The following is a 101,080-nucleotide window of genomic DNA, read 5'->3' as shown; positions in this document are numbered from 1 at the left end:
GCTAGTGACAAGCAGTAATAAATTACTGCTCAGGAGGGTGGCTGGGGCCAAATGAAAATATACTGTTAAGTGGTACCTGAGCACTATCATTATGAAAATACACACCTTGGAGAGAATAAAAGTTGTGCAAAGAGTACAGCTGAGGTGGGCTTTGGTGATGATTAATGTATGAGCAAATGAACAATTTGACAGAGCGCTGCATTTTTATCCAACGCTGGAGAGCAACTGTGCATTCCAGAGAGCGACTGTGTATTCCAGCACGGTGCCTGGTGGCCCTGTCAGCCTGTGCACAAGGACAGGGACGCTGCTGCCTTCGGACAAACAGTGGGAGGGATGTTATCAGTGTCAACAATGGCATTGGCTCTCTTGCCTGTCCAGCAGTTCGTTGTCCCTTGGTGCCTGAGGTTAGGATTCTGTTTGCACAGGAGTGGCAGGGGGTGGTTTGGGCTTAACTCCAGTCCCAGCACGGGATGGACATGGAGCTCTTGGAGCCAGTCCAGAGCAGGCCATCAACATGATTAGAAGGATGGGGCACCTCTGCTATGAGGAAAGGGTGAGAGAATTGGGAGTGTTCAACCTGGAGAAGACTTTGGGGTGATGTAATTGTAGCCTTCCAGTGCCTAAAAGAGCCAACAAAAAAGATGGAGAGAGACTATTTACAAGGGCCCTGGAGTGACAGGACTAGGGGGAATGGCTTCCCACTGACAGAGAGTAGGGTTAGATCAGATGTTAGCAAGAAATCCTTCCCTGTGAGGGTGGTGAGGCCCTGGCACAGGGTACTCAGAGAAGCTGTGGCTGCCCCTGGATCCCTGGAAGTGTCCAAGGTTAGGTTGGGTGGGACTTGGATCAGCCTGGGATAGTGGAAAGTGTTTCTGCCCATGGCAGGGTTGGAACTGGATGATCTTTAGGGTCCTTTCCAACCCAAACCATTCTGGGATTCTATATCTGAAAAGGGACATTCTGGCTGTGTGCCAGAGGGGTGTCTGGATTTGGATGTGATTGATATGTCCTGGTTTAGGGATGACTTTGCAGGGAAATCAGACAGTCTGCCTCCCCAGAGATTTAGTTTTGCTTTGTAGAGCTTGATTGGTTTTGGTGATGTTTAAAGGATATTCAAATATCCTGTGCTCTGCTCATGTCCCATCATTTATTCAATAGGATGGAGGTCTCACTGGAGCTTTTTCCTGGTGTTTTAAAGCATTACAGAAGCTCGTCCTGAGCCAAGAATGCAGTAACATCATATTGGAAATCATGGGAAGAGGTAAATGCTAGAATTACAAATACCACATTAAGGCTATTTCTAAATCATACTAGGGCCTACATCCAAGAAAGAAAAATCAGGCTTAATTAGCACTGTGCTCTGCTGTGTTAATAAGGAGAAGTGAAAAGAGGATGAAGCTGAATAGAGGCACACAAAAGGGATGGTGTTGCTGGGTTTGCTGTTGTTAGGACAATACCCTAGATTCCCTTCTCTTGAGACTGTAGGGAGCAAGCAATGATTTTTAGCTTGGCTTTGAGTCTCTGTCTTGAGTCTGTTTTCTATTGTTGGGCTTTTTTTTCATGTAGCAGACCAAGAAGAGTGTAGAAAAACAGGTCAATTTGGCTTTTGATTAATTTGTTATGGTAGGAAGCAAATAAGGTAGGACTTTCCAGCTAATCCTGCAGCTGCCTGTGGGCTAGCAGAGGGTGGGCTGGGCCTGCAGGTGGACAAGGAAGACACAGCCAAAATGTAGGACTCCATCCAGAGTGGGAGTCTATGGCTGGTCTGGTTTGGGGCTTCAGAGATGAAGTGTCATGGGCGGTGAGCATTAAGCCAGTGGTCTGATCTGGATCTGTCCTACTCAGAAAAGGTGTCTCATCACCATGAGGCTGCTTTGGAAAACATGTTCTTGTGGGAATCTCTGCCTGTATGAACACAACCCTCAGCTTTGAAATTCCTCATCAGACCAAGTTATCTTCCTTTCATTTATATACCTTCCCACACCTTTCCTCAACAATCCCTTGCTGCTGCTATGCTCTGTGTTGCCCTCAAGCAAAGGTTGTGGTATTTAGCATGATGTAAGACAAGTACATCTCTGTCCTACTCAGACTCCTGTTTTTTTCCCTGGCAGTTGTTTAGATGGGAAGTAAAGAAGTACAGATAAGGAAGATATTACATTGACAAGGGGCACTGCTTCCTCCATTGTTCTGGTATCTGAGATCTTCCATGAGGATGCTGTTTGCCAGGCACTGGGCCTCAGTTTCTCCAATCTCCCAGAGACCACAGTCCTGCAAGCACTTATCTATTCTCCTCACTCAGTATTATGGGATAGCTTACTGCAGAGTTCACATGCAGGCTTCAAGTGCCCTGTCTCAAATGCTGCACAGCAGTAGAGGTGGCAGTGGAATCAGATGCAAGCTATTGCTCAAGGGTTACTGCTATATCCAGGCTTTTGGTTTGTCTGCCTTTTGCTATCAGGGCTCATGAGAACTGCAGGGTAAAATCTTTTTAGTGTATTCCAGGAGAAAAGGAGCTGCTAAGTATTGCTCTGTTGATCCTTGCTCAAGAACTGCATCACACTGCCCATGCTACTCTGAGTTAACTCTGGGGTAGCTTCAGCACGGAGCTGATGAACAGGCTGGCAGGGAGTATTCCACAATAACAGAGAGGCTCAAGAGCCCTGATGCATTCTGAATTTCTTTTTCAGCCCTTATCAGCTTGGAGCAGCTTTTGTTTTACTGTGTTCCTCGGAGGTCCCAGTTAAATCACATCTGTGACGTGCCGGCTGTCGGCTGTCCTTGTAAATCCCTGCTCAGGGTCCCACGGAGCTGCTGAGGTGACAGTGAGCCTTTAGCTAAAATTCAGACACACAAAGAGCTCTGCACATTCAGTTTGACCTGGGGTGTGAAGGTTAAGTCCCCTCTTCACTCATCAGCACCAGTGGTCAGTTTTCCCAAACCTTTGATATCAATGTCTGATCCTTTTCCTGCAAAAGAACCAGTTTCCTTGTAATAGAATAAATATTGCAGATTTCAGCCTGAGTTATTCTCCTAATGTTCTGGGTTATGAATGAGACCCAAAGGTGCATAAACCGAACAACGATTTATTTTCTGAATGTTCACATTCCTTTTCTCCCAGAGGCTGGTTCCTATCCAAGCATAGAAGGAAAAATAATACTAAAAAAGTAAGAAATAGTTTATCCTGGTGGAGACTCAGTAACTGCTCTATGGTCTGAACCCCACATGTAGGCTGTGGCTGAGCAGGTCTGTTTGCCAGACCTGTGCCAATATGGGTGCCAATATGGGGTTTGTAGTGAAAAAAAAAATCCCATGCATTTTGAGGTTCCTTGCCTTCTTAAACTATTTGTGAGAAAGGAAGGATTCCCAGAGAAAAGAAGAGGAAATACTTTGTTTGGGTGATTTTGCTGTAGGTGTGAAGAAATCACTTTATCCACAAATAACAGGCTGTTTTACCTTTTCATAGCACCATGGAATCACAGAATGGTTTGGGTTGGAAGGGACCTCAAAGCTCATTTCATTGCACCTCCTGCCATGGGCAGGGACACCTTCCACTCTCCCAGGTTGCTCCAAGCCCAATCCGACCTGGCTTTGGACACTTCGAGGGATGAGGCAGCCGCAGCTTCTCTGGGAAATCAAGATCGCTGATTCTTTCCCAGAGGAGCTGGTTTTCTCGGTGTCTCCCTTTGCCCCCAGCTCTTTTTAGCACCAGCATTTGTGTCCCTGGGTGACAGGGAGAGCTGTGCTGCTGCGATGCCGCCGGGAGAGCAGTCCTGCGGGGATCCTGCCTGGATCCTGCCCGGATCCTGCCGGGATGCTGCCAGGATGCTGCCAGGATGCTGCCAGGATGCTGCCGGATGTGCAGGGAGCTGGCTCCCACTAGAGCGCGCTAGGACAGTTGAAATGGGGCTTGTTTTCTGCTGGAATCAGGGTGGAACCTTCAAAGATGCTTATGCTAGGAATGGCACTTTTGTTTTTAAGCAGGAGTTCTGGCTAAGTTCCCCATCTTTTGGGTACAGTTTCCCTGGAGGAGTGTGCAGCCAAGCCAGCTGTAGCTGCCTGAGAGCACTGAGGTTTGGGCTGAGTCAAGTGCTGGCAAAAACCTGTTGGAAGACCCCAGTCTGCACACAGAGGGCAGGGAGAAGTTTTATCCTCAAGCCCCGTCTCATCTCACAGTCCCTTTGTTTGCTGCTCTGTAAGGCAAAGGAAGTGGAAATCTTGGACAGGAATCCACCACGAAGTTTCATTGTTGGTTTCCTGTTGTCATTTGTGCATTTTGAAACTACCCCTAACAAACCTGCCCATCTTCACAGGAGAATTTCCTGCCTCAACCCAGGCTCTTAAACCCCTGTCTGCTACCCTCGTTTGCTTCGTGTTTACTTAATTAGCCAGCTGGAGCACAATTCCTTTCATGATCTACGGTCTAATACATAAAGATGACAGTGACATGAATCTTGGCTTAGGTTTCAATTTCCATGTTAATTCATTGTGGTTCCCCAGATAGCTGGAATTTGCTCTGGCAGGATCTGGGAGATGATGAAATGGATGGGGTGTTCTCCTGTGTCCCAATGAGAGCCTGAAGCAATAGGTGACATTGTTTTACTGTCCACCAGGCATCATCTCTTATAGACCTACAACAAAAATCAAATCCTAATTGAGGAGGTTTTCTCAGTTCACAATGCAAACAGAATCGTGGCTCTGGTAGTTGAGAAGCATCTGGAAATTGGTGAAGCTTGATGAGAGATCCTGCAACAGATTAAGACAGAGCACTGATTTTACACAGCAATCCAGCCCCAGTCATGTCTGGTTCACAAAGCCCTCAACACACTCATCTAGAGAAGAGAGAAACTCCAGGCAGGGAGGGAACAGTGATTTCCCTGAGTGGAAGACAAGCCCATGTTGGCTCTGAAGGGTTTAGGCACAAACCCCATCACTCCATGAGATTCATCTTTCTAACAGCCAGGAGCTGGCTTGCAAGGGAGGAGCTGCTGCGATCCTGTGTTCAGTTCCAGCTCTCTGGGGGACCCAGGGAACAGTCAGGCTCACAGGAGACTGACAGCAAGTGCAGGCAGAGCTGCCATTTTCCAGCATGCCTGAAAAAACAGCAGCTTGCCAAAAGTGGCACGAGGAGGCTCTCCTGGAAAGACAGCTGTAGGTGGTTATTTATGTGTTACATTTGAGCTAACAGAGAGCCAGACCCCGGAGAGCTGGGATACAGGATAAAAACAGGGCTTGCCGCAAGACCCTGTGAGCGGAATAGAAATCATGGCTAAATAGGAGGATGGGAAAAGAGACTGAGTTGTGTGAAGAGACATGGCTAGCATCACACAGCAGGCAGGGCCACAGCCAGCCAGGCTTGGAGCAGTCTCTAGCTGGCAGATGGGTTTAGTTGCAGCAAATCATCCATTTTCAGATTTTGCTGATTTTACACAGTCTAATTTTAATAACAGAAGAAAAGAGTGAGACTTTTTTTCATAAATCACTTATTCCTTTCTCTTTTTCCCCTCCCAATTAACGGCACTAGGTCACTGTATTTTGGCCTTAGAAACATGGATAACATTTCAATGAAGAATTGTGGAGGCAAAGAATTGAAAATAAATGTTGTCTCTCCTCTGTGTTCAAAACCCAGTGGCTTTGGATTCTCCAGGAGTTTCTTGTGCTTTCTGAAAATGCTGTTATCCTGTATGCCCTGCATTCATAATCAGTTGTGGTTCCTGCTTTCTGTTCTGACCTTCCTTGCTCAGTCTCGAGTGGCAACAGGACAAATCCGGGCTTTTCAGAATCATCTTCCTTTATGGCTTTATGGCTAGAAAAAGAAGGCTTTTTTTTTCCCCAGAAAACATTTTTAAATCAAGCCTTTTCATTTGTCACTTCAGTCAAAGCCAAATTCTTCAGCTTTTCATTAAAACACAAGTATTTGAAATTGTTCAGGAAGCCCTAAAATGAACATTTCCAGGTTCTAGAATAAACACTGTCATTTTCCTGATAATGCTTTTAAGGAAAGTAGGATTTGATAATGTACCTTCTATTCCATTAACCAAGTTCCCCAGGTAAATATTTTGAGCTAACTTACTACAGCTCTGGATTTGGGAAATGCAAGGTTATGATGATTCCTGATGTTCTGATGATTCCTGACCCTTTTGGGGTGACAGCAGGATCTGTGTTGGCTCTCCTCTGTGCACTTTTCCTTCACCTTTTCCTCCACCTGTCTCCATGCATTTCAGGTATGGAAACTGTGTCTCTGTGCCTATGTGTGCTCAGTGGCTCTTGCTCTGGAGCCACTGAAGCTTTAGTTGTGTGGAAGTGTTTTCCTGGGCTAAATTATAACATGTATGGGTGGGGGTGACAATTTCAGCCCCATATAAGTTTGGGGGTGAAAACTGAGCCTGGGACTCAAGGCAGCAGGGCCAGAGGGAATTTAATGGGGCTTCCTGCAAAACAGAGCTACAGACTTTCATTTTACTTTCTTCAATTTACCTAACTAATGTCTTCTCCAGCCCTGCTTTTTAATTCATGATAGTATCATCAATCACATAATTATGACCTCATCTGATTCTCTATTAAGACTTGGGTGACACACAAGGACAGGGTCACCCTTCAGTTTATTTTGCTGTGTTTTATTGACTAGAGGAGAAGAAGCAAACATTCTGGGGACAGAATTCCCAAAACATAAAATTCTGCTGACAATATGCAACATTTAGGTCTTTCTGGAGAGCTGGAAAGTTGGACTTTATGTTTGATTGGTTTTATTTACACTGTTTTTCACATAAATACACACCTTGTCAGAACTGAGAACAGACTCCTTTTAACTCATCTCACGAGCACACATCAGCATTATAACAAACACATGGGGTGAAGAATGATTTCTCCAGGCAGGAGGCAGCTTAATCCAGTGGGTCAGATAAAAATCCCTCAAACAGAACATGTGAAGTTCTTCTTTTATAGATTAACCACTGCAAGGGATGGAAATCCCAGTGTTAGGCAGCATCGAATTCCACTGATGCCATAAGCCATGGCAAGGAGCACATTGAGAGTAGGAATTAAAAACATGATTGAATAATGTGAAAAGGTTTTTACTCCTCAATTAATATTAGAGACTTGGGTCTAATGTTATGGTTTGGGGAAAGGATGGTTAATTCTTCACATCCTGTATTTATGTTCAGGTCTGATGTTTCCCTGCCAAAATTGTCCTTTGCTGACCCACTGTTCATAATTTTACTGGGTTATCAGCATCATCCCTGTGGCTGGCACAGGTCTTTCCCATGAGAATTCCTTTTGTGTTTTATAAATAAAGATAAAGTTTGGATGTTATTAAAAACATCCAAAGATCTGGATGGTGCAGGCCTGGCCAATCAGGCCTAGGGGGAGGTTTCTGACTGACCAGTCTGGGTGACCTTTGAAAACTCTATATATATGATGAAATAAAAAAAAAAAAGGCTTTTCCTTCTTGCCAGTGAGAACTGGGTTCTTTACTCTGCTAGTGGCTCAACAGCTAGCTCAACAGCTAGACATATCCCATCTGGAAAGGGGGTGGCTTTTTTCTTCACACACATTTTAGGCTAAAGAGATCCTATTCTAAGCATCTGAGGAGGCCCTGAACGCTGAATTTCATGGGGTTCCTTGTATTCCCAAGAAGGGATAAATGACAAGGGGGTGGGAAGTCCAGTGTTTGAAGTCTCACCTCTGGCTCTGTTGCAGACCTCCAGTGTGACACTTGGACTAGATGCTACCCTGGCACCACAGAAATAAACCATGAAGGTTGAAATCTAGGAGAGAAACCTTTGGAATATATGGAGTGTTTTTATAAACCCATTAATTTTCAAGCCACTTTTACAGTTTCCTAAGCCTAACTTGAAAGCTGTGAGTGCTTGGGGTAGGCAATACCACACAAACAATATCCACTTCCAGCACAGGTATATTCACAGGGTCTCACTGCTAGTCCTGTGAAGGCATCGCTGTTTTTCCTACAAATAATGCCATGTAATACTATTCATACTGGTTTGATGCCCCAGTTTGAGCTGTGTCATGCCATGCATCAGTTTTGCTACTCATTTCCTGTATTCACACTTGGTAGCTGAAATACTGCAGCCCTCTGAACTTGCTTTCCTGTTTCCCCCTGATTTTCACTCATGCTCAGATTAGCATTTAGTCATCTTTACAATCCTTGCCTTTCCCTGTGTTCTTTTCTACAGCACTACCAAAATTTGTTTGCACAGGATTTTTATGAGCTTCTGCCCTCACTAAAAAAGGGCCAACTTATCTCAGGAAGTTTCCCCTATCAGTTCTGACATCTCCTGCAGCCTGCCATTCCTTAGCATTAATTTCTATCACTTCCCCCAATTTCCCTGGAAGAAATTCTGATTAGGCAATAAGTGCTGGGCAATCCATCATTCCTTGCCAGTCACAAGTTCCACGGTGCTTCTCAGCCTGGAAGGCACAGATCCTTCTTAATCAACCTGAGTGTGGCACTAGTAACGGAGCTAAAGACCTGATTTCCATGGCCATCCCCTTGGGATCCTGTCTAACATGGTGCAAGTAAGGCAGAGCCATTGTGAGTGCTGTGTAACAGTGCAGCACAGCTGATTAAACCCTGCAAAGCTCAGAGGGCTTCACCAAAGTCCTGTCAGTCAGCTTGCATTTGATTTCGGGTCTGATTTTCGTTTATTTACAGTATCGCCCATTATGTGTAGAGTGTTTGCTAAACTCTGAAGAATAATGGTGCTGTCCCACGTAGCTGACAGCAGAGGGGCTGACAAAGGGAAGGAAGGCAGTAAAAGGGTAATTTATGTATGAGTCACGCTTCCCAGCCAGCTGTGCCAATAAAAAATGGCCATTTTTATGGGAAGGCTGGAAAAGAACAACAAAATTACCTTTCTGGAAAAAAAAAAAAGCCAAAAAAACCCCAGACAAAAAACCAAATGAAATATTTGGACCAGCAGTTTGATTAAAGATGACTTACTGTCAACAGCACAGGGAAGGGAGTCCTGGGGAGGCATTTGGGTTTCTCAGGTGCAGGGAAAGATGTTTCTGGCACAGACACCTGCACCTAAGACAATACAGAGACAGCAGCAGGAGGCCCAGCCTACAGCACAGAAAAACCTGATAAGGAAGCAGGAAAACACAAAACACGAAGTGTGAGAGATGAGAACTGATAAACAGGGGTGGAGTTATGAGCTGGGAGCAGTCAGTGAGGCAAGGGAGGAAGTCATTGGAGGAACCTTTTTGGCAAATTGCTGAGCAGTCCCATATCCACTTAATGCACGGAATTCTGCAGGAAGATTTATGTTGTCATCCAACCACGTGACTTGGGGCCTGACTTTGCTCCACTTAGAGGCAATGACAGACTCCTATTGATTCATGGGAACCATAGAAATCAAAGAAAACTTGCTGTGGCAACTGGCTAATTCAATAAAAGCATTGATTTTTCCAGCTGGACAATTAAAGAGCATGAATGCAGTGTAGCTGATTTCTGTCTCTGAATTAATGTAACAAATGATCATTGATTCAAGTGAGAGGAAACTGTACCCCGAAGGAAAGGACCTTCCATATTAAAAATTCCCCAGCCTATGAGGGCTGGTCTTTAATGTGCCACAGATAGAGCTGGTTCTGATTCCATGCCTCTGTTGGTTTGCACTCTTAGGAGTTGGTTGGCTGTCACCTCACAGAGCAGCCAAGGTAAAGGCAGACACACAGGGCCAGGGAGAGCCCTGGAAAGGTGATGCAGGAGACCATGGAGTTCAAAGCAGGTAGTGGGAGCACTTCATAGCATCACTTCAGATGAATGGCTGTGGTTTTACCCTGGGTTTGAGACAGAATCATGGAATGGTTTGAGCTGGAAGGGCCCCTAATGATCATCCAGTTCCATCCCCTGCCATGGGCAGGGACACCTTCCACTATCCCAGGTTGCTCCAAGCCCTGTCCAACCTGGCCTTGGACACTTCCAGGGATCCAGGGGCAGCCACAGCTTCTCTGGGCACCCTGTGCCAGGGCCTCCCCACCCTCACAGGGAAGAATTTCTTGCTAACACCTGATCTAACCCTACTCACTGTCAGTGGGAAGCCATTCCCTCTTGTCCTGTCACTTCAGGCCCTTGTAAATAGTCTCTCTCCATCTTCCTTGTCAGCTCCTCCAGGTACTGGAAGGCTGCAATTAGGTTACCCCAAAGCCTTCTCTTCTCCAGGCTGAGCAATCCCAATTCTCCCAGCCTTTCCCCACAGCAGAAATGCTCCATCCTTCTGATCATCTTGGTGCTGGTTGGTACCAGCTTTAATGGTGTTGAGGCATCTTGAGCTCACTGCTCCAGACTGGACTGAGGAGTCCCAGCTGCCGACAAAGCATCCAGCCAGGGTGGCTCTCCTGGCTGCAGGGAGCACATCCTGGTGTTCCCAGCTCCTGATTTGCAGGCTGGCTGCTGTATGTGTGGTGGGTGCCAGGGGTGTGCTGCAGCGCTGGCACAGAGGCTGCTGCTGTCCCCTGCTGGGGCGGTCACCTGGCTGCAGGGGCAGGACAGGCAGTGACATTTTAACAGCTGTGGCTGTTTGCGTCAGTGTGTGAGTCAGGGCCCTGACCTGGGCAGTGTTTCACGGTGATCCCAGGGCTTTGACGTGGATGGGCCATCCCAACACCCCTGGCCTGCCAGAGACACCACCTCCTTTCATCACCCCGCTGCTTCTGTGCTTGGTGCCTTTTTCTTTGCCTTTTCTAATGGGCTGTGCCTGCAATAGAGATGTTCTGAGAGGGCCCAGAAGACGCGATGCACCTCCTGCCCTTCATCACAGAAGCAGGAGTGAAGAGGTGTGATAAGAGTTGTGGAGCATTAATGGAGTGGGATGCTCAGCGCTGGAGGGGAGGAGGGATATTTCTATCAGTCAGCAGGATAAAAGCTAAGCTGCTTTGCAGCACAACCTGCTAGAAAGTGGTGGTTAGAAAAACGTGTCTATTAAAAGGTCAGGTGTGGTCCTGTGTTCTGGGCTGACACTTGCACAAGCTGGTAAATGATACATAATGAACACCTTATTAGGTTAATTTTGTCTATTTGGGGTCACCATGAACAGCCCATCAGAAAATAGTAGGTTTCTCAGAGGCTGCCAAATGCTGGTTGTTATTATTTCTTCAGATAATACTGAATCTGTAACTTGTTTGAGAGCAGCTTATGCAATATTTGGTGATCAAATTTGGAACGTTAACTACATAGCTTAACTACTTCATGTGCTTCTCTTTGCTGACCATGGGAGCATAACTTTTAGATTCAGATTTCTCATGTGCAAAAGGCAGAGGGACAACCACAATTAAAGTTTCACTACCCCAAACCACTCAAAAATTGTGATGGCTTTCCGGATGTCCCTGTCTTTTTAGAGTCTGTTGTTTTCAGCTTTTCTTTTCAGTTGTGAGAGCTGAAAATTAATCTTTTTCTTCAAGCAAAGAAGCGCTCTCACTTATATCCCAGATCCCAGCACCAGGAACATCAGGGAGAAAAATTAAACACCTGAGAGCATAAAACTGCAAATGCATTTTCAGAATACACCACAGAATTTGCTCCCAGTAAACTGTCAGTGCTCCTGCTGGAAGTGGAGAGTGCTTGCTGAAAAACAACGTGAAAAGTGCCAGACTTGTTTAAAAGTTCACAGACACGTTTACATACTTAGAACTTTTCTCCCAGTATAATAAGAGAGCTCCACTCGTGTAACTGCTGGTAGCTGGCATGGAAGCTTTTTGTTTCCTTGCAAAAGGTTCAGAGGCAACAGTGGCACATCCAAGAGAGCTTTGATGCAGAATTCAAAAGCCTGATTTCTATTTTCTCTCTGAATCCCAGCCTCCAGAAACCTTCCTTGACCTCTTCCAGATATGAAATAGTCCAGGATGGGCTTTGGTGCTCTTCCTCATAAGATTCTTCCATGTCCTCCCCACATGCATCTTGCCAAACAGCCAAGGGAAGTGTTACCAGCACTGCTTTCTTCTGTGGTTGGATTTTGATTATTAATAAAATGGTCGGGATGAATGGAACTATTTCACATCTTGTCAAAGCAGCACAGGCAGGATGCTGCTTTTATGAGACTTGCCACTGCCCCTTCCTCCGGCAGATCATCCCTTTCATGTGCCTGAGCAGCACTGAGGTGACAGCCTGCTTCATTAAGAGCTGCTACAGCATGGGAAACAGCTCAGGAAGTGGTTTACAAACAGCAGAGAGACAACTCAGACACAGAATGAAAAAGAGGGGGAAAAAGAGCTGATTGCAATTTTAAGTCGAATTTCCACGACCTTCCAAGCAGGCATTCCAGTATGAGTACATTAAATTCATGTATTTCTCAACAGCCAGAGCTGTTTAGCAATAAAGACCTTTGGCACTGAAAGAGACTCAAAACAAATCTTTGCAGCCAGCAATAAAACACAAGGAGTGTCATGCTGAGCATCACTGGGTAGCGTAGCTTGTTAAGGCAAGAGGCTGGAGGCTTATTTGTGCAATCCCTGCAAGTGATGTCTTGTGACACACTCACTGTCAGAGATAACTGCCTTGGAGATTAAAAAAGAAAAAATTAAATGTAGTCCTACAAATGCAGTGCTGCAGCCACAGTAAATTAAAATGTACACACACACAGAACATGAGGGCTTTTTAAAACTTGAACCAAGCTGCATTTGGAATTGGGTTTAGAGCTGTTGATTTTTGCCTGTGGAAAAAAATAACTCCAAGAGACACTTGCTGTGCATCCTCTGAGCAACCTGGTCTAGGGGAAGAGGTCTCTGCCCTCGGCAGGGGCTTAGAACGAGATGATCTGTAAGATCCCTTCCAACCCAGGCCATTCCATGATTCTGCGAGTCCAGAAAATGAGAAAAAAAAGGGCTCAGATCCAATGCATAATACAGAGTCCTGTCTGGAAGTTCCCTGCATCCAGTCCAGTAAAAGGCAACGTGGGGTTTTCACATTTTCTCCTGTAAAAAAAATATGTTTGACTCCTGTCATGGTTTGATATTGGCCAAACGCCAGGCACTCATGACAGCTGCTCACTCTCACAGCTGGGCAGAGGAGAGAAAAAAAAAACTAACAAAGGGGTCATGAGTTGAGATAATGATTGGGCGAAAACACTCCAAGGGCAAAACAGGCTCAACTTAGAGGTTCAAAGTAAGTTTATTACTTAACAGAGTCAGAGGAAGATAATGAGAAGTAAAATAAACCCTTAAAAACATCTTCTTCCCCCAACCCCCCCTCTTTCCCACTGACAGCGCAGGGAGACAGGGAATGGGGGTTTTGGTCAGTTCATAACTGAGATCTTCTTCCACTGTTCAGGGAGAGAAGTCCTTCCCCTGCTGTGCCATGGTGTCCCTCCCACAGGAGACAGTTCTCTGTGAACTTCTCCAGCATGGTTCCAATCTCACCAGCAGCAGTCCTCCCAAAACTGCTGTGGTGTGGGTCACTGTTCCACAGGGCACAGTCCTCCAAGGGCAAGCTGATCCCTGGGGCCCCCTCTGTCCATGGGCTGTGAGTGGATCTCTGCATCCCCCGTGGATCTCCATGGGCTGCAGGGGGACAATCTGCTTCACCATGGGCATCACCATGGTCTGCAGAGGAATCTTGGCTCTGCAGCACCTCCTCCCCCTGCTTCTCCACTGACCTTGGTGTCTGCATGTTTCCCTCACATGTTCTCACCTCCTTCTCTTCTCTGGCCAGGAAAAGAACTATATCCCTCTTTGTTTTCATTTTCTTCTTAAATCAGTTACACAGAGGCATAACCAACATCTCTAATTGGCCCAGCCTTGGCCAGCAGCATGTCCATCATCTTCAGAGCCATCAGGAATTGGCTCTGCTGGACATGGTGGAAGCTTCCAGCAGCTTCTCACAGAAGCCACCTCTGTGCCCCCACTGCTACCAAACACGAGGCCATGCAAAACCAGCACAACTCCCCAGCTTTCCTGAGATGTGAATAATGAAATAGCTCTGACCAATGTTTTTATTAAGGTTTGACTTTGGCAGTGCTTTGCACTGCACCCACAGCATGCTGAGAGCCTTCCTGCCATCCCAGAGAGGCCTCTGGCTCCCACAGGCTGGTGCTCTAGTCCTGCAGGGATATCACCATAGGCTTTTCTTCCCATTTGTGGGGAGCTGTTCCACTATTCAGTTGTCTGTGGAGTTGAGCATGTGTGTAAATGATTGTAGAAGTGGGTTATTTAAACTTTGGGTTATGTAAGGGCTGTAAATTTTAAGATGGTTTCTTCCAGAGATTTTGGAGGCAGATTTGAGTTTGCCCTGCTCATACTGCAAGGACAACTGAGGAAATGTGGAAATGTGTCCATGGTTAAATGACACACTATTCCAGCCCAGCTCATACTGAACTCCAAGCATTGCAGCCACAGCTCTGCAGACCTTTAAAAATTAAAACAAATATAGGCACTCCTCAAGATTCAAGGCAAGGTGATGCTGAAACAACCTGTTCTCTCACACCACAGCGTGTGGCCATGTGTGTGTATATGCGAGTTATTCCACCTTCTCATGTGCATGAGAGGTTTTTTTCCAGAATCTCTCTCCCTTCCCAAAGCCACTGTTTAACCAATACTTGATAAGGGTGTTTTAAATTACAGTTTTCATCAACTTTCACATGGAATTTAAGATAACTTCACGGTCACAAAATATCCAGTTGTATCCAAATGGCATTAACATATGGGAGTGGGGGAGATTCCATAAATACCTGTGGTGTAGGAACACAGTGTTTTATATTAATGGGGCCCCAAGGCTCCTGTCTGCCTCCAAGTGATGAGCTCCTAGGCAGCCTTTGTGCCCAAAGCAATCTGAAAATAGTCCTGCAGCACAGAATTGCATGCAGTATTTTGTCCCATTGCTAGCCCACCCTTTTTCCAAATCAGTCTGTGCCTAATTTGCTTCATGTAAACACAGGAGATAAAATGTTGATTCTGCAATAGCTGGAGTAGTCAAATCAGATTGTGTGTAGGTATCATGGAGTCCTCAATTTGCTGTTCTTGGGCTGAGAGGAAGAGTGTTTCCAATGGGAGACAATTATCTGTTGTTTGCTGATTTCTGCTGTTACATGTTATGTTATTTGTGCACTCCAGGTCTCTTCATACAAGTCAAACAGCCTGCACTGCTGAAGGTTCATGTATATCTATCACAGTCTGTCTTGGAATAAGCTTTGGAAAGCCAGGCATCAGTTAGCTCCTTCCCAGGACGGATTAGTGTCTACAGAGGGCACCCTCTTCCATGGCATCTTTTCCATCTAGCAGACATCTGATGCTACTTCTGCTTTCTTGGAGGCAATGAGTGTGGCTTCCATCATCAAATGTCTCATTATTAAATAATTAGAAAAGGTTTTTTATAAGCATTTTGACTGTAAAGAGCCCCGATTACTACTGTTACTAGTACCTTCTGGCAATGCAGAGGAAGACACTAGTGAATTCTCCTTTGATCTTTGTTGAAACAAGCTGGAGAAAAATGGACAGGCCTTTGGATTCTAAATAATGATACTATCCATAAATAATAAATCTCTTCAGGGCCCTTTGTAGACAGACTCTAACTTCCTGCCCAAAGGTGTTAATCTTCACGGACAGCCACAGTGTCTGTCCTGTGCTCCTCTCTTATCACTGGTCCTGCTGCTTACATTTCTGGTTGTGGTAGTAAGGGCATCCAAAAGGACACTCATCCAGGCTTTTGGGGCTATTTTATAATGTAAAGTTTTTCCAGACAGAATTTTTTTGGGGGGAAAGGAAAAGAAACCAACACATAACAAACAAGGTGACTTGTTGGAGATTTTCAGACATCCAGACTGGCAGTGAGGAGAATTCTGGCCAGAAGCTGCAAAACCCAGCAAGATATTTGGGATGTCTTGGACTTCAGACCAAAGAGTCCAGAATACAGCCACCAAACAACCTTGCTAATAGTCAGGGAGGTCTGCCAGGCCTGCCAGTCACCCAGAGGTCCTGGATTTATGGCTGTAGACAGCTTGTCTTTCAGCTTTACAGTGCACATGTAGTGGGACCAGCACAAACAGGACCTGTCTGACCTGCTGAGGAGGTCCTGCATGGTGCATCACTCTATGCCCACCAAGTATAGCTTGGTTTGGGTGTGATTGACCATCTGTGGCTATCCAGAAGCTGCTGGACTTGCTGTGCAAATCCATCCAGCAGGACGGGAGTTTAATTTCTCCTCTTTCTCTGCTCCATGCTCAAGATAATTTCCATGTGATAGCAAAGTCCCACTATCAACTCTAGACTTCATCCTGTCATCGTTTCTGTTTGAAAAAATGAACTGCAGCAGGCTGGTGGATAAGTCAATGCTCTGAGGTGTAAATCTGCAGTGGGGTCTGTCTGTTTGGTGATCCAGGGCTGTGCATCTCACAGGATGCTTCCCAAGGTGAGGGCACTGGAAGCACCAGTGAGGGTGTGCAGGTGGCAGGGAGAGGGGAGCTGCAAACTCAGGGTCTGCAGGTGAGGCCCAGGTGGGTGGCAGCACATCTTCCAGCACATCCTCCAGCCCCTCCCAAGGGGCTGCATCTCCCAGCACGTGTCCCACACCTGCTCCCTGGTTCTCCAAGGATCAGCCCCTGTGCCTCGTGCTTAGGCACACATGGGGTTGGAAATGCAGGCCATCAACTCAGGGCATGCCACATAATAAGCCCTTCTCCTGTGCACTGCACTTCCTGAAGGACCAGGCTGATTCCTCCCGGGAAGGGTGCCTGGTGCTGCAGTCATTAGGGAAAGGAGGGGTGAGCACTCTCTCCCAGGCTGATTGCAGAGCCACCCTCCCTTGCCCATCCAGTGAAGATTGCCAATCTCCACTGTGAGTCAGAGAATCAAGCCCTCTTTTGGGACAGCAGCCTTTTATCAACGAAGAGGGAAAAGAGACCTTTACCCTTTCCTTAGTAATGAATGAAGGAGCTTTCAGAAATATTCTCTAGGTAAGCAAGCCCTCCTCTGCTCCTGTCTGTGCTCCTCCATCACTGTGGTGCTCATGAGGGATTATTACAACACATATTTTTCTCTACAGCAAGCAAGTTCCCAGCTCCAGGAGGCTGACAGGCCTTGTGTAACTTGTCATTACTCATCAGCACTCCCTATGCTCGTTTAGATCTCAGGGTGTGGTTTTAATTAGCTGATTTTGTAATAACACCCAGGTGACTTGGTGATGGATAGTCACTCTAGAAACCTATTAAGCAGGAGTGTAGTGGCTCCATGTCCTTAGACTACGCTGTCAGATTGCTGTTTGCTTCTAGAAATTGAGCTTGTGGGGTTGCTTGTCTTCTCCTCCCCAAAGCTTCCAAACCTGTTGGTGGGTAAATCCCACAGAAATGATCAGCCCTGTAGATACTTCACTGACATGTGCAACCAGGTAGAAGAGAAAGAATATAAGTGCCTGGACTGGGAGTCCTGTGCTTGTTTTAGAAAGTCCATGTGGGAAGAAACATGTATGAATGGACCCCAGCTGTGGGGGGAACAAACATTGCTCACAACTCAGTTACTAAATCTGACCAAACCTATAAGTAGGTGTTTTATGATCCCATAAGATAATACAAAGTTGTATTTTTCCTGGTTTTCTGCCTGATTAGGTGCGTTGAGTCAAACCACTACATTATGGAACATAGAAAAACCCCTTTACTAAACGCACATGACTGAGGATTTAACTTCCTTTGATGTGCAAATCCAGTTAATTTTAAATTTGATACAATTTTAATCTTTCAGGAAATATGTGTCCATTGCATACAGAGCAGCCCACCCATGATACAGCTGTTGTCCCAAGCACATCCTGCCTCTGCTGTCTCCTTATCCTTGCACTCTGTTAGGCCTCTCAATTTGGAAGCTGTTTTGTTGGAGTTTTTTTGGGCAGCTTTGCCGACACTTTGGTTTGGAAAGCACAAATTCTGCCCAGCCTTGGAAATACCAATTGTTCTTCACAAAGTCAAATCCATTTTTCACAGTGACCTTGCTTTGACCTTGTTATCAGTCTTGCCATGAATAGTGTGATCCCTAATTAGTCCATCTGTCAGCTGTCCAGGCTCACATGGATGGGACAGCAGCATTGCTGGCAGATTGGAAACCAGCTGAATGCACAAAGAATGATAAATGAGAAATGTCAGGGTTTGGATGCTGGTGGCCATCTCTTGTTGGCATCAGATCTGGGTTTAACATTGTTAATGATCTGAAGGAAGGGTTAAAGGACATCCTAATGAAATTCCCAAACCATCACCCACTTGCTCCAGCCTTGGGATTCAGTGGGTTTGTGTGGACTGGGAGTTGGGCCCTGGCCCCAAGAATAAGGCTTCTGAGAAAGGGTTTTAATGGAGCAGGCAGCACCCATAGCTGTGTGAGCACAAGGGACCCCGAGGCAGTGCTTCAGTGCAGACTCTGAAGAGCTGTACACTGCTGGGCTCATTTGGTGAGCAGCAAGGTGGAATAGAGTGGGGCCTGGCTCTACTGGTGACCTGCTGCTGACCAGGGACAGACTAAACTGGGGTTGTTGGTGCCTGCCAGGATCTATCAGCAGCAGCTGCCTTTCTCTGCCCATTTTTGTGCCCACAAGTCTTCTCTGACTAACTTTTACTCCTGATCCAGTGCTGCATGTTGTTGGGATCACAGGGGTTTGTAACCACTGGAAAAGGGCAGTGTGAAGCCTGCAAGCAGTGCTGTGGCAAGGTCGGAGTGTGAGTGGGAGCCTCACAAATGCAGCCCTCCGTGCTGGGCGTGGTGGGAAATGATTCACACACCTGTAGGTTTGCTAGGACCAGATGTGCCTGAAGGTGACCTCGGGAGCAAAGGAGTAGGGAGGAGGACTGGCTGGGAACAGGGCACTTCTGAACAGATGCACTATGGCTTTAAACCCAAAAGTTGCATTTCCCTGCCCTTCCCTAAATCTGCTCCAGCAGAGCATTGTTGACAGAAGAGGAAAAACCCCAGTGATGAGCTTTTCTGCAAATCCTGTGCCAAATGTTTCAGCTTGTCATGCCTCTAATTCATTTGCAGGAAGCTTGGACTTGGACTAAAATTAAATTTATTTTTGTGCTTAACTGCTCTGATATCGGAGTACCCCAAAACTCTACTTGGTTTGGGGGCTTGTTCCTGGAAACAAGGCTGCTCTGCAGGAATAAGAAGCTAATATCCAAGAACTTTGAGGCAAAAATCTGTAGCACAGCTCTCCTTGAACTCTTTGGGGCAGGCCCTGTGTGATGTAATGCTTGTATTGATGACAGTGACAGACCACTTGAGGGAAAACCGCTTCCAGAAGGGGCTGCTTTGCAAATGCATTTTAATAGACAGAAAAAAATCACCAATAAATAATGGAAATGTGTTTGGTGGCAGAGTGGTACCGTGGTGATGCTGTATCACCTACAGTTTCATAGTGACTAAAAATAGTGCTGCCCATTTTAGTTTTATGAGTGCTCTGATCTAAAAAAAAAAAAAAAAAAGCTGAGTGAGCATCTCTTTAAAAATCATGTCTTGTTCAGGTGTCTGAAATTAGGCACCCAGGAAATGTGTAGGAATTTGCATTTCCAGGCTCCTGCCATGCCCTTGGAAGGAATTAGGAGCAATTCCCAGACAATGCTCACAGCCTCTCCCAGGGAATGCCATGGGCTGCTGAACAAAAGCCTTTTTTCACCATTTCTCAAGTCAGGTTTGAGTTTGTCTTACACCATTGCAGCATCATCTAGCACTGTGCACTGTGTTGCCTAATGCTGTCAAGTCCTTGGGCAACTGCTGCTCTACCTGTGAGGGAGGCAGGGCTTTAAGTTGGCTGTAGACTTTTACTTTCCTTGGTGCTGCAAGGGCATGGGATGTTAAAATCGTGGAATTGGTAAGGTTGCAAAAGACCTCAAGATGATCAAAGATGATCACCAAAAGATGATCAAGTCCAACCATCTACCCAGCACTGCCACGTTCGCCACAGAACCACGTCCCCAAATGCCACATCCACACGTTTTTTGAAGCATGAACAATAAGTGTGCCCATTTCTTCTCATCCCCCCAGTGTGTCAGGGCTGGAGGGAGCCCCCAGCACCCCCTGGGCTGACTGTGCAGCAGCTCCTCCACAGCAGTTTTCTCTGTTGGTGGATGCCTGCCTTGCTGCTGCCTGTGGCACTCACAGCTGCCAGGCCTGACACGTCAAGACCAGTAAGGACATGTCCTCCTGCAAGAATGTTCCCAGCACTGTTGCAGATCTTTCACTCATGGACTTTATTCTGTCTTGGATCACTTCCCTCAGTTTTCATTTCTCATGGAGGTAACTGGACACAATTGGGAAGTGCAAGTGCATTCATTGCTACTGAAGTAAGAACTCCTCTGCTTGAAGGAGCATTCCAAGGAGAGGTCTTTCTGTGAGTTCTGGCTGTGTGGGGAGAGTCTTCCTGCCCCTGCAGAGTGATGTGAGCCATAACCACTGCTGCAGGTGGTGAATCACAGCTCTAATCATTTGCATTGGATAAAATCACAGTTCAGAGCTCCCCTGAGAGTTTGCTCACTTCATGGGCACAGAAACAGATGCTGCTTTTCTTCTCAGTGATCTGAAGCAGCCCTTGGTGGGTTTGCCCTTCAGCCCAGAAGAGCCCTAGTTCTTCAACCAGAGGAATAAACCAGCTGACGATGGATTAGGAAAGGGAAGAATTTGGCCTTTCCCTCCTTTCCCCCTCTGTCTCTTTGCACAGTGAGACATGTTCCTGCTCTGGTCACTTTGTCCATAGCCTCCTGTGCTATCTGCAGGAGTTATTAAGTAAAGGAATTAAAAAGGAGAAGAGTATAATGGTTTAATAAAGTCCTCATTTTGTGTTCTGGAACAGGAATGCTGCAGTGTTTGGGGACTTGAATTCAGGTGCTCTGAGAGGCAACTGACATTGAGTTATTCTGATTTTACAGTGGTGATCTTGAACAAATTATCCTTTGGGTACTTCCCAAGGGGAATGTTTGTTGACTCAATTCACAGAGGAAGTAAGGATGTGCATTTGCTTGGGAAAACTATTACCCAAATCATAGTGCTCTTTTGAAACAGTTGTTTGACTGAATACCAAAAAGAAGCAATCAGACACTTGCCTTAGAAGACCTTGGCAAGACAGTGAATGGAGAAATTATAAATTTCTTCTCTCTTACCCTCTCAGAGCAGAATTATCTATATTTGGATTTCTTTTTTCAGCCCCAGAGAGGAAGTGAATGAAGTTTGCAAATTGTATTTGGACCAAATGCAGTGAATCTGGCTGTGCCTCTCATGTGGAGCTGAGCTAGAACAGTGTCCTGAGGAGCAGTGCTTGTTCTCAGCTCACAGACCCAAATGAGATCCCTCTCCCTCCTAAGGATATTTAGTAGAGAAAAAAAAAAGGAATATAGAGCTAGGATGTAAGACATTAAGGTCTTTTCCCATTGCTATCAAAACTATACCAGGGAAGCCTTTTAGGTTAATTTTAGCTCCAACTTCACTCCCACCGTTGGAATGTCCAGTCTATTTAGACTGAAGGTATGTGGGGCAGGGACTGCTCTGGATCTGTTGCCATTCCCACCTTTGCAATCCCACCTTTCCTCACCAATCCAGAGAAGCTGTTTCTCTTCATCAAGTACCACATCTCTCTCTTCCTCTCTCTCTTTTCCTCTCAGTACTTTCAGCAGCCCTTGGATCAAAACTCCTGTGCTGCCTCCTCCACTTGTGTCCCTGGGTGGAGCTTGGCAAGGACTCCTTCAAGATGGTTTTCATTTTTAAGGTATGAAGTTAGTTTGTGGCTGAAGGAAATGCCATGTACAGAAATATTTTTGAATCTCTTTTGTGGGATATGCTGAGCAGTGATGTCTTCCATGGCTTGCCAAGTGTTTCAAGGATGATCTTGGTGTTACCAGACACCTGAGGGGGACCAGAGCTCTTCCAGCTGCCCAGAGCCCATCAGACAAGTCCACATTTCAGATTTGTGCTGGTCCTTCTGTGCAACAAGCAGTTCCCTGTGCTGTCATTGCTTTCCTCTGTACCTGCCTTTTCTCTTTCTTCTCATCTCTGGCTGTTCTTTTTTGATATCTTATCAGTAGCTTGGAAAATTCAATGATTAGCTGAATAATAATTGTTCAAGCCACCCTAGTGCTCTGAAATATTGTGAAATCTGATCCATTCCCAGGGGATTTGGTGTGTCATGTAGAAATCAATCAGTGAGAACCCCGGGACTAATTTCCTGGAGGAAAGGGAAGATGCAGGGAGCTGAGCAATTAGATCAGTCCCTGTGATTTTGATTAATATACATTTTTCACTTCATTTTATTTACTTGAATGGATATGTCTAATTGAGATATTCAGAAATATTTTTAAAAAACCACCCTAATACAAAATCAGCAATGGCAGGAAGATGCATGCTCTGGCTGTGGATGCTTTCTTCCCAGCCATTCCCTGTGAACTTGGGGAAGTCAGACTGGCCTGGCAAGTGGCCTAACTCTGCTGTTGATGACACCTCTCCAGCAGAAGCGGTGTGTGGGCAGACAGGGAGTTTCATCATGGGGAGGAGGAGGCATGCATCACCTTTTGTTTAAGCAGAAGCATCTTTTTGGAATGCTATCCATTTTATCGGTTAGGGCTTGGACAGGGAGCATCCAGCAGAGGCTGGATATTGTAATTAGCACAAGTGGAGGCAGGCTGCTGCCTCTGCCTGCCCGCCCAGAGAGGAAGAACCTGTTGAATTTGCTAGGAGCTATTGCTGTGAGGACAAGAGCCACAGTTCCTGGGAGTACAGCAGCCACAAGTGGATGGAGTAGCTGCTTCAGAGCTATGCTGTGGGGAAGAAGCAGAGGCCTGGATATCAGACACTGGATGCCCTTTTGGGTTAGAGCCTCCACTTTTGCCTCCTAAGCGCAGGGAGGAGGAACACGCAGCCCCACTTTCTGCTGGGAGAGCCAAGGATGGCTGCACTCTCTCAGCACCTCAGGATCCTGCTCTGGAAGAACTGGCTGAGTGTCAAGAGGCAGCCGGTGAGTTGGGAACAGAGGAGTGCAGGAGGGGGAGCCTGGAAAGACTGGGAGCTGAGGAGCAATGGGGGCACTGCAGAGAGGGAGGTCATGCTGTTGGAATGGCAGGGTGGTGCTAGGGGCAGAAGGAAGGAAGGGAATAGCATGGAAGTGGAGGTGGGTGTTGTGTTGGAGCTCTTGCATGAGGGCTCAGGAGCCCAGACTGAGTACCATGGATGCCACTCCTGTTCCCTCAGGACAGTGTCTGTGCAAACAAAACCATGCACAGACTCGTGGGCACACCTGAGTTAGGGCTGCAGTTCTGTACCTGCTCCTGTCTGAGCAGACCCTGTGGTTGGTGTACAGCTTCTGAGGGGCCTCTGGGATTTGGGGGTGATGGGCGATTTTCTTTTCTCTGCTGCCCGTACACAGAGGAAAGAAAAAAGTAGCTCTGAGAGATGCAGGTAGGACAGATTTCCAGTGCAGTCCAGTGTGCTGCAAATCAAACACCCCAGTGGTCTTCCTGTCCCAAAGATAAACCATTGCCAGCAATGTCCAGAGAGTGATCAGAGCTGCAGCAGCATCAGGGAGGCAAATATTAATTTGGGAGGCATTGCATGGCCAGGCAGAGTAGTTTTGTCCCAGTGCAGTTTTGGTACAGCTCTGTGTGGTGTTTTCAGCAGAAGCATGGGCAGTTCAGGCACCTGTAGCATAACCTGTGCTCTAGTAACCCAAACGTGGTGGGGCTTAAACTTACCTTGGTGGATGGAATGGAAGCCTTGGCAGGCACAGGAAATGCTGACCAAAGAGAAATGTGCATGGAGGGTGTGATGGGAGGGTGAAGTGAAAGGCCTTGTATGGTTCTGTGAGGTCTGTTCCAGCTTACCATGCTGTTCCATCTTACCATGCCCTACCTGTTGGTTTTAGAGCCTGATTCGGAGAGGTGCTGAGTTCCTCTGACTCCTGTGGATATGCTGTGCACCTCAGAGTGTTCCTCACTGCTGCAAAACACACTTTTCCTGAGATGCAGAAGAATCCCAATAAATTATCTCTAATTTCTCAAGAGAAATTGTGACAGCCTCATTAAAAGCAGAAGGCTTGTGTCTCTTTTAGCTCTTGTGCACCCAGAGTAAATACCAACTAAGCCCTGCCTGTGCTTCTGACCACAGTCTGGCTTGCTGTAATGTTGGTTTCCTGTGGAGTTGAAATATCAACTCTGTAGAACTGAAATGTCAATTGAAATAAAAATTTGGCCACTCCTGACTATTTTATGGCAGGCATGCCTTGCAACCTTCTTTAATTTCCCTCTCTTGCTCCAAATTAGGGAGCTTGCTCAGACTGGAGAGGGTGTGAGGAGGTAAACTCAGATCTTTTTGGGAGCAAATTTTGACCTGAGTGCCAAAGGGAACTGGAGATATTGGTGCCTCGTGCATGTTGCACTTCATTATTTAAACAGAGGCAGGAGAGGGAGAGAAAAGGTGAGCTCACCCAGAGATCCTAAGAATGCTCTGAGAGATTAAATCAACTTTTAGCAGTGAAATAATCCAGCAACTAAAGGATTATGCAACCTACATCCCAGTTCCTAATGTCCCACGAGCCGGTTGAGGTTGGTTGTGGTTCCATTCAAGTCAACACGTTCCACCTGCAAGCAGTTTGGGCAGGGTGGTTGTCTTGTTTTTGTTCTCTAGAAATGCCTGGGACAGTGGGAATGCTGTGATGTTGCAACTGATGTGCCCAGCTACTATTAAATCCAATCAAGTCAAAGGACAGAGATAGTGAGGGAAGAGATGTTTGGAAAGTGGGGAGTATTAGCACCATTGTAGTTCAAAATGGGGAGGGACAACGATTTTCCTGAGTAGAAACCATCAGTATTCATTTATTGTCCCAGGAATGTGACAGATGTCTGGCCCTTCCTTTAGGCAGCTTCTGACTAATATCAGTTTCTGTGCTGTTACCCCATAATTTTGCTTTAGCCTGTGTGGTGCTAAACAAGGAGGACACATTAATAACATCGTTTGCATGAGAATTAATCACAGTTAAACTGCGTGTTTGGGGACTGATTACAGGGAAAGCATCTGATATAAAAAATTACTAAAATATGTCAATGTCGGTGATGGATCTTGTTACAAGTTGGCAGAGTATACATAAAAAGCAGGAAGGGTACAGTCTGTCAAAGCTGAAATGTTGCTGAATGCTGAAATTACAGGAGCACCCTCTGAAGGGGTGTGTGGGGAGGTGCCTTGTGGTTTGATGTCTGTCACTTGCCTATTTTGGGCCGTGAATTTGTTCCTACTTTCAAGCCTGTGTCACCTCATTGGGGATGGTAGGGATGGAGCTCCTGTAGAACAGCCATCTTTAAGCTGAATTGCTCTCCAGGATTTGTTTGTCTGTCTGTTTGGCTTTATGTTCCACTAAGTGTTACAGGAAATGAAAACACAGTTATGGGCTTGGAATTACTTTGGAAAAACAGATTTGGGTAATATGTGCTGATCTGAAAAAAACAGCAACACAACGATGAAAAATGGGATTATTTTGAAGAAAGACATCTTTGCAGTTACAAAAATTGGCATGAAGATAGAACAGCAATTTTGTAGCACAGAGTAGTTTGAGTTTAACTACTGATGGATGGAAAACTCTTAATCTAGTAAGCATGGGAGCCAGCTAACCAGCCAGTGCAAAAGCAGAAGATTATTTGAATAATTGCAATTTCCTAGCTTACAAAACTCCAAGGCTTGTGTTTTCAGAATTTGGGCATCCTACCTGGATTGGTTTACTATACTAAATAATTAGCAGGCTGTATTTTCTTAATTCTTGTCCCTTGAAAGGGGCAACCCTCATGTCAGAGACAAGAGTTCTGCAAATGTTCCTGTGTTTTACAACACACTAGGCCAATTCTACATAATTTCTCTTTCATCTTAGATTAGATTTAGGGAAAAATATGTCCCTGCAAGGGTGGTGAGGCCCTGGCACAGGGTGCCCACAGAAACTGTGGCTGCTCCTGGAGCCCTGGAAGTGTCCAAGGCCAGGTTGGACAGGGCTTGGAGCAACCTGGGATAGTGGAAGGTGTCCCTGCCCATGGCAGGGGGTAGAACTGGATCGACTTTAAGGTCCTTTTAACCAAAACCATTCTGGGATTCATCTCAGTTCATCTGTATGGACTGCTACAGTCAGGAGATGGAAAGGTGCCAGGGATTTGGGCTGCTGGGGTCAGAAGCTCTTAAAAAGGATCTTATCTTGATGATGAGTGTTAATGTGTGCCTTCTGTAAGCTGGTTGCATAACTCCATAAACCCCTTCTTTCACCATGCTTGAGCTCCACAATTTGTAAATGACCACTGTGGAAATCCTTCCTTCCAACTCTACCATGAGGATCACTCTATCAGGAGGTTGTGAAGAACAGCTGAACTTTTGGGTGAAAAGTGCTGTAGGCTTGTCAAACACTTATTTTGGAGTATTATTCAATTGAAGTTCTGTTTACCCATAACTTCACTGAAAGTGAAACCAACCTTTCACACTGCAGCTGTTTTATCTTTTGGTTGGTGCTTCTCAGCATGCCTTTACTGTGACATAGCAGTGTCCCAAAGCTGGGTAAACACTGTCCCCCATAATTATCAGCCAAACTGAAACCTTGTGCTGCTTCCAGCCTTGTTATTTACTCTTCAAATCTTCGGTAGTTTTTCTTCCTGAATAGATAATGCTTGGATTTTAATTGTATGCATACCAAGACAGGTGTGATTTACAATGCACCTTATAACTCATTTAGGGCACTGCTTGTACATTCCAGACAGGCTCTGGGACACATCAAGGCGACAAACATAACCGATATATTTTCATTGCTCTTTTATAGGTATGGTCGTTTGTTTTAATTTCCTGGCCTGTGGTTGTTTTCATAATCTTGGCTATTATCCGTCTCAAATTCCCTCCAGAACCACAGCAAAACTGTAAGTAACTGGTTTGTTTTTATGTCTGTGGGGTTTAGTTCTCATTTCAGTGACTGATGTGTTCATTTGATGTGTTTTGTTACTTTTACAAATTTGGCTCCGTGTAGTTTCCAGTGGAGATTTCCTGGGATGCATCAAGCTGTAAATAAAATGTGTGTGTTCCTCTGAGGTTGTTTCTGCCTTTTTTTTTTTTTTCCAAATTAGCTTTATAATTAGAAAACAACTTTAAAGAACTGTCTCATCGACATTTATTCTGATACTGCTGTGTAGACAACAATATAAATTTCCAGGACAAATTGAGGGAGAGGAGGGAAGCTGGGGGAGAGCTTACTCAGTGAAATGAGTGAGGGCAGAGGCTGTAAGTGTGATTGTGGAGGTGAGGTAACAAACATGAGATTGGTCAACGTGAAAGGTTTTACCTTGAGTGTGCCACAGGCAAAATGTGCACATTAAAGTATCTTGCTGCTAAGGCTCAGTTGAGGAGTGGTAACTTGCTTGGCTCCTGTGACCTGATGGTGCATGTGAGCCTCTTCTAATAAAAACAGCAGCTCTTTGGATGGAGGAGTTGTTGGGGGTCAAATGGGTGAAGAGTTTGCACAAGCTGGTTCTCCTTGGGTCGGGAGAAGGTGTCCATCTCAGAGCAGGGATGCACTTGGATCTGCTCTAAAGCACTTCTGCTGATTAGTGAGGCGTTACCACCATCAGAAGCATGTCCCAGGCATGGGCACATTTGTTCAAGAAGTTACAGAGTAAAGCAGGCAAGGAGTTTATCCAGTTGGAAGCCTTTTTCCCTTTCACAGTGTTAGTTTTGAGTTGGATCAAATCATAGAGTCATAGAATGGTTTGGCTTGGAAGGGACCTTAAAGATTTGCACCACCCATTGACAGCAGGGACACCACCATGGATGAGCCACCCTGGGCTGTCCTGGACCTGGCAGGAGCAAAGGCCTGGCATGGGCAGTGTTGGGGTTTTGTATTTGGGGCATGAAGACTGAGGCAGCAGGAGAGGAGACAGTGTTTGGCAGCAGAGGAGACAAGCAGTTGGCTCCCAGTGTTTATAGCTATCCCATGGGTGAGATGAGGTGGGGAGGGATCTGCCTTTGGAGTCTGCCCTGGTTAGTGACAGGTGTGATTTTCTGATTAGAAACTCTTCATTCCTCTGTGATGTGTGAGAAAGGACCACACTGTGACAAATATCAGACATGCAATTAGGATAGCCCTTGTTGCAGAGAGCTTACAGCCTAATCCCAGTGAAGCTTTGTGTGCTTCCTTCTGTAGGCAGGGCTGGAGAGCCAGAGCAAGTACTTCCTGAAAGTATCATAGGAATTCTGTAATGGAAAAGGACATTCTCGATGTGTTAGGATCATTTGTTAACCCCATGCCATCTGCTGTCAGCAAAAGACCTCTTCAGGCATGTTATATATTCCAAGTTCTCCCAAATTCCCTTGAACCAGTTGGAGCAGACAAGACAGGACATGTTGTACTTTGTGAAAATCCCAGATTCTGCCAAGTGTGGAAATGGCAGACCTCCCACGCCGCCCCATCAACTGTACTTCCTGTCCCCAATAAATCAGATAAATCAATCCAATCATCTCTTGGATGTCAAGAGGGCCATTTGAATGGGGAAAATATTTATTCTTTTATTTGACACAGTTATTAGTTTGAATCTATATTTATTTGGAGCGTTTTTGCTGTGGATGATCGCCTCTCTGCCTTAATGGATTAGCAAGAATAATCTTAGGAACTGCAAGGAGCTCCATCAGTTGTGCTTTGCAGGAAGATTGGGCAGTATCTATGGATGAGTTCTCTTCCCTTCTGTAGATTAATTTTATTTTACTACAAGTCTCAGTAAGTGTGTGAGTAGGCGTCTGCCTCTCTCAGAAGTGGATGATAGGAACTCTCTAATGCAAGAGAAGTATTTTGCTGGAAAATAATGGTTTTGGAGTATTCTTGTGATCCAGATGTTCAGAGACCATCTCAGAATCCCGAGGGGATGGAGAAGGATGTTAACCAGAGCATCAAACAGCCAATTTCTGCTGCTGTTCTAGTTAAATAAGAACAGTTGCTTGACAATTACTTTTTTTTCTTTTTTTTGACAACTGGAAAAAATGTATCAACTTCTTGCTTGAAAAGCAAAAGATAAATCACTTGGGAACTTCCCTTTTTGATAGAAAAGCAGGCGGGGGTGGGCACATCTAGCAAAAGACTATTACAGGAGGGGATTTTATTCATTTTATTCATAAAATTCACCTAATGCTGAGTTCCAGTGCCTGCCTTGAGACAGAATCATTAAGTAGTGACAAGAAGCTGTTCCCACTTCTGCTGTCAGGAGATTATTGCAGGTAGACAAAAGTCAGGAAGCAGAGAATCAATGGCACAGGGTAATAAGCTGCTCACATGCTGAGGTGTGGAGCCCTGGAGATAACCCCACAGAAAAATCTCAGTCTGTAAGCTTATCTCATGTATTCAGGGCCACAGAAATATCATGAAATCTATTATTTTTTTTCAATTAAAACAGCTCCAATTCGAGACAGTAATTTCTTCTGAAGGACAGCTAATACACATTCAATAGATGAAGGATTATGTAGAGAAATTACCTGGCAAATATCACTCAGCAGTGCGCAAGTGGCAAGGGTTTCCTGCAGGAGCAAGTTGCTTGTGCTGAATTATATTGTGTAGCACTTAATGCAAAGGGAGCTTGTGCCAGGCTGAGCTTCAGAGGGAAATGACATGCCAAATAAATGTCGCCAGTCAGGGGATGCTCATAGGAGAGCTCAGAACTGAGGAAAACAAGGAGCTGAATTCTGATAAATAATTTTCTTCACAACTAAGGCATCTTGTATCTAAGAGGTAAAAAATCTCATCTCTCTGCTTTATTCAGGGATTCTGTTTGATGATGTGTTTCCAGGTCAGCAGAGATTGTTGTCAGGAGAAATGAAAAAGAGATTTCACTGTCTGCATACCCAGTTTCTGTGATGATCCCAGAGCCTTACAAACAAAATCCCCATCCAACTTACTACTCGCAGCGCAGCTGTGACTTTTGGCCTTTTTATTTCAGCCTTTGTCTTTGCTAGGAGGCACTGGGATGTGTTTTGTGGTTTATGTATGGCATAGGAAACTCTGGATTGGAAGCTTGCAGGTGAAAGCCGGTGAACCGGGTTTGATGGTATCACCCAGACTTTTGTGCCTGTGTCACCTTTTTCTAGAGCAGGGACAGAAATCCCTTTCCATCGTGCAGCTTTGAGCAAGGTATGGGAATTGTGTGTGGGATACAATCTGTCCCTCAGGGCTCAGCCCACTCAGTCTGCAAGGAGCCCAATTACGCTCCTTGCTTTAACGAGCCCTGTCACACCCTGTCACACCCTCCCCGCCCGCTTTCTTCCTTCCCTGCTGCCCTCCTCTCTTCTCCTCTCCTGTCAGTTCGACCTCATCAGTATTCCCGGCAGGAGCTTTCCTGGGTGTGGTTAGTGCTCCACTCACTCAGAAACTGCTCTGCTGGGCTGTGGGGAGGATGTGGGGCAAACCTCACTGTCCTGCCAGACCCACATCTGCTCCCCCAGCGCTCCCAGGGACAGCTGGGCTGAGAAACCTGTGCCTCGTTCACAGACATTTCCTTCTTCGTGGAAAGGAGCTGTGCTCTTGGGTCTGCTCTTAAATCCACCAAATTCTGCCAGGAATTCGTTGCCAGATCTCTTCCCAGTGAAGCACATTTTGCCCATTTACCTTTGCCCAGAATTTCCACCCAGATTTCCCCAGCACTGTGCAGATACCTGTGTGGGTGTATTGCATTCACTCACAGATATTGGTCAGAGACTCAGCAGCAGAGTCCTCCACGAGGCTGCTCTTTGCAGCCAGTATTCTGGGGGAATAGCATCATAATTGGTCAGTAGTCTGCTGGCCAGTAGCAGCACAGCTGTGTAGGTTTAGGGGCAGAAACTCACACTCTGCTCTTACTCTTGGCTCCAGTGCTGCTGGGAGAAGGCAGGCCCAGGATAGGGGCTCTCTCTGAGCTACATCCCTTTCAGACTTACTGTAATGGGTAGCTAGGATTTGAACAGATCCAGAATTGGCTGGAAAAGTCATCGTGAGCCCCTGAGCAGAGATCTCTGATGCCTTAGAAGGCAGCTCACCTTGAGATGAGAAAAACTCTGAAAATATGCTGTACTTTATAGGAATTTGCCTCATAGTTGGAGGGACCTGTACTCATCTCTTTTCCCAGTAATGTGGAAAAATTAATAGGTTTCCATGCTAATTACAGGGAGTTGGGCTGATGGCTCAGCTGCACAGGCCACTCCATTCATTTGGATAAGTCATGGGTATTTATGCAAGTCGTAATCCACCCCCAGGCTTCTGCCTGTTCTGCACACAGACAAGCACACATCAGACTTCAGGCCCTCCTTCACCACTTGCCTGTGGTGGAGCAGCCCTACTCCTTGTTTTCATTTACATTGCTTCATTTTCCTCCCCTTCTTCTCTGTCAGTTTCTCCCCCTTTTCTACAGATCAGATTTTTGTCTGTGCTCATCTGCAGTGATTAGCAAAATGCCTCATCAGGTCTTCTAGCTATGGTATGAACTTTGTTTTGTTGCATTCTGTTGTGCCAGGGAGCAGACTGCCATATAACCCTCTGTTTCATTAAAGTAGAGTTGAAGGAGGTATGGATTATATTAATTAACCCTACATTTGCTGGAATAGACACATACATTGATCTCCTTCTCCTCCTGCAGAAGCAGTGCCCAGCCAGCCATACAGTTCCTTGTCTGCCCCTTAGCTTGGAGACCCATGGCCTACAGAGAGCACTGTGATGGTTTATAATGCCTCCCTTGTCATAAATCTCCACATTTCCTTTTCTTTCCACAGGCTCTTCTTCCTTCTGGGGTGTGACTGAAGGATGCTCAGAGTTAGATGGGAAATCCTGACTTACCACTTTGTTTTTCCCTTCCCCATTGAAGCAGGGCCTTGGGGCAGTCACTTAATTCTAATTGACTTCCTGAAACATCTCAATCCAGGTGCTGAGATCTAAATAGGCAGAAGTATTTTTCCAAAGGTGCTGAGCAGTTTGGCTTAGACTGGAATAAGCAGTTGATGCCTGTGTTTCTGGAAAGGAGGTCACTTTTGTTTAAAGTATCTAAACCTGGGCTCTGGAGTCACTCAGCATTGAAAGATGTTGGTTGGGTAAACACAGTTTTTGTGCAGGTGTTTTTTCAAGAGTCTAGATATGGATTTAAGCTTTTAGGTTCCAGCTTCGTGCTGGGAAGTGTTCTGACTCTCTTCTTAGGTCCTGTTTGTGTAGTCCCCTGCTGCTCATACAGACAAGAGCGAGCTGGCTATGTTACAAGACCAGGTTAGCCTTGTCTGCATTAAATACTGCTTTAAAAAGGCCCTGTAGGAAAAGGGCTTGTGTACACTTCCTGCTTTCTCCTGGTGTGTTTGTGCTTCAGGCAGTGGAGCATCCCTTCACAGCACTGCCAACCTGCTCAGCTCTGCCCCGTGGTGCAGACAGCAGCTCTGTCACTTCCCCACCTTGACTTGACTTTGCAATACCTCTTTGAAGAGTTCCAGGTTCCACCTCCCCTCCTTTGTTCTTCTCTTTGGTTTGGGGGTTCTTTCTCCTCCCTTAACACCTGCTGCTCTTTGTCTCCTTTGTGATCCTTATGCTCTCTGCTCTTTACTCCCTGATCAGTGCATGAACCCGATGCGATCAGATCCAGGTGCTGATTTCTCATTTATTAAATCAGGGGGAGGAAGTGGAAGGTCTGTGGGTGAGCAAAACCAGCTTGCCCAGTCTTAATAAGCATGGAAGTAGATGCTGTCTTCTCTGGGCTGGTCTTATTGCAGAGCCTGAAGTGCTTGGGGGAAAAATTAGGCAATGAAATGAAACGTTTCCTCTGTGGAGGCCACGGAGGGAGGGGGGAGTCTGGCTGTGAGGTGTCTGCTGCTTTGATTGCACTGTCCTGGGCAGGCAGCTGAGGACATCATGAGAAAACAAGGATCCTGTTGCTGTTAAGATAAAAAAAAATGCAAGGTTTTGAATCTCACTCAGCCACACTGGGTGTCTGGGGGGGTTGAGTGGAGTTATCTGGGGTCCTACTGAGCTTTTGTTTTGAAAAAACAGGAGGTGGGAAAGGGGGCTGTAGTGAGGTGGAGATCAGTCTGTTCTGCCTTGTCTCAAGTGAAAAGATGAGAGGAAACAGCCTTAAGTTGTGCCAGGGTAGAGTCAGATTGGATATCAGAAAAAGAATTTCACTGAAATGTCACAGCAATAGAAGTGCCATGGCAATTAAATATTCTCTTTTAATAGGCAAGGCATAGGCCAGCTGGGTATTCACGTGTAACAAGTACCCTGCTTAAAAATCTCATCCCATACATTTGATGATTTGGTTTAGTTTTCGGAAGGAGATTCAAAGTTCTAGCATTAGCATAAAACTTCCTACAAAAAAAAAAGTCGGTATCTTAAATTGTTACTGATACATAAATGAACAAAGCTGGAAATGGGCTGGTGCACGTGTTGAAGGGAAACAGGATCTTTGTCATGTCATGACACAGGCACTTTTGTCTTTTTGACTGTTGGAAAAAGCAAAGGAATAAGTTTAAAGTGCTGCTGTGCTACAATGGGGAAGACTAGAAGGGAATCCAGAAGGCTGTGTGTACACAAACACAGCTAAACATTTGGCTTAGAAAGCTGGGAGGAGATCACCAGAGCAGGAAATATTCTCCCCAGAATTTTTTGTGACTCTTGAGATAAATATGGACCACAGCTGATAAACAGTATGGGGTCTTTTGCTGCTCTGGGTTACACCCCCACTGCTCAGGGATGATTTCAAGAGTGTGTGTAGTGACACAGAACACAGAGTATTCCCTTCACTACAAAAATCATGAAAGCTTTAAGGTTTCTTCAGCCAGAAGCTGAAGGGGTTGAATCCAAGTGATCATATTTAGTGGCTACTGACAAATCTATTTTTGTGAATTTGTCTAATTCTTTTGAAAACAATGTTGACTTTACACCATAGCTGTAAGTTCTACAGCATTTTGGTATTTGTTACAAAAAGGTGTTTTTGGTCCTGTTTGCCAGTTACCTCCTGATCTCACTGTGTTTTGCTGTCCCTGTGCTGTGAGGGATGATCATTTTCTCACCCTTTTAATCATTGATTCCTGACTTTATTTATTTCTTTATCAAACCACTTTTTGGCCATCTTTTCCCTAGCTGAAAAGTCCCAGTTGTGATGTCTCCTTGTAGCATTTGGCAATGATTGAATGCATTTTCAATTAAACACAATACTTGCTAAAGGAGCCATTTGCTCATTAATGCCTCTAATTCACCATTGGGGGAGTTGAGGTTTGTATGGACTTTTTATGAACTATGGGAGGAATTTGGAAGGACTTAAAGTGTATGAAGTGTCAGAGTGTGTGAATTCTGAAGGCAAGAGAATTTTTTCATTGCCCCAGGAGTGGTGGTGGAGACACTAAAGTAGGGGTGGGTAGAAAGCAGAAAAACTCAGCTGGGGGCTGCTGTATTCATGGTGCTGTGCCTCTGATCTGCTGAATTCCTGGCTGGATCAGCAAATGGCTGGACTCAGCTATAATGCAAATGCCAGAAACCTTAGTGCAATAGAGGCAGCAAAATCAATGTGGCAACATGAAACATGGTCCATTTAGGTTTAAACATTTGGGTCCATTTCAATTAATCTTATAGAACGTAGTGAAATAGTCATTTTCATCCCTCTTTTATGACATTTAGAACCACCCTGACATTTTTCATCGTTATAATACCAAGCACCTTTACCTGAAGAAAACAAAACATTTTGCTCATGTTGAAGGGAAGAGTGCTGGAATTTACAACATTCAGAAAAATAGAAGAAATTAATTTTCTTTGTTTTACTCTGAATGAGAGCAGATGGGGAAATGCCGGAATTTCCAGTGGCATGCATGCATTAACTGGTATCTTATGTTTATTATTACTGCTCTGCATGCCTTCTTCCCAGCTCTTGGAGATGTGGCTTAGATGCTACTGAACAGGGAGAACCAGCCTATGCAGCACTGAGCCCTTGGCCTCATCTGCCCCTTGGGATGCCTGTCTTCCCTTCAGTTTTGGAGCCCTTCTTTCCTTGGGGATAGAAAATCAAAGCTCACTGTGAGAAAGCACAGTAAAAGCCTCTTGGGACTCTGCTGTTGCAGACCCAGAAGTAAGTCTTTACAAACAGGATGGAAATCTGGGCTTGGATTTTGGATGCAGATGTGTCAATTTGACCAGAAACGTGAAAGGGTGACCTCTCAGCTCAGACGTGTGGCAGCAGAAGGTGCAGTGATCTCTCCCCCTTGACTCATAGGCAGTGCAGTGGGACCCTCCAAGGGAAATTGTAGTTCTAGCAAATTAAGAGGTTTAAAGCTAAAGGCAATGGGGAGATTGGAAAAAAAATTGTCACCTCTTGTGGATCTGCTCTGCTGTGGGATGTGGGATCATTAATTTGGGTCTTGGATATGGCATTGCCATAGATTTCAGTAGGAGAAGGAGCTGCTTGTGGAAGACTAAGGGATTCCCAGCAGCAGAAATACTGCAGAAGTCCCTGGTGGTGCTGTTATGATTCCGAGTGGGAAACTATCACCATGGAAAGACTGTCCTTTAAAATTTGCAGAGCAGGTACAACTTCCCTTCTGTCACATTTCCTAGCTGGTGCTTACATTGTGCACTGATGTCATTGGCATGCTGGATAAACCTCAGCCAAAGCAGGGACATGTAGTTCTGGAGTCTCCTGAAGCACTGAAGGGAGTCAGGAGCAGCTTCCTCCCTGGCCATCCAGGCAGTGGTTAAGGGCCAGCAGGGAATTTTTCTGTGTGGGCTGGACAGCCTGTGTGGCTCTGTGGGGTCACATCTCCTCACCACGAGCAAGGCAGTGGAGGGTGGGAGAATGGAGCAGGGAGAGCATTAATCTTGTGACTCACCTTGGCATCACAAAATTCCTTCCTTCGCAGGATGCAGGGCTGAGAACCAGCACAGGTCTAACTTACACCACATGGGAATCTGGCCCAGACATTTTGGATTCTTCTGTGCCATGGTCGTTCTTGAGAAACTTCTTTAATGCCCTAACTGGTGTCAGAGCCCAGGGCTCTTCCAGAGGAGTCCTCCCTGGCATTGCCACTGCTCCTGTGCCAGGAGCACCGTGGGGTAACACTGGTTCACTCAGTCACTGCAGTGACTCAGGGGTGGATCAGCACCATGGCTGCATCCAGTGCCAGCAAACTGATCAGCATCTGCTGCAGGTTGGCAGAGCCTCCCTGAGTGCCTCAACCTCATGGGCCAACGACATCTTCACAGGCATTGTGCCACCACCACGAGTGGCAGCACTTCCAAACTTCAGCTCCCGAGTTCCTGGCTCTTTATATTTGAGGCTGCTGTTTCAAAAGAAAAGAAAGAGTCCATGTCATCACTGTGTTCTTGTGCTGGACACCCCGCTTAGAGCTTAGAGCAGCTGAGTGTTTTATTGCCCACTTGGTTCAACATGTGCCACCTTTGAGTCCAGCTCTAAATTCATTGTTGCTACTTGTACCTCAAGGAAGAATCTTCCTCTCATCTGGATCTCTGGATCATCAGGATCTCTGGCTTAATCATCTCTGTAAAGATCTCCATCTTCTGGAGAAGATCAGTGTTCCCCCAGTCCATCCTTGTGTTCCCCATTCAGCCTGTCCCTGAGGAGTTACACATCTTCAGCTGCTCCAGGTCTGCTAAGAGACATGAGCTCAGCTCCTGGCCCTGGTGGCTGTTGGCAGATGTGGAGGGCAGTGAAGGGTGGAGCTGTTTCCCTCCCACCATACACATCATTGTGGCTATGCCTTCCATCCTAGACCTCCTGGCTTCCCAGGTCTTTGAAGCTTCATTTTTTAGGGACACAGATCCAGTGAGGTCTGTGGTGTGCATTTTTGGATTGAAGTGCAAGTCAGTGCCCTGCATGGGAATGAGGGTGTGGGAGATCAGAAGGAAGATGAGAGGAAAATGTCCATGTGTGCAGAACGCTGTGCAGGGTTGTAATTGGTGATCCCGAAGGGCAAACACCACAGACACAGCAGGGATATCCACACATGGATGCTTCCAGATTAAAGTGCCCTGCTCTAAAATTTCCCTTATGGGCACCAGGTAAATTACCCTGCAACACCTTCAGAGTGGTGGATACTTGGCCCTGTGGCTCCAACACCAGAAATTCTGCCTGTTGGCATAAGAGAGCTCTTTTACTGCTCTTGGTGCTCTGTTGTTTTTGGGAGCTGGTTCAGCCAGCTGTGTAACTGCTGAGGGAGAGAGGGAGGGGTGTGACTCCTAAGGTGGCTTGAGGGATGTAGGGAGTGCTGGGGGAGCTTCCCACATCAGGGAGCCTTTTCCTCTGGCAGGGTATCCATGTCCTTGAGTTTTCTCTTGTACACCTAACTCTCTGCTGAGGTGTACAAGAGAATCACACCACCATCAGAGGGGGTGCCTTTACCTCTGCAGGTCTCAGAATCCTCTGTGCCAGTTGCTGTTTTGCCCAAAGCAGTGGGAACTGCCGTGCTAAACCATTAGTTCTTGCATTTTAACCCAAAAATGCAGTGACCAACTGTGCTGAGGAAAGCTCAGGAAAATGCAGTCTCCATCCAGGACATCCACAGCCCTGGGACTCCACCTACCACTGCCAAGCCCTCTGGGAGCGTCTGGGCTCTGACCACTGCTATAATGAATAAATGTTGTACAAATGTAGTACTGTGTCCTTGTTGGAGGGGTGAGAGATAAAGCTGTGCCTGGGTGAGAGTCACAGGTCATCTTTGAAAACCGAAGAGCAAGGTAATCAATTACCACAAGCCTGCCTGCAGGCCTTTGCTAAATCTGGCTCCTTTCCATAGCAGAAATAATAGCAATGTCCTTTGCCAGGTAATTTTCCAAATGATTATTTTAAATAATACGTTGCTGTGATCCAGCAAAAGAGTTTGGAGATTGATGGGAGCGTTTGTCTCTGGGAGGAAGAGCAGCCGTGAACTCTGCGGGCTGGCAGCGAGCAGCACGGGGCAAGTGGCACATAAAATACTCCAGTGCCTCATTGCTCAGGTCCACTCTGTGTCTGGAGAAACAGGAGACAGGGACACAGATGTCATCCCTCAGCACTGGCTGCCAGCACCCCAGGTCACCAGGCAGATGGTGCTGGAGCTGCTCTGAGCTGGGAGGACACACGGGGGGTGGTGGTGATGGATTGCTCCTCTGCCTTCCTAGGGCAGGTCTGCACGAAAGGCAGAGGATGTCTGTTGGTGCTGGATCCATTGCCCCTTCCTGTGGTAAAAGCTGAGACCAAGCCCTGTTCCAACAGCCTGGCTTGGAAATGAAGATTATGATGTTGCATAGAAACCAATCCAACAAGCCATGGAGAACATGTTCTCATGGGTGCTTCAGGTTACAATGTCCTTGTGCCAGCTTTTATTTGATTTTATGTTTTAAAGGCAGAATTAGGCTATCCTAATCTAAGGGGATTTTTGTCATTTTTTGCCTGTTTCTTGGATTTTTGAGTGGAGGGGGGAAATCTGCAGTTGCTTCAGGACTGGCAAGTGTCTTATGAACAAATAGCTTGGCTCTTTTTCCTATTTCCTGGGACCCTGAGCAACTGGGTCTAGTGGGAGGTGTCCCTGCCCACAGCAGGCACGTTGGAACTGCACGACCTTTAAGGTTTCTTCCAAGCCAAACCATTCTATGATTCTGTGATTAAATAGCCTGTGATGGCTTTGTCAGTGTTGAGGAGGTGCTTCTATTGGGATTTGGCAGATGATACTGCCAGGTAAAAGAGCCTCAGTGAAATTGAGAATCTGTCCTGTGATTTAGAAAGGGAAGATAGCACATCCTGAGAGAAACATTGGCCAAAAAGTGCATATCCTCATCATCATTAAAATGGCATTTTCTTTCTTCTTCCTCCAGGTTATCTTGCACCCCGAAACCTTCCCAGCGCAGGCTTCTTCCCATTCCTGCAAACAGTGCTGTGTGATTCTGATGCCAGGTGTAAGGGCACCCCATACACACCTGAAGATCTGCTGCCAAGACTTAGTGACATCTCATCCCTCAGACTGTAAGGGAATCTGAATATTCCTGGGGCTTAGGAGCTGTAAAACAAAGCCTGATTTGGGGGGGAGGGAGCATCCATGCATGTCTGCGTGTTTGCACAAGTTTGTCCACAAAAGATATACCTCAACTGCCTGTTATAACAGATAGCTGACACCTAGAAATGAGAATATCAGCTGCAATGTGGACACTTCAGAAATAATCACATTAGGGACAGCTCTTAGGAATGTGTCCGCTGATTCAGGCTTGAATCTTCTGCTGAAGACAATTTTGCTCCCTGAGAAAAACACTTCAGCTCACTCAGACCAAAGCAAGGGAACTTTTTTTTGCATGACTGTGGGTCAGATCAGTGATAAGACTTGCTGACAGAGCAGCCTAGGATGCTGATCTGCCACTGAGGGGGATCAGTTGAGGATGCTTTGGCTGGAAGTTTGGATGTTAGTCCTGGAGCAACTGCTCTTTGATAGTCCTCCAGGTGCCAGCCAGAATGAGTGTCCTCTCTGCAGGCCATCAAACGTGTTGGGAAACAGGTGAAAATGGAGAAACAGTCTTTGCCCACAAAACCACGTAGATTTGCAGTGTGGAGCTGGCTGGGCACGTTTTGTTGGGACATCAGTTTCCTGAAATGGAAATGTTCAGCAGGAGCATTTCAATTTCTTGATGTTTCAGTTGAAGCCAAGTAGCATTTGCTTTGAGACATGCCAGCCAGGGTGGTTTCTACATCTTGGCTGCCCGGTTCTGACACATCCCTGGGGAACATGTCATGCTGAGGCCTGGCTGGTTCATGGGGAGCTGAAAATCTGGGCGTCTCAGAATGGCCCTGGTTGCTCATCTTTGCTTTCAGGTGAGAGGTTATATAACCACTGCTCCATAGGGGTTATGTCAGAGCCTCAAAATCCCTCTTGGCTAGAGCTTGAGAGTCTGAAGAACTAAAAAGAACTAAAGACCCCACCAGAGAGCACATCAGGCAGGATGGGGCATCCTGGGGTTTGTGGCTGCTTCAGGGTCCTCCTTAGTGCAGAGGGAGTGTTATTTCCCAGGCCAAGTCAGTGGTCAGAATCTCTCCATGGGTGGGAAGGGTGACTAAGGATGTGGGTGACTGAAGTTGCACAAGGAGAATCCTAATCAAATTCAAGGTCATGCAGCAGAATAGAAGAGAGAAGGCACAGCCACATGGAGATTGGATGCCTGGATGCACAGCTCCTTTCCTCAGTGTCATTGTTTTTCTGTGGGCATGTTAAACAATGGTTCATTTGGGGTATTGAAATGAAGAAATGGGAGCTTCTCATGCCAAAGCTGGAGATCTTCCATGGGTTTCAATAGCTACAAAGCCTCCTTGCTTTCTGTTTTTGGTTTCTGAAAAGCTGTTTAGGAAATAAGTGCTTTTTCCTGCCAAATGAAAATCAAAGGATTTGGCCAAATTCTAGATCAAGAACATGAGTCATTAACAAACATCTTGACCACTGGACACTTGAAGTTGTCTGTGTGAAGAATCATTACAGCTCTGTGGCCATACCTACCCTTGCTTGGTCACTGTCAGCCTTAGTGTATCCTACAAGGAAAAATACCAACTATTACAGCAAAACTAGCAGGATACAGCAGTCTAAAACCTCAGGAAAAGATTTATTGTGAAGGGGAAAGCTCCAGATGAATAGGTGCAGCTCTGCCTCAGAGCAGGATCCCCATGGGTGAGTTTGTCACAAAGTGAGCTGTGGCACTTCACTCCCTGGATATGTTATTTTGTAATATTCAGCTAATCCAGACTGTTTTTCCCCTCTCTCACTGTGCAACTCACTAAAGCTCTTATTAAACTGTTTTATAACTTGCCCTAAAACTGTGTTTAACCAGTGGTCAGCAGAGAAAATGGGCAAGGTTCTCACCTTTGATTCTGTTCCTTAGAGGCATTGACCATGGTGTGCAAGGTGTGGTTGCTTGAGATTTCCTTTAATAAAAGGGAACTAAATCCAAAAGCCAAGGTCAACACCGACTTCTTCCACCCTTTCCTCCTCTAATGAAATGTTTGGGAAGGATGAAGTAAGGTCCTGTTGTCTGGAAGGATTTCATGGTAAGGCCATGCACTTTATAGCCATGGAGTTCTGTCCTTTTGCTTCCCCAAGATATGTGCCAGGGCTGCAGAAGGAACCAGGCTTTTGCATAACCCAGATTTCAACACACCTGCCATGAAATCCAGCCACAGACACGTTCTGAGTTAAGGCAGTAAAGTGTAAGTTAATTATAAGAAATTCTGGGAGTTGTTACAGGTTTCTCCTTTTTTTTCCCTGTCTTTCCCCCAGCAAGCACAGGAGCTCATCCAGTGTAACCAAGGACAAGCAGCCATCACCATGGAGTGCAGAGGTTCCTGAAAGCAGGAGTGCTTCACTGGGTAGGTTATTCACTTCTCTGGGCAGTTCTGCTCTTTGAAAGCTGATCTTTTGAAGCTCTCTGGACAGAGCAGCAATTCTTAGAGCCCTGCTGAAATGATTTATGTGTTTCATGGAGGCATGTGACCATGGCCATGACATTAGTGTAAGTTCTTGGGAACAAGTACAAGTAACTGCCTGTAGAAAAGACTTTGGAACTTAGCCAAGAAACCAGGATTAAATGGTTGCACTTCACAGGAGCAATGCAAGATCACAGATTGATTGGACATTAATTAGAGACCTGGCTATTTATGGAATGTTGCCCTTTTACTACCCACAAATTCTCCATAAACAGCTTATGATTTTTTTTCAAATGTTTTTATCCGCAGTTACCCAGCAAGTAAGTTGTCTTCTGTTCCAGAGAGGATATTTATTGTTGGTGATGTTCTCCTCTGATGTGATTCTCTTTCCTGAAGGCACTTTCAGACTGAAAGTTTCCATAAAATCATTACAATTATTATTTATTGATGGTAATGGCTAGTACAATCTGCAAGCCCTCATGATGGATAGTCCTTTCTGCAGGGAGCTCACAATGAAATGAATGATTACAGATTGGCATTTGCCTGCTCTGCTCCAGCCATTCACTGTTCCAATTAGCATTCCTGCCAGCTCCCTCTGTGGTGCACAGACAGGAAAAGGCAGAATGCAAAAGGGACCAAGCTCAGAGGCATGGGAGGGGGGAAAGTAAATCAATGAACACTTATGGGAATTATTGACTCGTGTTGATGGTCAGGGAGGAATTCAGTTCTACATTTTACTAAAAAAAATTTTAAAATTATAGGTCATGGCCCCATGCAACAAGTTACAGTGTCATCCAGAATTTAATTATATCCGAAAAAACCCCAAAAGTACTTACAGGATGCCATTAGCTGTACCTTTGGAAACACATTAATAATGATGGTGCACCCAAAGCTGTAGGCAGCTGTCCTGTGTCAAGGTTTTATGTAACAAAGAGGTTTTAAAAGACATACGTAAAATACAGTGTTTCAAACTGTTTTATTGCAGCATCTGGGGATTTTGTTTCTCATGGAGAAAAAAACTTTCAGAATATTTCATCACCATCCAACTTGACTTCCAGCATCAGTATGTTCAACAAGATCCTCAGTTTTGGGAAGGTAAGTCTGTATTTGCATAATAGCTGAGTGTGAACATTTATGTATTCTCATATTTAAAGAATTAGAAGCTCAAAAGTAACAACACACAGCTTTTATTGCTTTCTGATCTCCCCTATTATGTGAATGAGCTTTTTTTTTTGGAAACACAGTGATTGTGGGTGGATTTTTAAGCTTTGTGGTGAGTTTATTATCCTCTAGGCAGAAACCAGGCAACTCTTGGGACATAATACCATGAAATACAAAGTATAGTCACACGCAATACCCTGGGATATTTTGTTCAGAACTTGTGTGAGTTAAGGTGTTTACAGTATATTTTCTTTCCTATGAAATTAAAGATACAATGTCACAGGCTTTGCCATTCAAGTATTTATTGTCCACAATAGTCCTGCAGTGGCATCAGAGGCAGTGTTGTGTTTGTTATGAAGGTATTGACTATTTATAGGATCAGTTCCTTTGTGACAGAAGTTTGGTACAGTGTAAAGGACACTGGGTTTGTGTTTTGGTGTCAGGGCCTACAAACACTTATACACACATTTCTCTTTGTAATGTGTGAGGAGTTTGAGGGATTTCAGTGCTGGTAGAATTCTGTCTTTGTGTAAGTGCTTGTAACCACAATGCTTTTCACCTGTCACTGCTATCCCTTAAAGAAAGCCTCATCACTGCATTTAAAACCATCCCAAATCCAATGCTGCTTTACAGCTCCCCTGAAGATTTGTTGTTCTTTCAGAACCAGACCCAGTCCTCCACTGCAGGCAATCTCAGGGTCCTGCTGTGCGAGGTCTTGTCGCGGTACCTGGCACATCCCGGTGACACAGGAGGGACAATGGCAGCCAACATCCACCACACCTTCTGCTTCACTGACTCCTCGCTTCTGCAGTCCTTTGTCCAGGAGTTCAGGAGGCAGCTGGCCCAGGTGAGTGCCTGGGAGCTTCCCTGGGGCTGCAGCTGGGAGCTGGAGCCATTCACACACGTTGGGCAGTTTGGGAGCTACAACAAGGCTCCTCCTGGGCAGGAGTTGCTCATCTCTGTACCCAAGTGCATGTAGTGCACAGTGAGGCTGAGTTAATTCTTGTGTGGGGTTAGTCCAAAGACCTCCAGGCTGAGCACACAGCACAGGAAGCCAAGGATCATCCAGCCATCAGCTCATGGCCACTGAGGCTTCTCACCACGCCTGGGCTTTGCTGCAGTGACAGGTCAATAGAACAGCGTGAGGATGTGGTGTAAATAAGAATGTTTAAACCTTGGGAAGGCAATAAATTTAATTGTGTATTACCTCAGCTATATAACTTCATCCAGTGACTCCTGCATCTGATCCAACAATTCATGATTGAAGCAGTACTTGTCTCTGGGAAAGCAATATAATTAAAGCAAATTAATCCTTTAAAGGTAAAGCCTTCTTTTTTTTTTTTTTCTCTCTGCCAAGGTGAGGATTGATATTAATTTTCTTGTATTCCTAGTCTTTGGACTCTTTAGGACATAGTGAATAGTAGGGCTTGTCTGAACAGAGAATTTATTGTACAGCCTGGGGTGTGAAGGTAAAGCACAGTCACTCTCAGTTATCACCTGTCATGAGAGTCCTTTGAATGTATTGTTTGCAGACTTGCATGCAAGTGCAGTGCCACCTGAAAAACATAAAAGGACCCCCCAGCAGCAAGGCTTCCGCTTATTAAATAGTTTCTTCTGGTTCTTAAATAATTTCTTACATTTTTATTTGTTAAGGTGCAGCACAACCCACAGTACCAGGAGACCTTTGTCAATGAAATGGTCTCATTTCTGACGCTCGTCTCCCAAGTGCAGAATGACACCTCCCTGTGGCATCTCCTTTTGCTGGCCCCACATGTGTTTCAGGACAACATGCAGCTGCGAGACATCATTGATTTCCTTCAGGATCCAAGCAGGTAAAATAGAGAAAATGCCAGGAGAAGCACTGAAATTGGTGGCTTTGTGTTTTGGCCTCTAAGGACATCACCTCTCCTCTTGAAGGAAGGGTGTTAGCATAAAAGTGTGATTTGTTTGGGGAATGATGCAGCTCCACACTAATGCATCTCTAAAGGTGTCTGTGAACTGTGAGCAGCATGTTGTTCTCCAGTGACTCTTATGCCATTCTTTTTATGGGAACTTGATATAAACTCTTGAGTTTTCTTCCAGCCTGCTTCGAGGCACTGTCATGTCCTTGTGCAGATAGAAAAGCTGTTGAGTCACAGGCACTGCCTTTGGTGGAAGAAAAGCCCTCCTGGCTGGCTAAAGAAAGCAGCTGGCTGCTTCTTTCCAGAAAATCTCAGAGCCAAGGTCAGGTTGCTTTGGAACACCTCAAGCACTTGTAGGGGAGCCATAATTTTGGTTATTAAAATTGATTACCTACTGCTGGCTTAATCTTTCAAGACTGGTCCCAAGAAAGCAGAGAAGAGAGGGAACCTGTTTTTATAACTCATGGTCTTTAACATCTGACTTGAAGATGAAAGTGCCAGTTGTGTACTTGCTTAATGGTTGTGTGAAAAACAGAGCTGGCTTAACTGCATTATTGAACTGTACTGAAATATTTTATGCAGTTTGCCAACAGAACAATACAAACTTCTAAAATTGATTTAGCTTGTAATCTCTTTCCTGGTCTGTAGTTGGGCTAAACTCTCCCTGATCTCCAGAAGACTTGAGTTACTCAAGATTAAGGGACTCAGTTCCAAGTCATCTTCCACATGTGTGACTGATCCTGCTATAAAATATTCTGGATAGTCCAGTTGTTACAGTGCATGGAGGACACCAAGAAACTGAGTGTCTTCAGACTGCTTTTTGTTTTCACCTTGCACACATGAGCACTTGAGTAAAGATGTCAAAAGAGGTTGTAGAAGCTTTGCCACTTTGATTGCACCCAGGCTTAGAGGGACTCACTTTTCATCACTGGTGTGTTGCCAAGGCACTTAAAAACCTGTGCATTTAATATCAAGGTAATTTTCCATGCTGCTTTGTGAGACCCATGTGTAAGTTGCAACGTCCTTATCCTTAAAGGAGTCAGTAGCAGTGTGGCAAGAACTGTAGTTTTATCATAAATGTTTTGTTCCTGCTGCTGTTTCAGCCACAGGATTATTGCATTTGTTTGCATTTACTGGCTCTCAGAGCCCAGCCTGAGGAGCAGCCCTGTTTGAGTGCCCAGGGAGAATTAATATTTACTGTGCTGCTCTGCCTTGCTCTGCAGCTGCAGAGCTGGGCAAAGTTATCATAGGCACGACAAAGAGGCACATAGAATTTCATCACCAGAACTGTGCAGTGCTTTTATGCCTGGCATCTGGCACTGTAAATGCATGAGTAAAGAGTTATTGCAAAGAGATTGCACAAATAGTACTTTTAATGATGCTTACAAAAGCACATCTTAGCGAGCCTGGCCACGTCTCTTACTCAGGCAGAACTGAACTCCTAAAGAAGTGCTGTACAGGGAATTTTTCTTGTGGTATAAATAGGAAGGTGTAGAAGAAAAGAACATTTGCTCATTGTGGCATCTGTATTAACCAAATGATAAACACCACTACTGTGAAACAGTAACTGTCAAGTAATGAATCCTGTAGAAAGTTTAGGAGCAAATTTTATTACTCACAAAAACCTGTTTTGCAGACTGATTTCACAAACGTTCCTGTTTGTTGCTTTAAGATAGTTTTTCAGCTAAGCACGCAAGCTGAGCTTTTTCTCCACAGCCAAAGTGGAGAAAAAGCTCCTGCAGAAACCCTGCAAGACTGAAATAAAAGGGCAGCAACAACACTTGTTTCCATGTTTGCTGCCTTCTGATCTGTGTGATATGCATCTCTTTTTGGCCAGCCTGTGTCTGCCTCCTCCTTGGCTCTGCCACTGCTCAGCTAAATATGTCATCTGTAAGTGAGCTTCTTCCCTTCTAAGACTCTTGCAAGCACATCTGCAGAATGAAAATGATGAGCACCAAGCCCGCAAAACCTGTATGGAGAGGTTATGTTAAATTAGGAGAGGAGAGACCCTGGTGCTCTGCTCTCAGTAGCAGCCTGTTCCCCCAGATCAGTATGTATTTATTCATGCCACTGAGCCCAGCCAGGTTCTTTGTGTATCACCTGCAGAACTTCAGGCAGGTGAGAGAGAAATGGTGCATTTCAGTGACCCCACGCCTACAGAGAAGAGCTGCTCTTTGTAGAGGAGAAGCAAAAGGGACTAATAATCACAGTGAAGTTTTTGGTAACCTGCACACCTGAGCAGGCAGTCCTTTAAATGACTTCCTCTATGATACAATATGCCTGATTATCAGCTTGTTCCTTCCTAAGACTGAAAAACAGTCCTTGCTTCCCTGTCAGCCCAGCTATTACAGCATAAAAGAGAAAAGAAAGAGAATTGGAAATGGCAACAGTTATTTGTGATTGCTTCTTCCTTCCACAGATGTTTTTCCCCTCGGGGTCACAGCTCTCCCTGGAGCTTTGTCTCCTTGCTTCTTGGGGTTTTTAGGAGGAAATTCCCCTGCAGCAGTGAATTACATGGCTGGTGTGTCACCTGGGTGTTTTTTGAGACCTGCTGGCAGGATTTAAGTGGCCTGTAGATTTTACATAACTCCCTGAATTAAGTGCACCTAATGAGTGCCACATGTGTGTTTGTGCTAATATACCACCATGGCTTTCCCATCAAAGCCCCTGGTGTTTTTATTTTGTGCATGATCAAACAAATAATTAAAAATAGGGGCGATGTCTTGTCTGTCAGACATTTTAAGAATGATAGGCTAAATAAATGTTTCCTATTAGAACATTTGTTTCATTTCTTCTCATAAACCTGTAACCACAACTTAGTTTTCTTTTTTTTTGCCTCCCCTTTAGTGTTGTGCTGGCAGCTCAGAATGTCTCTGCATCTATTGTGAGTGATGATAGATTCAAAACTGCTCAGAATAAGGTTACAGATTCTCTACATTCCCTGAACTGCTTGGAGCAAGGTAAGACTCCCCCATTGAGTCATATCTCTGCTGAAAACCTGTGGTGCTGAGGAGAAGCAAACTGCAGGCTAATAAGCAACCATACAGATTGCACACTGTTCAGGGCTCAGCATAATGGATTCTTCTTTCAGCTTTTTACAAATGCGAATCAAATGCCTCATTTCAAATGGAAAAGTAAAAAAAACTTGGGTTTGTCAGTAGACAATGAATTAACATGAGTTTGCAGCCTCAGTGGAAATGGGGAGCAGTAATGTTTTACCTCGATTTGCTTCTTGGAGGGTGATGTCAAAACCTGCCTCTGGCTGTGGACTCTGTCAAAGTCAGCTCTGTCTATCAAGGCAGGGGCAGAGACTGGGCTGCAGAACAAACTTAAATTAGCCATTCCTTCAAATCCCAGTCCCTTCCAGCAGAGGCAGTCCTGGATTTCCCACTCTAACTGGGGATCTGTGAACAGGCAAGGGAAAGGAACAGCAACTAAATGCTACAAGGGACAGATGGGGAAAGCTGTCCCTTCTCTGCTTATTTCCTGGAGATTGTGGAAGTTGAGGTGGACAAGAAGAAAGATTAGGGTTTCCCAAGTCGAGAAAACATGGAGATGTGGCTGGTGAGAGGACTGGACACATGGGGATATCAAGATGAGTGTAAATGGCTGTGGGAGACATAAATGGTGCTGCAGACAGAGCTTGTGTGTGAGCAGTAAAAAGCAACTCTAAATGAAGGGAAAGAAACCATAATAAACACTTGGCCACCTTACCCTGTATTACTGACAGCAAAGTGCTCCTAAAGCAGGAGGAGATCTCTATTAGCATCCAGATCACAGGGGCATTGAATTGTTCCTGAATGATTTCAGCATGGAAAATAATTTCTAAGATCCCAGGCAGCATCCTCACTTCCTTCAGAAGGCCAGGAAGAGTTGCACCTCAAAAGAACACTCAGATTTGTAACCAGGGTACTGTGGCTTGTGGTAGGAGCCTAACTGCTTACATGCATGTTATCCTGGATAGATTTGCCATTATAGCACTTTTCAGGTTCCAAAATTACGTGATCTTTACTAATTCACTCTTTACATCTTTGTCGTAGATAAAGAAAAAAGTTGGGTGACCAAATCTATCTGTAATTCCTTTGTTCACTGGAAAGACAATCAGACTTTAGTATCTGAATTGGAGGAAGTCCTAAGGTAAGACATTAGCTAAAGGGATATTACTAACAGTGTAATTCAAATCTATGATCTTTGCTCTAAATCACCTTACATTTCCACTTGCATTGATTTCATATTCACTAAAACACTTTTTTGTTCCCCTCCAGAAAAATAAAGTCACCAGAGATTGGTGGAAAGCACTCCAAGAGGTCCATTAATTCAGATGATTTAGAAGCCCTACAAAAGCATCTACATCGTTTAAAAGGCTTTGAGGAAAAAATGAATAGAAGTGAATTAAAAAGCTTAAATCTATTCAGAAATTTGAAGAATGAAACATTACAGAAATTGTATGCATTTTTTGAACTGGGAATGAATCCACATCATGATTATAAATTAAAGGAACCATATAATAAGGAAATAATTGATGAAATCTATAACTTCACATCACTGCAATTACAGAGTGACTTTAATGGGACTTCCATTTTCAATACAATGACCCAGTGGAAAGAAATTCAGAGAGCTTTAAAATTAGCTACAATGCTTTGGAATCCAGCTCTGCTAAATAATTCTAATTTTAGTACATTGCAAACTAAGGATGCTCTCAAAATGCTGCTCTCCACAAACAAGCCATCACTTTTGGAAGAACTCAAAGACCTTTTAAATGGAATGCAAGAAATCCCATCTGGGTTTTCTGATGATGTGCTTGAGCCTGAGTCCTTCAGAAACTTCCCAGAGCAGCTCCTAGCTCTCCAGGAGATGTTTTTCAGAATGACAGGCACAAATGTAGGTTATCAGTACCTCCTGCTGCCTGTGTTTGAGCTGATGAGGGCTGTAGAGAAGTCCATGGGTGAGGCCTGGTGGGATGAGTTGAACGTCTACTGGCGCACTGGGGAGAAGCTGAGATCCATGAAGTGGAATAACACAGCCATCATTGCCTATGGGCAGTTTTTGGAGGTGTTAAACAGCCATTTGCAAAAGCTGAATAATGATTCCAGTGGTGTCTTCAGTGAAGAATTGGATCAGCTGTCAGAATTTATAACGGCTGTGTTTAAAGAGTTTGGGGAGAGCTCTGGAGTAGCCAATATCTCACCAGTCACTCAAGCCATCCAAAAGACGTTGTACATACTAAAAGAATTGCAGCTGAATTATAATGTCAGTAAATTAAAATCTATAGATCTTTTCTTTAATTTTGACAATAAAACCTTCGAGAGCTTGTCTGAACTTCTGAGAACAGGAATGAAAATCCTTCATTATGCAAGTGCCGGTGAAGGTTCCAGTGAAGACATAATTAACCCCATCTATAATTTAACACATCTTCTACTGCAGGAGTTCAGCCAGTCTGCCTCACAGCACAATACTTCACTACAGGCAAAAATTTGGGATTTCTTGCGGTTAGCCTTGAGTCCTTTCATTGAGAACAGCAACAGCAGTTATAGGACACTGCAGAATTGCTCCTTGGAAGATCTGCTCCATGTAGCCCTTGAGGTGCTGTTTGAAAATGCCACTCTAAGGGAGTCCTCAGCCAGGAGCCCCTGCAAGCCCCTCTTGGATTCCATGGGCATGGAGGGTGGGACAGGGAGCAATGACAGCTTTGCCAGGGTGTTCCAGCTGGCCATAAGCAACCTGAAACTGTCCCCAGAGTTTGCTGCTGTCTACAAGAACAGCAGTGAGCGCTTTTTCCAGGAGCTGTCGTGCATCACCCAATCTCTGCATTTTTCCCTGAGTTTCCTTTCCAAGTTAAACCTTGTCTCTGAGCTGGGAAACGCCTGGCTCCAGGAGAAGGAGAGAGCTCTGAGTGCAGCCACAGAGGGCCTGGTGAAGAGTGATGCCTCCTGCCCCATCCCAGCTCAGGATGTGGGCGATGTGCTCCCTTCTCAGCTTTTGAACATGCTCCTTCCTGTCCTGCTGGATGAAGCAGCACTGAGCTCCCTGAATTTCTCAGACAGCTCAGCAGCCTGGGATGGGCTGCCTGTGTTTTCCCATCTGTCACCACCTGCTTCCATGAGGAACAGCAGTCTGTACGAGCTGCTGCAGGTGGGCAGAGCTGCTTCCAGCCAGCCCGAGTGGGGACACTTCTCCCGGCTGTGGCACGCCACTGGCAGCCTGCTGACCTCCAAATGGAGCCTCATGGAGGTGGGGGAATATGTGGAACTCCTGCAAATGATGAAGAAAGCTCTAATCCTTGTGGACTTTGGGGTAGCTCCTGGAAAAGCATTGGTGCATCAGATCTTTCATAATTCTACTGAAGGAATGAAGTCCTCAGATCTGAGTGATTTGTATAGTTCATTAAAAGTCTTTTTCAGTTCAAAAGCTGCCACAGACAGCACACTGGACTTGAAAAGAATATTTCAAGAAATACTTCCTCTGTTTGAAGGGGGTGGTGAAGGATTGCTCTACTCTAATCCCTATGGAAAAGAAAATCAAGATGTTCTGACTATGGCTGCAGTGATTTGGAATGAGATAATTTTAAACAGGACTCATTTTAATACAGAGAATGCATGGGAGGTTATCAAAATGATTGCACTCGACACAATCTCGCTTGAAGACATTGAAAATTATCTCAGCACAAATGAAAAAGTGTCATCATTATTTTCTGACTTCTTGTTGACCCCTGGAACTTCTGAAATTTTTGCAGAACACCTCTTGTCCCTTGAGCAGCTTCTTGGTGCCATGGCAAAGGTGAATACCAGTGATCATTATCTGCTGATCTCTTCTTTGTTTGAGCTAATGCAGCAACTCCAGAGTGTCCTTCCTGGAAGTCAGGAAAATGAACTTGGTGCTTTCTGGCATATTGCTGAAGGTCTCCAGTCCTTGAATTGGAATAGTACAGACAGTCTCACTGCCCAGGCACTTCTGGACATGCTGCAAAATCTGTTAAATGCCATGGAAAATTACTCCAGTCTTCCTTTCAGCAAGGAACTGAAGCAGCTGCTAAACTTGGCATCGTCCATCTTTGAGCTTTATGGTGAAGAAGATGCCAGAGGAACCAACATCTCCACGTACTTGCAGGCTGTGCAAAAGAGTATCTTAATTTTAAAAGATTTGCAGAAAAGGTATAACATCAGTGAGCTTGAAGCTATCAGCCTGTTACTTGATTCTTACAGTAACTACACCCAGAGACTGATGGAAGTGTGGAGAGCAGGAATGAAAGTTCTGCATGACACGAACTTAAACAAAACATTTGAGGAAAAAATGGACGTTGTCTATAATTTTTCACATTTGCTGCAGCAGGAGTTCAGCCAGTCTGCCTCACAGCACAATACTTCACTACAGGCAATAATTTGGGATTTCTTGCGGTTAGCCTTGAGTCCTTTCATTGAGAACAGCAACAGCAGTTATAGGACACTGCAGAATTGCTCCTTGGAAGATCTGCTCCATGTAGCCCTTGAGGTGCTGTTTGAAAATGCCACTGTAAGGGAGTCCTCAGCCAGGAGCCCCTGCAAGCCCCTCTTGGATTCCATGGGCATGGAGGGTGGGACAGGGAGCAATGACAGCTTTGCCAGGGTGTTCCAGCTGGCCATAAGCAACCTGAAACTGTCCCCAGAGTTTGCTGCTGTCTACAAGAACAGCAGTGAGCTCTTTTTCCAGGAGCTGTCGTGCATCACCCAATCTCTGCATTTTTCCCTGAGTTTCCTTTCCAAGTTAAACCTTGTCTCTGAGCTGGGAAACGCCTGGCTCCAGGAGAAGGAGAGAGCTCTGAGTGCAGCCACAGAGGGCCTGGTGAAGAGTGATGCCTCCTGCCCCATCCCAGCTCAGGATGTGGGCGATGTGCTCCCTTCTCAGCTTTTGAACGTGCTCCTTCCTGTCCTGATGAATGAAACAGTGCTGAGCTCCCTGAATTTCTCTGGCAGTGCAACAGGCTGGAATAAGCTGACCACACTCTCCAGTGTGGCACAGGATGAGCTCCACAGCCTGCTGCAGAGGCTCCATGGTGCCTTCAACCTCACCAGAGGGAGTTACTACACAAGTGTCTGGGATGTGTTTGACAGCTTCCTCAGCACCAAAAAGAATCCAACCGAAGGAGCTTCCCTTGCAAGGCTGTTGGAAGCAGTAGCAAATGAGTCTGCCAGTGATCTGTCAGCTCTAGAAATCACAGAAGCCACCCTCTCCATTCTCAAGGGGCTGAGAATCTCTGGCCTGCTAAGTGAATTCAATCTAAGTTCCAGCTCAGCTTTTCTCTCCAACAAAACCAGTTTGGACAGTGTGATTGATATCGTTGCTCATCACTTCATTGTTGTGGCAGAAACCCTTTACAACAAGACCCTGCCTTGGACTCACAGTGACCACACTCTGTCCCCATCCAGCTTGATCACACGGTGAGTTTGGGTTTTGGGTATTGTAATTGTATGGATGGGTTGTGACCACCATTCTCATTCCAGCATGAAAAGTGTGGAATTTTCTTCCAGTGGAACAACCTAAGCCTGCAATCACTGTAATTGAGGACACGAGGGGTAATGTGGGTTAAACTGAAGAAAAGGAAACTTCTTCTTGAGCTGAACAAACTGCTGAAAGTTAGACTTTCAAAAGATTTGTGTGTTGACACAATTCCACAATTCACAGTGGAACAGAGTCCTGAAGGAGTCTTGCCACCAATGGTAGGCTCTTTGGAAACCCTTCCTTTGTTGGATGGCTCTCTAATTTTTGATCCTCAGTCTCCCCTAGGTGTGTCTTTCCATCTATATAATGCATCCACAGTGAACCTTTCAAGTGTGTTTTCTTATTTTGAGAGTGAATGACAGCTTTGGGAGATAACAGCAAAAAGAATTGATGGAATAAAACTGGGAGGGTACCCACTTAGGAGAGATGGCTTTCATCTGGAATTCTTATTTACTCTGCCAAGGAACAGCATCCACAGCTGACAGGTTGCTCACTAATACACCTTGTTTCTGAAAGAGAAGCTGATTTAAATTCCTATCTTATTTTTCAGATTTCTGTTTTTAGAATTTGAAAACATCATCTTGCAGGTGACAGCAAATAACAGCTATAACCCATTCCTGATGTGTTTAATAAATGCCACGGAAGCTGAAGGCGGAGAATTGACAGGTGATCATGATTTCATTAATGCTGAGGGGACTGCATCCTGCCTGTGTTTTGTCTGATGGTGGGAAAGAAAGGTGCTCCACAGTTTTATCTGCTGGTGATTAACTGGAGCTGTGGGACCTGGGAAAGGCAGACTTGGTTTTGTTTGAGTTATGTCACATTGAGATTATAAGCTTCTGTCCCAGTCTCTGCAAAAGGCACATCTCCTCTTCTCTGTGTGATGACAAGGAGCTGACACTCAGACAAAGCAATCTTACAAATAGAAACCTATTTCCCTTCATAGCTTTATGTAGCTGGAAGATGACAGCAGTTATTTCTGAGAGTTAACATGGCATTTCACAGAGATGTTCATCATTTGTGCTTATTGTAACACCTGAGGGGTTTTACCTGTGCACAGAAAATGCTGTGAGGCTCCTGTTGCCAGGATGGGGTGGATTTCACTAGGAACAGAGCACCTACTTGAACTGGATCCATTATAATCCCAATTACAACCTAGGCCTTGCTCTGATTTCAGGGGTTCTCAGCCATGGGAGTTTGGTGTAAAATAACAATGCTCAGTTTGCCTCAGAATAAAAGTGCTGATATTCCCATCTGTGAAGTTTCTGGCGTTTCTGTCTGGAGTAACTATTGTTTTTTTCCCCTGCACAGAAAACATCACACTGCTTTTGAAGCAAACTCATCTGAAAAAGAACTCTTTTATGCAAAATAATACCTCTGAGAAACATTCATCCATACCAGAGCTCCTGAAGCTAAAAGTGAGTCTGCTTAAAATGCTGACTTGAAGGACATCCTGCAGTGATACATGAATGTGCAATGGTGGTTTTGAAAAACAGCATATGGAAAAAGTTTTCTTAAAAGAACAGCTGATAAAAACTAGGAATGAAACTCTGTGTTCTGCCTGCTGCCTATATTTGAAGGTCATCTGTAAACTGGGTTGAGGAACTTCTTCTTGTATTTGTCCCTACCGAGTGTACATCCGTTTTTCAGAGAAGGTGGAGGTGTTCCAGTGCTCCTGTGTGCTGGATAGGATGGCTCTGTTTTCCACCAGCCATCCCAAAAGGATGAGCACTGCAGAGATGGCCAGTGGCAGCATATTCCTCAGTGCCCCAGGAGTTTTAAAGTTTAGTGTATTGACACTTACTGAAGCACCTTGCGGAGCTGAGATCATTCTGGGATGCCTCAGCCTCCCTTGAGGAGGAGGTAGGGAGGAGTTCTTGAAGGCACAGACAGGGATTAGATACCTCTGCCCTGCTGAAAATCCATGGAATTGTGCCCTCCTAATTGGCAGTTAAAAGCATGACTAACCTGGTTGCCACTGTGCCTAAGGAGCTGTACCAACACCAGCGTGGCTGCAGTCAAGTCCCCACATGCTGCTCTAGCCCCAGGTGTCTCACAGCACCAGAATGGCTTCTGAGATTAAGCACCAGTATTGATTCATGGAGTTCCCTCACCAGCTCTGGGTTTGGCCATGCCTCATTTGAATAAAAGGCTGCTTACCCCATGCATTCATGACTGCACTAATAGCACACATGCACTTAGGTCTATTGCTCCATATGAGAAATAGCATTTAAAAGTCCTTTCAAAAAGATACAGCAGTATGCAGCGTTGTTGCTGTGTAATATATCTGTAACAATAATATGATGAGCCTCAGTGTGACAGGTACTTAAAGGCATAAACCTGAAAATAATTCTTCCCATAAGAGCCTGATAATGTAAATAATGATGTCAGACAAGAGGGAAGCCCATAACAGCAAAGTGCTATAATTTTACACGGGCTGGCAGATGAGGAAGCTCTGACTTCTGGCCAAGTCTCTTTCTTGTGCTGTGGTAGATGACCAGGTGGTATCTGAAAGGCCAAACCTGTTGTGCAAAGTAGATTTATTTGGTCTTTGGGAAGATTAATTAGTAAACAGGCAAGTGCAATGGAGTATTGCTGTCTGTGTGTGTTGGGCAGGGGAAATGATATGTTAAGGTTTGCAAGGTCTATTCTATCCAGCCAGGTCTGCCAGAAGCTCACATAATGATTGTTACAAGCTGATCTATCAGAGACCTTTTGAATGAACTAAATATATATATTGTTTTAAATTTTAGTCCTAAGGAGAAATAGAAAGGGACAGCTAGACTCTTTAAAGCTTGCCTTTTATAATTCTGTCATCTCACTGGTGTTTGTGCATTTCTCTTCCTTTTTTCCAAATCTCGTTTGAAGATCTCTGGCCTGCGGGATCTGACAGCCCTTCTCTGTGACTACGAGAGCTTGAAGTCAATGCAGCACCTCTGCCAGCTGCCTGAGGTTCCCTTTGGGGAGCTGTGTGAGCAAGGCCAGTCTCAGGAGCAGCTCCTCCGTGCTGCTGAGCTGAGCAGCCAACTTGTGGCCAACCTACTGAATCACAGGAGGATCTCCCAGGAGCTCCAGAATGTACTGATTGGGGATGCCACAGACATCCAGGCACAGCTGAAGTGGTGAGGCTCTCCCTCTGAGCTAGACTGTTTTAGTATTCTAATTATGAAATAAATGACTTCTTGCTTTCTCTTTTTATTCTCAGCTTTGTTTGTTGTTTTTCCAATTCAGGCTTCAAGAAAATGTACCAGAAATTGCTTTCTTTCAAGAAATTCCTCAGTATATGGCTACTTTGAATTCCATGTGGAACAGCACTGAGAGTTTAACAGACTCGAGCAAGCAAGGTACTCTTCTGTTGGTAAACATCACCACTGGTACCACACTTTCTGCTGGAAATCCTGAAAATTGCCTAGCTGCCAGGAAAAAGGGCTTTTAATGAAATAACCATACACCATGTCCTTGGGATCCTTTATCTGGGGTGCTTCTAGAGCCTGTTCAAGACCATCCTTGATTTTTTTTACAAAGAAAGCACTGAGTCTTTCTATCTGAGCAAATTTTACTGTCCCAAGACATGATGATTTCAGCCCACAAATCAGACTGTAAAACCCAGGGAATAATGACTGTATTTTCCAAGTTTTTGGTGGTTTTTTTTTAATCAGAGGGAGGTACCACAGTTCCATACTTCATATAAAGTCTTCTCTGTGTGCTTGAAATTTGCTGTGTGTCTGGAGAATGCTGTTACATCAATTGTTCCTTGATTGTTTGTTACAGAAAAGTTAAGGGATGTGTTTAAAAATGTGGACCAACTCAAAGAGGACCTCAAAAACACAACAGGAATGTCCACAGCCAGCATTGATGCTCTTCTGGAAGCATCTTTCCCAGAAAACAGCAGTCAGGTAAACTTGCTGTTATCCTGTTGGGAGATCTTGTTGCTTTCTACTGCTCAGACCAATAAAACTAGAATTTGTTAGTGAATGCAGCTAAGCAGATCCCTGGGTGTGTGACAGCACGGATGGCCCCACAGGGATAGACAGCAGAACAGGTTTTGGGTTGGAATAGCCCCCAGGAATGCAGTAGGAGCATCACTGACATCAGCCCAGCTCCATCTCCCATTGGAGCCATGTGGCCCCTTTGTCACCAGGAGCTGGTCAGCAGCCAGGCACTGCCAGGAGAGGGCTGGCTCTGATCCAGAGCAGGGACAGCTCTCAGGGACACACTAATGGGGGCTGAGCAGGGTTTTTAGTCAGGTCCTGGTCAGTGAGGAGTTTTCCTAGTCCATTTGTAACCACAACTCGTGAAGGCACTCAGGGTCCAAAAACACCATCCCAGAATGGGATATGAGCTTCCCTTCCTTGGCCTCCTCCACAAGTAGAGCTCCAGGTGCTTTTCCCCTTCCCACCTTGTCTGGACTGGGCCCCAAAGAGCTTGCTCTTTTCCAAGTTTCACATGCATCAGTCAATGAGAAATTGAAGCCACAAAAGCTTTTACTACTGTGCAAGCTGGGTATAAAACACAGTCCTTACACTTTCTCCCTGGGAGAGGGAGCAGTGGGCAGGCATTCTCTGCTTCTTGGGGGGTTGAAATATGACACTGTGCAAAGAACAACAGCAAGGCAAGATTAATCCATGCGTGGTGGAGTGTGCAGTGCACCCCTAACCAATGTGTTTTCCCTTTGTGCGAACCCAGCTCATCTCTCAGATGCTGCAGCTGGAGTCCTGCAGCTCCCATCCTGCTGACCCCCAGCTGCAAAGGGTGGCTCAGGAGTTCTGCAGCCTCCCCCTGGCAGAGAGGACTCGCAGGACCTACCTCCTTGGGGTCACCCTGTTGAGACACTTGGACATTTACAATTTCTTATACAAGGTTAGTGCTGGATTTTTAGAGTGGTTTCTATGTTCTTTGCTGCATGCAATGGCTGAAAGGTCATAAAATATCATTGCAGTGGCCAGAAGCTACACTGATTTACACAAGCCAAAGATCAGGCTTTGCTCATGCAGCAATTTTTATTGCATGTCCATGCTGTGACAGCATGGATATAAATGAGAATCCCAGCTGGTGTAAAGCAGCAAACCTCATTTAAAGGCACTGGACCTGCTCTAAATGCCTCCCTATCTGCTAGTATCCTTTATGTGCTGTCACAACCTCTTGAACACTCCCAGCTGACCCAAAAATAAGGCACTGAGCTAAATTTTTTAATGCCTTGGAAAGGAAAGCCCTGAAAAAAGTCCTGTAAAATATCTTTTCCCTATCTGTTTGGAACTATGAAGTTACTAAATGATTCAAATTTCCCCTATCAAGTATAGAAACAGCATCTAAGAGAAACTTCATGGAGAAGTGAATACTGAGCAGGTATTTGAAAATACAGGAATGATCCTGGGCAAAAAAAAGGTGCTAAATAGAATACCAATGAATTTGGGCTCAGGTCAAAAGTCACTCATAGTGTTTGACACCTGTGCTGTGTGAAATGAGAGACTTGATCATATCCCAGCCAATATCTGACACACATTTCCCAACTGTAGGTGTTTGGAAACATGTACTGTTCAGATTATGTAATGTTCAGGGGAGTGGTTTGCAAAAGCGCTTGGGGATTTAGGAATACAAATCCCATTCATTTCCCATGGGACACCCACTCTGTAAAGCCTCCTAACAGTTTTGAAAATCCCACAGTGCTCATGTTTGAGTTAACACAATATGGGCATGTTCATGCCTGTGCATGCAGATTCCTGCTCATCATGATTGATTTTCTTCCTGCCTCTTGCAGATGTTTTTCCCCAAGGAACTTCAGAAACCCATGGACAAGATGTTAGGCCTTCTGACAAAAATGAAATATTTCAGACACCAGGTTGAACCTGGGGTTGATTCATTGCTACAAGCTATTCATTCCCTGAAAAGGCTCCGCCAGTCCAGGAAAATGCCAATGACTAAGGTATGTGTAGTCTGCATGTGCTCTTGATGCAAAATACCATTGGAATGGTTTTCACCGTAATTTCTTACCCTAGAAGCCAAAGGTGCGTTAAACCATAGATTCTGTTTTAAAGCAACAGTGTTCTGAGAAGAATCTCTATCAAGCTTATCCCTGGAGGTGTTGAAGGCCAGGTTGGATGGGACTTCTGGAAGGTGTCCCTGTTCATGGCAGGAGGTTGGAATGAGATGAGCTTTAAGGTCCCTTCCAAGCCAAACCATTCTGTGATTCTGTGTTGCCTTCCTGGGAGAGCTTTGATTTGGAGCCGTGGGACTTTCGTGTGCTCATGAGGGGGAACACATGCTGTGGCAGAGACACTTGGAGCAAGAATGTCTTGAAGGAGGGAAGACTTCCAGCAAAATACTGGAAGGATCAGCTGGTGAAAACAGCTGGAGAAGTGCCCACTAAAGGCAACACCACCAAAGTCAGCAGCAAAAAATTGCCTTAGCTTTAGTGTGCATTAGATCACACCCAAAGCCTCAAGACTGCCTGAAACATTCAGTACAAAGCCATTACTGCTCTGACAGCTGCAGTAACTCCAGGGTGCACTGCCTTCATCCAGCACGGTGTCCAATCCCTCTCTGATCCATAGTCCAGGAGAGCACAGGTGACAGGAATGGTTCCTGCTTATCATTCTACCTGCACATTGCAGAGCCATGTGCAGCCATGGACTAGATGGGGACAGGGGATGTGCACATCTATGTGACAAATCCTGTGTTGTAACCCAGGTGTGTGTGTATGTGTGTCACCAGGCACACATTATAGGGAATTCCTCTGCACACATTGGAGGCACTTCCCACGTTGGCTCTCATATCTGGAAATAAATGTGCCACCTCTGTCATAGCAGAGGTTAGCCAAAAAATGCAGAATTTCCATGGGAAGTTCCTATTTTTGTAGAGGCAAACTTCTCATAAGAAAGCAGTATAAAAATCTCCAGGCCTTGCCTTCTCATTCTGTTATTTCTCTGAGAGTGGGATGCTTTCACCATGCAGGATTTATTTGTGTTTTGTCTTTTCTGCAGGCGTTGCTTAAACCAGACAACTTCAGGATAACACATGGTACATTTAAATCCATGTCAAAAGTCCTCTGCAACCAGGAGATCACACCCCTGTTTTTTGAGTCTTTGCTTCCAGACTTTGGAGACCCTGTAAGCAACAGTTCTTCTGCAGAGGATGTCTATGTCCAAAAACTGATGAGGAAATACGGGATTCCTCAGGATTCCAGTAAGTCTGGCTTTTCCCTAGGGCACCACCATTTCAGAGCTGAACTCTGCTATTTCCAGACAGATCTAGTGCTGAGCTATTCCCCATATGTCTCTGAGGGCTGTAAGTGCTCATTATTTATGGTAGCTGAAGATCTTCACTGCCCTAATTATTGGTGCTTTATTTCCATAAATGTTCAAAGGGAAACTGCCCGTGCAGCAGAGCAGTGCTTGACACTGCACTGTCTCCCATTTGTTGATGATCTGGTCCTAGGGCTCGACAGGTCACTGCTATTTCTTGATGTGTGGTTTTTCTGACTGTACTGACATTATTAGCTCCTCTGAGTTCACAAAACTCCATTTAACCTTCAAGCAGACAATGTTGCCTCCAGCAGCGAGACTCTTGTTGTCTTGAGTTCAGCAACAGGAGATCTTGGGGGTGGATTGCTTTTGTCAAGATGCATTAGATCAATCAGTGAAGAGGGCCCTGAAGTGTTCACTGGACACAGCAACAAACTGGGCAGATGGGAGGAAAGCCACACTGGTAGCTTTCCTGTGTCTGGTCTATTTGTTCTCTGTGCAATTTGTTTGCTTTTCTCCCCTTGCAGCACTGTTTTGCTTATCCTTTTACCTGGACCTGGTCAAGACCCCGACCGGAGCTTTGATTTGGTCTTTTTTGAAACCAATGGTGCTTGGGAAGATCCTTTTCACACCAGACACCCCAGAAACTCGAGCAATCATGGGAAAGGTACGGCTCTGTTCCTGGATGTCAGGATACACCCACTCTGAAGGGTTGTAATTTATCTAGCACAGGCTTGTTTCTCTGGGAAGCACAGGGCTGCTTTCTCACTGTTTGGAGTATTAATCAAATTATCAATTCCCACATGCCTTGCTAGCCATATGAGTCATCTTTTGTCTTGGAATGAATCTTCCCTCCAGAAGCTGCTGTTGGTCTCATATTTATAGGACAATTGTTTAAGGCCTTCAGTTTATGAAGTTTCACCCCCGTATTTTCAGCCAGTCAGAGAGATATGTCTCCCAGGACAAATGCTGTAACCAGTGCTTGTTCATGAGCAGACCAGTGCTAGAAGGAAGGCTGATATGCAAGACATGCTCCAAATATAATATTTTTAAGTACTTACATCAAATTCAGTGTCTTAAGGGGCATTTTACCAAACAGTGAAAGTAGGCTAGTAAAAAACCTAAGGAAAACAAACTTGGTCTCAACTGTTTTATTGATTTATTTATTGGTAAAAATCTGTAAGGTAGCAAATAAATGAATCCTTATGTGTTGTGGGCTTCTTTTGTAGTCTAATGCAACCCTGGAGCAGATGGCTGATTTAGCCCTGAAGTCCCAGGAGTGGCTGGACCAGTCTCCTGTCATCATGAATTCACTGACTAACTTAAACCAGACAGTTCCAATGATCAAGGTATGACTTCCTACCTCCCCTCTCTCTCTTGCCAGGAGGGAGCTGGGAGGGTGGATTTGTTCACTGAGGGAAACTGGGGTTCCAAGGACATCTTAGGTCAGCTGGGGAGACCCTTCTCAGGCTGGCCTGGACTTAACAGTTTCTGTGCCTCCCTGTTCCCTTAACAGAAGTGCTCCTGACTCACCTTTCCCTGCAAATTCTCTTTCTCAAATGATCTGTTTTTAATATGCTCCCTGACCTTGGCCATGCTGGGGCCTGCTGGAGGGCTGAGATGAGCAGGGAACACTCTTCAGTTTGTAAATTAACTTTCTGCTTGATGGAGTGATCCAGCCAGCCAAGACCAGGCAAGAAATGACTTTCTCAGAAAATGAAACAGTATCTATAATAAGCATGTAGTTGTGGGTACACACATAAGAGCTGGAAGATGTTTTGTACCTCAGTGAATGTAAATAAAATTTCTTTTTCCCCCTCCTAAGGAGCCTCACCTTGCTTGGATACAGAAAGCAGTAGACTGTAATGTTACACACACTTGTTTCCCATTCTCTGTGGTAAAAATTGTCTCATTTTCTGACAAAAATGAGATCCCTGGAACCCAAAAGCATTAGCTGTTAATTTTGGGGGCTGGAAATCATTCTAATTTCCATGGCACCAAGAGAAAATCCAGAGTGGAATATGCAAAAGTGAAATTAAATCTTCTCTGCTGATTGTTCTCATTGGTAGAATAACAAAATACTCAGCCAAACAAAAACCTGTGCTGATCTCCAAGTTTTGGTTGCTTACCCATTTTACACTGGCTGTGTTCACAGGACTTAAAACAGACATAAGGGAAATTTACTTCTAGAGTAACTGAGATTATCCATGACTTTTTTCATGGGACTAAGTGCCTGGTGGGGACTCAGTAGGCATCCTTTCTCGACTCAAAGAAGCACTAACTTGGTCTCAGGGAGCTCCCTGTGACATTTTCATTGCTGGCATTTCCCCATCCTGCCACAGAGTGAAGGGATGAAGTGAAGAAGAAGGGGGCTGTACAAATGCTCAGTGAAGGCAGTTGCTCTGTTGTGTTTTAGAAATACCTAGTGAGTGAGCTCAAGAGGCTTCTGGTCAAACTGATGCTTTTTCTTTCTTTGCTTGTGGATAGAACGCCCTGCAGAATCCCTTTGTGCAGGTTTTTATCAAGCTGATGGTGGATCTGGATGCAGCTGAGCTCCTGAGTCAGATAAATGAACTGGGTAAGTGTATCCAGATGTGCTGCCCTCTTCCTTACTTGTACTTCAGGGAGCTCCAGAGCCACCCAGCTGCAGCCATCCCCTGGTCCTGCTCTTCTCTGGCCCGTGTTGGAGGCTCCAGGGCAAGGCAATCCCATCTGTGATCCAGAAATCTTGCAGGGAAAAGACTTAGGGAGCAAAGAGCTAGTGTGAAGAGCTGTTTCTCCCAGGCGTTAAGGGGTGGTGGGATGGGAGCCTCTGCCGCGGTGTGTGGCCACTGGAGGACACTGTTTAGCCGTAATTATGACTTCAAATGAGCTACCTGGGACTCTGCTGGGATGTGGTGAGGAGAGAGAGCTCCCTTGCATCGCAGCAAGGTTCAAATGAAAAGTTCTCCAGAGCAGAAAAGCCAGGGATCAGATAAATGTACCCAGGCTGATGGGCCCACGGACATCGGTGCAGGAGATGCTGTGCTGCAGTCTGCTGTTCTCTGGTGGGCTTGCAAGGCCCCTCAAGGGGAGAGTTCTGCTGTGCACTGTCAGAATCACCAGTTAGCAGAGGTGCTGAGTACATCCCCTGTGAGTGCACAGTGTGGGGATCTCGGTCCCTTCCTGCCTGGCCTTGCTGTCCCTGCCTGCTTTTGCAATGAGTGGGCATAAATCAACATCAATCTGGACCAGCAAAACCCAGCAGCAGCCCAGAGTCATTATGGTCTGTTGCAGTCCTTTACCTGCAGTTGGTGATGACCCCTGTGTTATTCATGAGCAACAACCCCTGCCTTAGCTGCCCATAAAGCCACGGTGCTTGCAGCAGCTGTTCCATATTAGTTGCCTTGCATTATTCAGCCACCTTTGAAAGCTGCCAGCACCCAGCAGCATCTTTATTAACTGCAGTATCAGGTTCAGTCCACACATCAGCACAGCACACACAGCTCTGCCTTGATGTGCTTGGATAAAGCACGTCCTCCCCTGAGACACAGCAGCTCAACAGGCGAGTTTATTACATCCTAAAGCAGAGGCTGTGGAAGGAATGGTGAGCACCCTGTGAGAGGCTAAAACCTCAGCAGGTTAGTGGGAACTTCTGATTTGGGATGGCTGTCACATCCCATGGCTGGCATCCTCCCAAAGGCAAACTCACGAGCATATTACAAATGATTAACATAAAAACTGGGTCAACAACATGCCTTCATTGCGCTGCTGAGTGCAGAAATGTATTTCACACTTCATGTTTGGTATGATGGGGTCTACTTTCTTTTTTTTCCTTCCTTTCTGGTGTCATCGTTAGTGCAAAGGAGTGGAATGATGGAGTGGGTTTTTTGCTGGGTGTAGTGATACTGATGGGTTTGTTTGTGGTTTTTTTCCTAGATGACATCCGTCTGGAATTGCAGAACAATGCTGACGTTGTGGATCAGCTGAACACTTTGGCCACCCTGGCTGTGAATGTGTCCTCCTGTGTCTCCTTTAACCGCATTCAGCCAGTGCAGGACTTGGATGAGATGGAAGCAGTGGCTAAGGAGCTCTTCCTGAAGAATGAGCTCTTTGCAAGTATGTGACACTCTGGAATCCTCCTGTAAATTAAATTTAGCCTGATAGAGTGTGGGAATGCAGCGTAAAATATTTAGCTTTTCACCACCAACTCTTGTGGTCACAACTCCCCCCACACAGAAGCTGATTTGAAGCAAGTGTGTGTGGGACCTGCACACTGAGACCTCCTTTTTGTACCTCCTCTTCCCTTACACCTCCACTGTCTGTGGAGGTTCTTTTCCTCCACTGGGGATTTATTTTGGTTAATTCTCAGTTTGAACAAAATCCCAGCTTTCTAAGGTGATCTTCATACAGCCGCTTTCTTTCAGGCTCCCACAGGAAAAGGTGCTTTAATCAAGAAAGGTTCCACAGAATTATTCAGGTTGGAAAAGACCTTTAAGGTCATCAAGTCCAAATATGAGACAGTTCAATTTATTAGAAAGTCATAAAGTGCTTGAGATATTCCAGCCAAGCATCATAATGTTATACTGGGTCTTCTCAGTCACACTTTTCACGTTTGTGGGATTGGATTGTGGGATCAGGAGGGAATAGGAATTTGTAATTGTATCATTAAGATTAATATACCTTAATATTTAAAGAAGGGTCAGTATCTCCTCAATAAGTATTTACTCATAAGACCTGTTTGGTTTTATACTTCATAATTGAGAGGCAGATAGAAACTTTTGCTTCTCTTGGAACTTCAAACCCTGACAATACTTGTCCATGCCCATAACAGCAGTTTTCTTCCCTGTTTGTCCTCCATTCTGTCATAAGTTTTATATATGGAATAATCAGGAAAAATATTCTGAGAGAAAAACTTCTGTGCAGAAGGCTTATAAAAATGAGTGGTTCCTGTGTATCTGTATGCTCCAAAGGAAAGCCTTTTCCCTTTCTTTCCCCAGGTATCATTTTCAAGCTGCCTTCCAGCCCTGGGCCCTCAGTTCCTGGGGGTCTTTCCCTCCCTCCTGTGCTCAACTACACCATCCGAATGAGCAGCAGGATAACTCAAACCACCAACAGGATCCGGGAGCGCATCTGGACCGTGGGACCTCACAATTCCACCTCCCAGAGCCAGATTTACAGCAGGGCCTTCATCTACATCCAGGACAGCATTGAAAGGGCCATTATTGAACTGCAGACTGGCAAGAAACCAGAGGAAATAGCTGTTCAAGTCCAGGCCATGCCTTACCCCTGCTACAACAAGGATATGTGAGTTTGGGTGGCTTTTGCCTTCGTGCTTTGTGTCAGCTCATCTTGTCTGACTGGTGTTCAGCACCCTTGCTGGTTTCCTTAACACCATGCTCACATAGCATAAAAATAATTTAATTCTGATTGGTTGGGGTTTTTCCCAAGGGCTTAAACAAAAGTAGGAAATTTTGACTCTATGATGGTCTGTTTAGTTTGCCTAATCTTTTGGGTTTGGTGCTGTTTATACCTGGATTGTGATGGTAACTGTAGGTATTACAGCATGTAAAACTCTCTGTCCCTGTTTTACTACACCTGGTGGGATTGAGAGTTTGCAGGACTTGGGTTAAATATGAGTTTTGGTGTGCTCTGCAGGTGTTTATGTGCACACAGCACAGCAGAACTTAGAAAATGGATTTATTGGGAACAAAGAGTCCCTGGGTTTATGAGCTTTATGGTAGCCAAACTGAGTGGAAAATACTCAGGGAAGGGATTTCACTGTCCATCAGGGAGCACTGGAGGATGTTCAGCAAGAAGTATTGGTAGGGGTGAGGGTCACTGTGCCCTGACTTGAAGGTCTCCCTTGGAGCAAAAGGACAGACTGGACCTAGGAGCTTTTTCTACTGAAAACCTCCATGCCAACTGCATGAGCCAAAAGATTATTCGGGAGCTCTAAGATATCACTTAGAAGCCATAGCAAACCTGGTAATCTCCTGTGTCAGCTGTCACTTAAGAGAGCTGGGGACCTATAACCTCTCCTTGGAGCAGCAGCATGTGAGGTGCCTGCCAGAACACAGGCAGGAAGCATCCAAAACCCAGTTCTGCAGCAAATTCCTGGATTATTGCTGAGAGAGAGTTTTGTACAGTGATTAACTGGCTGCTGCAAGCACTTACTCCAGTGCTGTCTGCTTCTCTTCTTGTTCTTGGGCTGCTGGGAAAACCATTTGCCTTTGGGTTTCCCTCCCCACGCCAGGTTCAGAGGGACGTGTTTGCTCAATTATTAAAATACCTCAAGGCTTTGCATTTACACCCAGCAGAAGTCATCAAAAAATGCCTGCTTATCAAGTGTTGTTGCACAGTTACCATCCTGTAGAGAAAAAGAGGGAAAAAATATATATATATACAAGCACACACCAGTACACAAACAGTGTTGGGATATGCTGATTTTTTAGGAGTCTGCAATACCTTTTCTTGGTTCCTTATAAATAAGGCTTCATTTACATGGAAGCATTTCCAGAAGCTCTGGTTTATAGCAAAATTTCAGCTTTACAGGTAAAAAAAAATAAAAACCATTTTAATGGTAATTTCTCACTGTCACTGTACGTTAGATTTTTTCCCAGGAATAACACTGATTACGGTTTTTAAGCCAGGTTTAGAAATTAGGGAGGAAACCATAAGCCCTGCAGATGCAATAAAGGGAATCTCCTGCTATAAAAACCGGCTTTCCATTGCAAAAGGAGAAGTTTATTGATGGCCATTGTTATCTTTTTTTTTGCTGCACACATGTGGCACTGAAGAAGATTTTAATTAAAGTGAGGAGCCAAGAAATGTGACCTGGATGTGCAGTGCCTGTCCTGTGGGGTGGTAGGACAGACAATCTGTAGGAAAGCACACCTATCCAGACTCCAACACCAGGAAATATGGCCTGATAACAGAATTTGGCCATTCTATCTACGAACAGAGCTGGGAATTATGGCTGGTGGCTGGGATGTTTCCAAATGGGATGCAGCCCACCAGAGAGCCAGGAGATGTCACTGCCCATGGCGCTTCCTGCTCCTGCCAGTGGTGCTGCTGAGCAAGGAAATCCCTCTGCAACTTAAAAAATGAAAAGAGGTTCTGAGCAGTCAGTAGTTTCATGAATAGAAAATCCAATGCAATGGCAAAGGAGTCTCTTTTTGGTAATTATTAATTTTACTCCACATTTTGAAATATAAGCATGTCTTTTCCCTGTGCCAGAGTATTGTTCTGAAAAATATATTCTTGTACAAAGCCTTAATCCCCAGAACATTTTGTATTCAGCTGAAGCCTGCTTTTGCCTTTTACAGGTTCTTAACCAGCGTGACCTACTCTCTTCCATTTGCTCTGATGGCTGCCTGGGTGCTGTTTATAGCTGATTTTGTTAAAACACTTGTTCAGGAGAAAGATCTGAGGCTTTATGAGGTAAGGGGAAACTTTCTGGGGCGTGCAGAATTATAAACAGATTTTCCTTATTAGTGGCTAGTGTGTCTGATGTTCAATATTAAATGGAGCAAAGCAGACATTAAGGAAAATATTCCAGATACCTATTGTTTGACCTGCAGCGTGTGTTTCTGACATTGGAACCAAGCTCAAAGCCATGGAAATGCAAGGTGTTTGCCCTTCAAGTGGAGGGAATATTGCTTTGCAGTTCTGAACACTGGAAACATGGGCACCTCACAAAATTACAGGGTTTCTGAAGATTTAAAGCTCTCTAAAAATTGACTTTGAGTCATACCTGCTGGGGACAAAGACATGAAAAGTGACTTATTTCCTATCCTTGAAGTTATTATACTTAATATTTCAGAAGGTGCTACATATTACATCAGCTGCTCTGAAATGAAGTTCTTCATTCAGGTTGCCTGCTGGAAAAGAAATGACATTGAGACATTGGGAATTTATTAAATTAACTGAGGTTTTCAGTGTGATCACTGTCAACAGAGATGAACAGTGAAGAACTTTTGTAAAACTAAGCTTCAGCAAGCAACAAAAGCTTTGAGCAGATTTGGTTTTTATCCAACACCATGGAAACAAATACTGATTCACCAAAAACACATCCAAGAAAGGACACTGTGACCTCTGATAAGGTGGAAAATGAGTGAACCCCAGTGAGTGTTCCCTGGCAGCCCCTTACTCTAATTTAGGCAACCATTTTCACTCTCTCCAAGGAGCAGGGCATCACTAATCTTTTTAGCTGTGTAATAATCCACAAGAAGACACCAGCACCTGCAGTTTCTTTTGGATTTATCAGTACAAATTTACAGTTCTGTGCATGTAAGGGAAATTAATCATCAGCTAATATAAATTAATATTTCTTTCTTGTAACCATGGTAATTTAGCTATTATTTGTTGTCTTGGGGCTGTGTGAGAAAGGTCTCATTTCAAAGACACTCGAGAGCTTTTAAGCTTAAGCCGCTGGATCAATTAACATTATTAAATAAAATAACCAAAAGGCTTTAGAAAAGTTACAAACCTAAGGCCAGAAGTTGCTTTGGAGTTTGTGGGCTGTGACACTTGGTACTTGCAGGTCCTGTCTGTGCTGTTCCTTTCCAACAGACTGCTTTGCAAACCTTGGGCATTCCCGAAATGGGAGTGCATCGTTTCTCCCTGGATAGAGCAAGCATAGTCTGGCTGCAGGCCCTGTCCAGAAGCTGGAAAAAGAAATCATTCAGTATCAGCAGAAAGATCTCTTCATTTCTCTCACATGCCCCCTGTGGTTGTTTTTCTCCCCTGTCTCTCTGCAGTACATGAAGATGATGGGTGTCAATGCCAGCAGCCATTTCATCGCCTGGTTCATCGAGTGTGCCATCTTCCTCCTGATTACTGTCACCTTCCTCATTGTTGTTCTCAAAGTGGGTCAGATCCTTCCCAAAACAGACACGGCACTGCTGTTCCTGTACCTGATGGACTACAGCCTGTCCATCATAGCCATGAGCTACTTCATCAGCGTTTTCTTCAACAACACCAACATAGCAGCCCTGGTGGGCAGCCTTGTGTACATCCTCACCTTCTTCCCCTTCATCGTGCTGCTCGTCATCGAGAACCACCTGAGCTTCTCAGTCAAGAGCCTCCTGGTGAGTCCTGCTTTTCCATGGTTCCAGGCATTTTGTAGAGGCAGGGACTCACCTCCAGTGCACTCCAGCTCTTATTGTCCCTCCTGTCCCAAATGTGTGGGAGCTGGGTGCCTTCCTGAGTTCCATCAGTGGATGCTGCCTGGCACAGCAGCAAAGTTGGCCAGGGCCTGTTTGAAGGAGACCTGGAATTAGCTGTGTCCCATGACTGAAGGCTACTTGTGGAATTTTAGTGAATTCCCACCTGACAGCTGAATGACAGTAGTTTGCCCTTTGGAATTGCAAAGGAAAATGGGCTACTTTCACCCACTGTGAAAAACCAGGTTGTCTCAGTAAGGGGTTTGGGTTGCAGAGCTGGCTCTGCTCATTTCCACCTCAGATCATCCTTTGCCTCCATGTGTCTCAAATTTCTTCACATAGAAGATGTAAAGCCTGGTTTCTTACCAAGGGGCAGAGCAAGTAGGTGTTAGTTTCCAGAAGCCAGACTTGTTTTCTTTGAGTCACCACATTCAGGAAATGACATCTATTAATGTAAGTGGTAAAATAATTAACCACATGGCCCCATGAGGTAATTCTCAATCACTGCTGTATTTCAAAAGCCTAAAATAAAGCCTTGTATGAGGAAGTTGCATCCTGGGTGTGGAAGCAAAAGAAAGTCAAGCTCTAAGGAGACATTTCAGCTCTAAGTACACATTTCAGCCTGTCACCAGGTAGCACTTCCCATCACAGTCCTGGTCCAGTGCTACTTGCAACTTTTGGGAAAAAAAGAAGTCCAGCACTCATTTCTCTGGCTGTTGGAGTAATGAGGTACCTGATTGATAGACTGACTTGACTTCTCCTTGAGACTAATCCATATGTTCCTTGTTTTCAATTTTTTTATTCCCCAGAGTCTGTTATCTCCAACTGCCTTCAGTTATGCAAGTCAATACATCGCTCGCTACGAGGCACAGGGCATAGGTGAGTCCACTGCAGACCAAGCCAGGCCTTGAGCTCTCCTAGGGGTGACATTTCACTGGCTGGGATGGAGTCTGATTGTACTTCTCAATTTTTCTCCACAGGTCTGCAGTGGGACAACATGTACAAGTCCCCAATGATTGGAGACAACACTTCCTTTGGCTGGATGTGCTGGCTCATCCTGATAGACTCCTTCATTTACTTCACCCTGGGCTGGTACATAAGGAATGTTTTCCCAGGTAAGGATCCATCGAGGGTGGTGTTTTAGCATCTCTTCTGGAGAACAGTGAACACAGAGCTGGCTGATTCAGTGGCTCAGGCAGTGAGACAGGGCACACACCCAGTCCCAGACCAAAGGGAGAACAACTTGGTGGATGTCTGAGCCTATTAATGGCACTGAGACAGAGCAGAGCAAGGGAGAATTAGAGTTTCTCAGCTTATCACATGAGTAGGTGGATCTCCTGGAGAGGCTGAAGCCAAGGACACAGGAGGGTGTGATTGCAGTCTGGTGGGTGAGAGTGAGAGCGGAGCATGTTAGCCTGCATTTGTCAGCTGAGTGATTTTGAGCTGTGCTACTTACATCATTTGGTTTCAAAAAGTAATTCCTGCCTTGGGCAAGAGCCAGTACATTTGTCTTTTGCTTTTCTTCCCCACCTAATGAAGCAGTCCACTGGCATACGGAAATCTACCCAGTGGAAAATGTAAAGCTCTCCTGCCCTCCAGCTATGGAGTTACTCAGAATAACAAATTAGTGAGTGCTTCCTATTGTGCCAACCAGAAAATGTCTTTACCAAGTTCTGGTAGTACATGAGTATATCAAGATATCTCTGTGGAGTTAATGTTTGCTATTTTGAGTGCACCCCAACAGTGATACTTCCTGGGAAACAGATACCTGAATGAGACTCCTGTTCCTGCAGGTAGATATGGCATGGCTGCGCCCTGGTACTTCCCACTGCTTCCATCTTACTGGATTGAATACAACAGCTACCTGCCCTTCTGGAATGAGAAACAAAGAGGCCTGTTCTTCTCCAAGCTGATGTGGAGGAAAGAAGTCACCCTCCCCAATAAGATATGTATGTGGATACTAGAGGGGGTAGTAGTAATAACTTATATTTTGGGTAAACAAAGCCAAATTTGTAAGGGGGCACCTCACTCAGAAAATGCTGTTAATCCTTATTTTGAAGCACGGGAAAGATTGAAAGCTGGTACTCACATGAATGGAAATTTGGCTTCCCATTTGTTGTGGAGATCCAGTTCTGATTTTCACATGCATATTCGTGTGTGTTGTAGTTGGGCAGTTTCTTTCCATGGTTATCTCTCTGTGTAGAAATACATTTTTATTTGGGCAAGGAAATACAGGTTTCCACTTGGCATAGGGCACATGTGCTTCTTTGTTTATCTCTTTAAATGTTTAGCCTGCAAAATGTTGAGATCACACATAAAAGCTTGCTGGTTCCACCAAACTGAAGAACTCAGTAGTTTTGCTGTATGTCCTCTAATTATCTGTGCTTGCTTTGTATAAATTAAGTTAGGTGCTCAGAAACACCTAAATATGAGACCTTTTCAGAAGTGATTAATGCCTGTTGTCAGGAGTTATTAGAAGCTGCAGAAGTAAAAAGGAGAAATCCCAGAGAGCTCAAAATGATATGAATCCGGTGACATGTTCTCAATATTGCTGGCTGAAAGGCACCTGCCTTTGCTCTACTTTGGTTTTCTCTGAGATGAGAAAAGTAGCACAACACCTGCTGCACTGCAGGAGCTGTCCCTGACCCCTCTCTTTGGTGTCAAAGGTGCCCCCCACCCTCACGTGGAACCAGAGCCCACTGACCTCACCTTGGGAGTTTCCCTCCATGGCATAACAAAGGTGTACGGATCCAAAGCTGCAGTGGACAACCTCAGCCTCAACTTCTATGAAGGCAACATCACTTCCCTGCTGGGCCACAATGGAGCTGGGAAAACTACAACCATGTGTGTATCCTTTAAAGCAGCTCTTTCTTGTCCTGTGGGGTATGGTGGGGTGAATGAGAGAGCAAGTGGGGCTGTGCAGCAGTGGCAGACTGAGGAAGGTGCTTCATTAGGCCAAATCCCTCATGTAGTTTTATCCTGCTCATGGAGGACCTCAGGAGTTTCTTCATCTGTTAGAATTCTTTGGGTTCCAAAAGGTTATTTTCTGCTTAGGAGCATGCTTTTTAATCTGATGAGATACCTGGGACACACAGCACAGCAGCTGTTGAGGTGTTTTGTTCCATGGCCTGGGGTCAGGTTGTTCTGGAGGCTGTGGGGAGCTCGTGCACACATCAAGACTGAAGTGGTATTAGCAAGAAAACTTAATAAAGATACACTTCAGCTGCACAGACTCATGTGTTGGCTGGGCTGGAATGGCAGGGGATTAATGCATTGGCCTTTCAGCCTCGCTGTTTATAAATTATTATTTGACTTGTTAGATAACAGCACTAAAACAGACCTGTAGAACTTGATTTCTCAGCTGATATATATGTGCATATCTCTGAAAGCAACATTAAGCTGATAAATAGAAGCCTCAGAAGAGCCAAAGCCAGTAAGACAGATGTGTGCTTCACCTCAGCTTATTATCAATTCAACTCATATCCTGTTTGCAAAGTGTAGCAAAGGTGATATGCAGAAAAGTATAAAACCTTCTTGAAACTTAGCACAGGCTTCAAATCCTGAGTAAGGCCACAAGTTACTGCTTTTTAATGATGGTTAAAAGTCCCAGGAGGGAGAGAAACTCTGGGAAGGTGAAGGGCGGTCTGGGATGCATCTTTTCCCTTTAGTCCCTGCAAGACAGCACCGAAAATGAGCTGTAATGTGCAAAGAGCTATTCTGAGCAGAGGGAGTTTGACTCAGCTCTTGCTTGGTGGGTAATTATTTGCTTGAACCAGATGAAAGTGCTGCCCACTGTGAGGTGTCTCATCTGGAAGTCCTCTCCCATTCCTCATGAATAATAGCAGTGAAATCAGGTTTCCATGCTCTGCTGTGGTTAGTCAGATGAAGAGGTGGCTTTCAGTCTCAGCTGTGGTTACAATATGAGGCTGTCTGGATGCCCCAGGCAAACCTCAAGGAACAGAGAGGAACTGCATTATATGAATTCCCAGTGATTAACTTGGAAGTCGAGGGCATTCCTGAGTATTGATGTGTGGGATATGCAGTGGTGTGACCTAGGGGGAGGGAGGCTGAAGAAGAGAGGTGAGGAACAGCCAGGGTGAGCTTGGTTCTTGCCCTTGCAGTCCCACAGAGGGGTACAAGGATGTCCATGGATGTTAATTGGTCTCTGCTCTGCCATGGCTGGGCAGCAGGACACCCAGTGGGCAGGGGTGTCTGGCTGGAAGGAGTGGGATGGTGATACGAGGAGGCTTGAAAGTGATGACAGCTACAGGGCCACATGAAAAAAAAACCCTGTGGCTTTCTCCTTCTTCTAACTTCCCTTTTCTTTACTTTCTCTCCAGATCTATTTTGACTGGGCTGTTCCCTACGTCATCAGGCACGATCTTTGTGTATGGCAAAGACATCAGGACTGACCAGGAGGTGATCAGGAAGAACATGGGGGTGTGCATGCAGCACAATGTGCTCTTCAACTACCTCACCACCAAGGAGCACCTGCTGCTCTACGGCTACATCAAAGTCCCTCACTGCAGCAAACATGAGCTCTACCAAGAAGTGAAGAGGTATAAAAGAAGCAGGGTGGGAGAAGGGAGAGAGGGCTGTCCAAATTATTGGGTGGTGGTGCCAGTGCCATTGCAAAGCTCAAAAATGTGGATTGGAGGATTTGTTGCAGCTCCAGCTTAGGGTTCAAATGGCGCCTTGCTCTCACTAGAGGAATATATTGATACCTATGGCTGTAAGAAAACAATATCTCTTCTCCAGGGGCTTTACAAGCTGCTGTGGCAATTATTTGGAGATGAATTTATAGGCCTCAGGGTCTAGTCCTTGCTGCTTTACACTTTTCCCCGGAAAGAGATTTAATCAACCAGTCAGAAAGATGATGTTGGCTTTATTGGTTCTGCAGAGAAATGAAGCAGTCAGAACATTCCAGGGAGTTTGGATCTTGGTGTCTCAGTTGATGGGGTTGAGCCTTTAACCTTGGCTTGTCAGATGGAAACTTTGAAAACATCCTCAAAAATGTTTTAAATTAAAATCCCGACGACTGAGCTGCAGGGTGACTCTACACTGTGACCACTCAGCAGAGCAGTCCATACTTGAGCAATTTTTCATTTGCAGTTACAGTTTCTCCACGTATTTTCAGATTCCCTGCTTAGAAAAGATGCCTGAACCCCAAATTTTGGGGATTGTTTTGGCTCTGTTTTCCAGGACTTTGAAGGAGACTGGGCTGTACAGCCATCGTCACAAGCTGGCTGGCACCCTGTCCGGGGGGATGAAGAGGAAGTTATCCATAGCTATTGCTCTCCTGGGGGGATCCAGGGTGGTGATTCTGGATGAACCAACCACAGGGGTGGATCCGTGCTCCAGGAGGAGTATTTGGGAAATCATCTCCAAGAACAAGAAAGGTACTGTGATGAGAGATTATGTTGCCCTGAGGCAAAGGTGATTCATGTCACTTTTGCAAATAGCGTGGCTTTGAACTGTGGGTTTTGGAGGCCACAGAGGAAAAATTGTGGGAGGCTGGGATTTTGCAAGTCTGGAAGCTGCATCCTTGTTGGTTTCTTGTAAATTCACTTGTGAATTCACAGTGTCATTTGAAAAACAACTCTACCTTAGTACACAGCTTGTGATGCAGCAAAATTCGTCTCTCTAATGTTGCCTTTCATCAAATTTCGTTGATAATTACCAAAAAATTCACCTGATACTCTGTGTCCCCTCATTCAGCAACACATTCACCTATCTCACTGCTGAGATAAAGACAGATCTGACCAGAATGTGATAAAAGAAAACTATTATAAATACTCACTGTATTTGTTTAACAATATGAGCTTATTTGCCATGGACCAATCCAGAGCAAGGGGAATATCTGGAACCCCTGCAATTATATTGATGATATCAATATTCTATTGATGATATCAATTATAATGATGATATCTCCTCTGTGTGGAGAAATACAGAGGAAGAAGTTGTTGAGAAAGGAAAGAAAATAACTGAAATCCTTCTAACATCCAGTTTTGCCATATAACCATGTGTTCATTCCATGGTGACTGTGTTTTCCAGGCAGAACCATCATTCTCTCCACACATCACCTGGATGAAGCAGAAGTTCTGAGTGACCGGATCGCCTTCCTAGAGCATGGAGGACTCAAGTGCTGTGGCTCACCTTTCTACCTGAAGGAAACCTTTGGGGATGGCTACCACCTGACACTCACAAAAAAGAAGGTTTGTGTCTGAGCTGGTCCTGGAGCTCCTGGCAGCTCTGTCTCCTGGGGAGTCATCAAGGCTGGTTGAGGGATGTATTGGCAGGAGCTGAGTGACCTCCATGGCCTTCTGGAAACAGGAAAGTCAGTGCTCTGCTTTATTGAAAAAGAACAGGGTCTCCTTGAAGGTTAAAGGCAAGGTTGGGTGCAGAGTGTGAACTCTGGAGTTCGGAGGAATAAAGCAGATGGAAAGGGCCCATCCATAGTGTCTGGCCTGAGGCAAAGTGTTCTGCTTGCAAGGAGTGGGGAACTCTGCTCTTGAAAGCATTTATTGCAGTGCTGTTGGTAGCTGCAGCACACAGGTGCCATGAGAGATCAGCTTCTCTTGCAGAGTGCTGGCACTGGAGACAGAGAAAATGAAAAAAGACCCATGAGCAAGCCCTGTTTCTCATGGGAAAAAGAGTGAGTTTGTGCTGGCAGCCAAGTGCAGCTCTCTGGTGGCCAGGCTTTTTCTCTGTGGCACTACAAACCTGTAGCAGTGCAAAGTGCCCTCAGTCCAACTTGGTGAGGTCTTGGATGGACCAAGATGGACTCAGAGCCACACATCCCTTTTTTAAGGGCCAGAAACCCATTTTCATCTGCTTTTGATATTTACCCTGAAATGCTGGATAGCTGGCCTGAGCTCACTTACCAGTTGTGCTCTGGGATGGGATTTGGGCTGCATCCTGCTGGGGGAAGGTTGACCCTGCAGCCTTTTCAGTGACCACTGAGTGTTCTCCTTCTTTTTCAGAACATGATAGAGGAATGTGACACCACAGCAGTGACTTCCTTGATCCAGTCCTATCTCCCAGAGGCTTATCTCAAGGAGGATATTGGTGGAGAGCTTGTGTATGTGCTCCCCCCCTTCAAATCCACAGTGTCAGGGGCATACCAGGCCCTTCTCAGAGCCCTGGACAGCAGCTTGAATGACCTCCACCTGGGCTGCTATGGGATTTCCAACACAACTGTGGAGGAGGTAGGAGCTCAGGAGCTGCTGGATTTACTGAAATGTCATGGAGATTAATTTCACAGCACTGTGTGGCTCTGCTCTCTGGGCATGTTTTGGAATTATGTGAGGGTTTCAGGCAGGGAAGAAGGGGTTAGACTTAGGAACACATCAGTGTGTAGATGTATCTATAAAGCTATACATGTACTAATGCACACTGTCTCACCCTGCTGACAGCCTTTTGATGTTTTACCCAGAAAATGAGGCGCTAGAGTTAGATTAAGGAGAGAGTAACACAGGCACCTTTCTGCCCTTGGGAAATCTCTGGTCAAATAAACACATTTAATTGCATCAGAAATAAAAAGTAAATGATGAGCAGTGATGACCCTTGTCTTGCAGAAAGGAGGGAGGGAGATCGTTATGTTGCTGCTCAGAATTTCTTGCTTTCTTTGAAGGTGTTTTCCTCAGGCAGCAAGAATAAGTTGTTCATCATGTCCCATGTGCAGCTCAGGTGTCATAACTGCACTCCCAGCATGGAGGCACTGGGATTGTCAGAGGATAGAGCGTGTATATGCCAGGGAAATAGGTTTGAGTTTCCACTGCTGCAGCAGAAGAAAGACAGGAGGTGACAAGGAGTTGGACAGCAATTTTATACTGAAAAAAAAAGTTAATTTCTCTCACAGAGCAAAAAGGGATAGGGAAAAGGATTATTGTACATAATTGCTGCACCAACTACAGCTACAAAGCAGGAGAGTGGATTCTGGTAATTGTTTTGGTAAATGCAGTTATTTGGACAAATTTTCCTTCATATTTTCTTGCTCCACAGGTGTTCCTCAATCTGACAAAAGAGCTAGTGAAGGACCAGCAAGAAGATGCTGCACTGCCCCATCAGCTGCCTGGAGTCAGCAGTCCCACTGGTGGTGACGAAATGTCTCTGAGCACAGACACCTTCACGGACAGAGACGGTACTCAGTCACCTCCAGGGTTTATTCCAGATTTACTGCAGATGCAAACGCTGACAGATGGACTGATTTGAGCTCCCTGTCTTCTTTCTGTGTTGAAAACCACATTTCACCCAGCCAGGAATCACAAACCTTATAAATCACTGGAAATGCAGCACTCATCAGTCCTTAGATCCCCTGGTTTGGAATAGTCTGAATCACAGGATAAATTACTGAGGGGTTTTGTTTGCATCCACCTTCCTTTAAATTGATCCAGGTTTTAATCTAATCAAATTCAGCGTGTGGGTGAAAGAGTAAATTGTGAATTGAAAGTAATTGCTGTAATAGATGTAGAGGATTATTTCTCCATAACTAGTAGAATTGGAAAGAAACTTTGTGGAAACTCCTTAAGCTGTTGGGAAAACAGCACAGCTCTGAGCTGGGTCCTCCTTGCTGCTTTTTGCTGTGCCCCAGACATTGTAGTTTGGTAAAGGAGCCCAGGGGATCAGACAGTGGGGTAAATTCATGTTCAGAAGAGAACCAAGCTATACCAGAAGCTCTGAGGGTTTGAGACCTGCCAAAGGTGGCTGAACCCAAAAATGAGCACATACATGGCTGAAGTGCTTCCTTGGGTTAGAAACATTGTTTTGTAATTTTAAATGTATCATTTATAGTTAGGGAGACATCCAAGGGACAATGCAGAGGTATTTTTGTACTTCTCAAAGCTGACCTGCACTGTAAATGTTACTGTAAAGTCACTCATGTAGAGAAGTGTTTTGTTTCACCCTTAAAGAGAAGACTGAAAAGGATTTGCTTCATGGTGTATTATTTAGGTTAATACTTCATAAAGAAGAATAGGTGAAACAGGATTTTGCTCTGCATTTAGTATACCACAAAATCTGTCCATGCAAGAGGTCCAGTGGCTTGTGCTTGTTTTCTTATTTCAGGATTAATTTTGTTATTTATTTGTCCAGGGACATGCTTTTTAAATTATGAAAAATTCCAGCTTGCAAATCTAAAAGAATAATAGGCTTCCTCTGTAATTTTCAGATGGATAGGTAGGATGTAGATAACTTATATCATCTGGGAGCCAGTGCTCCTCCTGCAAGGTCTCACACTTGCAGTCACTACATGTTAAATTCGAAATTTAACAAAAAAACTGGTGTTACATGAGCTTATGACTGGAGTCCTGTCCCACACCTGATCCCATGTTTGTTCCACCTTAGTAGTTTTGATCTGCCATCTGTAAAGGGGTGCAGGAAGCAAACTATCCTCCCAGAGTACTCTAACCCTCACTTCCCCGCACTGCACAAATGCTGACCCCTGACCAAACGCCCTCCTCTGTACCCAGACCAGCTCCTGATCAGGTCCAAGAGCCTGCGGGGTTTGCCGCTGCTGCTGAAGAGAACCTCAGCCTTGTTCATCAAGAGGTTCCACCACACCCGGCGCGACGTTCGCGGCTTCATCGCCCAGGTCATCCTCCCCGTGCTCTTCGTGATGGCTGCCATGGGCCTGGGCACGCTGAGGACCAAGGAGACCGAGTACCCCGAGCTGCTGCTGTCCCCCTCCCTGTATGGCACAGCTGACCAGGCAGACTTCTTTGGGTGAGTGCTGCACCTCTGACCCTGGCAGCCCTTGGTTCAGAATGAGCCCAGTCAGGGTTGTTTCTGAGCACAGCCACTGCAGAAGTGCTGCACATAGGATATGTAGTGATGTTGTGCAGGTAACACATAGAAACCTTGTTCCCTGTTCCTAAGGGATGTCTGGAGGAGATGGCTTGGCTCAGACCAGAAAGCTTCAATCCCTGTCTCTTGACTGGAATTAACTAAGAAATGTGTGAGGAATATTCTTGATGTTTCCCATTGGAGTCCTCCAGCCCTATAACAGCTATAGGGATTTTCTTAATATATACATATATGCTCCTCCCCCAGTGTGAAATGAGGTGCCCACGTCAGTTGCCTCCAGTATTACAGCTCTGGGGTCAAATTCTATCCATGTTGTGAGCACTGCACTCCTCTCAGTCAGCGCAGGTTGTGCTTTCCTGGCCAAGCCCTGCTGGTCCAAGGCACACAGGCAGTTGGAAGAGCATGTGCTTTTCCAGTGTGATTAGGATGTCACCACTGAATTAATTCATTGTGCTTAAAAATCCTGTTACCAAAACGATTATAGTTTGTATAATTTGGTTTTCACATTGTGAACCTCTTTCTTTCTCCAGTGATTCTCAGCTCTAAGTCAGAAATATAAAATTTAGCTCTAAAGCAATCTGTTCTATAGGTGTTCTTCACAGAACTGCTCATGCCTTTCCACTTCAGTCCTCCTAGATGGGGAATTAGCCAGAGGTGCATGTCTGAATCCTCTGTTCCTAATATTCCCTGCTTCTGCTGGTGGATCATCACTGGAGAGCTGGGGCAGGTCCAAGGACCATATTTTTGAATAGTCAAAACCAAGTGGATGTCACAGATGAGAGAGCTGATTGAGACAGGGCTGCAAGCAGTGTCTGAAAATTGCAGTAGATTCTTTTTCCCCTCAAAAGAGAATCTTGATTGTCCAAAAGAATCTTGCTTGGATCTAGAGGCAGCAAATCACTGGAGTAGCTGAGGTGATGACAACTCCTTTCAAACCTGTGTGACTCTCTTCATGTGTTGGATGTGCTTCAGTGCTTCTTCCACAAATAATTATTTAACATCTTTAATCCTAATTCTTTGAACCTTTCCCTGTTTTCTGTTTTTCTTTGTGAATTCTTAGGAATTTTAATGAAACCACAGCTTCTTTAGTTGCTTCGATGCTGGCTTTCCCTGGGACAGATAACACGTGCATGAACGAAAGCAATTCGTAAGTAGTTCTTGGGGTTTTTTCCACCTAAACTCCAAAACTGCAAGAGAATTGGCATGACACTATTAGCCACCATACCTTAATAACCACCTTTGATCACCTGCAGGATTCTCATGCATTGGACTCCTGCAATTCTAGGAGTGGTAAGGAAGCAGCTTTGGGGCTGGCAGGATGCCAGGATGAAAACAAGCAATTCTCCTCTCTGGGAAGTTGTCCTTGCCGCCCCAGTAATTCCAATTATAACGTGAGCCCACACAGCAAGTTCTCAGCACAGCGTTTGTTACCTCTATCTAAAAGCTGTGCCATGAGGGTTGGTTTGTTTTGGGCTTTGCAGATAAATTCTCAGGGAATTGGTGGTAAAATCCTGGGCAGACTTGAATGCTCGTGCAGGCAAATATTTACCCTGAGTGATTGCAATGACTGCCCAGGCAATACAGTCCATCACAGGAGTGCCCAAGGATTGCCACAACAATAGCCCTTATTTCTGGGCTGCTTTAAGATGCTTTTGGCCTATGAGTGCCAGTTCCTTGTGCTGTAGGAATGAAGTGTTGCCTGGATTCCGTCTGATCAGCTGAACGAATCCAGGAGCAGGGAGCAGCAGGGAGGGCTCTCTGCCCAGGGGCACAGGAGGCACAAGGAGGCTGGGTATTCCCTGAATCACCCAGAGCTGGCAGGAAGATCTGCTGTTCTGCTGGAGCTGCTCAACTGCCAGCCTTGCTGTCATTAAACATGACAGCAATTAGCTTCGTTTGCACACCTGAGCACAGAGAGCCTCAGAGGAAAATGTGTTCCTTTTCAGGCAGTGTTTAACAGAGGACATGCTTGGCCAGTGGATTACTAGTGGAAACCAGAGAACCAAGTATTCTGCCTGCAACTGCACAGATGGCATCCAGGTAACTTGGGTAAACCCAAAAGTTAGGGGCTTGGGGGATAATTGGGGGACTTGTATGTTGGAGTGGTTTTGTGGGCTGGCACAATGCTAAGGGGTACTCAGCATTCCATGTCTTCCTGTCTCTTTTTGGCTGTGTTGATTTTGTACACTGGATAACCACTGTCTGCACCAGTTTGGGGACAGGAAAGGAAATAGCATCCTCAGAAGACTGACACCCTAACATCCCTGCCTTGCTCCCCATGGTGGGAAAGGTTTAATGGTGTTTTTCGGTGTTGTGTGATTGTCCCTTTTGACAGAGGTGAGAGTGTGTTCAAGAGGAAGATTTCATTTTATACAAACACTGTCACTATATAAAAGCACTGCTATTTTTGCTGCTTGCTCTTCAGAATTTAACTTTATGCAAAGTCTAGATCTGCTCCTTGTTCTAAATATTAATGGTTAATAATATTAATATTTGCATTACCTACAGAGTAATGCAGTATCTACAGAGCTCAGTACCTACAGAGCCAGATATGGGCACTGCTGGGCTTATTGTCTTTGCATGCACATGGGGAAAAGGCAAATTCTGCCCCAAGGCTGCTACAGTTTCACAGTTCGGTTTGTGGCTGAGCTTTCCTCCCTCCAGTGCTGTTCACCTGTCCTCAGCTTTTTTCCACATGAAATAAACTCATGGCACAATGTGATGCCATTTGTAAGATAAAGGCTGTACTTAGCTGAACGTTTCAAGTCATTCCTTAAAATGCAGCTATTTTGTGCAGTTTTCTGGACATACATTTGATTTCACATCATTAAAAGTATTGGCATAATTTCTCCAGTAAGTTGGGATAATGTTCAAAGCTGATTCTCACCTCTAGCAGGCACAGGCAGGTGTTCCTCAGCATGGAGGAAGCTATTTTGTGTATTCAGATGAACAGATGCACAATGGGGGAGTCCAGGGCTTTTGTTATGGATGAGCTGAAGGAAGCAGCCAACATGCTGTCTGGGAGGACACTTCAACCCCATGAAACAGTGATGTGACTTCGGCCCTCAGCATGTTAAATTATATATTCAGGGCTAATTCAAGGTTTCTCTGAAGCCCAGGAAAACATTTCCAGTGACTGACAGTAAAGCAGAAATATAGAGTGTAGCTGCTGTGAAATGGAAGATGAGAGTTTGAGGCCACCACAGAGTTTTCTGCTCCGTGAGTTGTTTTGCCCTCTGCAGTTGTCTGTGCAGTCACTCTGCTAAGTAGGATCAGCCTTAATTCAGCCAAAATCTTCCTACGTAGCATGAAGCACATTTCAAGGTCCCACTGATGCCAGTAGAACTGAAGGGTGGATTTAAGCAGAGGTTGTTTTTAAGCACCTCCCTGAGTGTGTTGAGGACAGTGTGCAGGGAGGGATGTGTGCTGTGTCTGGGCTGCCTGGCTTGGGAAGGAGCAGCCTCCAAAGCAATGAGGCTCAGGACCAGAATGCTGTCATTGCTTGCCTTCAGTCTTGTCCTGATGCGGTAGCTTTTAGTTAAAACACAAACACGAAAGTTTTTCTTTGTTTGTCTCCCCTCAGACATGTCCACAGACAAACTACACGCCCCCTCACAGAAGGACCTTCTCCACACGGACACTGTACAACCTGACAGGGCACGATGTGGAGACTTACATCCTGGCAACCACCAAGGACTTCCTGCAGAAACGGTAAGGCACAAACTCCTCTCCCTCTGAAAGGCACTGGGAGCAATGCAGGACATCTACACCTGTCACATCCCCCCTGCCTGAAGAGGGGACAGGGAAGTAGGGGTTTAGAATCTGGTGAAAGGAGCTAAAGTGTCCTGCAATCATGGATAAAAGATAAAGGCTCGTGCAAGTGCTCTGCTTGATCATAGCAGAGATAGCCTGGGGATAATGTGTCAATCACCTGGTATGTTGGGGCTGGATCTGCAGACAAGCCTTTGTCTGACTCAGAAATCTTTAAAAAGAGGAAAATCTGACACAGCTGTCATGAAATAAACTCTGGGGAGAGATTTTCCTCCAGGTTTGATTCTCTGAAGAGTCTGTGTGTGTGCTTCATCTGAAGGAGCACATCCATTCCAGTGAGAGCAGAGTCTGAGCTTTTCCTTGTGCTGTGGGGAGCTGTTGGTGGATCTGGGCTCTGCCAGGCAGCTGCACAGCAGGGCTTGGGGCAGAGCTAAGCTGCCACTAAGGCTGGCAGGGAATGTTTTCATCTGCCATTGATGAGCTGAGCTGCTCATCTCCTGGGTCAGAAGCAGCCATCTCACCCCAGAGTGGCAGGCACTCAGCTCAGGAGTCCACACGGCTCCAGAACCTTCCTTAAACAGAGGCTTTCAGCACAGTTTTGTGACAGTGTTGCCAAGCTTCTGTTTCTCTTTCTTCCCCCCAAAGAAAGGCTCCTGCAGCAGTGGTGGCTTGGCCCCACACTGGGTCAGTTCTTTGAAGTCAGTCTGGAATTGCCAAGGGTGGCAGTAGCACATTGACATGGCTCCTCCACAGGAATCAGAGCTTTGGGATAAGTGTAGCAATGCTTTTCCCTCTGGGTTTCACTCAGGTATGGTGGCTGGAGCTTCGGGCTGCCTCTGACTTCAGATCTGCAGTTTGACATCAGACCAGTGCCTCCCAACAGGACACTGACAAAGGTAACCAACCCCCACCTGCTCATCCCATGTTGAGTTCATGGATATTCCAGAAAAGAAAGCAAAACCCCCTGAAATCTGCAGCTTGGCATGACAGAGATGACTTGCAGTTCATTTCCTTTTCTCTCCCTATTCTTCTTTATTGGTCTCACTTCTCTTGCTAGCAGGAGGCAATTTTTCTGCTGTCATAATTTTATTATACAGAGGTGAAAAGATCAATTAGTAGCGCCTTTATCTCGTGAGGGGATGGATGTACCATAACAAGGGCTGGCTGGTGCATTCTGATATGCCCATTTCTCTGGTTCTGCTCACTTAAAATGTTGTAAAGCATCAGGGCTGAAATCTGAGGTCGTTTGCACAAGTGAAGCAGAACAAACCAACACATTGCCAGTAATAACTCCCAAATTGTTTCAATTTCTCAATTGTGTACAGGTGTGGTATAATCCCGAGGGTTATCACAGCCTCCCAGCCTATCTCAACAGCTTGAACAACTTCATCCTTCGAGCCAACTTGCCAAAAAATGAGACTTCCAGATATGGTAAGTGTCCCTTTACATGAGCAGATGACTTGTCCCCTTTGGAGGGATATCCTGGTTCTGCTGAAATCAATGACAACTCTTACCTTGACTTCAATGAGGCCGTTGCTTTATTCACTGTCCTGCAATTCTTTTCAAAAGAGAATTGAAAAGCATGAATAAATCACATAGTTCATTTGTCTTAGTCAGAGGCTCAGGGGAGCTGGACAGGGAGGACCCCAGCTCCTGTGTAAAGCACTTCATCCAAGAAATGCCAGCGGATGCTGTTTGATTTATTGCCTCTCATGTGGCACTGGAAGAGCTGTCTCTTGATAGGTGCCCATTAGTTATGCAGAGAAAGGCTCCTCTAGGTCATCTCTGGGGGTGGGTTAGATTAGGAAATTTTAATATGTCACCCTTCTGCTGAGAGCAGCTCAGGGTGTGTGTGTTTGGGTTTGAATGAGTGGGGAGAGCAAGATTAAATGAGAAAGATAATTTTCAGCTGTATTTTAACTCTGACATGTGTCATACACAAAAGTAAAGAGTGTTGATGGCCCATTTGGGCTTCTCATAACTTCTCCTCAATTAAATACTGCAGCAACCCAAATTCCTGCTGGTAAACCAGGGCACCCTGTCTTTCCCTTTGCTGTTTAGACTCTGTCAAAGTGCAGTGTTGGCACAAACCTGTCTGTGTGTCTGTCTGTCTGTCTGTCTCCAGAGAGGGCCAGGGTGCAGGGACAAGAGAGAGATCTATGTTGAGGAATTTTATGGAAAGATTTCTGGGCTCTGCTCTGCTAAGAGCAGCAGTTGTGTGCAGAAACAGCCTCCTGATTGACTTTCTTGGACAAGTGTTGTCCTTCCAGCCGTGGCCTGGCCAGGCCTACCCTGGTCACCTCAGAGTGCTCCTGTCCCTGGTGACACAAGGACAGGTGGCAGTGTCTCCTGGCTCACAGAACATGTCTGAATGGAGCTGTCATGGAAGCAGGCATGTGGCCTGAAGCTGAGTGTGACACCCTGAATTCAAGCAGATGCTGATCACGAGTGGCCCCAGTCTGTCTCCTCCCACCTCCCAGTGCTGCACTGAGACTCCCCTTGCAGCCAGCTCAGCTCACAGGTGACAGCAGAGCCTTGTCCTGGCCACCCACCTCAACCAGGCCCTGGCTGTCCCCTCTGAGGGTTGCAGTGTGCCCTCAGCTCACACATCACAGAGCTGCTGAGAGGGGAGACCCCAGCCAGGTGCTTCCAGCAGCAGGAACATCCCAGAGCAGCTGCATTATTAAGCAGTGAAGCTGCTTGCTCTGTCTCTGTATTCCCAACACATGCTGTAGCAAGAGCAAATGCAGGAAGATCATGTGAACAGCCAGAAAGTTTTCACAGGGAAAGTTTTATACCAGCAAAATAGCAATTTTCAGGGGGGAAAAAACAGCAGCAGTTTTTGTTCCATCTGTCCCACTGCTTATATGTTTTTGGAAAGAAATGCTTAAGTAGTAAATGGCCAGACAGATAATTCTCTGCTTCCCACTAATCATCCAAGCCATAGAAGGGGAGAAATAAACTGAATGGATGAGGCTGTCTCCCTCAGGGGTAGAGTAAATCCAATCTGAAATACAACTGGAGGGACATTCCGTGGGGGACACTCCTGGCAGCTCAATCGAGCTGTTGTGTGACAAATAAATGACTGTTTAAGAACCATTGAAATGGCCAGATAAAAGTGTGTTGTCACTTCAGCTCTCAGAGAGAGGGGCCAGTCCTGCTTTAGAGGTTTGACTTAGACTGGGTATATTTTAAAAAAATACATAAAAAGCTTTTTACCCTGTCACTAAGCAAGTCATAATAGCTTTTGACTTATGTATATTGTGCTTTCTTTTCTCTCAATCCCAGCTAACAAAAAAGGAGAAAGCATTGAAATGGAAATTTTGACTTCTAGCCTAAGCTCCAGTAAAGGAAAATGGCTTTATAGTGAAGTATTAACAGATTAGACAGACGGTATCTTTCTTTCTCTCTCTCCCTTTTGGAGAAGGAATACATTTCCTGCCTGTTTGTGTGGCTTTATCAGCAGTCCAAGATTTTAATCCCATTTCTCTCACTGATGACAAGACTGAGGTTTGGTCAGGTGTGGGGTTTCTTTTTCCAAAATTAATTTCCTATAAAATCCTCCCTTTCAAATTCATTTGCTCAGGATGGCATTTGGTCAGCTAAACACACAGGCACCTCCCTTCTGGCCCCTCTGTCCGAGTGCCCATTCTTAAGGAAAATTACCCAGAATAGTTCTTCATCACCTAATTCCTAAGGTCTGGCACCTGGCTGTAAGGAGTTTCAGTTCCAGAGGTGGCATGGTGTAAAAAAAATCTCTGGATTTAACAGCAACTGCAGATGCTCCCTGTGAACTGAGGCATTTACTTAGGTGCCAAAATATGAATTTGGAGCCTCATTTTTAGGCACATAAACATGGGAATCCTCTCTCAGGTGCTGGAGTCTTAGAGACTGGGCTGTCATGCTGGTAGGGCCAAGGCAGAGACTGGCACTGGGGGTTGGAATTGTCCCTCCAGGGCCCCTCTGTGTTCTTCCTTTTGGTTTTCTGGGCACAAATTGCCTCCAAACATGGCAAAAGCACTGGGGTGAACAATACTAGCATATTGTGGGTTAGGTGTTCTCCTTGGAAAAGAAATACTTAAAACACATCTGAAGATACCTGCACATGAGCAGAGAATTTTTCTGTTGCAGTTTCTGCCTGATAAAAGCCCATTTTTAATGGATTTTTTTTTAAAACATTGCAGGGGGCTTACCAATGAGGTAACTAGATTTTTGCTAGTAACTTTGAACAAAATACTCTCTTTTTGGTTTGTTTTGTTCCAGCTTCTTAAGACAGAATAGTTCAGAATGAACTCACTGCCACACCAGAAGCAAAAGTGTCTGTAGCTTACTTGGGTTTCTGCTCTCACCTCCACAGATCCCATGTGGAGAAAGACATCTATCACAGGCAGGTAGCAGTTGTGGAGAAGGGCAGCAGGGAAAGACTTGTTCCTGGTGATAAAAGAACAAATGGAATGAGGTGGGAAACCATCAGACAGCAGCTTTGAAACAGAACATATTCATCAGTTTTGAAGGTGTCGGTGCTGAGGAATCTAAGCTGGAATATGTAAGCCCACAGGCATGTGCCTAATTTGAGGTGTGGGAAGGGAATGGTGCTGTCAGCCAGACAGATGTAGGAACAAGGCCTAGGGTTTGAATTTCAGATCTGCTGTGCAGCCAAGTGAAGTCATAGGAAAAATGAGGATGCTCAATATTCTGCCCAAGATCACACAGAGATGACAGAGCAGAAACACACTTTTGATCTGCTTTTCTTCTCTGCTCTCTCAGTTTTCTATATTATTGTCAATATCAGGAGCTGGTGAAGGAAGCTTTAATTTGGACACATTTTCAATTTCTTTTTTTTCTTTTTTTTTTCCCTGTAGGTATTTTCTTATCAGCTCACCCATATCCTGGAGGACAGAGTCAAGAACAAGTAATGTAAGGATTCATTTGGCTGATGCCTGAATATTTTAGCTTTAAAATGAGCAAACCAACTTCTTGGAAACCATAAAGTAGCCTAAATTACTGGCTATCTTTCTCTAAGTGATGAAACTGTTCTCTCTTGTCTTTGTTCCCTCTATGCATGAATAGTGTCCTACTTGCCACCAGAGCTGGGGATTCCTGTGAGGATTTCTTTGCAGGATCCCATGTAGATCTGGAGGTCACAGTTACAGCCTCAGACATTTGTGTGCTTCGACACAATAATAATATAATGGCATCATTTTCCTTTTGGCCCTTCCACTCCGTACTGGGGCTGAGCATTACAGCTCAGTGCCGTGAATCCCTTTTGCTGGGCATTAATAACATCAGCAAAGGGAGCAAAGAAAGGAAGAAATCCTTCTCTGTGAGGGTGGTGAGGCCATCCCTGCAAGTGTCCAAGGCCAGGTTGGATGGGGCTTGGAGCAAGCTGGGATGGTGGAAGGGAAAGGAAATATATTTCATCCCCCCGTGGCAGGGGATGGAATGGGATGGGCTTTGAGGTCCCTTTCAACCCAAGCCATTTCAGGAGTATTAAAGGTGCTGGCCCAGAATCAGGACCTTGTTGCTTCTGTACTCTGATCAATCCTCACAGTGAGGGAAATCTGCCACTCTGACTCACCAAATGCATCTTTCTCCCCTTTTCTCCCAGGCTCAACAGCTTGCTGGACATCATTGTGTCGATGTCTGTTTTGGTGGGCTACTCCATCACCACTGCAAGCTTTGTGCTCTACATGGTCAAGGAGCACCAAACCAAAGCCAAGCAGCTGCAGCACATTTCAGGCATTGGGATGACAACCTACTGGGTGACCAACTTTGTTTATGATCTGGTAAATAATTCACATTCCTAAACACACCAAGAGGAGCATTACACAGCAGGGAAAAAAAAAGTTCTGTATTTAAAATTGGTTGCCTAGACTTCTTATTATTGCTACCAAGAGTGCTGTGTAGTAATTGTTCTCCAAGGCATTGGGGACGATTAAATGTGAACTGCAACACTGGATTCTGCTCAGCAAAGGCATTCCTGCTCTCTGGAGTGCACACAAAACACCCAGCACAGTTATATGGGCGCAGCATGGAACAGGCTGCAGCTTGATTGCCATTCCAGCAGCCAGCTGCTCCTCTGACAGCTTGCAGGGCTGGGGCTGCTGTCACCCAGGCTCCACAAATCTGGGGCAAGGCTTTGGGGCTCGAGGCTGCAGCCAGTCTGGGAACCCTGTTTGGACAGCAGCAGGCATCCCACAGCTGACCACAACCCTATAGGGAAAAACCCATTTCTGGGCTGAATGCTCTCTGTAAGATTCCATGCTACAAAGTTTTTAAGCCAAGGAAAGCTACAAATGCAGCCTTCCAGGACCTGAGCAGGTTCCATTTCACAGTGCTGTATTGAAGCACCTTGTTGAGCTCCCAGCACTGTGCTGCATTCCCTGGCATAGGTGTGTCCTTGTTCCCCCGAAGGTGTTTCCTCCTGGTATGGAGGTTTAATGGCACAGTTGGAAAGCAGGGCTGGGCCAAGAGGACAAATGTGTGCAGCATCTGTAGGCTGAAGAGATTAGTGTGTTCTGCATTCCCTGTGGTGCAAGGTGTCAGACCTTCATACAGGGAATGGGCACTGCAGCCAAGCTCAGCTCCTGGGCCTGGGCATTGCCAACTGGGCTGCACCAGCTCCACCTATCCCACAAATTTCTGTTGATGCACAGTGCAGACAACCATCACTTCCTGAAAGCAGGAAATCTTCAAAAGCCTTTGAGTTACCAGCCCTCTTTGGTGCAGGGAGGACTAAGGGCTGAAATCCCATGGGGAATGTGAGCCAGAAGTGTCTGCCTGGAGGGGCTGATGTGGGCAGGCAGCAGCACAGGGATCCCCTGTCCTGCAGGAGGGGCTGGAAGGATCCCAAAGCAGCTTGGCCCTGGCCTGGCTCAGCAGTGCAGCACAGCAGGGAGGGTGGGGCAGGCCTGTGCCTGCCTCCCTGATCCAGGCCCTCCCTCCAGCACTGCATATTTGTAAATCAGCCTGTGGAAAAATCCCTGGAGTCCTTGCACAGTCAGTATTCAGCGGGCTGAAACTAATCCAGCGCTCTCGGCAACTTGATATTTCTCAGTGAATCCCTGCCAGTAAATTCTGCTAAATCCCAAAGCTGGGGAAGAGAGGAAGCTCTCCAGGCAGACGTTTGGTAGGTCTCTGCCTTGACCCAACACTATAAAGACTAGATTTACAGGGCACAATGAAGTGGTCTGACTGCAAGGCTAACAGAAAACCCAAAGGGGTATTTTTTATTCACAACCTTTTTTTAAGGTATTCTCTGCCCACAGTTGTCATTGCTGAGGCTTTGCCTATTCAAAGAGGCTTTGTGGGAATTCATCTGCAAGCCTGGGGAGGATTGGAAGCCCCAAACCTGTGTTTGGTTTCCCTTAGAAAATCCAAGCTGCATTTCTGGGACCAGATTCAGACCTGGTGTTTTTGCTTCTGCTTTGTTGTAGGAAGGTGTTTCAGAACTGTTGTCCTAGTAACATCTTTTTAATATCATTTTGCAGGTACTTTTTATGGTCCCTATTGGACTCTCAGTAGGAGTTATTTCAGCCTTCCAGATCCCAGCTTTCTGCAACAACAGTAACTTAGTGGCAGTATTTCTTCTGCTGTTACTGTTTGGGTAAGTGTGGAGCTTAGTTATTTAAATATCACTGCACAGGGTAAGGAACTGGATCGTGCAGGCTGCTGCAGTCTGAGATCCAGGGGGGGAATACGTGGGCTTTTCTCTTCAACATGCACTTCACTAACAGTGACTAAGTTGCTCCTTCCAGGAGCAGGGAGGTAAAGCTCTGCTGTCATGCCTGCTTTATTCAAAGCAAGCCCTACGTGAGGATATGGGAAATATTCAAGGTCCCAGCAACAGCCCAAGCTGTAAGCAAATGCTTGCTGACCTCTTGCAAAGTCCAAGACACATAAGCATTTTAATACCAGAGAGCAAGATAAACAGCAGCAGCACAATTGAGGAAAACTTAGCCAATGGATGGCTTTGAATCCTCCAAGCCCAGTCTCTTTGTTTTGAGGTGGGGTTCCATGCTCAAAGTCTGTATCATAAACCGTTTCTCCAAATTCTAACAGACACAAAGGCATTTTTCCTTCCTTTAAGGTCTGTAATGTGGAAATGTAGTTACATGCCAAAACAGAACTGTAATGTTAGGTTATATGTTATATGTTATATGTTGTGTTCCATCCCTGGAAGTGTCCAAGGCCAGGTTGGACAGGGCTTGGAGCAACCTGGGGTAGTGGAAGGTGTCCCTGCCCAAGGCAGGGGTGGAACAGGATGGGTTTAAGGTCCCTTCCAACCCAACCCATTCAGTGATTCTATGTTGTCTGATGTCTTCAGTGGTTTGTTTTCAAAGTAACCCTGTGAGTTACTGGGATGTTCTCTGCTGTGTTGGGTATTTTTAGATATGCATCATTTTCCTGGATGTACCTGCTGGCTGGGTTTTTCAAGGAAACAGGGATGGCCTTCATTGTTTACGTCTGTGTCAACTTGTTCTTTGGCATCAACACCATCATCACTCACTCGGTTGTGTTTCTGCTCTCCCAGGAAAAGGCCACAGACCAGGTAGGAGCCTCACTAATACTGACCCTTGGGTGACACAGCAGGAGACTGCTTGGGGGGTTGGTGGCTTTGATCAGGTCTGTAGCAGCTGGACACAATAACAGGACTTCCTGGGGTTCCCTATAGACTGGACATAAGTAATGTATGGATCTTGCTTGTCTAAATCTGCACTCCCAGCAAAGGAGGAAATTATGATGGCAGAGGGGAGAGCATGACAAGAGAGGGAGAAAACTGAGGACCCTCTTTGTAGCCACCCTGGTGATGGAAGATGAAGGGCAGGAAGTGGGTGGAGATGTTTGGTACAAAGTTGTTGATGGGCACTTCAAACCATTGCTGAATTCTCACAGCATGAACTGTGGGGAGTGACAACTGAATGTCACTGCCCCGAGTGTGACCTGTGCTGCAGTAAGCCCAGCACCAGCTGTCATCTAAGTCTGTAATGCACTCATTTCTCCCTGCAAGGATGAAAAACAACTCAAAGACAGTGATGATTCCCTACAGTAAAGCCTTCTCTTAAACTCAGATCTCCCTGGGAATGGCTGGGATAAAAAGCACACCTTACACTTAGATTTGTTTTCTTTTTTTATGGAGGGCAATTGCAATAGCTGGGTTGGATTTTTTTCTCTGTCTGGACAGTTTGTTCAGCAACCCCTTGGATTTTAGGGAAATGCAATTCTGATCACCTTTCATCCCTCTGTGCCCCAGTGGCAGAGAATCAGTTTCTTTCCAGTTTAATCTAGTGCTTCTTCCCTTTGCTGTGTGCACTAATCCTTTCTTCTACTAGAAATGTACCAGACTTCTTTACTGCAAGACTGTGCACTGGCCTGTTCTGTCATGAATTAGCTGGAAAAGCCCTTGTATGTCTAGTAAAGCCAAATCTTGTGTTCTATGGAAATGTTTGTCCAGGGGAAACAGATAGGACAGTGCTCCAGGGGTTTGGGCTGTGCTGGACAGATTTGGGGGGGCACAGTGGCAGGACAGCTCTGGCTCATGGGCAGGTAGCAGGTGCTGGAGCAGCAGCAGGGACCGTCCTGGGAACTGGCTGCTGTTTACTATGGGTGATCACAACCTCAGAGCTGCCTGTTGACTTTTATGACCTTGTGCCTGTGAAACGAGCTGTCTCCAGAGCTCTTTGCTCTCGATTTATCTCTGCTCTGAGACACAGGCAAATCCCAATGTAATTGTTACACTTCAGTCCCACAGTAAAACCTATGAATTTATTCCATGAATAAAAGCAGTGACTGACTGTGCTGCTCTTTGTTTTTTTCCCAGGGTTTGCATGATCTTGCTGAAAATTTAAGGCATGCGTTCCTTCTGTTCCCACAATTTTGCTTTGGCTATGGTTTGATCGAACTGTCGCAGGATCAGGCACTGCTTGGCTTCCTAAAAGCCTATGGAGTGGACTACCCTGACAAAACGTTTGAGCTGGACAAGACCACGTCCAAGCTGTTGGCCATGTTCATCCAGGGCACTGTGTTCTTTGCCATTCGTCTCACAGTTCAGGACAGAATGATCCAGAGAGTCTGGAACAACGTGCTGGAGTAAGTAACATCTGGAGGCTGGCAGTGAAAACAGACCCAGCCAGAGCTCCGTGGTTTCATCCCGGGCTCCTGCACCATCATTGTCAATTAGGAAGCCCATAAATTTCCAGGATAATTTGTGAATATGCAGTGAGTTTTCTCTGGCAGAAGTCCCAGTAATTAGAGTATTCACTAACAGTTTACAGAGTCCCCTGGTAGTCAGTGCTGGCTGGGACTGTGGCCTTGGGCTCAGGGTTTGGTGGGCAGATGCTCAGCCGTTGGTGAGGGCAGTCATTCCACTGACAACCTCCTCTGTTTGGCTCTCGCCATCTCCTCTGCCCTGGCTGTGCACAGAGAGGAGTGAGAACATTCCTGTCACCTGCATTAGAAGTGTATGCACAAGGCAGAACCTGCTCCAGCCCAGAATATTTGCTGAAAAATAGGGAAAAAAGTAGGCAGGAAGAGAACACTGAGTGGAGCAAATACCAGGAGAGAAGAGAAACTGCCTGTATATCTGATTATTTTGTGCATGCCCTGGGGTCTCACAGGAAGGCTCCTTGGGATCTATCCAAAGCAAACAGAGCACTGCTGGCTGTTGCTGGAGGGTAAGTCTTCTCTGCCCTCCCCTCAGGTTCCTGTTTGACAGAGTCCATGGCAAAGCCTCCCTTCTGCCGCCCGCGGCCGCCGAGGATGGAGATGTTCAGGCGGAGAGGAGCCGAGTGGAGTCGGGTAAAGCTGACTTCGATGTGGTGCAGCTCCAGAACCTCACCAAGATCTACCACCTCCCTCACAAACGCATCACAGCAGTGAAAAACATCAGCCTTGGCATCCCTGCTGGGGAGGTGAGCAAGGGGAGAAGGCTGCAGGCGCCTTCCAGTGTCACTGTTATCTTCTGTAATTGTTTGTTCTGCTCTGGCCTCTTCCTTCCTTTGCCTCATTTATTGATTTTTGGGGTTATGGCAGTGACGAAAGGCTGCTGGTAGATTTGGGACACCAAGTGACAGTTTGAAGGCCCTGGAAAGAGGGAAGGTGAATGGGAATCAATGGAGCTGTGTTCAGACAAAAATGTCTGCACGCTCTGTTTGTACAGTTTAGTCTTGGGGGGTCACTGGGGACCACCAGGTGGTAAATGAAGACAGCAGAATGTGTCCAGCTGAAATTATTCACCTGAACTGCATGGGAGATGGTGAGTCAGGCTTATCTGTTTGTGTTTTCCCATCAGGGGAAGGCAAATCACTTCAGCTGAACACACATTTTCATGAATCAAGACCCAAAAATAACTCCAAAGTAAAAAACGTGCTTTGGTCATGTCAGCACAGTTGTCTCCCTGAGAAGTGGAAAGATGGGAGTTCACAGAGCACCTCTGAGATCCAGAGGAAACTGGAGACCAGATTCTGCCTCAGGCTGTGCACCTGACTTGTGGGGAAGCTTGGAATTAAGCCTTGGCACCTGGTTTATTTTAATTGCCTGGGTCCTGCTGAGATGAAAGGTTGTAGGGTGCTGGGCAGGAGACCGTCCTCACGTGGAGACTGGTGCTGCTCTTTATGGCAGAAGATTTTTTCTAAGCCAGGGCTTGCATTGAGGTCTTTGACTTCTGACAAAATTCACCCTGATGCTGGTGGGATTTAGGACACCATTCCCCACCTGTCAGCAGAAGCAGAAATGAACCTTGCAGTAAAACGAATGACTCCATTGGAGACACATCCTTGATTCTTTACCATATTAAACAAATAGTCCTAATATAAGCTGGAGTATATTGCACCATAAACAACCTCCATTATAACATTGGGATGTGCAGAGTTCCTCTGGCAATTCATCTTGCTCAGGGGTCTGGAGAAGGAAGGGACAAGGTGCACTGAGCACCCATCTCAGAGCAATATTTCTGCATCACAAACACAGCGCTCTTATATTTTGACTTTCCCTTCCCAGTGCTTTGGCTTGCTTGGTGTGAACGGAGCTGGAAAGACAACAATCTTTAAGATGCTGACAGGGGATATCGGAGCATCCAGCGGAAGGCTGCGGGTCCAGGATCACTCTGGGTATGGAGGATGTGATTTCTGGGGAAGCAAATCAACCTGAGAGCAGTTTTTAAGGCTGGGTGGCAAAGGAAAAGAAATGCAGAAGTCTGAAACAAAACAAAACATTCAAACTGGAGCAAAAATAAACAAAGTGGGGAATTCACCCTTTGAAGCTGGTGTGGTTGCTTCCTAGAAGGTTGCATTTTGCTGCTGGATCTCTGCTGTTCTTAGAGGTGCTTCTTCCACTTCAGTCCAGTGCAAATGGGATCAGGCTCAGACCCTGAGCAGTGTGATGCCACTTTTGAGCTAGACCTGGAGACCTCTAGGGCTGTCTTTAATAGGCATAGGCTTGGTGGCAGCTGTGCCATCTGAGGTGCTGGCAGTAACTGGAGAGCTACTTTCTGGACACACAGCCTCTGCAGAGCTGGGGAGAGAAACTGCCTGAAAGCTGCAGCTCTGCAGATCCACAGCATTTTCAAGGGCTGGGGAAGGAAGTAGGAGAAAGGGGTTTTCTCCCTCCTATTTGATTCCAGAGTGTGCTGCCAATCCAGTGTGACTGCAGTGACGTGCCACCTTCCTTACACAGGTCTTTGAATGACATCAGTGAGGCCCACTGGTCACTCTTTGGCTACTGTCCTCAAGAGGATGCCCTGGATGACCTGCTGACAGTGGAAGAGCACATGTATTACTATGCTCGGCTGCACGGCATCCCAGAGAGGGACATCAAGGGAGTGAGTAACAAGGGGCTTGACTTGCAGCATTTTTGTAATTTGGAGCCTTTAAATTAGTCTTTCAGTAGATACATATGTGGTAATCCATGCCTGGACATGTTGTGGAAGTAGAACTCTTGCTCCATAGGTTGTACTCCAGCTCCTCCACCGGCTGAACCTGATGGCCTACAAGGACAGAGTCACCTCCATGTGCAGTTATGGCACCAACAGGAAGTTGTCAACTGCTCTGGCTCTCATTGGGAATCCATCCATTCTGCTGCTGGTGAGAAATGGGGCCTTGCTGGGGGATGGGGAGCCTTTGGGCTGGCAGGAGAGCTTAGACAGTGTCACAAAACCTCCTCAGGCACAGCTCATGGGACACTCCCCATATGCCCGTGCTTGGCCTGACAACAGAAACCTTCACAGGAAAGTTTAGGTTCCAGCAAATGCTCAAATTTTCTTTGAGGGCATAAGAGAGTGGCAAATCTTTCAGTTTCTCTGGTAGCTCCTCCAGAGGTCAAAAATAGACCCTGTATCTGCCAATTAAACTCTCCTTGCTCCCAACTCTATCTTGTTTTTTATTTCTATCAACTAACCTGTACAGCCTTGCAAGAAAGGCAGCATCTAAGGCTCCAAAACTGTAGGAGCAAAGGGGTGACTTCCCTCAGGATTAGAACATAACTGCTTTTCTAGGTTTGCCTTCCTGTCTTGTCCTTCACTTTGAATTTCCAGCTCTTCCATGGGTTTAACCCATTGCTAAAACATACCTCTTTGTGCAGTTTTCCCACTTGCTATGTATTGCATGTATGCAGAGCTCTGTGAGCAGGATTCCCAATATTAAGTTGGATACCTAGTGGACATAAATATCCCTTGTCCCAGCTTGTATCGAGCCCAGCACTGCTGCCTTTACTTCTGACCATGTGCCGGTGCTCCAGCTGCTTTTGTGAGATTAAAAATCTCAATGGAAATAGGAGGTGGGGGAATTCTCTCTGTACTAACTACTGCCTGAGCCCAGGCTTGTTTGCTTTTTGAGTGCAAGTTTCCATTCAGCCCTGTCTTTCCCAATAGGATGAGCCGAGCTCTGGAATGGACCCGAACGCCAAACGCCACCTTTGGAAAATCATCAGTGAGGAAGTGCAGAACAAATGCTCAGTGATACTCACATCCCACAGGTAGGGCTGGGCTGGCTCTGCCTCCCGTTTTGGGGTCAGCAGAGGTGTGAAGTGGCTTATCCCTCACATGCCCCACTGGTCTCTGCACAATTTTAGGGCACCAAGCTGTGGCAGCTCTGGGGGTTTGTTGTTGGATGAATGTGTTGTCCACAGAGACCCACAAGGCTGCAGGGAAGATCAGTGATGTTCTCTATTTACTTAACCATTTTTTTATACTTTCTCAATGACTTACTAAAGTTTCTTGGTTGGTTTTGCAGCATGGAGGAGTGTGAAGCCCTCTGTACCAGGCTGGCCATCATGGTGAATGGGAGTTTCCAGTGCATTGGCTCTTTGCAGCACATCAAGAGCAGGTCAGTGAAATAAACCAATTTGACTTCTACTGAATGGCCTCTGGAGTTACTGACCTACAGCTCTGAGTGCTCAGGACATGAGACCTGTGTTATCAAAATAATGACTTTTCCTTGTTTATGTCCCTTACTACACCACTGAAATTCTCTGTTAACTAATGCACTTTCTACTCCCTCACAGCCTGTCTTCCCAGAAATGTGTCCCCCAAAGTAATCTGTTCACTGCTACAAATGAGAAATGCATATTAGGGTTGAGCTTGGGTTTTATTAGTATAACAATAGCTTGGCTTCTTATTAAGTTTCACTCCAGGTTAACAACCCTGACCCCATTCAAGCTGCACCGTGCCTGGATTAGATTTCCCCAAGGAGGCTGTGCAGCACTCTCAAAGGATTTTCTTCATCAGTTTTTCTCTTTTCTACTGTGTTAATTGTGATTTTCTTTTTCCCCCAGATTTGGCAGAGGATTCACTGTGAAGATGCACTTAAATAGCAGCACAGTTTGCACTGAGACGCTGACAGAGTTCATGAAGTCACACTTCCCAAATACATGCCTGAAGGTAAGCAGGACAAATGCTTTCAGGAGAGGCCTTCAAAATCCCTTCAAACTGACCAAGAAGATCTTTGCAAGGTGGACATCTTGTAACATACTATGCTCATAGATCTGAGCTCCCAGTCACACTTGTCACTGCTTTCAGCTACATTGTCCAAGGGCTGGAGCACTCCAATTCCTTGGTGGCTGAAGTAACATCAGCCAAATAGCTGCAGTGACCCTGTAAGGCACCTGTTAGGTGACCCTCTGCCCTGGGAATGCCCTTCCCACTGAAACCTGGAATGCATGGAGACCCACTTCAGGTTCTGTGGGTAACAAGATGCTTCCAGTGCTTCCAGTAACTAATTGTAAAACCAGAGTAACTGAGTCACAAATCCATCCATTGTCTGTAACCCAATCTCTGCATGAATCAAAACTGCACTCTTGGAGCTGGAAAATGCTATGGCCAGCCTGGAGCTTCCAGCCTTGCAATTTAGTTGTCCTCCCCCAGCCAAGACCCACAAGAATTCCTAGTGGGTCCACAGGTCACAGACAATAAACATTCAGAAGACACCACACCCTCTGCCCCTTTGTTCTCCCATGGTCCAGCTGTTGGATCTGTTGGCTCTTGGCTTCCCCCCACCACTGCTGTTCCCACAGGATCGGCATTTCAACATGGTGGAGTACCACGTCCCGGTCTCTGCAGGAGGGGTAGCGAATATATTTGATCTCCTGGAAGGCAGCAAAGCAGCTTTCAACATCAGGCACTTCTCCGTGAGTCAGACTACATTGGAGGAGGTAAGGAATTAAAATGCGAGGCCATCCATTTAAAACTGCTAACAGGGGAGCAGACTGATGGTTACACATAATGGACTGCTGCACACAATAGACTACAGTTTGAAAGGGATTTCCATCTATATTCCTCCTGGGGGTACTTTATCAGCACTGCTGCCTCCAGGTACCTCTGCTGGTGCTAGGGAAACACACACAGAAAGCTGCCTGGAGCACAAAGGATCTGTTCTTCCCTCTGTCACTGCTGATTTCAGCAGCCTCGTGGGTGTGGGTGAAGGGCAGGACTATGAATCACCCCTGAGTCCAGGGCTAGGCTTTCCACTGGCACTGAAAATATGCTTAATTTCACTTCTTGGGTTGGAAGTTCATTTAGCATTACTCCAAACTTAGCTTTGGGGTTCATTCCATTTTCCCTTGGAAGAACATTCCCAATGACAACAAAATCTCATGGGGAGCACATCAGCTGAAGGGATTGCTACAAGGACTGTCCAGAAGAAATCACCAAGCATCAGCACCTGGAATACTAGGTTTGTCCTAGAGAGGAGCAGAGCTGCAGCCCTGTAGTCCTGTGGATTGTGACACAGCAGTCTGGGAGGGGAGTTCCTCAGGGCTGTTTCAGTAAGGGGCAGTGGTTGTGAGAGAAACAAGCAGGCAAAGTGCAGGAAGCCCCAGCTCTAGTTTTGTGGGAGGAGAGCTTGGAATTGTGAATATGCAAATGTGATTGCAGGGAGTGTTCTGGTAAGAATCCTTTCTGTATTCATTAGCTGCTGTTCAAAGGAAGGCTGTTACATGTGATTTTATACACCTCTCTTTGCACTCTGCAGTTGTGCGTGCACAGATGTCAATTACACAGAGACAGATGGGTTTATGAAGTAATAATGGGACTGTATTACAGTGGGATCGAAATGAGCCACTGCATGGGCATTGCCTTGCTGGTGTTTTGGGAACCTGAGCTGCAGGACAATGAGGTTCCTTGCAGGAATGTCTGCCTTCGGATCCCAGGTGTCGATTCCGCAGTACAGAAGTGCACATCCATTTATTTACATTAGCCCAGAGAAGCCCAACAATTTGCAATTCTCAAATTCAGCATGAATCCATCCCTGAATGCACTTTCCAGGCTCACAGTCAAATGAACAGCCATGCCTTTTTTACATTCATTCATATCATAAATTATTTATGCTGTCACATACTGACTGTTTTCCTTTAAACTTCTAGGTTTTCATCAACTTTGCTAAAGATCAAGCAGATCCTGACGGCGCTGATGCAGGTCCTGATGTGACACTAGACAGCTCTGATACAAGTAGCCAAGCTAGCACCCTGAGTTCCATCTATTGAAGGGATCCACCCACACAGGATCATAGAATCTGGGGAAAAGACCTGACAGCCCCTCCAACCCTGCTTTTAATGATTTTAGGGTGATGGGGATAAGCAGTCCCATTTTCTTGAAGTACTTTCTTTTCTGATATGCACTTAATTTGTCACTAGGAACATGGTAGGTGTTTGAGACTGGCACTTGGTTACAAATCAGGTTGGTCTTTCCACAGGTTCTTTTCCCCCCCCGTTCTTGTTTTATGATCACTGTAATGGCTGTGAGGACTTAGATGACATCACCTGCTGCTCACGGCTGTTTGCTTACAGCAGACATGGCCGTGATGGAGCAGAGGAGCTGTGGGCTCTGCAGGGTGTTTGACTGCAGAGGAAAGCCCACACTCCACTCCCTGCTCAGCAACAGATTTCCTGGGTGACTGAGTGAAAGTGGCTCAGTTTTGACAGGCTCCCCCCAGGGAAAATGGGGCTCATGGCCTTGCCCCTCCTCACAGGGGGATTGTGAGGATGTAGATGTTATGACAGTCGCAAAGGCCATTGGTGTGGACCATCTTTGGTCATGACATAGAGCTTATCTGGTTATGTCAGCACAAATATAACTATTTTAAAAGTTAGTGCTTCCAGTGGTTTTGGTTTGTTCCTGTAGCTTATTCCAGCTCTGTGTAACTCCTCGAGTGAGTCCCTCCAGTCCCAGGCAGCTTCTGGCTCCTGGTACCCATTGGAAGATGATTCCTCTACAAATTCCCTTTCTCCTCTTGGCTGGAGTTCAGAAATAGCTGAGGAGTGGTATAGGGCAGGTCTGTCGGTTGAACGCTCTGACAAGAAGAAGCTCTTTCCTTCATAAGATTGTATTTCCCTGAGCACAGCAAGGAACAGCTCCCTTGCTCATAGACCCTCCCTCTCCAGCAGCTCTGCCTCTCTGTGTCCTCTCCAGTGACCTTCCTCCTCGATGCCATGGCTGCCTCCATCACTCTGGAGCTGTGTTTTTCCACAGAATAAGTCATCATTAGCTCCTGCTTCAAAGACTCTGCCTGCTGGCTTTAAAGGAGTGCTCTGCCCACCTCTGAGAGCAGCCCCCAGCAGCTGAGTTCAGCATGCCACCACGCACATCCTGCTTTCTTCCCCCAGAATGATTAACAGATAGCATAGTTTAATATGATTCTTTATTATATGTATCAGCAGAAGGCCCCAGAGACTCAGGTTTGGGTCAGAGCATTGATGTACATTCAAGCACAAAATGAATTTAAACTCTGAGCTCAATAAACTTGCTGTTGCTGGTAAAAGAGCTTGCA

General features: G+C 45.6%; 1 protein-coding gene and 1 long non-coding RNA gene across 2 annotated transcripts; one reads left to right on the top strand and one right to left on the bottom strand.

Annotated features, from left to right (window-relative positions):
* The first annotated feature begins 22,526 nt into the window (after positions 1-22,526).
* On the top strand, positions 22,527-100,402 carry ABCA12 (ATP binding cassette subfamily A member 12). The gene is made up of 54 exons (XM_085065716.1): positions 22,527-22,912; positions 26,735-26,828; positions 38,747-38,894; positions 41,182-41,270; positions 42,313-42,422; positions 43,150-43,335; positions 44,142-44,320; positions 47,237-47,349; positions 48,430-48,526; positions 48,655-52,803; positions 53,415-53,530; positions 54,176-54,282; positions 55,733-55,986; positions 56,096-56,208; positions 56,636-56,760; positions 57,551-57,724; positions 58,623-58,787; positions 59,845-60,046; positions 60,633-60,772; positions 61,335-61,454; positions 62,593-62,683; positions 64,024-64,203; positions 65,085-65,391; positions 67,413-67,527; positions 68,847-69,176; positions 70,061-70,130; positions 70,232-70,366; positions 71,045-71,200; positions 71,918-72,095; positions 73,592-73,810; positions 74,454-74,650; positions 75,306-75,466; positions 76,235-76,459; positions 77,256-77,394; positions 78,722-78,974; positions 80,116-80,202; positions 81,002-81,095; positions 82,639-82,766; positions 83,635-83,722; positions 84,152-84,257; positions 87,689-87,743; positions 88,435-88,612; positions 90,317-90,432; positions 91,218-91,377; positions 92,647-92,915; positions 93,526-93,736; positions 94,824-94,933; positions 95,499-95,643; positions 95,771-95,905; positions 96,691-96,794; positions 97,052-97,144; positions 97,593-97,698; positions 98,331-98,468; positions 99,678-100,402. Exons 1-54 carry the CDS (start codon positions 22,844-22,846, stop codon positions 99,795-99,797), a joined length of 11,949 nt encoding a protein of 3,982 aa, XP_084921842.1. The 5' UTR covers positions 22,527-22,843; the 3' UTR covers positions 99,798-100,402.
* On the bottom strand, positions 70,363-71,539 carry LOC146434303 (uncharacterized). Its single transcript, XR_014853343.1, has 3 exons — positions 71,341-71,539; positions 71,020-71,123; positions 70,363-70,523 (listed from the first exon to the last, which is right to left on the bottom strand). It is a non-coding gene; the product is annotated as an uncharacterized LOC146434303 (long non-coding RNA).
* Positions 100,403-101,080: the final 678 nt, after the last annotated feature.

Source organism: Lichenostomus cassidix, chromosome 7 (assembly GCF_008360975.1).
Source record: "Lichenostomus cassidix isolate B80296 chromosome 7, HeHo_3.0, whole genome shotgun sequence".
Lineage (NCBI taxonomy): Eukaryota > Metazoa > Chordata > Aves > Passeriformes > Meliphagidae > Lichenostomus > Lichenostomus cassidix.
The sequence above is the reverse complement of the archived record's forward strand: the minus strand, read 5'-3'. Positions and strand labels throughout refer to the sequence as shown.

Coding starts and splice junctions, on each gene's coding strand:
- ABCA12 (XM_085065716.1), top strand. CDS start 22,844: ATGGCTGCACTCTCTCAGCACCTCAGGATCCTGCTCTGGAAGAACTGG. Junction 48,527..48,654: donor GAATTGGAGGAAGTCCTAAG/GTAAGACATTAG, acceptor GTTCCCCTCCAG/AAAAATAAAGTCACCAGAGA. Junction 60,773..61,334: donor CTCGAGCAATCATGGGAAAG/GTACGGCTCTGT, acceptor CTTCTTTTGTAG/TCTAATGCAACCCTGGAGCA.